Source organism: Spermophilus citellus (genome assembly GCF_964194105.1).
Source record: "Spermophilus citellus genome assembly, chromosome: 1".
NCBI classification, from domain to species: Eukaryota; Metazoa; Chordata; class Mammalia; order Rodentia; family Sciuridae; genus Spermophilus; species Spermophilus citellus.
The window spans coordinates 33,096,526-33,240,704 of record NC_138182.1 but is presented as its reverse complement, the minus strand read 5'-3'; the positions used below and the strand labels follow the sequence as shown (position 1 = coordinate 33,240,704).

General features: G+C 36.3%; 3 protein-coding genes across 18 annotated transcripts; 2 read left to right on the top strand and 1 right to left on the bottom strand.

Moving 5' to 3' along the window:
* The first annotated feature begins 37,414 nt into the window (after positions 1–37,414).
* On the top strand, positions 37,415–77,510 carry SUPT20H (SPT20 homolog, SAGA complex component). 10 transcript variants are annotated; one of them, XM_081310195.1, is made up of 26 exons: positions 37,415–37,549; positions 39,834–39,924; positions 42,749–42,781; positions 43,358–43,416; positions 44,154–44,220; positions 46,553–46,682; positions 47,560–47,663; positions 50,366–50,482; positions 50,601–50,654; positions 52,641–52,780; positions 54,847–55,003; positions 55,089–55,145; positions 56,923–56,994; positions 58,223–58,380; positions 59,364–59,390; positions 59,894–59,926; positions 61,327–61,444; positions 61,942–62,044; positions 62,330–62,488; positions 64,202–64,508; positions 64,991–65,145; positions 67,249–67,304; positions 69,652–69,780; positions 74,607–74,712; positions 76,376–76,479; positions 77,210–77,510. In XM_081310195.1, exons 2-26 carry the CDS (start codon positions 39,922–39,924, stop codon positions 77,345–77,347), a joined length of 2,586 nt encoding a protein of 861 aa, XP_081166321.1. In that variant the 5' UTR covers positions 37,415–37,549; positions 39,834–39,921; the 3' UTR covers positions 77,348–77,510. The 10 variants fall into 10 exon arrangements, with proteins under 10 accessions (XP_081166321.1, XP_081166327.1, XP_081166323.1 ...); XM_081310201.1 differs by having other exon boundaries at positions 42,746–42,781; positions 46,556–46,682; positions 64,439–64,508; XM_081310197.1 differs by having other exon boundaries at positions 42,746–42,781; positions 46,556–46,682; positions 69,694–69,780.
* Positions 77,511–77,602: 92 nt separating this feature from the next.
* EXOSC8 (exosome component 8) lies at positions 77,603–84,534 on the bottom strand. 2 transcript variants are annotated; one of them, XR_014024114.1, is made up of 12 exons: positions 84,378–84,534; positions 83,323–83,359; positions 83,089–83,152; positions 82,698–82,771; positions 81,600–81,645; positions 80,785–80,890; positions 80,654–80,699; positions 79,805–79,901; positions 78,937–79,057; positions 78,749–78,845; positions 78,163–78,269; positions 77,792–77,815 (listed from the first exon to the last, which is right to left on the bottom strand). XR_014024114.1 is itself a non-coding variant. In XM_081310336.1 (11 exons), exons 1-11 carry the CDS (start codon positions 84,392–84,394, stop codon positions 77,700–77,702), a joined length of 831 nt encoding a protein of 276 aa, XP_081166462.1. In that variant the 5' UTR covers positions 84,395–84,534; the 3' UTR covers positions 77,603–77,699. The 2 variants fall into 2 exon arrangements, 1 of the variants encoding a protein (XP_081166462.1); XM_081310336.1 differs by lacking the exon at positions 78,749–78,845 and having other exon boundaries at positions 77,603–77,815.
* ALG5 (ALG5 dolichyl-phosphate beta-glucosyltransferase) lies at positions 84,500–125,872 on the top strand. Of its 6 annotated transcripts, none has more exons than XM_081310288.1 (10): positions 84,500–84,637; positions 90,220–90,391; positions 90,714–90,760; positions 91,769–91,837; positions 96,410–96,502; positions 100,167–100,280; positions 113,846–113,905; positions 117,938–118,089; positions 122,782–122,867; positions 125,671–125,872. In XM_081310288.1, exons 2-10 carry the CDS (start codon positions 90,226–90,228, stop codon positions 125,784–125,786), a joined length of 903 nt encoding a protein of 300 aa, XP_081166414.1. In that variant the 5' UTR covers positions 84,500–84,637; positions 90,220–90,225; the 3' UTR covers positions 125,787–125,872. The 6 variants fall into 6 exon arrangements, with proteins under 6 accessions (XP_081166414.1, XP_081166413.1, XP_081166417.1 ...); XM_081310287.1 differs by lacking the exon at positions 84,500–84,637 and adding an exon at positions 84,644–84,781; XM_081310286.1 differs by lacking the exon at positions 84,500–84,637 and adding an exon at positions 85,842–86,078.
* The last annotated feature ends 18,307 nt before the right edge of the window (positions 125,873–144,179 follow it).

Genomic DNA, 144,179 nt, shown 5'->3' with positions numbered 1-144,179 from the left:
AACCCTGCCTCCCACAGCCTTCCTACCTCCACCTGACTCACCTTGACACTCCTCCAGCAGCTCCACTGGCTCCCTTGACACAGAAGGGATGCATTTTGTAACTGACTGCTAGAAGAATGTCCATAAGGAATGTCCAGAAGTCATAGTGCCTCCTTGGTGACACAGCAAATGTCACATATAGTTCATACTGTTTGATATCTGCAAGAATCATGGACAAGCTTGACTTTGCGCACATAGGGCCTAGAAGAGTTCTGTCCAAGTGTTGTTCCCAACTGGTGGTGGCCACTAGAGATCCTGGCAGTGCAGGTCCCACAAAGCCACAATAAGGACTGTGGAATTCACTACCTGGGAACACACCTCTATCTCATTCATGCTCAACAGGATGCCTCGGAACATTTGGAAGAACAAGTATCAAGGCACCTTGACACCCCAACTGCAGGTCTCTAGATATAGCTCTCAGTAAGGCGGGAGGACAGAGAACTGAAGTTACTAATCTTGATACTTTAAAGCCTAATATTCAATCAGAATTACAAATAATTAGCACATTAAGGTGTATATCAGTCATGATTTCTAGAGAAACAGAACCAGAGAGAGATTTATCTGCAGGATAGGCTGGCAAGCTGGAGACCCAAGGAACCCAGACAGTCTGCTGGCAGAACTTGTTCTTTCTCAGGGAAGATCAATTTTTGTTTTGTTCTGAAATTCTGTTGATTAGGTGAGACTCACCCATATAATGAAAGGTAATCCTTCTTAACAATTTAAATGTTATTATCATAAGAAAAAAAACTACACAGAAATGTCCAAGATAAAGTTTGACCAAATAGGTGAGCCATGTGGTACTCACAAGCTCACCTAAAAAATTAGTCATCAATATAGGAATATGTCAAATATTCCTTGTGTTGAAAGCCCAGACCCACTGTTATCTCCTGAAGGAGGAAAAGCCTTGAATTGGCCTACATTTTTTCCTAATGGTTTCTCTCCCATGCCTGAGTCTTAATATGTCATAAGAATATTTTTTTTCCCTCTGGGCTGGGATTGTAGCTCAGTGATAGAGCACTTGCCTCTTATGTGTGAGGCACGGGATTCAGTCGACCCTCAGCACCACATAAAATAAATAAATAAAAGAAAGACATTGTGCCCATCGACAATTTAAAATATTTTTTAAAAAAGAATATTTTTTCCTAGTCTTCCCCACTCCACACACTTTTAGGGTGATAGATTTATACAGATATTTAGTAGGAACACACCTGTCTGATTTATAAAGCTAGAATGAGAAGCAATCTTCAAAAACACTCTACTAAACTTGACATTGAAAAGTCCCAAATAGTGTTACTAATTTTGAAATGTCAATCAGAAAATAAGTTCCAAAATTTTTCCTCCTGCATTGGTAATTTAGTGAATGAATGTTGCCTTGTGACAGGAAAGGAAACCAGAAGGTACCTGGGGAAGATGTTGTAATAGCAGAGCTTATAATATCTTTTGTGTGGAACTTTTCCATTCTCTAGTCAGATTTGTGTCTGTCATTCCATTTATCTCCCAAGACTTAGTGTGAACCAATGTCTTAGCTTCCCTGAGGCAGTGGGTCTTAGTGTAATTTAGACTCTATGGGACATTTGTTAAAAATACAGATTCTCCACTGCAGTGTTCACCAAACTAATAAATGGACAAAGGAAATGTGATATATAAGCATCATGGAATACTCTTCAGACATTAAAAAAAGAATGAAATACTGTCATTTGTCTCTATGTGGAGGGATGTGGGGATCATAATGTTAAAGGAAATAAACCAGGCACAGAAAAACCAATACCACATGATCTCACTCATATGAGGAGTCTAAAAAAATCTGAGCCTGCATAAATAAAGAGTAAAATAGTGGTTACCAGGAATTGTGAGAGAATAGAAAAGATGGGGTGATAGAGAGAGATTAAGAAGTACAAAGATTGGTTAAGAAGTACAAAGGAGCTATGTGGGAGGAATAAGCTCTGGTGTGTTATTATACAGAAAGGTGGTTATAGTCAACAAAGTGTGTCGTATAAATCAAAGTATCTAGGAGGAAGGATTCTGAAAATTCTCATCACAAGGAAATGACAAATATTTGAGATAGATAACCTAATATATATGTATTGACCATTACACAGTGTACACAGGATCAATATAGCACTGTGCCCCATGAATGTGTGAAATTATTATCTGCCAATTAAAAATAATAATAATAATTAGACCTGGAGAGGCAGCTTAGCCTAGAGTACACACTTAGCATGAGCAAAGCTTTGGGTTCAATCTTAGCAAGGGGGGGGAGAAGGGGGGAGAGGGGAAGAGGAGGAGGAGGAGGAGGAGGAAAAACAAGGGAAAAAAGAAAGAAAATGAAAAAAATGCAAACTCCTCAGTCCTTCACCAGAAACTCTGACACAGGTGGGTCTGGAGAGGGCCTGGGAATCTGTTCAACTGTTGAGTTGAGAAACTCTGAAGCAGTAGGGAACCTATGGAAAGGTAGAAAGCAAATGGCCACTGCCTTAATGTTCAGATTCACCCATGATGGGTTCTGCTTTGTCTCATTTTGTTTGCAGTGCTGCGAATCAAACCCAGGGCCCAGTGCATGCGAGGGAAGTACGCTACCACTGAGCTACATCCCCAGCCTGACCCATGATGTTCTTAGGTCCATTTCACTCTCTCTGACTTCCCAAACTAAGGGTATCTGTGATTTGGCAACTCTTTTCCTCTCCTCCAGCATTAGTCTCTGCCAAAGTAACATGATCTTCTGCATCATATGGTTTATTCGAACCCTGTCCCATTCAACATAGACCTGCCCATAAGAAAAACCAAGTTCTACTCTAGATTAGCCAGATTCTTGTTTCTCAGAATTAGGCCCAAGTGTTTAGGCCACAGATCACAACTCTCAATAATTTCACAATCATTCTGAACTGTTAATCTACCCAAAGGTCCATAGGTGTGGTCTGGGGAAATTATCTAACTAGACTTGCTTTCCTTAAGCTTTGCCTCAGTCCTAAGCAAGTCTGAATCTTTTCCAAATCCCTTTGACTTGATGAGCATTAATTAGGTTCCTTTCTTTACCCATCCTCCAGTTACCAATGCTACTTTGTTATTTTAGTTTTTAGTGTTTCTCTACTACCAAAAACTTCAAGCCCTTTTGTGGTCAATTTTAGCCTTACATTCTTTCCTTTCAGAAGTCCTGTTTCCTCTATTCTATGTATTTTTTTGTAGAAATGTCATTCATCAGACCCCATCACTTTCACCCTGGGACAGACAGGAGACAGACCTGCCAGTCAGAGCACCCTAGCATTCTTCAGGTCTCAGTGGCAGGTACATTGGGCCACAGTGAGCACACATATCACAGGGAAGACTAATCAGAATTGTTTTTATTTTGTTTTTGTTTTCTGAGAGACTGATATGAATGTAGAAATTACAGAGTATGTTAGAGTTATTAGGACATTTTTGATCTTAACTTTTATACTTAAGACCATTTTTTCCTATCATTTTAAAAGAGAAACTGACAAAGAAATGTAGCCAATAAAAAGAGAGCCAAGAAATGGAAAAAGAGAAACAAATACCTGACAACATTATTCGAACACCTGGAGACAGCTAAAACTGAAGCAGTAAATCCTGGGCTTCTCATTTACATGAACCAATAAATTCTCTTTTGCCTAAACTGGTTCAAATTAGGTTCCTATCACTTTTAATGAAAATAGCCCTGACCAATTGATCTCCATTTCCACTTCACAGTCACTTTGGAAGAAAAGAAAATATTTCAATATTATATACTTTAGAGTAGCCCAGAAACTATGCATTTTTTTTTCTTTCTTTAACCTCAACTAGCTAAATAACTATGACAAAAATTCCCAACTTTGGGGGAATTTAATGGGTCTGTTCTATTACTTTAAACACTAAGTTGCCTCCAAGTAATTGATGAAGATGGACAGCCATGCAAGATGTGCAGTCACTGGCCTGGAACTGATACAGAGTTAAGGTCACCTTGTATCTGTCAGCATTACCCATCCTTTTCTTTCATGGTTAGCCATCACCTATGTACAAAACCAGTGCACTGCCAAGCATGGTGATGCACACCTGTAATCCCAGTGACTCAGAAGGCTGAGACAGGACATGGTGATGCACACCTGTAATCCTAGTGACTCAGGAGGCTGAGACAGGAAAATCGAAAGTTTGAAGCCAACCTCAGCAACTTGGAAAGAACTTGTCTCAAAACAAGTAAATAAAATGAATGTATACATAGCCTTAGGATATAGCTCAGTGGTAGAGTGTGCCCCTAGATTGAATCATCAGTACAAAAAAAAAATCATAAGATGAAAAATATCACCTATCTCAACCAATAATTGTTCCTTCCCAATTTTCCCACTTCCAGCAAAGTTTCTTTATTCTTTGCTAACCACTTTGTCAAGTATCATGATACTGGCCCTCTTGGATCTGATACAGTCTTTCTACTTTTGATGTCAGACCTTTTCCAGGGTCTGACAATATAAAATAATTCTCAGTTCATCGTGTGGTTCCTGATAATGTGTTTACAAATCCATTATCCTCTGCATTTAACCCAGGCTCCTCTACCTTCTCACGTCATGCTGGAGTCTGTTGGTGTCCGCCACCTAATACCCAATGTGATAGTATTAAGAGGTGGGCACCATTATGCAACTACAATACACCAATAAAAATGTGGAAAGAAAAAATAAAGTAAAATGGAAAAAAAAAAGAGATGAGGCTTTTAGGAGGTGATTAGTTATAAAGGATCTGCCTTCAGGAATGTGGCTGATACCATATAAAAGAATCTTGAGAGGACCTATTTTTCCCTTCCTACCTATGAGGAACCAGCCTTCACCAGAAACCAAATCTACTGGTACCCTGATCTTGGACTTTCTAGTTCCCAGAACTGTGAGCCATAAATTCTGTCATTCATATTTATCCAATTTAAAGTATTTTGTAACAGTACAAAGAAGAGATTAAGATGCCTCACCACTCAGTACTTTCTTCTCCTTCTCCTTCACACCTACCACATTCAAGCACTCTCCTCCATTCTCTCAGTTGATCTTATTTTTTAAAAGTATTTTTAGTTGTAGGTAGACACAATAACTTTATCTTATTTATTTATTTTTATGTGGTGTTAAGTATCAAACCCAGTGCCTCACACGTGCTAGGCAAGCGCTCTACCACTGATCTACAACCCCAGCCCATCAGTTGATCTTATTTTATTCTGTTTTTTAAAAAGTCGTTAACCTGAGTAGAGGTTTCCTCTGTCAATGTTTATTTTTTTATATTTTAAAAAATAAAATGTACTTGAAAAAAACATATTTTTACAGCACAATCCCTTCAAGCAATTTTTGATAAAAGCAAAAAGGAGGAAACTGTATGGTTTGATTTTTTTAACTTGATAAAAAAACGCTTTCTAGGTTTCACTGTTCCAATTTATTATGTAATACACTAAATGCTTCCATATGACAGTGACTTCATTTTTGTGAACAAATAAACTGACTGAAAGACATGCCAAGAGAGATTACTCAACTTAATCTGTGAATGTTGGATGAAAAATACAATTAAACTCTAGCCAAGAGGAGCAGAGGCTGGCTACAAGAGACACTATGTGATTCAGTCCAAATAGAATAGAGTTAATTCCTAAATCCTCTTTAAACACTTAAAACATAGAAAAGTATCCCACCAACTAGGGAGGCTGAGGCAGGAGGATAGCAGGTTCAAGGCCAGCCACATCAACTTAGGGAAACCCAGTCTCAAAATAATAAGAACTGGGGATGTAGCACAGTGGTAAAGTGCCCAAGGGTTCATCCCCGGTGGCAAAAAAAGAAAAAAGAAAAGAAAAGCAGTAATGTGTTAATGAGGGAGTCAATTAACTAGGTTCTTCATACATTCATAAGTTTATTATCTTCTAAGCGCTCTCTGAAGAGATAGTTTATAATAATTGAGCAAGGAGTCTTAAAAGCTCTTGCCAGACTTCTTACCAATTGATAGCCAAAATATATAAACTATGTAATATATTGGAGTCAGTCAAACTCTAAGAACTATGATTTTTAGCAGAATCCTGAGATCCTGATTTATTGTCTGTTTGTGACATTTATATTGACACAGAATCTCCCCATGGAAACTAACTGAAATACCAAGGTTAAATCTCAGGCCACAGTCAACTGGCAAGGTCAATAATATGACATGAAGCTCAATCATCTAAAAAACAATTTGACATCATATTCTATGCAGTCCAAATTATCAAGGTTCACTTTATTAATTAAAACCTGATCTGGGGCTGGAGTTGTGGCTCAGCGGTAGAGTGCTTGCCTAGCACTTGTGAGGCCCTGGATTCGATCCTCAGCACCATATAAAAATAAATAAATAAAGGTATTATATCCAACTACAACTAAAAAATAAATATTTTTTTAAAAGCCTGATCTGAACTGATATAACATTGATAGTCTGTATTGTCTTTATCTGGTTTAACAGGAAATGCTACCTTAAGTATTGTAGTGACTAGAAAAAATTCTGAATCCAAAGCAATCTGGCCCTAAGAATGGAGACCATGTCATTGTTTTATAATATTGAAAGTTTTGATCCTATTTCTCCATTGTATGTACATTTTGTAAACAAGACTTAGCATTAATGTCTTCAGCAGAAAATTCCATAAGTGGTCAATTAGCCATTTTCTCACCTCCTTCATCTCAGCTACTGATTATACCAACTACTCAAACAGAACTGTGTACTAGGCATCTGGCAATGAAGGACAAGACATGGTCCTTCTCTTTGAGATGCCCACCAAGTAGTTGGGGAGTCATGGAGTATGCATATTTTTAAAAATGTATCAACTCTTAAATAAATGCTTTAGGATTTCCAAGGAGAGTAATCACTCAAATATTCAACCTCCTGAAGGCTCCATAGAGGTAATGAAACTTTTACTGGACCTGGAAATATGCAGGACTTCCAGAGAAGAGGAAATTGGCTTCCAAAATGAGGGAGATACAGCAACACAAAAATGGGAATGTTCCTATTGAATTCCTAAAACAATGTGATGACCACTTTAGCTAGAACTGAAGAACCAGGGGATTTATTTAATACTATTTGTCTGCTTTTGGCCAGCACTGAACTGGAAAGTTGAAATGCAACTGATAAATAAATGAGAGTTCTTGCCCTTAGAAGCCTACAATCTAATAAAGAGAGACAGATGCAAAAACAGGATTGTCCTCAAATTTTAGTGGTGCTACGTTAGAATGACATCAAGGAAATAATGAGGACATAGAGGAAGAAATGGCCAAATCTGCATGAAAGGGTAAGAAAAGCCTTCTTAGAGAAAGTAATGGCTAAACTGGGCCATAGAAAGCAAATGAGGATAATCAGATGTGCAAACCTAGAGGTCATTTTAAAGGGATCTATGTTGTAAGTTTACAGATCTTGAAACAAGAAATTCTACAACCCTATCGGATAAGCCATTCCAGCATTCAGGGGCCTTTACTCCTACAAAGTTCCTTTTACTCACATGCTGACCCATCTCTTCTTACTCAACTCACCATGGAGGATTGTATATATTTGTGTTTGTTTCCCATGCTCACATTAACACTTTCCACGTGGAACAATTAAAGCAGAAAGGTAAGTTGTTGAAATCTCAACGCAGTTGTTTAATTCTGAGACTGATACCAAGGCACACCTGATTCGGCATTGGCAGCCTGTCTTTGTTTGGCTTCCTTGGGTTGCTAAGCTAATATGAGGAACATTATTGCTTTGGGAAACAGGATTAACTAAATTCCAAGTACTTAAAATATTCCCCAATCCAAAACAAACATGTCAGAGTGTTTATCCATCAATCACTCCAAATATTCCTGATGGGCCATTTTACCTCCGAAGTTGGTTTATTCCCTGTAATCCTTTCTTTTTAAAATACTCAAGAACTCAATTAAATGATAGCAAAGATTTTCTTTTCTGGTATATAAAATCTCTCTTTCCATTGGCCAAATACAAACATGCACAAATCCCTTTAAATTTTAAGGTGATCTTGATATCAAGAGGTCAGTCTCCCCCAACCTTCTTAATAGACTTATTGCCTTTTTGTTTTTTTAAATGCATGACTCCCAAATGACCCTTGAGTCCCCATCTGTTTAAGGGACTTCTTATTCCTGATTTTCATGCATTCAGAGAAACAACTTTCCCATACTTTCTAGGTCAAATGTCTTCTCCTTTGTTCACATTACCCTGAATACATAGACCCAGTCAATCAAATGTGAAATTATCTCACAGTTGATCCTTCAAGATAGAAGCCCATTTTTCATCCTTAGGTCTAAACTACAAGCTCTGGTTCATAGTAGTGATATCTAGGTAGTTATTTGTTGATTAAATTATAGAAAAATTAAGGTGCCTATCTCATGGTGTTTAAAATTATTTAAATGAATTATGCAAATATTAATTAAAATTAAAAACAAGATTTTGTAAATTTCATGTAGTCACAAAAACTCTCTCCAGAATTTTTGAGCATTTTGTGAAGTTCCTTGAAAGAGAAAACATGAATTGAATTTTACTTTTGGGGAACTAGGAACCCTGTAAAAGGAAGGGAAATGTTTTCAAATTTGTATACACTGAGGTATATAATATTTCAGGAGCTGTTTTTATTTTCCAATAAAATGATTTGTTCAATGAATTTTGAAATATTAGACCATTTATCTAATATTGTATGTCTAATCAAAGTATGTCAAGAAAGATATTTTTGAGCAGAGCTACTTTCTCAAGTTAAACAATTCTGCAACCTGTATTCCTCCAGTTCCATAGATCCTAATGTTTAAAACATCCCCAGGAAGGTTTCTGCCCTGTCTTTCCTATCGTTAGAAACCACCTCTAGGTATGTCATTTTCCCCTCCTCCCCCCAGTCTTTCCTAGGAGTTGGGAATACTGGTGGCTTTGGTTCTAGGCTTCTGTCTCCTGTGTTAGTTGTTATGCTTAGGATTAACTGTATGTGAACCTTCTCCGCAGTCTGAACTCTCTTAGACCTTGCCCTGGTTGAAACTCAACCATGGCAGTAGAGTGTGAATTTAGGTTAGATAAGAGAAGCTCTCAGAGCCAACAACCACCGACAACATATTTCCTGAGACCCTGACTATTTACAAAGAACTTTTCCCTTATAATCTTACTTTCTCCTTCTAATTACCCCGTGAGGAACTGAGGATGACGACAGTGATGACAGTTCTTTCTGTTTTACAAGCTACAAAAAGCAGACTTATAAGGATGAAGAGAAAGATCATATAGCTGGCAAGTATTAAAGATAAAGTTCAAATCCAGGTCTTCCAGGGAAGTTTTGTGTTTCTCCAAATCCCCCTGTTCAGAGTTATTAATATCTTCCATTGTGAGCATTTCCAGGGCATGATATTAAATAAAGTCAAATAAAATATATCAGTGACCTCAATCCCCAATACTAAAATAAAACAAGCTAAGGTAAAGAAAGGTTTTTAGATATTCATACTACTTTAAATACATTAACTTAGACTTGTAAATGTGAAGATAATGGCTTTTCTTTCCATTGGAAAAGTTCTTTTGGACTTTTATGTGCTTTTTTTCCCCAAAATCTTATGCAATTGCTTTGTCCACACCTAATGCAATACCTTTCAATTTAGAGATTTGCCTTTATAATGTCTTCAAAAGATCAACTTAGTTTTTTGTAAAAAGGAAGTTTTCCTACTCTCATTTCATTTATAACATGTAATTGAGTTATATATAAAGGTGGTAACAAATTCAAGGACAAACAAAATGCTTCACGGTAAGCACATCACTAACTGCATCAGAAGCTTACTGCAATGTACCCTACCAGTTGCAAGTGTGTGCTTAGTGCCCACAGGCAAAAGTCACTGTCTAATAGGGAGTTTTGGTCTTTTGCTTTGTCATTAATTAGGGGCAGTAATTTATCATAAGAGTTATATTACTGAGTTAAATTTGTCCTACCTCTGCAGAATGCAAACAATACTTATCTGTATACCACTACTAACGTCTCTACTCAAAATTTTAATTTTGGGGTTTTGTTTTGTTTTGTTTTAGGCATTCTGGGGACTGAAATCAGGCATATTGTACCACTGAGCTACATCCCCAACCCTTTTAATATGATTTTGAGACAGGGTCTCATTAAATTGCCCAGGATAACCTCAACTTGCAATCCTCCTGCCTCAGCCTCCTGAGTTGCTGGGATGACAGTTATGTACCACTTCACCAGCTTAATTTGGTTAAATGGAAAAACATCTTCAGACTCCCAGGCATATCCAGCCAAGAGCAAAAGAGCGATGCATATTGCACCACTGTGGAGATGGTGCCAGGAACTAGGTGGAGGACAGTGCTGGAGAGGAAGGACTGCATGGGCTCCTACTGTGGCCACAGGCAGGTAAATTTACCTGACTTTCTCCCCTCCTTTGCTGCTTAACCTTCTTCCATGATTCTTTAAAACAACTGGAATTTAAAACAACTTTAAAACAACTGGAATTTATATGTTTAAGAACCAAAAAAAATTTTACTCAGAAATTCCTAGTAATGACATTTCATTAATAAAGATTTTTCTACTTCTTCACAAGTCAAAAGTGAAGTCTATCATCTTCATGAAGGCCAGCATGGTATTTATTTGTAAGTGAAAGCCTGACCTCTAGTGGCTAAATAGCATTTAAATAATTGAATTTACTAACTCAATGTCACTAAAAGAGACATCATGATCTTTCTGATGTAAAGCAAAAGGAAAATACAATCACCTATGAATTATTTGTGCAAAAAAGATCAAACTGAAATAATATTCAACCTTCAGGTCTAATGTGCAGTTTAGGGGAAGTTAAAAAAGTAAATAAACACATTAAATAACACCAGTCTAAAATGTGGGCAATTCTACTGCACTAAGGGCCAATTTCATGTTTGTTGTGTTGTTTTTAAAAGAAGAACGTGCAGAAGCGATCAGAAAGAGAGTTATTATATATTTTAAATGTTATTGTTGTAGATTAAAATTGTCTTAAGATAGATTAAAAGGATTTTATTCAATAAATGCAATATGTGGACCTTGTTTGGATATTGAATTGAACAATATTATTTTAATTATGAAATCTGGAAAAATGTAAACTCTCACTAAGAATTGTATATCATAGAATTATAGTTCACTTTTAAAGTATGATGTTAAAATTAGTTTTAAGATTACTTCTTAGAGATATATAACAAACTGTTTTCAATGGGATTTTAAAAAAATTTTTAGTTATAGGTGGACACAATACCTTTATTTTATTTTATGTGGTGCTGAGAATCAAACTCAGTGTCTCATGCATGCTAGGCAAGCACTCTACCTCTGAGCCACACCCCCAGTCTCTTCAATTGGAATTTTTTAAATATTGGAGAAGATAATTGCAAGTAGATTTGATGCTTTCAGGGACAGGACAGGAGCCAGTGCGGAGTGAATGCAGGATAAAATAGAAATGAGTGAAAGGTAGTGGGGGGATTGAATAATTATGGGTTTTGTAAGATGGTCAATGAGATCAAAAGCCCTCAGAGTATGTAGAAAAGAGTGTTATAACTGTTGCAGATAGTAAAAAATAAAAATCATTCTGGCTCATAATAATAAGATTGACTGTTAAGAGACATTAGTGAACAGAGGGTACCCAGTTAAAATTGGCCCCAATAATCTAGGGCAGGGAAGATATCCATTGTGGTAGGAAGTGGTAAAATTCTGATTGTATTTCTTTTTTGAGTGGTGGAGTACTGGGGATTGAACTAAGGGGCACTCAACTACTGAGCTACATCCCCAGCCCTTTTATATATATATTTGAGACAGGGTCTGTCTAACTCCTTAGGATTTCTATAAGCTGCTGAGATTGACCTTGAACTTGAGATCCTCCTACTTCAGCCTTCTGAGCTGCTGAGATTACAGGCATGCACCACTGCAGCAAACAAGGCACTTTCTTTGAAGCTAGTGGAAACTCCATGACCAAACAGGTCCTCTGAGTACAAGATAAGGAGAGAAAAAGGCTGACTGGTAGTAAGGACACGTTGATAGAAATTTAAACAACCACAACTGAGAGGATAGTATATATACCCTAGCCAAAGTATTACAAAAGATTTCCTTGTAAACATATCAAGAAGCCCAAAGATAAGAGATCACTGAATAGTCTTTATTTTGATTTGCTGCTTCTATTTTATTCCTTAATTGCTTTTGTGATGTTATGTGGCATTACCCTTTTTATTTGAGACCATGGCTTCAGAGGTTTCAGTCTGGTAGCTTGGCCATACGCTTTGGACCTGTAGCAGCACAGTATATCATGCCAGGAATGGGTGGCAGAAGACAACAGCTTATATCATATGAGGTTAGGGAGCAAAGAGAGAGAAAGAAGAGAGGTCAGGGTCCCAATATCCCTTTCAAGGGTATGCCCCAATGGCCTGACTTCCTTCCTTCCATTAGACACCACCTCCTTCCTACATTTTCCACCACTTCCTATAGTGCCATGGGCTGGGGACAAATCCTTTAACATACAGTCTTTTGGTGTTTGTAGTACTCAATGTTCTCCAGAGGAACAGAATCATGTAGAATTACAAGAGGGGACCTGTTAGTTTGGCTTACACAATCAAAGCCTGGATAATTTCACAATGGCCATCTGCCATCTAGAAAGATGGAGAAATCAGTAGCTTCTCTGTCCCTAAAGCTGGAAGCCTCAGAATGAGAAGGAATATTGATGTGCCCCAGTCTGAAGCTGAGGCCTAGATGCTCCCTGGAGAGTCACTGGTATAAGCGTGAATTCAAAGGTTAAAGAACCTGGACTCTAATGTCTCCAGGTGACAACAACAACAACAAAACCACCTGCTCAAGAAGACTCAAGCTTTGCATGCATTCAGGAAAAAGCTTCTTCCCTTTTTCTGTTCTTGGTTTTGAAGTGGCAAACCCTTTCTCCACAGAAAAGCCCTCTTCACCATGGCTGATTTTGGGACTGTCAGCAAAAGAGTCTCTGCAAAAGAGTCCAATGTAGAAAACTTCCTATTTTTGTGTCGCCCTGTTTACTTGGCCACTGGCCAAGAAGATACCAGCACTCCAGGTTCGGGACACCCCCTTACTAGTTTTCATAAAACATATCCAGTATAGTACTTTGAAGAAATGTGCAAACAAGGCCTCTGGCCTTGAGCTGGGCTTCACAGAGATGTCTACATTTTTAAGATAAGTTACAAATGGGCTCCATGGTAACAGCTGGCAGGGGGAAAAGAAGCTCTCCCCTTCTCAGGTGTTGTCCTTGAAGAGTTAACTTGTCCAGAACAGTGAAAGAAAAAGCTGCTTTTATGTGAACTTCTGCAGACTGTGAACTTCTGAGCCCCTCCCCTTACACACTGAGTATAAAACTCTGAAACTCCCTGAACTCAGGGTTCAGGGGATTAATTGATTACAGCAAAAGCTGTGCCCTCTGAACCTGGCTGCAGCCAAATAAAACTGTTTCCTGCTATCTTCAGTGTCTTGCCTCGTCTGTCCCTACAACATTTTTGGTGACCCAGATGGGACAGAGGAGGTAAGGAAGGCTATTCTGCCTCTCTTGTCTCTGGGGACCAGCTTCCCTGGGGCGATGGGGGACAGTGGTTCCCTTGGCAAGCCCAGGCCACTCTTGGCCGGAAGGATGATCGACTCCCCCAGCGCCCTGGGGCTGCCACCTCGGAGCACAATGGAACCCACAGACAACAGGAACCAGAATTATGGTTTTGGAGCACCGCCCAGCTGAACAGGTTGGACCTGGTCCATTTGGTTTTTCAGCCTACCTGACTTCCCCTTCAAGACCTAAGCGGGTGGAAGAGAGGCTTGATCACCCTCTGTTGGGTCCCGAGTACCCTCCGGAGTGTTTGGAGCTGAAATGGACTCTGGGAGTCGCCCGAGTAGTCTCTGTTCGGGGTCAGCGAGCAGAGGCGAAACCGTGACTCCCTTTTCTGTTTGGTTTGGAATTGTTGGAATTTGGGCGGTATAGAAATTCTGTCCTGGCCATGTCTGTGGGAAAGTGTGTGAAAGTGTGTGAATGAAACGGACAAAGGGAAGGGTTCCGACCCAACCCGAGGGCCGAAGCGAGTGCAGAGTCCTGATCCACGGTCCCGTGGCACCTCATACAGTCTATGGCAGAATTTCACCAACCAACATCTCGGTGAAAGCTCCAGGTCGGGGGTTGATACCGACCCGCAAGGCTAAGAGGGCCCTAAGTCCCCGAGAGGGGAGCGGCCAGAGATGGACGAGGCGAGTCTTGTCCTGAGTGTGTTTTGTTCTAAGTGTGCGACACAGATGCAGGGTGGAACATGGAGGCACACTAAGGAAACTGAGCCTTCTGAAATGTGTGTTAGAAACCTTTAGGAAGGTTTTCTTGGTAACTGTGGGGTGAGACTCACTCCACAAAGGTTGCATACTCTGTGAATTAGAGTGGCTCACCCAAGATGTGGGCTGGCCACCAGAAGGATCTTTAGATGAGAGAGTCATTGCTGAGGTCCTTTTGTTGGAACCCCTAAACCGATTCACTTATATTGATGGCTGTCAAGAGATTCTACAGAAACAGCTCCCTTGGTTGAGAGCCTGGCTAGATGGACAGTCCAAGCTGATGTTACCCAGGAGCATAGTGGTCTCTAAGACCCAGTGGAAAGCAGCTAAACAGAAAACCGGACTAGGAAAGACAGGACAGAAAATAGTTTTCCCCGTGAGCCAGAAGAGGACCCAGGACCAACTTTGCCAAAACCACTGGGACAGCAGACTGTCTCCTCAGCCCCCTTGTCCTCAGAGGCAACAAATGAGGCCCCCAATACTGGCTATTCCTTCCTCTGTGATGTCCTCAGAGCCAAAGGCTTCCTAAGACCAAAGACTCTTTCACCTCCCAAGATGAAGGTGGGAGATTTGTCCCGAGACCAGAGCCACAACTCGGATGAGAACTCTCCAGATGCCCCTGCAAGGAAGGAACTAAAGGACCTGCCCACATTGACCAGAGGGAAACACCTGAGGGAGACAAGGCAGTTTTGTGTGCCAGCCTTTCTCCACCATTGAGCTCATAAGCTGGAAAAATCCTCCTCCCTCCTACACGGAGAAACCCTGGGCCATGACTGATCTGATGCAGCCCATTATCCTGACCTAGGATGGAGCTCCAACAAAGAAGAAGGTCTAAAGACAAAGAGATGTCAAGAAGCCCTCAGAGAAAGTCTTAAAAAAATAGAAAAAAGAGAACAAAACACACTGTCTGTGCCCAAAAGTTAGAAGGAATCGAAGCCAGCCCTGAGCCCTAGCCTAAGCCGAGCACATCTCCAACAAACAGAGCCAAGATAAGCCTCCTGCTGCTCCAGCATCTCCCTCTGGCACCCTCGATAGCCCTGAACATTTCTCTGGGTCCCACATCTGCCTAAGGTCCCTCTGCCCTATGAAACTGGCAGCAATGATCAAAAGAGATGTGCCCAACTGACTCAGAGCTAAATGTCCAGGCCACCACTGCTGCCGCCCCTCTCCCTGCCCAGAGGCCCCAGGGGGAGGAGGGGTACCATACAAACATTGCAGCCACAGTGCAAGTTTGTCAGTAAAGAAATGCACAGGCGCAAGCAACAGGTGATCAATGCAGCCTTTGTGGAACAGGTTCAGAGAGCCATTTGCCAAAATTTACAATCCCAGAGGGCTTTACTGAGAAGTGTGCCAGTGAGCTGATTAAGGTGGCCACCACAGTTTTCATCAATCGAGATCCAGAGACTCAAAGACAGGCAGACCAAAAAGATGAAGAGGAGGATGGATCTCCTTACAAACCCAGAGGTCACTCAAAGGGGAGTCTCACTAGAACTAAGCCAATGTTCCAAATGTTTATAAGGAAAAAAAGCGTTGCCAGACAAAAGGGGAAGCCTCCAGTGGCCCCGGCGGGCAAGCACCCACTGCCATGCTCAAAAGCTAAGCCTTGAACAGAGAGGAGTGAATGTTTTGGCCCCAGCCCCTCCTTTCAGTTTCTTCCCACTTGCTCAGAAGTCTATGATTGACGAATATGGCAGGGGTCCGATAGACACACAGGACTGCATCAGATGCACAGGACCTAGCACCTCAGGAGGGCTCAGCTGCTGCAAGCCTCCAAATGAACCAGGAATATGTTCATGTTAACAGCCAGTAGTGGGCCATAGGGTGCTCACTCCAAAAGGTCACGCTGTGAGCCACCAGCAGGAAGGGCCACAGAGCCCCATGCACCTAGGCATACTGAACAAAAATACAAGCAGGGCAGCTACTATATACAATTAGAGCAGGCTCCCACCTGACAAGAGGAGAAAAGCCACACAGACAAAGAGAAACACCTAGGTGGGCACAATGTGGCTGCCACACTAGGACCTGCACGGAACAGCACCGCTGCCCTCCAACCTTGGCAGATGGTCCACGGCAAGGTTGACGTAGGTTCCTTTTGTACAAATGATGTCCCAGGTCATCAGTCTCTGCTAAGATTTACATTAGATTAAAGAGTTGAAGAATACCAGCAGCCAAGATCCTGCACTGGGAGATAACAAAAAAATTCCTGCATCTTAAAGCGCCAGAGGCTCTATGTATGCCTCCCTTCCCTAAATGATGTTTCCTCCCAGCTTGAGTACACCATCCTTGCGAAAGCTTAAAAGTCCACATCTATCAACAAAAAGTCAAATACCTTGGTTACCATCTGACTCAGCAACAAAACAGAACAAACACTGAGCCTCAAAAGAAACAGGAGATCTGCTCAATTCCAGTCCCTTCAACCTGCCATCATAATAGAGAATTCTTGGGGGCTACTGGGTTCAGCCATATATGGATCCTCAACTTTCAGTTATGGCAAAACCCCTCTATGAAGCCACAAAGCGGGGAGAATGAGATCCTCTGATGTGGGGGCCAACTAAGCAAAAGGCCTTTGAGGACAGTAAACAAGCACTCACCAGTGCACCTGGATTAGGGCTCCCTGACCTCACAAAGCCTTTCTTTCTGTATGTCCATGATCTGTCTGGAGTGGCTGTAGGAGTTTTGGCTCAGATGCTGGGGACATGGCAACATCCAGTGGCCTATTTGTCCAAACAGCTGGACTCTGTAGCCCAGGGCTGGCCACCTTTTTTACAGGCCCTTGCAGCCACAGCTCTTCTGATGTTGGAAGCTGATAAACTGGCCATGAGACAAGAACTGGTTGTCAGAGTTCTTCATTCAATTTTGACATTGTTAAAATATAAAGGGCACTATTGGTTGACTAATGAAAAAATGGTCAAATATCAGGGCATGTTATGTGAAAACCCACTTATCCATGTTGAGGTCCTCAGAACTCCAAACCCAGCAACTTTGCTGCCCATTGGACCTGGAAAACCTGATCACAAATGTGTTGAGGTCATGGATGAAGTGTTCTCCAACAGATCAGACCTAATAGACCAGCCTCTCGAGGACCCTGATGCAGAGTACTTCACAGATGGAAGCAGTTTTATAAAAGATGGGGTATGTTTTGCTGGATATGCAGTGGTTACTCTGGACTCTACTGTTGAGGCAAAACTTCTGCCTCAGGGAACTTCAACACAAAAGGTAAAACTTACTGCTTTGATTCAAGCACCTCAGTTGACAGCAGGAGTCTGTGTGGATATTTACATAGACTCAAAATATGCGTTTACTACCCTTCATGTTCATAGGGCCTTGTGTAATTAAAAGGGGCTAATTAACTCAGGAGAAAAAAGGGGGGGCATAATGTATGGTCAAGAAATTCTTAAACTTTTGGATGCACTGTGGGCTCCCAGGAAGGTTGTGATTATATATTGCCAAGGTCATCGAAAAGGAAACACTGTGGTTTCTCAGGGCAACTGGAGAGCTGTCAGAAAGGCCAGGTTAGCTGTCTGCAAGAAATGGGAAGAAAATCCAGGCCCAGGTTTAAATGCTGCCCTTCTGCCTGGCCGACTAGCTAACAGAATGGGAGCCAACACACTCCCATCATGAAAGTAAGTGATGTAAGACTGAACAAGAAAATTTTCTCCCCGGTGGATGGTGGAGATTTTCTGATGGCTGGCATAGCCATCCCAGAGATTCTAGCCCCAGCCTTTATCAGACAGTTTCACAGGAAAACATGTTGGACATACAGCACTTGAGACACCTTTTGAAGACTTGGAAGTAAAGTTCACTGAACTACCATGCTCACGGGGCTATAAGTAACTTTTGGCTTTTGTATGTTCCCACTCTGACTGGGTAGAAGCCTTTCCCACCAGCAATGAAAAGGCTAGGGAGATACTAGGATGCTTCTCTGGGAAATTATTCCCAGATTTGGTGTCCCAGTAACTATTGGCTCAGATAATGGGCAAGCTTTTGGGCAGAGGTGATATGATTACTGACCAAGAGTGTAAATATCAGATGAAAGTTACATACTGCCTATAGGCTGCAGAGTTCTGGTAAAGTTAAAAGGATGAACAGGACTTTAAGGCTCAATTGGGTAAGCTGTGTCAGGAGACTCACTTACATTGTGATTAATTTCTCCCTATTACACTGTTTAGGATTAGATCCACTCCCACTAGGAGGAATGGATTCTTTTCTTTTGAGATAATTTATGGGATGTCCCCCCCCCTTATTAGGGGACTTCAGGGAGACTTAAGAGAGATAGGAAAATTAACCCTGAGACAACAGCTTCAGGTCTTAGGGAAAAATTTACAGGTTCTCAACCAATGGGTTAGAGAAAGATTGCCAGTAAGTTTGACCCAGGTGCACACTCCTTCAAGCCTGGAGATTGAGTCTGGGTCAAAGAATGAAATATTTAACCCCTAAACTTCTTTGGAAGGGCCCTTTCACTCTTATTTTATCCACCCCAACTGCAGTAAAGTTTGCAGAGATAGATCCCTGGATTCACTACCCCAGAATCAAGCCTGCAGCTGAGGACTGGGAGTGCTCTCCAGATGCTGCTATGCCTTTGAAACTGACCATCCTGAAGAAAAAGGAGCACCGAAGAAGCTTGAGGATCAGAAGGACAACAGCCCTGCTCCAGTCACTCCGGAAGCTGACTGGTCTACGCACTGCCGAAGCTTGAGGAGACTACAGCTCTGTTTCAGCCACACAGGAGGGACTGGCTGATCAATGCACAGTGAAAGATAAACTTCCCACCAGGACTAATGAACTCTTTCAACCTCTGAGATAGTTCTTATACTGTAATGCATTTCCACTCCTTGCTTCTAGACATATACATAATTCTCTGTTTGGTTTTTGGTACTGGTTTGATAACAGTAACTCCTACTCACTGGTCTCTGGGTACCAAAATTTCACTTACATTTTTTTAAATCTTGCTTATATAAGTTTTTTAGGATTTGTTTGGTGTTATTAGTTTGGCTTTGTTAATTTATGCTGTTTAACTTATGCTAACCAAAATGTTAGTCTATTATTTAGTTTGGTTTCCTTTGATAACCATAAGGGATTCTGGCCCTTCTCCTATTCCAACCATGGAGATCATGTGAACCATGTGTCAAGACAATCCACTATAACTAAGAGGTGGTAAAACATATATTTAGGACCTGTCCCACCAGAGGAATGCTATGGATGGATGACTGTTTGGAAAGGAAAAAGAGGTCCATCAGAAAGAAACTTGATTTAGGAAGTGACCAATTTGGGGGTGAAGGTAACTGGCCACCCCATAGGATTATTGCCACTTATGGTCCCACTACCTGGGCACAAAATGGCAGTTGGAGCTATAGAACTCCTATTTACATGTTAAACAGAATTATTCACTTACAAGCTGTACTAGAAATTATTATTAATCAGACTGTCACGGCCTTTGACCTCCTAGCCATACAAGAGACCAGATGCCAGTGGCTAACTATCAAAACCACTTGGCATTAGATTACCTACTGGCTGAGGAAAAAATATATGTGGAGAGTTCAACAGCTCAGATTGTTGCATCCAAATGGATGACAATAGACAAGCAGTTAAGAATACAGCCAACAACACAAGAGAACTAGCACAAGTGTTAGTTCATACCTCAAAGGGCATTAAAGTTTGGGTACCAAACATGCTTTTGGAAGACGGTTTTCAACTCTTGGTAGATTTTAAAGCTCAACTGGTGTAGTGGGTATTCTGCTGTTAACCTGTTCATTGCTCCCATGTTTGGCTCCACTGTGCATTAAAACTATTGGGTCCACTGTAGAAGCTGCTGTTGAAAAAATGACAACAACTAAGGTTTTAACTATGTATAAGGCTTTAAGCCAAGATAATGGTAATGATGCTCTTAAATTTAAAGGACTAAATTATGGGGAGCATCATTAAAGGGGGGAATTGAAGTGGGCACACCCTTTCTCCACAGAAAAGCCCTCTTCACCATGGCTGATTTTGGGACTGTCAGCAAAAGAGTCTCTGCAAAAGAGTCCAATGTAGATAAACTTCCTATTTTCATGTCACCCTGTTTACTTGGCCACTGGTCAAGAAGATACCAGCACTCCAGGTGCGGGATACCCCCTTACTAGTTTTCACAAACATATCAAGTATAGTACTTTGAAGAAATGTGCAAACAAGGCCTCTGGCCTTGAGCTGGGCTTCACAGAGATGTTTATATTTTTAAGATAAGTTACAATTGGGCTCCATGGTAACAGCTGGCAGTGGGAGAAGAAGCTTTCCCCTTCTCAGGTGTTGTCCTTGAAGAGTTAACTTGTCCAGAACAGTGAAAGAAAAAGCTGCTTTTATGTGAACTTCTGCAGACTGTGAACTTCTGAGCCCCTCCTCTTACACACTGGGTATAAAACTCTGAAACTCCCTGAACTCGGGGTTCAGGGGATTAATTGATTACAGCAAAAGCTGTACCCTCTGAACCTGGCTGCAGCCAAATAAAACTGTTTCCTGCTGTCTTCGGTGCCTTGCCTCGTTTGTCCCTACAACAGTTTCATCCAGGCCCCCAGCTTACTGGATGGTGCCATGCATATTGAGCTCAGGACATTTGGGTCACAAAAGTACTGGGAGATATTGAAGGAAAGAGACGTTAAATTACTTAAAATGGGAAATTCTACTTCTTCGGATAAGGAAATGTATCTAACTATTTTAGACAGTATAATTAATCAGAAAGGAAAACAGATAAAGAAAACTCAGTTATTACAATTCTTAAAGATTGTAGGTGAATATTGTCCTTGGTTTTGTGACCAAGAGTCTCCAAATTTACTTACTTGGGAGAAATTAGGAAGAAAGTTACAGAGAGTCTGTCTTTCTACTGAAATACCTGGAGGTATAGAGAATAAACAGAAAACTTGGACAGCCCTAGAAGTCTGTCTTTTTGAATACATGGGCCACAGTTCGTGGCCTCCTGAAGACCTTTTGAAAGGCATTCAAAGAGCTATTAAGTCTATTCAAATGGAAAATCAGCCTGAGGCTAAGTTAATTTCCTTTCCTTTGAGCCGTTTAAAAACTAAAGGCTAAAAGCCAAAACAAAGGTTAGAATTGTGCAGGCTAGCCTGCAGGCACATTGTACAGAAACATCCCTAACCTTAGAGGGCCCTCCGGAAGAAGTAAGCAATCTTCCTAGAGAAGAAAATACGGAAGAAACTCCTAAAGGGGCTCAGGTTTCTTCTCAACCACGTGAGTTAGAAACCCAAATTCCAAATGGCGATAGTACAGAGTCTGACTGCAGCTCACAATCTGAGGAAGAAGAATTAGACATGGAAACTCAGGACTTAGAGAGAAATTTTAATAGACTGCATTTAGCACCACCTGCCCAAGCTTTTCAAATTCGGCCGGTACCTACTAGAAGGACCAAATTTAACAGGTATGCTGAATTAAAGATGACTTTTCTTACCCCAGTTCAACAAGGTATTAGGAAGGCTAAAGAAATGGGAGAGGATACTACTGGTTTTCACCTCTTTCCAGTTTTTGAGCAAACTAATGAACAAGATCAGAGAGTTAAAATTCATGCTGTAATCCCTTTTAAAACTATCAAGGAATTGAAAAATGTATGTGAAACGTACGGCCCAAATTCGCCTTTTGTTCAGAGTCTGATAGAAAATATTTGCTCACAACCCCTTCCTCCTAGTGATTGGATTTTTTTAGCCAGATCTTGTCTGAGCGGGGGAGATTACTTGCTTTGGAAAACTTATTGGACTGATTTTTGTAATGAACAGGCAGAAAGAAACAGAAGACAAGGCATAGAAACGCCAGTAACGATGTTTTTAGGGACTAAAAATTTTGCTGATTTAGAAAGACAATTAAATTATGATTTTGTAGTGTACAATCAAATAACTGATTGTGCAAAACGTGCCTGGAGACAAATCGTCCCCAAGGACCAGTCCAATTTAGTTCTTATCAAAATCAGACAAGGTGCCAATGAGACTTATTCAGATTTCGTAGCCCGACTGTATCAGGCTGCGAACAGGTCCATCGGGGACCCAGGAGCTAGCGAACTTATCGTTAGGCAATTGGCTTTTGAGAACGCAAATAAAATCTGTCAGGATGTTCTCCGACCCCATCGTAAAAAAGGAACAATTTCTGAGTATATTCGCTTGTGTTCTGACTTAGATTCCACTCAGTTGCAAACGGTGGCCTTAGCAACAGCATAAAAGGAAACCTTGGGGCCGCAGAATTCAGTTCAGAAGTCCCACAGTAGGTGTTACGTTTGTGGAAAAACCAGTCATTTTGCCCGTGAGTGTCGCATGCGCAATTTTAGGTTTAGGGCTCCATCTACTGGCGATAATAGATATTGCAGGACTCAGCGCCACGTGGTTGATTCGGGTGGCACAGATGAGCCCGCCTTCTCGCCACAAGTATTTCCTCCTAGCGAGGGGACAAAAAACTTCCGTTCGGCCCCTCCCCGGGCCCAGAAACAATATGGGGAGAAGTCGCACAGTGTGACGTCACTGGCAGCGCCGACCAGGGCAGTCCGAGATTTTTACCGGGACAGGGACAGGGATCACAGACAGTTTCCTTAGGACCTTCAAAGACAATTGAATTAGATCCTGAAACGGAGCCAACACAAATCCCTACTGGGATTTTCGGGCCACTTGCTGAGAATACTATAGGTTTAATTTTGGGGCGTGTTAATTTGAAGGGAGCCATTGAAGTTATACCTGGTGTGATAGATTCAGAATTTAAAGGACAATTATATGTTACTGTAAGATCCAATTATGCCCTAAGACTCACCCCAAAAGATATTTTTGCTCAATTAATATTATTGCCTTGTGTCTCAGAAAGGCACCTGCTGGTAGATTCAGTTTCTAAACCGCCAGACAAAGTATATTGGTCCCAGTTAGTACGACAAGAACGCCCTTTATTAAAACTTAGAATTAATAATAAAAATTTCCTAGGCATTATTGACACAGGGGCTAATAGCTCAGTATTGTCCAGCCGGTTTTGGCCTAAGAACTGGCCCTTACATGTAGCACCAGCTAACCTAGAAGGAATAGGACAGGTTTCACAGCCTGCTCAAAGTGCCAACTATCTCCATTGGGAAGATTCTGATGGGAACAGTGGAATATTTAAACCTTATGTGTTAGAGTCTTTACCACCTAATCTATGGGGAAGAGATATATTAGCCAAAATGGGACTGTTATTAGTTACTCCAAATTCTATAAGATCAGTTGAGGAAGTTAATCAGAGGTATTTTCCTGGAGATGATAAGGAGACCTTTCAGGAAGAATATCTGTTTACAAGCCAGTCTCCACGACAAAGATTAGTAAATACTCCAAACCAAAATTTTTACTAGGGGCCCTGAGTACTTCCCCGATCCCTAAGACAGCTGAAAAAATCACGTGGCTCACAGAAGAGCCTATATGGATTTCTCAGTGGCCCATCTCAGGGGAAAAGCTTAAAATAATTCATAGATTAGTTGAGGAACAACTTCAGGCTGGTCATATTGAACCAACACTTAGCCCTTGGAATACACCTATTTTTGTTATTAAGAAAAAGTCAAGAAATTGGAGATTGCTACAGGATTTAAGGGCAATAAATCAGACAATTCAGCCTATGGGATCATTACAGCCAGGACTTCCCTCCCCCACAGCCATTCCTTTAGATTATAGCTTGATGGTAATAGATTTAAAAGACTGTTTTTTCTCTATAAGGTTACATCCTGAAGATTGTGAAAGATTTGCTTTCACTGTCCCAGCAATTAATTTTAAGGAACCTGTTAAAAGATACTGCTGGAGGGTGCTTCCCCAGGGAATGCATAATAGTCCTACACTGTGCCAAAAATATGTTGATCAAGCGATAGAACCCATAAGAAATAGCTTCTCTAATGCATATATTATTCATTTTATGGATGATATATTATTGGCTCATGCTAATCCAGAAGTACTTTCAGAAATTTTTACTCAGTTAGAGACTTCACTTACAGCAATGGGTTTATGTATAGCTCCTCAAAAAATTCAAAAGGTATCTCCTTTTCAATATCTAGGTCAGATAATTCAAGGGAGTACAATCCGTCCTCAAAATCTTCAGATAAGAGTTAAAGAGTTACATACCCTTAATGATTTTCAAAAACTATTAGGAGATATTAACTGGCTAAGACCATCTTTAAAATTAACTACTTCTGAGTTAAGTCCTTTATTTCAGATATTACAAGGAAATCCTTCTCCAACCTCTCCACGTCAACTAACTTTAGAAGCTAAGGCAGCCTTAAGGAAAGTGGAAATTGCAATTAAAAATGCACAGCTTACTAGAATAGATCCTAAAGAAATAATGTATTTATTAATATTTCCAACCGAGCATACCCCAACAGGAGCCATATGGCAAAGATTAGGAGTTATTGAATGGATTTATTTATCCCATTCCCCTCAAAAAACATTAATTCCTTTTCATGATTCTATAGCTCAATTAGTAATTAAAGGTAGAAATAGAATTTTACAATTAATTGGATCTGAGCCCAATATCATAATTATTCCATTTTCTGTTCAACAGACTAATTGGCTTTTTCAAACTTCTACCTCCTGGCAGATAGCTTTTGCAGATTTTCCTGGCCAGATAGATAGCCATTATCCTCGTGATAAGATTGTACAATTTGCATCATTAACATCACTTATTTTTCCAAAGATTGTACGTTCTCACCCAATAGAGGGAGCTTTATCGGTGTTCACGGATGGTTCCAACTCTGGTAAGGCAGGTTTCTTCAGCCGTGTTCACACAGAGGTAATACAAACTTCTTATACTTCTGCCCAAAGGGCAGAGCACCAAGCTCTGATTTGTGCCTTAGATTATTTTTCAAATGAGCCTATTAATATCTATTCTGACAGCTTATATGCAGTCGGAGTTACCAAAAATATTGAAACCTCAGTTATTGGGTTTACTTCATCACAGGAGTTATTTGAATTATTTCATAATTTACAAAAGACAGTGCTAATGCGAAAGTTCCCATGTTTCATTGGACACATCCGTGCCCATACTAACCTTCCCGGACCCCTAGTTGCAGGTAATAATAAAATTGATAAATTAGTAGCTTTTTGTCAACAGATGTCTTCATATGACTGTGCACTAGCTTCCCATTCCTTGCATCATCAAAATGCTTCTAGCTTACGTAAAAAATTTAGTATTACCAAAGAACAAGCTCGTCAGATTGTAAGCCAATGCCCTAAGTGTGTTATTCACACTCCATCTCTGCCATCAGGGGTAAATCCCTGTGGATTAAAACCAAATCAGATATGGCAAATGGATGTAACTCATATTCCTCAATTTGGTAAGCAATGTTATGTGCATGTCATAGTGGACACTTATTCTAGATTTATTTTTGCCACAGCACATACTAAGGAAAATACTCAGCATGTAATTTCTCATTGCTTAGCAGCTTTTTCCGTTTTAGGGTGCCCTATGCAGATTAAAACAGATAATGCTCCAGCTTATGTAAGCTCTTCTTTTCAACAATTTTGCCAAGAGTTTCAAATTAATCATAAAACAGGAATTCCTTATAACCCCCAAGGTCAAGCCATTGTAGAACGAGCTCATTTATCTATTAAGCTTCAATTACAAAAATTGAAAAGGGGGAATAAGATAGTGACTCCCCAAAATAGCCTTAATCATGCCTTGTTTGTTTTAAATTTTTTAAACTGTGACACAGAAGGTCACACTGCTGCTGAGAGGCAAATGTCTCCCTCAGTAACAGGCCCTTTAGGCAGAGTTCTGTGGAAAGATTTACAGACTGGTCAGTGGAAGGGGCCGGACCCGGTAATAACATGGGGCCGAGGGCATGCCTGTATTTTTCCAGAAGGTGCTTTCCGTCCTATTTGGGTGCCTGAACGTGCTATCAGACATGGAGGAGATAGAACCCAGACTCAAGCGACTGAGGATCAACCCGGAGGAGCCACTACCCAGAAGGAGGAGATATCGGAAAAAGATGAAGAAAGACCAGATTGAACCAGCCGAGAAGCTGATTTCATGGAAAGATGTGAAGAACCTAACAACCCAGGCTTCCCAAATACTTCGACGCCTAAAAAAGAACAGGACCCCAGTCTTGATGGTAACAACAGTAATTGCCCTACTGGGCTGTCAGGTAAAAGGGAATCAAGTAGACACTTATTGGACATATTTCCCAGATCCACCCCTGGTACACCCAGCTGTGTGGACTGGAGAATCTATTCCAGTATTTACTAATGACTCATTCATGATGGGAGGATTTACAGATACTCATATTACTCCCAATCATGTGACTAGATTTAATTATTCTGGCTACAGTGCCCAATTGCCTTTATGTTGGTCACATGATAAACATGCTGGCTATCTGAAAGTATCATTTGAAGAAAAGACAGCGATTGGTAAACCTAGACTGACAAATAATTCTATTTATGGGAACTTAAAACCTAATACTAGATCAATAATTAAGATGGGACTTTCCCAAAACAAGCCAGTCATTTCTGCAAAACCTCCACAGATACCCCACTGTCCAAATAGTTCTACAATTGAAATTGGCACCTTTCCTAAATGGATGGATTGTGTAAATACCTTTCCTGTACAACATAAGGTGTCTAAAGCTAGTGGGTATATTTTAGACTGGTCTCCAAAAATTGATAAGAGACAATTACGAAGAAATTCTGCTATGACACCTGCAGGATTTGTTAGTAATATTTTGACTTATAGTAAAGGAGGTATTCAAAAAGATATTTGGCGTTTAATTGCTGCCTCAGAGTATTTACATTTTACAGATAAACCTTTACCAAAATTTGTCGGCAAGAACTGTAAAGAGGGATCTTGCTATGGCTTAAGAGCCTGTGTCCAATCTCCTTATGTTTTAATTATTGGAAATGTAAAAGTTAAATGGATAGATGACAGATATATTGTTACTTGTAATAAGTGCAACCTAACCAATTGTATTTCTAGGTATAATGGAGGAAAAGCAGTGCTGATACTTCATCAGCCCTCTTTTGTTTTATTACCTGCTAATATTTCAGAGCCATGGTATGCTGATGCTGGTTTACAAGTCTTGCAGCAAATTCATGCCCAGCTAACAAGACCTAAACGTGCTGTTGGAGTCATAATTGTTGGAGTTTTAGCACTGGTCTCATTTATTGCCTCAACTGTCTCTGCATCTCTGACATTGTCTCAGAATATTCAGCATGCAAAATTTCTTAATAATTTAGCTCAAAATACTTCCAAGGCTCTGCGTAATCAAGTAAATATTGATGAAAGGATTGAGACTAAGTTAAACGCCTTAGAGGCGACTGTTATAAACATTGGTAATGAACTTTCAGCCTTAAAATTTAAGGAAAGGCTTAAATGCCATGCTAATTATAAGTATGTATGTGTTACAGCTGCCAAGTACAATGCTTCTCTCTGGGATTGGGAGAAAGTTAAAAACCATTTATTAGGTATTTGGCAAAATAGTAATAATAGCTTAGATATTCTAGAACTTCATCACCATATCCAAGACATTCAAAATAATAGAGCTGATTTTTCAGATCCTTCTTCTTTGGCTAACCAAATATTGAAGGAGTTAAATGGATTCAACCCTGGAAATATTCTTAAACACTCCGCTTGGTACATTATTGGATTATTCTCTTTGCTGTTAATTCTCTTTTGTATTGTAACTATAGGATGGCGAGTCTTCCAACCAAGAATCCAGGGACTCCAGAGAGTGAACCGCCGCCTCATTGTTAAGAAAAGAAAGGGGGAATATGTGGGGAGCCATTCTGATACGTGATTGGGTGACTCCCGTTAAGGGCCTGAGGCGCTCTGGCTGTGTCGGAGCTATCCCGACCCTTTCCTGATGAAAGAGCCCATCCGTGTGGGGGTGTGCGTGACCACTGACCCCGGAGACCCAATCACTGACCCTGACCTTGGAGTGCAGCCCCCCCTCAACCTTCATTGGATGGAATTCTCCCCTGAATCTCTTGTCCCCCAAATAAAAGGCTACTCCCCGGCGTGTTCGCTCTCTCTCTCTCCTGCTAGCCCAGAGTAATCCTCGCTGCCCTGCTGGGCGGCTGGAGGCGGGAACCAGGGAGGCGAGCCGTCTCGGACCTAGCAATGTAAAATAAGGTACTGGTTTGTGTGTTTTATTTTGATCTCTTCTAACTAACTTAATGCCTAGAACCTCATTAATGAAACCACTGCGCAGGCCGCGTGGTAGACTCACTGACCCACAAGCCATTTAAGTCTGGAAACACCCTCAGAAGTATGTCTTACCAATTTTCTGGGCATTTTCAATCCAGCTTAGTTGACAGATTAACATATCTCAGGGACATGTAAAATCCAAACTACAGCATACTGTCAAGGAGGTAAAACAGTATAGCAAGAATGCTTCTTTTTCCATTTTCACAAAAAGCAGAAATATGCATACATAAATATGCATACACACAAAGTCATATATGCATAGATAATCAGTGGAGCATAAAGTAAACATATCATTAACAGTGGTTGACCTTGGGAAAGAAAATAAGTTAATTGAAGTGGGACTCTAATAAATTTTATCACAAAAAATTTTCAAATGTATACAAAAGTTAAAAAAAAAAAAAGCCAGGTGCAGTGGTGCATGCCTGTAATCCCAGAGGCTAGGGAGGCTGAGACAGGAGGATAGTGAGTTTAAAGTCAGCCTCAGCAACGGCGAGGTACAAAATAGGGGCTGGGGATGTGACTCAGTGGTAGAGTGCCCCTGAGTTCATTCCCCAGTACCAAAAAAAAAAAAAAAAAAAATACAATGGCCTGCCATTTACTTATTTCAACAATTATAGCTCATGAATTAACTGAATGCCTGGAGACACAGCACAATTCAAAAATAGGATACATGCTTAATTCTATCACTTTAATATTTTGTTGAGTATCAATAAAAGGAGATCAGTATTCATATATACATATAGGTTAATATAATATTATGTATTAAGTAATATGTAATGAACCAAAAAAACTAAAATAAGAGTTTCTCTTGTGAGGGGAAGAACAGGTTGAGAGAAGTAAAACAGAAGCTAGATTTCTCTGGGTTGAACCTTGTTTTATAGATTTGAACTGCAATATGATTATTTTACATATTTTGAAAATAAATTATTTTTAAAAGAGTAATTACTGAAAGCAAAAGCAAAACAAATATATCTCTGGATCATGTTGTTGGCATGATGAATTGGAAAAAAATATTTTAAATGACTTAAGAAGCCTGTGACTTTTATATCCGTCTTTAGTGATATAGACATTAAAGACAAAAAAAAACTTCAACAACTTTCTAAATGTTTCAGTGATTACATTATTGGTGGTAAACTTGGTGTTATTGTAAGACAATTGCAAATATTACATATAATTAGGCAATGTATCATTATTTTGATACAATTTTAAATCAGTATTTTTTTTTCCTTTTTGGTACTGGGGAATTAACCCATCCGTGCTTTACAACTTAGCTAATCCCTGAGTTCTTTTTACTTTTTAAATTTTGAGTCAAGGTCTAAGTGGCTTAGGGTCTCACTAAGTTACTGAGGCTGGCTTCAAACTTGTGATCCTCCTGCCACATTCAGCCTTCTTAGTCGCTGGTGTTACAGGCAGGCACAACTGTATCCAGTTAGACCAGCATTTTTAATGTGGAAAAGGGTCATATAGAGCCGGGCACAGCGGTGCACGCCTGTAATCCCAGTTGCTAGGGAGGCTGAGACAGGAGGATCTTGAGTTCAAAGCCAGCCTCAGCAATGGCAAGGCGATTAGCAACTCAGTGAGACCCTGTCTCTAAATAAAATACAAAATAGAGCTGGGGATGTGGCTCAGTGGTTGAGTGCCCCTGAGTTCAATCCCCAGTAGAAAGAAAGAAAGAAAGAAAGAAAGAAAGAAAGAAAGAAAGAAAGAAAGAAAGAGGTCATATAGATGTAAGAAAGAAAGAAAGAAAGAAAGAAAGAAAGAAAGAAAGAAAGAAAGAAAGAAAGAAAGAAAGAAAGAAGGAAAGAAAGAGGTCATATAGATGTAAGACAGGAAGTTAACTAAAACCCTAAAATCTAAAGTTCTGAATTTGAATTGGAATATCCATATAAGTTAATGATCTATGTTCATGGCATATGTATTTTATTTTTATTCATATTTATATCTACACTTATTTCTTAGCTCTGTCCATTGAAATTCCTAGAAACAATGACTGATTCCAGAACCGTGAGCACTACTAGCACCCAGGTTGTGATTATTTCACTCTAAAATGATCAGGGCTCAGTACAGGTGTGAAGCTTTTTTGTTTTCTTTTTCAAAATAATATATGCTAGGCAAAGCATAGGCTAGAAAGAAACATTCCTTACTCCTTTTTATGGCCACTTATTACTCCATTTTGCAGCCTTTGCATGGCTTATTCATGTCATTTTTTGACAGAAATGTGGTACCTATTAGATTTGTGCTATTACAAATCATGCCCATAATGATGGAGTCCCTGCCTTCACATTGTTTGATATTTTTTATTATGTTCATGTATTATTTGTCCAACTTTTTAAAAAAATTACGAAGGGAAAAAAAAGACAACTTTACCAACAATTTGAGTGAGGCTGAGATGGGAGATAGTGGGTGAGCCGGAATAGAAAGAGCATGTTGCAAAAACCTCCAGTCATCCTGGTGCGAATACAGTAAACCAGAATGGTTTACATCCCCAGCCCTCTTTTGTATTTCATTTTGAGACAGGGTCTCACTGAGTTGCTTAGAGCCACACTAAGTTGCTGGGGCTGGCTTTGAACTAGTGATTCACCTGCCTCGGCCTCCAGAGCTGCTGGGATTACAGGCGTGTACCACCATGCCTGGCTGAATATTATTATTATAACCTAAAAAAGCTCTATTCTACCCAACTTTATGTTATTACTCTGTTTGGGCTGCCATAATAAAATGCTACAAGCTAATGGCATAAACAAAGAAAAATTAATTTTCTCACAGTTCAGGAAGTTGGATATGCAAGGTCAAATCACCTATAGGTTTGGTTTCTCTGGAGGCCTCTCTCCTTGTGTATCTCCTTACTTTTCTTTTATTTTTTTTTTTCCAGTACTGGGCACTTTACCACTGAGCTACATCCACAGCCCTTTATTTATTTGGAACTGGGGATTGAACTCAGTTTTGCTCAGACCACTGAGCAACATCCCCAGCTCTTTTTACTTTTCATTTTGAGACGAAACAGCATCTTGCTAAGCTGCTGAGGACCTCCCTAAATTGCTGAGACTTACCTCAAACTTGCCATCCTCCTGCCTTAGTAGCTTCAATTGCTGGGCTTACAGGTGTGCACCACCACACCCAGCTTTTGGTATATATCTTTGTGTCCTAGCCTCCTGTTCTTTTTTTGTAATTTTTCTTTATTTGTTTTATATATATATATATATATATATATATATATATATATATATATATATGATAGTAGAGTCTATTTTGATATATTATATATACATGGACCCATTCTAGTGGTTGTACATGATATGGAGTTACACTGGTCATGTATTTGTATACGAACCTAGGAAAGTCATGTCCAATTAGGTTACTGTCTTTCCTATTCCCATTCCCCCTTCCCTTCACTCCCCTTTGTCTAAACCAACAAACTTATATTCTTCCCTCCCCAATATTTTTGTGTGTTAGCATCCACATATCAGAGAGAACACTTGGCTTTTTTTTGTTTGTTTGTTTTTTGTTTTTTTTTTTTTTTGGTCTGGCTTATTTTACTTAGCATGATAGTCTCCAGTTCCATGCATTTACTGGCAAGTGCCATAATTTATTCTTCTTTATGGCTGAGTAATATTCCATTGTGTGTGTGTGTGTGTGTGTGTGTGTGTGTGTCTGTGTCATATTTTCTTTATCCATTCAACTGCTTAAGGGCATCTAGGTTGGTTCCATAGCTTAGCTGTTGTGAATTGATGTTATAAACATTGATGTTAGCCTCCTGTTCTTATAAGGGCACCAGTAGTAATCCTAGATGGCCTCACCAACCCTAATGGCCTCATTTTAAATTAACCATTTTTTTTAAAGAACAGATTCTGAGGTACTGGAGATAGGGGCTTCAACATATAAAATGGTAGGGAGATATACGAAGTCACTTAACATGTTACTCTATGCCTTTTCTTTTTTTATTTTTATTTTTATTTTTTTAGTACTGATGATTTAACCAGGGGGGCTTTAACAAGGAGCTAAGTCCCCAGCCTTTTTTTGAGACAGGATCTCACTAGGTTGCTGAGGCTGGCTTTGAACTTGTGATCCTCCTGCCTCAGCCTCCTGAGTTACTGGGGTTGCAATCTCTACCACAAACAGGTATTTTTTTTCATTTTTTGCAAAAATATTTTGTAAATAGTAATAATATGGAATATATAAATCAAGAAGCACATTATTTTTGGTGATTTCACTTCTACTATTATGAAGATTGAAAAGATGTTGCGGGGCTGGGGATGTGGCTCAAGCGGTAGCGCGCTCGCCTGGCATGCGTGCGGCCGGGGTTCGATCCTCAGCACCACATACAAAAACAAAAGATGTTATGTCCGCCGAGAAATGGAAAATAAATATTAAAAAATTCTCAAAAAAAAAAAGATGTTGCAAGCCTGATCCACTCTAAAGTAGATCAGTATAAAGTTCTCTTTCAACTTTTCACCTGAACAGTTATTAAGCAACAATAAGGATAATTTCTCAGAAGCATTATTTTCTCACAGGTTGTAAAATAGCAACATTCTACTATCCCTTCTTCATTTATTCACTCAAAATTTTCTAGGGAAAAAGAAATTTCCGACCAAGCACAGTGATGCACACCTGTAATTCCAGCAATTCAGGAGGCTGAGGCAGGAGAATCATAGGTTCAAGGCCAGTCTCAGCAACTTAGGGAGGCCCTCAGCAATTTAGCAAGAACTTGTCTCAAAAAAAGAAAGAAAGAAATTTAAAGGAACTGGGGATGTAGTTTGGTGGTAAAGTACCCCTGGGTTCAATCTCCAGTACCAAAAAAGGAAAAAAAAATCCCTTATTAACAATTTAACTACTTTTAATTTAAGCTTGTGTGGGAAAACAGGAAATTTTATTTTTGTTTCTTTTAAAAACTCTTATCAATTTTAGAATGATTAGTTGCTAACCTAGCAATCTTCAATGTGACCAGAGAGGTTTTTTCATAAAGAAAGCATTATTAAAAACTCATATATCTTGAATACATTTGATGTGTTTTAATCCTATTTAGTGAAAATAGTTTTGATCTCTAGATGTTCCAATTGTCCCTTCTTTTGCCAGCAGAGGCCTTTTCTAGTTGGACACTATACCATGGCCTATAGAAATACACATATAAATGTGACACATACACACAAAACCAGAGGATTAAGAACAAAAACTCATCTTCTCTGAAAGACCACACCTAGCTGGTGGATGTACTTTCATCCACTCACATTCTATTGACTAAAGCAAGTCACAGAGCCAGAGGCAAAGTTACTAGGGTGGGGAAGTATTCTCTGCCCACACAAAGCCATAGGAAGAGTGGAAACCACACTGGGTATGGTCATTTTGTATATTAATTGTGATAGGCTATTATACTCATTTAACAAATGATGTCATAAAGGTATTTTGTAGACATGTTAAGTTGACTAAGAAGATCACGCTCAATGATATAGATGGATCTCATTCCAACAGGTGAAATTCTTAATGGCAAAACCTGAGGTTTCTCCGAAAGTTCTGCCTCAAGCCTGTAGTGTTAACTCCGTCCTGAGTGTCCTGCTCCTTATGGATTTCAGACCTTCTAGCTTCCATATTATATAAGCTAAACCCTTAAGTCAAAGAATGGCTTTACTTATAGAAATTAAGCAAGAAAAAAAACCCAAACAAAACAAAAACAACAAGTATCCAAATGATAAGTAAGACATAAAACTATCCCAAGTCACAGATTCCACCACCCTATGTATACACCCTTGAAATGTTAACCTTCACACAAACACATTAGAGCTAACAAGTGAATTTAGCAGATTTCCAGATACAACAATAGCATTCAAAATTCATTTGTGTTTCTTTATACCAGCAATGAACAATGCAGAAAGGAAATTAAGTAATGATTCATTCATAATAACATTTGCAATGGACTAAATTGTATCTTGTCAAAAATTGTATGTTGAAGCCAAAACCACCAGTGTTACTGTGTTTAGAGATAGGGAAGGTCTATAAGGAGGCAGTCAAGGTTAAATGAGATCATAAGGATGGGTCTCTGACTCCTTGATAGTGTCTTTATAAGAAGATAAACCAGCCAAATGCTGTGATGCACAACTGTCTTCACAGCCACTCAGGAGGCTAAGGCAGGTGGATTGCAAGTTTGAGGCCAGCAGAGGCAACTTAGGGAGACCCATCTCAAACTAAAAAAATAACAAGGGCTGGAGCTGGAGCTCAGTAGTAGAGAGCCCTTGGATTTGGTCCTCAGTAAACTACCTAACTGAATAAATAAATAATTGTACAACAAATGACATTATCAAGAAAGTGTGGCACATGTCTATAATTCCAGTGGCTTGGAAGGCTGAGGCAAGAGGATCATAAATTTGAGATCAACCTTAGCAACTTAGCAAGGTTCTAAGCAACTTAGTAAGACCCTGTCTCAAAATAAAAAATAAAAAAGGTCTGGGTATTTGGCTCAGTGGTTATGTGCTCCTGGGTTCATTCCCTGGTAGCAAAAACAACAACAACAAAAAAGTGAGAATACAACCTACAGAATGAGAAAAAGTATCTGTAAACAATAAACCTGATGAGTATTAGTATCCAGAATCATAATTATTACCACAACCTAATAACAAAAAGATAATGTAAAAAAATTCAATGTAAAAAAATGGGCAAAGGATGTGAATAGAGTTCTCTAAAGAAGATATACAAATAACTAATAAAGACATGAAAAATGGTTTCTTTGACTTTAGGGAAAGCACATCAAACCCACAATGAAATACCACTTGATACCCATTGGGACTGCTATTGTTAAAATACTGGGAAATAATAATGGTTGGCGAGGATGTGGAGGAATTGGAAACCCCTTACAATGCTGTTGGTGTGTAAAATGGCTCATCTGCTGTAGAAAAGCTTATGGTCCTCCAATTATTTGAATATAGAATTAGTAAAACACCCAGAAATTCCACTGCTATGCATATGCTCAAAGGGACTGAAAACAGACTCCAACAAATACTGTTACACAAATGTTCAGAATGGCCCAAAGGTGAAAGCAACCAAAAATGTTCATCAAAAACTAGATGGATAAATATGGTTTCTATATACAGTTGGGGTTGGGTTCTGGGTCTCCTGAATTTGAAGAATAAAATACACCGACACAAAAGTGATAGCAAAGTTACACGATTCATTAAAAACAAAGCAGAACTCCCAAAGAGGAAGAGGTCCAAAGAGGGGGATACCAAAGAGTGGCTATCATCCAGGAGTTCACTTCAATCTATAGATTTAAAGAAGTCAGCCCCCCCACCCACCCACCACCACCTAATCCGGGGTATGGCAATCAGTGTTCATGAAGTATTCATGTAGCCTTTAGTCCAAACAAAATATCAATTGTAGTGGCACCCCCTTTCTCCACAAAAAAGTCTTAACTGGGCTTCTCCAGAAATCTTCACCATGGCTGATTTTAGGGCAGTCAGCAAAAGAGTCTCCACAAGAGTTTGCCTTAGACAAACTTCCTATTTTCGTGTTGCCCTGTCTTACTTGGCCACCAGCCAGGAAGAAATCAGCATTCCAGTGCTGGACACTCCCGTACTAGTTTTTCATAAACATGTATCCAGCATACTAGTTTGTAAAATATGTAAACAAGGCCTCTGGCCTTGAGCTGGGCTTCAAAGAGATGTCTACATTTCTAAGTTAAGGGAAGTTAACATTGTGAGTCCATGGTAACAGCTGGCAGGGGCAGGAGAGAAGGGGAGATGAAGCTCTCCCCTTCTCAGGTGTTGTCCTTGAAGGGTTAACCTGCCCAAAACAGTGAAAGAAAAAGCTGCTTTTATGTGAACTTCTACAGACAGTGAACTTCTGAGCCCCTTCCCTTACACGCTGGGTATAAATTCTAAAACTACCTGAACTCGAGGCCCAGGGGATTGATTGGTTACAGCAAAAGCTGTGCCCTTGGAACCTGGCTGCAGCCAAATAAAACTGTTTCCTGCTATCTTCTGTGCCTTCTGTCCCTACAACACAATCATGCATTTTTCCTTCTTGGGGAGGCATGGACCCCAGTCAGTATGTCCTGATTTTAAAATAGCCTTTTCATAAGTTTCTTAGCAAATATCTACAGGTGCTGTTTGTACTCTGGTGCCCAGGAAGTTACTCAGGAGCCCACTCCCTATCCTTCCTGTCTCCTCCTCCTGCCATCAATATTTGCCATAAAAAAGGAGTGAAGTACTGACATATGCTACAAGATGTACAAGGGAAACCCGGGAAAAAAAAAAAAACCCACTGTGGAAGGACACAGAAACAGAAAAAAAATTCATATATTCCATTTATATGCAATATCCATAATCTGAAAGCTGATTGGCATTTGCCAGACGCTGGGAGAGAAGAATCGGGAGCAACTGTTGGATGGGTTCACGATCTATTTTGGGTCAATGAAAATATTTTGGAACTAGTTAAGAGGTACTGGTAGCACAACACTGTGAATATATTAACTGCCACTTAACTGTACACGTTAAAATTGTTCATTTGTTGTTAATTACACAATTAAAAAAAGAGAAACATTTATTATTCAATGACCAAGTTACAATCAATTACAACACGCACTGACAATGCAGTTACTAAATTGTGCAATCCATCTCTGGAATGATTTTTCAAAAAAGGATTGAATTCATTGGTACTTAATATTCCTAGGAAGGTTGTACGGTTGTACAGAGTGTGCTAGCAAATGTGCATAAGGCTGCCAGGCGAAAGAGATAACTGGCTCTAGAAATTCAACAGGGTCTCTCTCCCGTCCCCCCAAACAACTGTGCTTGGCCGGCCCATTTTGTAGAAGCCGGAAACTGGGCCTGAAAGAATGCTCAAGGGCACTGGCCCCCGCGTGGCTCCGGAACCTGAAATTCCGCGGCCTGGTGGGAATCTGTACACTGCTGCACTTCTAGCCAGGCCTATGTCTTCCGGTCGCGGCCCCGCCTCCCAACCTCACCTCTTCCGCCGGCTCACCGCGCCAGTCGGAAGTGCGGCCTCCTGAACTGGCGGTTGGCTGGGTAGCGGCTGAGAGCCGCTGAAGCGGTGGGTGGGCGTTGGGGCCCAGTGTGGAGGCCCGGTGCAGCCGCGACCGGCGAAAGTGGGTGGCGGCAGGTAGGTGGGCGGGTCTGTGGTGGGCAGGTGGATAAGTTATTTTCGCGAGATCCCAGTTGGGCAGAGGTGAGGAAGCCGCTTAGTGGGCGGCTTTCCGGATCCCGCGGGAAGAAGGTACTGTCCTCAGTGACCTGGCAGTCCCGGCTGCGGGCCAACCTTTCCGGAGGACCCCATCCTTGTGTTTTGTGGTGCTGCTAAGCCGCGCTTTTGATTTTAGTTCGACTTTTGAGTTGCAGGTATTTTCTGAAAAACTCACAAGAATTTTGCATAGCTCTTGATCGGGAATGGGTTTCTTGGTGTCCATATTGAAAAAAAGCGTCGCGCCACCGTGGAATTGGCGTTTTGTGGGTAAAGCCTAAGTTGTTACGGAAGTTGAGTTGGGAGAGACCCAAGTCTATCAGAGAAATAGGTGGAATTGATAGCGATATTTTGAAGCAAATTAATGAATTATTGGACCTTGCCATGGTTACTAGGCGTTCAGAAATGAACTTGCACAATAGTTGCCTCTGAAAGCCATGTCCCTTAGCCACTGTTTAGTGGGGGTACATCAAAGTCTCTAGTGGGACTCGAAATATGCAGTGATTTGCAAAGATTTTCGGAATTATATTGAGTACAGTGTACTTTGGTTGGTAACCGTGATGTAAAGTTCGATCAAAATTAAAATTATATTAGTCTGAGTAAAATCAATTTTTTATTTTAAATGCTTTGCCTGGAAAAAAAAATCTAAAAAAATGAGAGTTGATTTGAACAGTGTGAAGGTTGTAATGTTAAAAGGTAAAATTAAAAATTGTGAAGGCTGAATTCCAGTCTAAGTCTGTGATCTTGAGAAAGTCAATAGTTCTGAGTGCCTTTTCTGTAAAATGGAGGTGTTGATAATGATTATAACAGTTTTCTCATCTATAGGCAGTTTGCTTTCTAAGAGATATACAGTTATTTGTTGGTTTCTGCAAATACTTAAAGTTACCCATCCCCCAATTTAGTAATAACAGATCTTACTATCACATTTTGTCTGTGAGTATAATGTATATTCATCTCTATTTAGTGACTGGGATTTTTTCACCTTAACCCAATTTCAGCTTAAACCTTCTATGAGCTATTTGAAAGTAGAACTAATGCCATTCTTATTTTTAAATGATTGTTCCTGGTACCTGCACAGTGCTTGTGATGTATTGTCAGCTAAGTTCCCATCCCCACCTCCTTTTTCTTGTTTTCTTTTTTTCAGGTTTTTCTTTAACCTGAATTTGCTAAAGCCTAAGCTTTGGGGTTTACCAAAAAAAAAAAAAAAAAAAAAAAAAGTTTCTAAAATTATTTACATGGGGAATCTTGTTTTCTGTTACCAGAAGTTGTCCTTTAGCTCAGCAACGTACATGCAGTAGTTACATGGATTAGATGAAGAATCAGACTAAGCTTTATTTATCATCACTCTGAGAGCAAACCTGAATCATCTCTGTGGTAGGCAGAGAAGTTACAGCAATGGGCTTCGACACTGGCATTCCCTTTCAATCACTTAGGGGAACTCAAAGGACTGACCCTTGGAGCCCACTCTAGAACAACTAATCACAATTGGGGAGATAGGGCATGGGCATCCTATTTAAAGCTCAACAGCTTACTCCGCTTTGCAATCTAGATGAGAACTCCTTATTAGAGGAAATAGGTTCTTTAGGAGTCTAAATAGGCCCAGAGGGATTGGAGCTCCATCTGAAAAATTTAGCCTGAAGTGTTTAAGGAATATCATTTTTTTTTTTTTTTATCAGCAGGCATAATGAAATCTGTGACTCATAAAGTGAACTGTAGACAGGCTATTAGAATAATCCACAGGAAAAGTAAGAGCACCAGAAGTAATTATGAGAAGAGATTAAAAAAAAAAAACACATTTTTCTTTCCAGAGGTTTTTTTTTTTTAATATGAGTAATTATTTTTTCAAAAAAAAATTTTTTAGTTGTTGATGGACCTTTATTTTATTTATATATTTATATGTGGTGCTGAGAATTGAACCTAGCTCCTCACCCATGCCAGGCAAGCACTCTACCACTGAGCCACAGTGCCAGCCCCATGAGTAATGATTTTAACTTGCAAACTGTGTTTGGCCTAACTAGCTAAAACTACTTTTCAGCAGTGAATAGATAGGTTGTGGTATATGAATGTTTGTTACAGATTATTTAAAAAATGTGTTGGAAATATATGTGCCTCAAGTTATCTTCCTTGTTAACTACTAAATAATCTTATTTATTTCTCTTTATAGCCTTAAGTTAACATGTGGGTTTCATTGTTTTTACTTTTACAGTGTATGACTGGTATTGAAGACATGGTTTTCACCTCACTGCATCAACGCACATAGGTTTTCTCTTTTTGGATCCCTATCTTATGCCACAATGGTAAGCTTTGGCTCAGTATGTTCAAGTTTGGATTTTAGAATATTATTTTTGTCTTTATAAATATAAATACCTGTATTATAGATCAAGAAATGCTTCTAAGCTGCTTTAGTTATCCTTATTGGTAAATTATTTAGCGGTCATGTATAAAATGTGTGCTCATTTCTCAATTTAGTGTTATTATGATGGTCACATCCAAGTCACATACATAATCTGTGTATTTAAAATTTTATTTCTAACTATTTTGCATTTATTCCAAGTCATTGGCAAGGAGGATGGCTATAAATACAAATAGTTTGGGGCCTTGTTGATTCCTCATTTTAAAGTTCTTACCACCCCCCACCTTCAGTACTAGGATTGAACCCTGGGCACTTTACCACTGAGTTCATCCCCAGTGCCACTTACCCTCCACCTTTTTTAAAATTTGAAATAGGGTCTTACTAAGTTGCTGAGGCTGGTTCCAACTTGTAATTCTGCCTCAGCTTTCCTAGTCACTAGGATTATAGGTATAAGTCATTGCACTCTGCTCATTTTTTTTTTAATTTAAAAATAAATGTAACCCTGTTAGTGCATCCAACATTTCAAGTGCATCCAACATTTCAAGTAGCACCAGTGCTAGCCTTCTAGTGTCATATTTCTACTCACTGATTTATAGTCACTAAGCATTCTTACCTGTAGACATTTAACTTTTGTCATTAAGATGTTAAAGACTTGGGGGGGGGGGTACTTTTTAATATTTGAAAAAAGGAGCATTTGAACTGGACACAGTGGCACGCACCTGTACTCCCAGTAATTCCAGAGGCTGAGGCAGGAGGATCTCCAGTTTAAAACCAACTTGGGCAAATTAGATTCTGTCTCGAGATAAAAAGGTGTGATTCCCTGACATACTAACTACACAGAAAAGACTAACTACCCAATAGCCGCTGCTAAAGACACGCCAGAAGAAAAAGGTTTTTAAAGAGAGGTAGTCAGCACTGGATAGCTGAGTTCAGGTTTCTGCTGCTCAGCTATGAGAATCTTTCTAACCAGGCACCTTAGTAAGTACTTAAGTCGCTTACGTATGCCAGACACAAAGCCAACAGAGAAGTCAAGTTGTGAAGCTGAGCGACGCTTTACCAAACAGCCTCAGGAACCCATTTGCCTAGCTTTTCTGGGACATTGAGTGTGTCACCACACCCACATGCATGGACAGTGCTCACAGTGCTGGATCAGACACTAGATGGGCTCCTGGTTCTGCCATAGTTACTCAAAACCCACTATTATATATAACTACAATGTACCTATAAAATTTTTCTTAGAAATTTAAAGGAAAAAAAAAAAGATGAAAAGGGGTTGGGAATATAACTCAGTGGTAGAGAGCCATAGCTTCAATCCTCACTACTACAAGCAAACGAAGAGTTTGACAGGAGAGTAAGTGAACACTGACCACCGTGTTGAATAATCTTTCCTAAAAACTCTGTCACACACACTTAAAAAAAAAAAAAAAAAAACACTTTCCTTTTCCTTTTGGGATCTTACCTATGTGCCCTTGCCCTGTTAGGGAAAAGTAGAACTGTCATACTGGGATTCTGACCTCATATTATATTTTGCATCTCTATTACTTAATGATATTCTCTCTTAAGTATTTGAAGGAGTAAGTGAATGAATGAAGCAAAGCATATCTCATTATATCTTCTGAAGTTTTAATTTCAGAAGATGAAATATTTACTTCAGACAACTGGTTATTTAAAATTATCCTAAGAGCTTATATTTGATTGTTTACTATAATTTTATATAAACTCACTTTAAAGTTTTGTGGCCAAAATTTAAAAGACCGTATAGTTGTCAAGAGTATGTATGTTGGGGCTGGAGTTGTGGCTCAGTGGTAGAGTGCTCACCTAGCATGCACAAGTCACTGGGTTCGATCCTCAGCACCACATAAATGTAAAAGATATTGTGTCCACCTGAAACTTAAAAATAAATATTTGAAAAAAAAAAAAAGAGTATGTATGTAGAGTACATTTTCTTGGGGAAAATGAGTTATGCTCAAGAGTCTTATTCTGAATCATGGGAACCAGTTTCTCTGGGAAACTGTTCTTTGATTTTTTTTGGTCCTGGAATTGAACCTAGGGGTGCTTAACAACTGAGCCACATCCCTAGCCTTTCTATTTTGAGGCAGAGTCTCCCTAAGTTGCTTAGGGTCTTGCTAAATTGCTAAAATTGGCTTTGAACTTGAACTTGCCATCCTTCTGCCTCAGTGCTGGGATATTTTGTCACATGCAAGTTGGTAGATTGAATTATTGGAATCTAAAACATACTGTAAATAAAAATAGAAAGTTCTGTATCTCTGAAGTTTTGAAAGGACTGTCATTGTGAATGAAAAATACTATGACTCTACATAGTACCTGAAGCAACCCTAGAAAAAGAAATCACTAATGGTATATTTATTTAACTTTGTTTGGAACGTAGTATTTTTTATGTGTCTTTAGAAAAGTTTCATAAATAAAGATATAGTTTAACTTTATATTTCTCCCTCTTACCTTAAAATGAGGGTCTATAAGAAGTAGATGAAAGATGCAGATCTGTTAATTTCAATTATTGTAGTTGTTATATCCAGCCATTTTATATATTAGCCTCACAAAAAAACACCCTGTCCAAGGGTGCTATATTTTCTCTTAGTTACATATCTTGATCATTCAGTAGATTGGAGGAGAAAAATAAAGAATACATTGGACTTATTTCAGAAAATGAAACATTTAAGCACTTAATTAGGAATGTCAAATCCTTATTAAATTATTATTAAATTTTTTTGTGAAAATAATACTGCCAAATATACTTTTTACAGCAGCAAGCCTTAGAACTAGCTTTGGATCGTGCAGAGGTAAGATACAACTAAATTACATATTAAACTAGTATTGTTTGTAATTGACAAAAAATTCAATTTTAAGAGATTTTTGTGTGTTATCTTCAAAGGAATATTTTAATTAATATAGGACAAGCATGTAGATAATCCGTAAGTGTAGAAAAATGTAAGGTAATGTTTGGATCATCTCTTAACTTGGAATCCTCATTTGTTTTTCTATTTTAACAAGTTTTCTAACAGCTAAAAAAAAATAGTGCTTGCAATTAGATATACACTTTTCTATACATTAAACATATTCTGAACATTTATAAAACATTGATAATGTTTCTGATCTGTGTAATTACAATTCTTAGAAATTAAATACTGTACTCAACATAAATTTATGTGCCGCATAAATTTCACTTGTTTAATATTATAAATTAAGCAGGTTTTTGTTTTGTTTTTTTGTTATTTTTGCTGTAAGATATAATTTAACATGAAAGACTTGTGACTAAATGGCCTGTTTAGTTCTGCATATGTTTTAGATATACATTACTTAATTTGTTCATACACAAAGCAAAAAGCAAACTGTTTTCATAAACTTTTCTTTTTTAGTATGTCATTGAAAGTGCACGACAAAGACCTCCTAAAAGGAAATATTTATCTAGTGGAAGGTATGAACATTTAATTGATAAAATCTTACATTCCTTGAAATATGATGTCACCATTTATTGCTCTTACCCGGATCCGGGCTAGAAATGTTATAGCTTCTTTGAAGATCCTTATCTGGAATTCTGATATACTGGAAAATCTGAAACCTTTTACCCTGACATGTGGTCACAAGTAAAAAATTTCATATCTAACCTCATGTGACAGGGCAGATTGTAGGCATACTAAAAATATGAAACTACCTTCACTTCATTTGTATTAGTGTATATGAAAGAAATGATTTTCATTTCTAAGCTAGGGTCTCAAGAAATCTATTAGATATATATCAAATATTCCAAATCCTGAAAAAATCCAAATATTTTGGTCCCAAGCCTTTTAGACAGGAATATTCAACCTGCACTAGTAATTTCTTTCTATTTTGGTGGTGGAAATTGTACTCGGGGGTCTTCTACCATTGAGATACATCCACAGCCCTTTTTTATTTTTTTATTTTGAGATAGAGTCTCATTGAATTGCAAGACTGGCCTTGAACTGGCAATCTTCCTGCTCAGCCTTCCTAGGTGGTTAGATTATAGGCATGTGCCAGGATGCCTGACTGTATTAGTAATATCTAAGTTTTTTTTAAATAACATATCCAACCCAGCTCTGCCCCCAACTTTGGGAATGTGGGGAGATCATTGAAACATTTATTTTATGATGATTAATGTTATTTTGTATGTTGTCTTTATTAATTTTTTTCTAGAAAATCTGTATTTCAAAAACTTTATGACTTATATATTGAAGAATGTGAAAAAGAACCTGAGGTTAAGGTAAGTGTGAATTTTTTTATGGTATTGTGGCTTTTGGAATGTGTAGTAGAACAGAGAAATCTGGAGGAATTAGGTTTGAAACAGTTAATGATTTATATTTTTGTGGGTAAACCAGCAGTTTTTTCCAACCATACTCTAGTGGATTCTCAACTTTTCCAGAATCCTGGCTAATCTGGCATCAGGCATAGGTCACCTGCTGAGGTAGGAATAGGAGACAGTGTTAACTGAAAGCAGAATATCTCACTGGCAAGTCATGAGCAAAGCCATAGTATGTATCTTTTGCTGTTTCTTTCCCTGAAGAGGTGATTTGTAAACTTAAGGTAGGAGAAAAGTAACCTATTTCCTCTTGGTGATTTGCACTAGAAAGTCAAAAACTATTACAGAACATATAGGAAATTCAGATGTTGTAATAAAAAGTGAATTTGGTCACAAAATATGCTTATGACCTGTTTAATTCATATTTATTTAACATAAAGGTGTCTGCTATAGGAACATGATAAAATTAACTTCTTGATACCTTTTGAACTCTCAAGTTAGAAGGACCTTAAAGGGTTCTATGAACTTCTGTTCTGTCTTTAATTCAAAAATGAATATTGCTGAGTGTGGTAGTGCATATCTGTAATCCCAATGACTCTGGAGCCTGAGGCAGGAGGATTGCAAGGTCAAAACTAGCTTCCACAACTTAGCAAGGCCCTGTCTCAAAATAAAAAATAAAAAGAGCTGAGATATGTCTCAGTGGTTAAGTGCTATGGGTTTAATCTTCAGTATCCCCCTCCTCCCAAAAAAGTTAGCATGTCTGACCTAAGTTTTAAACTCTTTACATTGATTAAATTTATAAATAAATCTTGTGGTATGTTTTTCATATGTTTTATTGAAGCACATGTGACATAGCAATGTATTATATATGTCTAAAGTCTACATTTTCATGTTTTTACATGCATAACTTATATATACTCCCATGAAACCATTGGCACAATCAGTACAAGTGCACATCTATCACCTCCAAGACAGAACTAAGATAGGGGAGATACGTATATATGTCAAAAGATTCTCTGACCCACTTCATCTTTTCATAAATGAATCTTTACCGGAACTCATCACACTCATTTGTTTACATTTGTCCATAACTGCGTTTGAAATACAAAGGCAGAATTGAATAATTGAGAACCCAGACAATATGGCTCACAAGCCTAAAATACTATGTGGCCTTTAAAGAAAGGAATTTTCAACTCGTAGTCTTAACTGGGAATCAACATATTTTTTTTAAGAAGTACACATGCTATCAGAATTTATTTTTGCCTTAACTCAAATTATGAAGGTTTTCTCTATCCTCAAAATACTAAAAATTTTTAGGGTTTTTTGTTTTTTGTATCAGGTGTTGAATCCAGGGGTGCTTAACCAATGATCACATCCCCAGCCCTTTTTTAAAAATTTTATTTTGAGACAGTTTCTTGCTAAGTTGCTAAGGCTGACCTTGAACTTGCCAACCTCTCACCTCAGCCTCCTGAGCTGCTGGGATTACAGGCGTGTTCCACTGCACCTGGCTTTAAATCAAAGTGGTTAAGAGTTGTCTGCCTTTTGTGTTTTCATTTTCGGATTGCATAGAGTTCTTATAATATGACGATAGGAATTTATAATTCTTTCAGTTTAATGTTAGTATATTGTTATGCAGTTAAATATAAGGTACTCAAAACTGTTTTTTTTTTTTATTCTACAAAAAACAAATATTCTGTTGGCTCAAGTATCTTTCCTAAATAAGATTTGATGAAAGAAATTATTCAACCTACAAGAATCTACGATTGGATAGCCCATTAAGTCCCAAGTTTTCAATTTTAATATTTCAACAAAATTATCCCAAATACTTTAAAATGGTTGGAAATCATCCATAACCCACTCAATTTAAGTATTTATAGCTGTTTGACATCTGGAACAATGGGACTTAACTAGGTTAATCATACATCTTTCTAAAATTGTTGATTTTGATGTATGTGCATTATATTTCCTAATGGATTTTTTAAAATAATTGAGGTTTTTAAGATTTTTACTTTCTATTTATATATTTGAAAGTACATATTTTATGTTTGTTTTTATTGTTTTCTAGGTTATACCAGTTTTCTTTTTGACATGAATTAATTTTCTAAAATACAGTAGTAGAAACAAGTCTACATTGCTTTCTATGAATAGTGGCCATAGCATATGATCTTCCCCATATATTCAGGATTATAATGTGGAAGAAGTGCCAAAAGATTATTCAGATAGGATTTTGTCAATTCATAACATTATTTTTCAAAGTTATAATGGATTATTGTCATCAGCTTTGCCTCTTTTAAAGCAGAAATTAAGAAGAAATGTGAACTTGTTAGAGAAGCTTGTTATGCAAGAGACTTTGTCGTGTTTAGTGGTCAATCTATATCCAGGAAATGAGGGATATTCTCTGATGCTCAGGGGAAAAAATGGATCAGGTAAGACACTACAAAGTATAAATGACACAAAATACCTCTGCCAGGCAGGATGTGCTGCTTTTTAAAATTAGTTTCTTAACCTGCTCAGTGGTTTGTCCTTTGAACCAATGATGACTTAGTGGTAAAAGCACATTTTTATCTTAAAATTTTCTTTATGACTTTTGGTAGAATGTAAGAAATTACTCTAATACTTATGATTATCCTTCCTGAACATGCATTTGAAAAGTATTCTAATTTGTCTTCGAGAAAGACATGATTTTTAAATAATATCAAAATTTCCTTTTGTTCAGTTGCTGAACAATATTTTAAGATAGTATAAGGTATCTTAAGGTATGTACATTTTTATATATTATTGAGTCTAAAACTTCAAAATTAATCAGACTCACTGCCTTTTGAGTTTTAAAATATACTCAGATTTAACTAAAGAGTCTCTTAAAATTCATATTGTATAATAACTTGAGTTTTATAAGGAAGTCACGCTAGTCAAGAATTTTTTCTTGTGTTGAAAATTAATTAAAATGTAATACCAAGAGAATTCTTTTCTTTGGTCAGATGAGGTACCAAATTGTCATTCTAATTTTCAGACATTAGTCTTCAGTGAACTTTCATTTTCTTTGATCTTGGAGTTTTATCATTTATGATTACTGCTGACTGTGATTTATTGTGATGTTATGCCAGATGTTTTTCCAAAATGTCAGGGTTTTGTCCTCCTCTTTTCTGAAGTGTTATATACAGTATAGTTAACAAGTTTTTTAGTAAATGTGGTTTATTTATAAGGTTTAAAGGTCATTAGGAGAGCCTTTGGCTTTACTTATTTATTGAGAAGCCTTTTGGTGAGTCTAATCATTTTTATATACTTTTATGTTTTAAAATTAAGATTCTGAAACCATTCGACTGCCTTATGAAGAAGGGGAATTACTTGAATACTTAGATGCAGAAGAATTACCTCCTATTTTGGTTGATCTTTTAGAAAAATCTCAGGTATAAATTTTTTTCTCTTTAAAATGTCCTGCTGGTACATGATTTATGCCTGTACTCCAGTTACTCAGAAGCCTGAGGCAGGAAGAACTCTTGAGCTGTGAGTTAGAGGCCAGCTTTGGCAACATAGCAGAACCCAGTCTCTAAAATAAGTTTTTAAAACTCTGTGGTTTTTTTTAGTATATACGTATGCAAATTTTATATGAATCTAAAGGACCATATGCTTATTTTGTGATAAATGATATTTAATCTTTACCACTGTTCCCAACAGTGTTTAGAACTCGAAATGAGACATTATACATCATTATTTAGAAATTGATTTACTATGGAATATTTAAAATTTTTGCTGTACCGAAATGTACAGATTTAGTCAGTTCTTTTAAAATTGGCTATAACATTTAGATTATTGATTGAAATCTCCCTATAGTTACAATCAAGAAAATATATAAGAAACTACTCTTGACTATTTGGGTGTGGAGGAGTGGTAACCAGGCATTGAACCCAGGGGTGCTTAACCATTGGGCCACATCCTCAGCCCTTTTGAGATAGTCTTGCTAAGTTGCTTAGGGCCTAAGTTGTTGATGCTGGCTTTGAACTTGTAGTCCTCCTGAGCCAACTGGGATTATGAGTGGGGGGTCACTGTGCCTGGCTTCTTTGGCTATTTATGAAAGTTTTTTAAATTGGGAACCAAAAACTGGTCTTTACATCTGTAGTTGGTTTTTCTCTCTTTTTTTATGGTATTAGGGATTGAATTCAGGGGTATTCTACCACTAAGTTACAGCCCCAGCCCTTCTTTATGTACTATTTTAATATAGGGTCTCTTTAATATATTGGATACTTCACTGAGAGGAAAGAAACAACTTCAAATGAGAATTCCCATTTTTCTCCTAAGACTAGTTGACCAAAATCACTTTATGTCTGTCTCTACACGTTTCCTTTGCCTTTCTATTAAAATAAACAAATGCTATTCCTAAGATGTTCCTTCATTTGTTTTCTAGGTCCTTCCTTTTTCTAGGACTTACAATTATAAACTCTCTTCTCTATGTTTTTTCTTCTCTGTTAGATTCAGAATGCAAATATTCTGTATTCTCAACTTTAAAAAATTCTATCTTGACCCCAATTCCTTCTCCTGCTATTGCTTTATAATTCTCCTTCTCCTGATAGCAAAACTAATCAGAGTTGTGTATAGTCATTGTCTCCTTTCTATCATATTCCACTCTTTTCTCTACTCACCTTTTTGGCATTTTAACATCTACATTCTATAGAACCTGTTTTGTCAAATCAACAGTGATCCCCATGGCAGGGAATCAATTGATCAGTCTTATGTTCTAAATTGATCTCTTAGCAAAGTTCAATGCAAATAACTATTTTCTTCTTGAAATGCCCTTCTTTGGGCTTCTGCGATATCATATTTCTGGTTTTTTTTCTTCTTTACCTATTCCTCCAATTCTCTTTGCATCATCTTTGTTCCACCTGTAAATATGTGTGTTTCATAGTTCTGTCCTAGGCCCTCTGTGCTTTAATTAACAGTCTCCCAAGGTAATCTCAGTTCCTTTTGTTTTTAAAATGTTACTTAATCCCATGCTTATATGTCTGTTATCATGATCATTCCACCAAGCTTTATACTTACATATTTACTTGGATATATAAGTTCCCCAAACTTAACCTGATGAACACAGAACTTTTTATTTTACTTCCCAATCTCATTTTATCACTAGTCTCTTTCATTCTAATGGATGACCTTACCCTCTCCTTCCATCTTCAGTCCATCAGCAAATATCATCTCTCTCTTTAAACTGGTCATGATATGCCATGGTTCCCTTCCTAAACTTCCTGCTTTCATTCTAAAATCACAGAGAGCCAGATAAGGTTTATAAAGCAAAAATGGAAAAGTAAAATCCTCCTCTCTATGCACTCTTAACTGCACAAAATCTCTGCTTTCCTGTTTGCCTTCATCTTCTGATTTTTACTCACTACACTCCAACCTGCCTTGTCTTCTTTCTGTACGAAATCAAACCAAGCTTATTCCTATTGGAAGGCATTTTCTCTGCTATTTCTCACTAGAGTGGTTTGCCCTGGATCATTCTTGTGATTCAGGTTTCAGCTGAAACTCACTCCTCTCAGAGAGGTTTTTATTTTATTTTCTTTAAAGCAGTTATCACTGTCTAAAATTATCTTGTTTACTACCTGTCTTTCTATGCTGAGAGTAAGAGTTGTCTTACCACTGTATCTGTGAAGCTTTTTGAATAATTCCTGTCAGAGTATACATTGTACTTGGTCAATAAATACTTGTTAAAAAGATTGAACACAGGTATGACTGACAGGTAACATGAAAGTCCCAGTCTAAAAGTTCTAAATGGATGAAAAACATGATGGTGTGAATGTGACCATGGAAGTCATCCTTAGGGGCTCTTGTATTTGGGTGTAGAAATAGGTGGTTTTTAATTTGAATTTATAGTTGGCTTTCCTCCTTTTATTAATAAGGACCAAATACAATCCAAGGATCTGTAACTCCACTAATGTGAAAATGTCAAAAGTTGATCTGTTGATATTGTAGATGCATCAGTCTATAACTAGAAACCAAGAATATAGGAGTGGCCAGAAATAATGTATAAAAATTGAAAGAATGTGAAACATTTAGTACAAAATACTTACATAGGTTGTTGAAAAAATGACATTTGCTTGAATATTTTTATTCTAAACAGGTTAATATTTTTCATTGTGGATGTGTCATAGCAGAAATTCGTGACTACAGGCAATTCAGTAATATGAAATCTCCTGGTTACCAAAGTAGGCACATTCTTTTACGTCCAACAATGCAGGTAAGTAATGTTTAATTAGAAAGTGGTTTTTAAAATTTTAGTTAGTCTTATTTATTAAGTATTTATATGTTTGTGTAAATATATGTTAATGGATTTTTTAAAATTTTATTTTTTCCAGACTTTAATCTGTGATGTCCATTCAATAACAAGTGATAACCATAAATGGACCCAGGTTTGTTGTTTTGGTTTTTGTTTATATATATATATATAATATAATATAATATATATTATATTATATATATAATATAATATATATATATATTATATATATATATATTTTTTAAGTTGTTGATAGACCTTATTTATTTATTTATATGTGGTGCTAAGAATTGAACCCAGTACCTCACGCATGCCAGGCAAGTGTGCTACTGTTGAGCCATAGCCCCAGCCCTGTTGCTTTGTTTTTTAATTCCAAATGAGCAAACTATAGGGTAAATATTAAGTAAAAGCTACTTTGTGCTCATATTTTTACTCATGTATTAAGTTCTTCCTGCAAAAAACTGGGCTTCTTTTATGAGTTTTAGAAGTTAAGGGTATCTTTGTATATGCAGTAAATCCCTCGAGGAACTTTAATGACTTGGTCCCAATTGCTTATGACTGAGATCCCAGTTAGGCTGACCTGATGTGTAATGTGAAACTTAGTTCTTTTATCTTTTTATTTAGTTTGTCTTTTCCCATTTTTACTGGTTGTTTTGGCACTAGGGGACCTCTCCTGCTCCTGAGGTTTGGCTCAGCAGTGTTTGTGAGATGTCTAGTTATAAGGGTATTTACTTATTTCTCTGCTAATTTAGAGAGGAATAATTAATAAAGAAAATTATTCTGTCTTTGAAATGTGATTATAAAATAAGAATTCATCTGTAACCGTTAAGTGTTGTGTTTTAATTTGATGTATTATTTTTTCATCTCTAAGGTTTTAAAAATATTCAAGCATAATCTTCATTGGTTAACATTTATGGATGTTCCTATTCTGAGAATTGAGAAAGTAGAGAGTATAATATTTATTCTATTATTTCTGTATAAACTATTTTAGGCAGCTAGATAGTATCTGAGGGAAGATTCTTTAGGGAAATTGCAACTAAATTAGTGTAAGAGAAATGGTAGACATTAAAAAAATAAAACTCCCATGTGAAATAATGCAACTTCCAAGATGTATTTTAAATTTTTCCAGCAAAACAAAAACAAAGTAAATTTCATTAAATGAAATTAAGTCATCACACTTTTCCTTTTGTGTGTAGAAGATTCCATAATAAAAAGTTGAGTGAAACAAAAAAATTTTTCAAAAGTTTTAGTTTTCAGCAATATTAATTTACTTACTTGACTTTAAAAGAATTATTATAGCAGGTCTGGGGTTAGCAGCAGAGTTCTTGTCTAATGTGTTTGAAGCCCTGTTTTCTCTGATCCCCAGTGGTGGAAAAAAAAAGTATTATAATTAATAAAAATTTAAATTGTTAAACAGAAGAATAGGATTCAGTAAAGTTATGTGATACTAGTAAAAAGCCTGGAGACTGAGACAGCATGATCGAGAGTTCAAAACCAGGCTCAGGAAAAAGGCGAGACTGCTAAGCAACTCAGTGAGACTCTGTTTCTAAATAAAACACAAAAAGGGCTGGTGATGTGGCTCAGTAGTTGAGTGCTCCTGAGTTCAATCCCTGGTACCACAAAAAAAAAAAAAAAAAGGCTGTATCTTCTTTGGATTTGGACATGGATATATAGAATTTGCCAGTGTTAATATAGTCATTTTTTTATTATTATTAAGTAGTCAAGCTGAGTTTAGAATGGGAGTGTTCCTTTTCAGTTACTGAAAGAACTGTAATCCATCATGACCTTGTAAGCTTCATAAGGGCAGAGGATTTCATCTATTTTGTTCATGGCTTTTATTCCCAAATCTTAGAACCTAACATGTTTTAGGTATTAAGTAAATAAATGTTGAATTGATGAATATTCATTTTTATAATTAACCATTTCATACAGTTATACAGATAATGAATTGCAGTAAGAGTTATTTTACATTGTCAAGTTCCAAAGTTTACACACTAATTTTGGAACTTGATTTACTGTGTTTTACTGTGATCTTTAATAGAGTTCCAGACAATATTTCTAGCTTAAATATGTATGATTATTTTAGTCCGATACTGACATATGCTTTTATACATTTCAGGAAGACAAACTTTTACTTGAAAGCCAACTGATTCTAGCTACAGCTGAACCACTGTGTCTTGATCCTTCGATTGCAGTAACTTGTACTGCAAACAGACTGCTCTATAATAGGCAAAAAATGAATACTCGCCCAATGAAACGGTAATTGCCTTTGGGGAAAAGAGTGAATCAATATCAAGCTATTTGATAAATAGCTCTAAATTTTGCTATTTATAGTGATTTTCTCTTCAAGGGAATAAGTGCTCTTGATTTTTTTTTTTAAATTGGAAAATAGGTATTTTCATATTGTTTTATGTGTTTTGAATTTGTAATATTTGCTCCTGTAATATATTTTCTAGTCTGTTAAAAGAACTTACTGTAAATTTGTAGTCTGTTTACCAAAAATGTAGAGAAGCTGAGAAGAGACCAAGTGTGAACAAAAGAATAATTTCTTAATTACTTTCTGATATTCAATAACCAGTTTAGTTTTTGTTAATTTTACTTTTGAGGAAACAGGGTTTTTTTTTTTTTAAGATTTGAGAAAATAGCAGCTTTAGAAATCTATTTCTCTTATAACATAGCAATTTGTCTTATGTTTTAGTTATTTCTTCTACTTAACAAAAGAATGCATATTTGGGCTAAGGGAATGGTTGGCCCATCATTAACTATTTTTTATGAAATTATTTGGATTATTCACTTTGAAACTTCAGATTCGAAAAGGTTCAAAAATATACCCATTTTCTAAGTTTCATAATTTACTACAAATAGTATATTAAGAGAAAAAGTTTACAGCATTGGAAATATTGGAGTAAATCCATATAGGATTTATTGGCAGTTCTGTAGCTTCTTTGTATCTCTGTCTATATCTCTCCAGGCCTGTTGCCCATACCTTATTTCAAACCACCATCATCTTCCCCCTCTAATAAATTTATAATTGATTTTTCTGTTTCAGCCTTTATTCCCTCCCAGTCTGTTTGCCATTCAAGTAAACTAGATCATACTTAAACTTAAGCCCCTTAATAAAACTTCCCCCAAAGCATTGCACTTCACATTAAATCTAAATACATTACTATTGGTCTGTAAGATTCTTGCCTTGATCTCTAATCTTACCTAACCTTTAGTGCTTTAGTTAAACCTAGTTTTCTGTTTCTGAAACAGATCAGAATTTTTCCCATTGTAGTACCTTTTAAAATTATTCTCTCTGCTTCAAATACTTTTTCTCCCATCTTTCAAAATGATTCCTTTTCTCTGGGCATGGTGGTGCATGCCTGTAATCCCAGCTATGAGGATCGAAAGTTCAAGGCTGGCTTTAATGAGTTAGCAAGACCCTATCTCAAAATACAAAAAAAAAAAAAAATTAAAAGAGCTGCATATGTGTAGCCCAGTGGTAAAGCACTCTTGGGTTTAATCTCTAGTACAAAAATTTTAAAAAAAATTTTTTTCTTTGCCCTTTCCTTGTGGGGAGAATGAGATTTTTCTCCATTATTTACTGTGAGACCTCTTTAACCTCTTAGAGATAAAACTCAAAAAAGTGTGTGGCCTCCCAGTGACTGGATCTCCCCATAGTTTTAATCTCATACTTGACCATGCTGAGCCTCCAGTAATTGATGAGTTAACTTTAGGTTACAGTGCCCCCAGCACTGGTTACCAAGGAAGTTTGTTCCTCAGCAAGCCAAGATGTTTCAATTGGCCTATTCTCCAAATTTGGGGACAGTGATTTGTCCTGTGACCTCACCTCTTTGATAGATCAAAGAATTGTTGGTTTTTGGGTTTATTAAGTCTTTTACTTGTTAGGATGCAGTGATGACTTCCAGCTTCTTACATGCGTGGATCTGAAATAATTCTCCCTATCCAGGTCTTTCTATGACTAGTTCCTTCATTTGTACTTAACTTATTTCATTTCTTCAGAGGGTTCTTCCCTTCCCTAGGTATTGCCCTCCTTGTAACTTATACACCACAGAATTCTAATTTTTCTCCTACTGCTTATCATTCCCTAAAATCTAAAATTATCTGTTTACTTGGGAATTGAACATCTCTCTCCCTCTCTAGACTATTAGCTAGCCTCACGATAATGGGAATTTTATCTGTCTTGCTCATTTTTATTTTACCAGTGCCAAGGACATTGCTTGGATATGATTTAATTACATAATCAGTGCTTGCTAGTTTAAACCCATATGTATATTGTGAGTTTATTACCTTTGTTTAGTTCAAATTTTTTAATATTGCAGGTGTTTCAAGAGATATTCCAGGTCCTCTCTGAATCGGCAGCAAGACCTGTCTCATTGTCCACCTCCTCCTCAGCTGAGGTTACTGGATTTTTTACAGAAACGAAAGGAAAGAAAAGCAGGTCAGCATTATGACCTCAAAATTTCTAAAGCAGGAAATGTAAGTATTTTAAATCAACATTACCATACCAGAAAACTTGCCTTTTTGAATTTTTGGTATATTTATACTGTTTTTCACTTTTTAGTGTGTAGATATGTGGAAAAGGAGTCCCTGTAATTTGGCCATTCCTTCTGAAGTGGATGTAAGTCAGTTCCATAATTGCTTTTTTTTTTTTTTTTTTTTTTTTTGTCTGCATAAGTTTCTAAATTTGATCCTTGATAGTTAGTACTGTCTATCTCAATAATTGATTTATTTAATAAATTGCTCATTTTTAAAAGGTGTATTTTCTTCACATTGTTATATCAGAACATAACCCTTTCTATGTTTGGAGCCACAATTACAAAAAAAATTCCAAAAAATGTGGAAAAATATGGTATAACATAATATACATGAAATGTCTCTGTTTTGTTGTTGTTGTTTTGTTTTTTTTTTTTTTTTTTTTTTGGTATTTCTTCATAATTTTCTAATGATGCTTTTTTTTTCTGAATCTGGTTGAGTTTATTAATTTTGGAGCAGTGGCCAAAATTAGGAACAATCTTAGGCAATATTCTTTACTGGTCCATAATGCACATCAACTATAAATGATTTAAGATATGAGAGGAATATTGTGAAAAGGGTCTATATTTTACTTTTCTGGTTTTTTTTGTGTGTGTTCTTTTTATTATTCACCCACTTCTTTACAATTGTATTCTTTTCATATATTTGCTATTCTCTCATATCTTCCTTGGTTAGTACATGCACTGTTCTTATTAAGATTTTGTAAAAAGTTGTCCAAAGCAAAAACACAATAGCATCTATAGAGTGTGTATACAACTCTGAGAATAGATCATTAGTGTAAGTTGTAAAAATGGTGAAATTTAACTTTGGAGGGAAGGGTAGGCGTCTAAAGCAGTATTTCTCAAGTTTTAATGTATATATTACCTGGAGAATTTATTGAATTGTTGATTCTCAAGATATATAGTTCAGTGGTAGAGCATTGTGCATGAGACTGTAGGTTCAATCCTCAGCATTACAGTTAAAAAACATCCACGTTCTGTTTCAGGTCTGGGCTGGAACTGAGATGCTGCCATTTTCACAAGCCTCTAGTTTATGTTGTAAGGCCTGTAGACCACAACTTTAAACAGCAGTGCCCTAATAACAAAGTTTCTCAGTCTGGCTCAGTCAACAGAATCATATAGGATATCAGACATACAGGTTTCAAACCCTACTTCAGACCTACTTAATTGAGATCTCTAAGAGAGGAACATAAAAATCTGTATTTTAAATAGGTACTCAGGTGAATCTAAATTACTTTTTCCTTTTTTGTTTTGAGGGTTTTTTTGGGTGGTCCTTGTGTATGCTGAGCACAAGCTCTACCATTCAGCTACACCTCAACCTCAAATTTTTCTTAAGATCATGGTTACCGAGATGGTGAGAATATTTAGTTCACAGTCTTATGAATGCAGAATATATTGCCCAATTATGACTAGAAAGTAGAAAAAAATTAAAACATCTTTTCAATTTTAATATTTTATCTTTCCTAATCTCCTTATAGTTTGTGTATTACCACGAATACATGATAACTCCTATTCATTTAAAACCCTGCCAAAAAAGACAAGATCCTGAATTTTAACTCTTGATATTCTAGTTTTCCTAAAGGAAAGTCTCTAAACAACAAATGTGATTCATCTTATGGAATAAAAAATAGAGGCAGAAACACAGCTGTGTTTATTAAATTTATATAATAGCTGAAGATATTCTAATTTGATTTGTATTAACCATGTTTTTATAAAATAACAGGAGAATTTTAAACTAGTAAACATAATTATTTGGTATATTATAATGATTCAAGAATTCTTATGTCGGTTATATTATTGAGTTACATTGTTCTATTCAGTCTGAAAACTGATCCCATTGTAACTGTTGTCTTGATTGTTTAGGTGGAGAAATATGCTAAAGTGGAAAAATCTATCAAATCAGATGACTCACAACCAACAATTTGGCCAGCCCATGTAAGTAGTCTTTGCTAGTCTGTCTTAATGATGTTGTTTGTAATCTGAGATCTGAATTTACTAAACATAAATTTATTAAACATTGCTTTTAACCTGGGACCTTAAAAAAAAAAAAGAAGAAGAAGAAAAAGAACTTTCTAGGGATTGAACTCAGAGGTGCTCATTCAGCCATATGTCCAGCCCTTTTTATTTTTAATTTTGAGACAGGGTCTCATTAAGTTACCGAGAGCCTTGCTAAATTGCTAAGACTGGCCTCCGAGATCCTCCTGCCTTAGCCTCCCAGATCTCTGGGATTATAGCCATGCACCACTTCTCCCAACAGGTTCAGTAAATTAGAGAATAACTGTTTTGTCTATATGGTTTCTGTTTTAAGAAAAATTTTAATGCAGAACTGCATTTTTACTTTTGGTTGCATGTTGTTAGTCCTTATTTGATTTCTTTTATGAATTAATACATTCATCTGAGGATGTTTTTTAATGGAAAAGTTTTAATATTTTCTAACTGCAATAACAGCTTTTTAAAGGGAAAAGTAGGCATAATGTATTAAATTAGATGAATCCTAGGAGTGAAATAATAAAAGAGATGTTTTGTACGTAGGAATATTTTATGTGTGACAGGATAGGCTATGACAAAAACAGATCTGTTTTCGAAATTTTATCCTCTATTTTTTCATCCAAGTTACATATAGACATATGTATCTCCAATATATGGAATTCGGCCATATTTTTCTCAGGCTTATTCCATTGGAACTCTCATTCCTAAAGTACCATATAAAAATCCCATACCTCCCTGTAGAACATAGAGTGGCAGGGCAGCACTAAGGTTTAAAATACAGGGTGGAGGATCTCTCCTCATTTCCTTCATCTTTAGCATGGAGGTAATAGTGGTGAAGATTACATGAAGCAGTACCTATACAGTGTTAAGAACAGTATTCAATGAATGTTTATTGTTAGCATTTTGATTATTTAGGATTTTGATTATGTATATTAATAAGTAATGTTATTGATCATTTATTAGTATCATTACATGTTCATACCTAACATATATGTTTATACTTTATCAGAAAAGAACCATTCTGAGCTTTATTAGGCAGACTTAAACATTTCTATAGTTTAAGTTCCATGTGTCTTTCTATTGCCAGACTTTAGAGTATCATTTATTTCCAACTTTTGCTAATTCTGATTGCTTGCTTGAGAAGGTTTTGTTTGGGATGCCCTATGTTTTTCAGGATGTAAAAGATGATTATGTATTTGAATGTGAAGCTGGTAATCAGTATCAGAAAACAAAGCTGACCATCTTGCAGTCACTTGGTGATCCACTTTACTATGGTAAAATACAGCCATGTAAAGCAGATGAAGAAAGTGACAGCCAGATGTCTCCATCCCAGTGAGTTCTGTTAAATATGTAATGGACAAAATCAGTCAACCAGAATTTATTTAGCAACTGCTGTTGAATTATTAATGAATACAAATTTGCCTTTGAGGATTCAGTTGTTAGTTAATTATATAACTCTTATATGTAGCACTGATGTGAGTAAGTTTATATTGTAGTTGCCATGTTGTCAGAGTTTTTTAAAATAATGATAGTTACTTTTTTTAAAACCCCCATGGTACAATTATTTTTATGTTAGCTCTAAAGGATCTTCCTGAGATATCCTTCTTGGTATATTTATGTTGGCAGTTTATATAGTTAATCTTCCAAAATATATGTGCTATGCATATTTAGCACAGAGTGTCAGTGTTTAGTTTTCTTTTTTTTATTTTATTGCTGATCTTATATACACATTATGGCTTTATTTCATACTTGGGATTAAACCCTAGGGCACTTTACAATTTAAATCATTTTGTTTTTTAGTATGTGTACTGCCAAAGCAAGCAGAGTCATTTTGTTTTTTAATTTTATTGATACTGCTTTGAAAAGAAGCAAAAACAGCATCTGAGCAAAAAAAGGCGGGGACCTGGTCTGTGGAGCAATGTCACCAATACCTAAAATAAAGTCAATAAGAATAGAAAGTAGTAGTCAGGGATTCCTCAGCTAAAAGAATACAAAGATTAGTTATTTTGATTACATGCTTTAAAAATCTTCCTATAAAGACTTACATTGCTTATTTAAAATTTGTAAGTTTTTCTGGAGTACAAAGGTATAATATATGTTTTCTTGTGAAAAATTCGTCCAAAATCCAACTAATACTTTGTTTGACAGGAAGACAATTTGAATCTTTGGCCATTACATAAGGGGGTTTCTGGGAAAATGCTGCATGATTATTATCTTCCAATTATTCTGTATTCATAAATAACCTTATTTAAAAACTATGAAATCACAGTTTCAGTTGCATTAATCAAGCTTTTTTTTTTCATTTTATATTTCAGCTCATCCACAGATGATCATTCAAATTGGTAATTTAAAAACCATTTTAATCTGTTAAGAGGTCATAATAAATGTCAAACTTTTAAAAAAAGATTTGGTAAAGATAATTATTTGAATTGGCAATAAACCATCTTCTTTGTCTGAAAAATATCCTAAGGTCCTACTGTAAAGATAATAAGAATGATTTCCAGAATTGAAGATTGAGCAAAGAACACCAAAGGCCTTTGCACAGTAGTTCAATGATTTTATTATGGCACGTCTAGTACTTAGTGATTTCTAGCCCAGATTATATTTCATAAATAATTCTTCTGACAAAAATACATTTCCTTAAGTTAAATCAGCCAAATTTATCACGTGACTATGTCATAATGCATGTAACAGTTTGCTTCATAACTTTAAATGTTTTCAGACATTTTAATGATTTAAAATCAGTTTATAATATTATCATGACTAAAATAAGAAAAGGCACAAAACTAATCTTGGGGCCTCTTAAGACATTTATTTAATCCTTTTTGTCTCTTTAACATTTTAGGTTCATTATTGGGTCAAAGACTGATGCTGAGAGGTAAAACAAAATGTATTTTTTCATCTTTTCATTTTGGGCAGGATAGATATGAAAAACTTTTTTACCTTTATAGGATAGATTATTTGATCTATATTATGAGTCATAAACTTTTATTTTAGTTATGCCTTTAATTGTTTGACTATAACATCATTTAATATTTGTGGGCCCCAGATGTAAAATTAGATTATTGAACAATGAAAAGTCTTAAGGTTTTTTTCTCACTTCAAAATCCTGTGATCCTAGGATCACTGATAAGATGTGGTATATTAGACTATTAAGAATTGTTATTTTTTTTTTGGAGCTGGGGTTATGGCTCAGTGGTAGAGCACTTGCCTGACATATGTGAGGCACTGGGTTTGATTATCAGCACTGCATATAAATAAATGAACAAAATAAAGGCCCATTTTAAAAAAAATGAATCTCTTTTTTAAAAAAAAAGAATTGTAATTTTTATGGGATGAGATTGCAAGACACAAGTGCTTTTTCCTGATACTTTAAGTATCTAGGGTGTTTTTCTCATAGAATTAAGAAAATAATTAAAAGAATTATGTTTAAAATATAGGGGCTTTTTGTTTTGTTTTGTTTTTGGTATTAAGGTTTGAACCCAGGGGCACTTTATCTCAGTCCTTTCTTATTTTTTTTTTTTTTTTTTTTTGAGACAGGATCTGGCTATGTTGCCGAAAATAGCCTTAATCTTGCCATCCTCCTCCCCTCAGCCTCATAAACAGTTGAGATTACAGGCATGTACCACCATGCTCAGCTAGTTTTATTTTAAATTAAAAGAAAAACATAGATAATCTGCTATAACTAAGGAAAATGGTTTCTTGATAATACTTTATTTAATCCAAATCTAACAGAAAGGCAAAATGAGTACTTTCTTTACTGCTTATTGGTTAAATTGTTCCTTATAATTTCTCTGTTGAAAATACAGCTTTAGACTATTAATTAGCAAAATATTTTACACATTAACTTTTCATTTAAAAGATTAGAAGAATGCACTTTTAACTCAAAGATAAATTGCCTAATTTTAATTTTTGTGTTCAGTTAGGTGGAATATTTTTTTTTCCAATAATAACATCACTCATTTATTACATAATAAATTTGTGTTAAAAACAGGGTTAACGGCCAGGTACAGTGGCACACATCTGTAATCCCAGCAGCTCAGGAGGCTGAGACAGGAGAATCATGAGTTTGAGGCTAGCCTCAACAATGGCAAGGCACTAAGCAATTCAGTGAGACCCTGTCTCTAAATAAAAAAAAAAAATTAGGGCTGGGGATGTGAGTCAGTGGCCAAGTGCTTCTGAATTCAATCGCTGGGAATCTCCACCCCACTCCCACCCACCCAAAAAAACAGGGTTAGCTAAATCCTTACCTATACCTATTTTCTCCTGATATTTCAGAGTTGTTAATCAATATCAGGAATTGATCCAGAATGAAGCTAAGTGTCCAGTCAAGATGTCGCACATCTCTAGTGGCTCAGCCAGTCTGAGTCAGCTTTCTCCAGGAAAAGAAACAGAAGTATGTTTGGTTATTGATACTTTTTATACCTAATTGATTATTAGATCTGAGAAATCTAAGGATCCTATTTTGAGGGTTTAGGGGGAGTTTTAGTTTTGAATTTACTTTTTTAAATTACTTGACTTTTTATGATCAAAGTATTTCAAAGTAGACATAGAGGAAAGTATAATGAACACCTTTGTGCTAATCATCTGGCCTCAACAGTTGTTATTTTCTTAGAAAAATAAAGAGGTTAGAAGTTTTGCCTTTATCTTTCTATTCTACTCTTTCTCAGACTTTTTCTCATTATTCTATTACTCTGAAGTCTTTACCTCATCCTATATGTGTGCTGTAAAATATTTCATGGATCACATGTAAAATTATATTCCTGTGTAAAAACCTGATGTTAAGTCTGTAACCAGTAAGATCACTTTGTAAAGTTGATAAATTCTTTTCATCTTGGAGTATGGTGATAGTAATTCTAATTTTAACAAGTATATTTGTTGTTGCTCTTGTAGCAGCCTGAGACCGGTTCAGTTCAGTCTTCAGTATTGGGGAAAGGAGTAAAACATCGACCTCCACCCATCAAACTTCCCTCAAGCTCAGGAAATAGTTCATCAGGTATTTAAATTCTTAGTTTCGTATAATGTAGAGTAGTGGGAAACATACAATTGTAACCTCTTTTGTAAAAAAAAAAAAAAAACTACTTCATACTTTGGTTTCTAAAATTTTGGGGGCTGGGGATGGGGCTCAGTGGTAGTGCACTTGTGTGGCATGTGTGAGACACTGGGTTCAATTCTCAGCACCATGTATAAATAAATAAAATAAAAATCTATCAACTAAAAAAGTAAAATTTATGGAATTTTGGATTATAATTGTAAGAAATAACTTTTATGTTCTTCTTAGGTAATTATTTTACACCACAGCAGGCCAGCAGCTTTCTTAAATCTCCAACTCCTCCTCCATCTTCTAAGCCACCAAGTCTTTCTCGGAAGTCATCCATGGATCTCAGTCAAGTTAGCATGCTTTCTCCAGCTGCCCTGTCACCTGCCAGCTCATCACAAAGTGAGTCATAAACTTAATTCTTCATTAAATTATTATAAGCTTTTGCATTAGTGTTTTAAGACAACTTTTTTCAACCTGTGAAAGTGAAATCTGCATGTACTGTGTATTCAAAATGTATAAGTTGCAAGAAGCATCAGGCAGAGCTCATGTTGATTGTATGTACTGTGTTTTATTGTAATTGTATTTGTTTTTCTGTATCTATGTATGCACTCTGAGTATACTTTCCTTTTAGACTTGCAACCTACACCTCTCCTTAAAAAAAATAATCTGGTAGTTACACGTGGGCAATAAGAAACCAAAATATTTTTTATTTCAGTGTACCCTAGGATCATTTTTACATTTTATGTATACTATGTGACTGATACGGAAAAAAAAAAATGTCATTAAGAGTTGTTGCTACAGGTCCTACCTTTGTATATGTAAGAAGCCAACTGGTTTCAAGGTGATGATATAATAAATTGAAAACCAATATTTCAAAAACACTTCTATAATCTTTTATAAATTGTTGTCAGTTACTAAAATGTGATTATCCTGAAGCATTATTCTATAGACATTAAAGTGTAATTTTTACTACTGGTTTCTTTTTTTTTTTTAACATGAAGAAGAGTTATACAAGAATGTAGGAATTAGTTTTGGAGAATCTCTTCAAATTAATAAATAAGAGTGTTTCATGTATCAATTTGGGAAAAAAGCATTCCAGTTTTTTAGATTTTTTAATAGATAATCACGTGCTGAAAGTTTTAGTACACTGCACAGTGATAGGATGGTCTTTGCATTAGATATAAACATCTTCATCTTGATAGCTCAAAAGGTGTCATTTTTCTGCCTTCTTGTTTTGCACAAAGAAAAATATATAAATTTTCTGAAAGTCTATTCACACTACTTATGTTGTGGGTATGGATTATGGTAATCTACTGCACACAGTTGTTACTTTAAGTAAGGGTGGAGTGACAGCTTCTGGACATTCACATTTCTTTCCTTTCTTTCTGCAGGACATGAAAGCTAAAAAAGAAAACACCTCAAGAGCTTTTGGTTTTACTTTTTGGTTTTTGTTTTTTGTTTTCATTTTTTTTTTAATTGATAAACTGTGCATACTTCATTCACAACAGATTTTCTAAACATTCTACATTTAAACAGAAGTACACAGTTACTGTTAAAGATGCAGTATTATCTATCAAATATTTGCTTTGCTACTGTTTTTTGTAAATTTGTTTGTCAGGATAAACTTGATGTGTTAGGACTTAAATACATATATTTAGGTGCCAAATAAGATTGTTAACCATATGTAATTTATTAAATGTTTATCTCAGACTGTTACACTAAATAAGCAGTATTTTTAAAAGAAGTCTTGAATTAGTGAGATCATGAATAACAAAAATTAATTTGAATTCCTTTTGAACTTTTTAGGCCAAAGGCAGCATGTGGGAAACTAACTTTTAAATGGGTATTGTGGTAGAATACAAATGTATATTTTTACTGTTACTCTATTAGCATCTTGGATGGGATTTTTAGGTGATATACTGCATCCTTAATTGTAATTGAGTGTAGCAACACTCATGTATCATGTGTAGAAATTAACACTTGCAGTTAACTGCTTAAAAAAAAAAAAACTGGAACAAATTGTCAGTGCTAAGTAAGATTCCATTAACCTTATTTTAAAAAGGACTGGCCATTTATAACAAACTAGCAATTTTTATTTTTCTCAATGAGCAGGATCTGGAACTCCTAAGCCATCTACTCCTACACCAACCCCTTCATCGACCCCACACCCTCCTGATGCTCAGAGTTCAACTCCTAGTACCCCTTCAGCCACCCCTACTCCCCAAGATTCAGGCTTCACCCCTCAGCCCACTTTGTTAACTCAGTTTGCTCAGCAGCAAAAGTCTCTGAGCCAGGCAATGCCTGTAACGACCATTCCTCTTTCCACCATGGTAACATCTATAACTACAGGAACCACGGCCACCCAGGTCATGGCAAACACTGCTGGACTTAACTTCATCAATGTAGTGGGCTCTGTTTGGTAAGTTTGCAGTGATGTCCTGATTTCTTTTTTTTCTTTTGTAGAGATAGTCTGACCAATTTAAATTCATATTTGTGAAATTAAGAATAGCGTATTACTCAAACTGAAAGAGAATAGCATAGGTATGGACAGAAGCTGCCTCACATGTATGTTTTCATTTTAGAAATTCCTGTTACCTACATTAAGATATTTCATATTGACAGCAGCCTGGACTTTCATTTTATCCTCTTAACATCTTTTAATCCCTTGCTTAGCACTTTACTTCTCTAAATTATATTTTAAAATCTTGATATATACTCAAAACTTAATTTAGCTGTCACTTTATGTCGTTAAGATGACACCAAACCTAGAAACTGAGGTAGAGAAATAACTAGTTGAGTTTGTTTTGTAGTTTGTTGTTTTTTAATCTGAGGAAATATGTGGCTGATTTTTGATTTCTTGTTTACAGTGCAAGTTTAATGCTTTGTCTTGTTCTCCTGCAGTGGGGCCCAGGCTTTGATGAGTGGTTCAAACCCCATGCTGGGCTGTAATACTGGTGCCATAACTCCTGCAGGAATAAACCTGAGTGGCCTTCTACCCTCAGGAGGTCTGCTACCAAATGCATTGCCCAGTGCAATGCAGGCAGCTTCTCAAGCAGGTCAGAATATTGGAATAATAACCTCTAAAAAAAAAAAAATTTAAGTACATGCTAAATTTAACAATGTTATTTTAAGGTTATTACTAAAGACATTTAATGTCATTATTTTGTGACATACCCCAGGTATTTCATTTCAAAAGCCTTTAAAATTAATAATAGCTGAATTGAAAACTACTTAACAATAAGCCTCTGTGGAGAAACTTGGTAAACCTGTAAGTCTTTGCACATTATATCTTTTGCTTCCTAAACATTATAATAAAATTAATTTTGCTAGCTTTATTGCTATCAATGTAGTCATATTCCAGGGAAAATAAATGTTTTTTAAAAATATATGTTGTTCAAGAGCGTCAACATAGTATGGTAGCTAACAGCCTGCATTCTGGAGCTGAATTGCCTCAGTTTGAAATCAAGTTGGGCAACTTACTGTTGAGTAATCTTGGGAAATTATCCTTGTGCCTCATTTTCCTTCTAAGTAAAATGGGGATAGCAATAATTATTTGCCTGGTGGTTATAAAGATTAAATGAGTTAAAAAAGATGAAGTGCTAAAGCTATGTCTGAGACATGCATTCAAAAATAGTCATCATTTATAGTAGTAGTAGTAGTAGTATTCATTGTGGTATTTTTATTGGAGTAGTTGAGGAAATTTAATAAGAAAACAGTGTAGAAAAATTTATCAAAACTTTTGAATTATGAAGAAAGAGAACTCCAAGAATATAGTTTAAACATGTTAACATGATTTCCTAATTCTAGCTTATATTCTTATTTCAAAAAGCACAAATGTGCTCTAGTAGCAAAAGCCCTGGAGTTAGAATCAAATCTTGAATTTAGAATATGTATATTGATATGTAATTCTATTAGATGTACTAATTATGAATGGCTCCAATGGCTAAATGTGGGACCTTCGAGAATTCATTTTATTTTTTATTCCTTAGCCTAAGTTTCATCTGCTTTAAAATGGGAGTAAAATTATTTTAACTTCAGTTGGTTTTATTAGAAATAAATGAATTGTGAAACTGTCTTTGGTAAGCTAGAAAGACCATACCAATGTCATCCACCTTTATGTACCGCATAGCACTGAGAAATTTAAATAGACGCCAGTACCTGAAATGTATTTGCACAACAGTGATAGTTTATTTAATCCATTTCTTTTCACAAGGATTTTTCCTGAAAAGGATAGCCAATTTTATCCTTTTATAATTTGATTATACTTTTTCAGTTACTTACACAATGCTTGATAGTATCATGAATTTCTTGGCTCTCATCTTTTTTTTAATAAAATTATCGGAGAATAGATACATTTTTTAATTAGCGTTCAGATTGATGTAGTAAATAAGGGAGAGTATTTTGTTTTTAGCATTGGGGATTGAACCAGGGGCACTTTACCACTATGCTACATCCCTGGGTTTTTAAATTTTTTTATTTTGAGACAGGGTCTCACTAAGTTGCTGAGAGTCTCAATAATATACTGAGTCTAGCCTAGAACTTATAATCCTCCTGCTTCCACCTGCTGAGTCTCTTAAGATTACGAATATGTACCACTGCACCCAGCTAAGATGTGCTCTATGTTTTGTCCCTGATTTTGAGGAATAAGTTCAGAATTAACAGAGCATTGTTTCCTGACAGTTAAGTTTTGATCCTTAACAAATAGTCAGCATTCTTTAGCATTCTGATTATTTGCTTTTGTACTTCAGTTTTCAGAGATAAGATTATTATAATATATACACATTACGTGGTACTGAGAAGTGTAAATAGATGCCAGTAACTGAAATATATTTGCACAACAGTGATAGTTTTGTATTGATGGTGTCCCCATAATTCAGGATTACTGTTGTTCAGCCATCAGTCAGAATAGTGAAAAATAAGTCTGTTTCTGAGATATAGAATATAATGTACATCCTATATTCCTTATCTTTGAATAAAATCTTAGTTTTGAAATTTTGAAGAAAATGTGCTTTTTTGATTTTAAGATATTTTTAGAAGTATGGAAAATAAGAGTATCATGGAGAAAGGATATTAAATATGTTTGTCTTTACTGATGTATAGATTATTTTCATAAGTAATAAAATTTTAATTCCATTATAACCATGAGTTTTATTTAACAGGTGTTCCATTTGGTTTAAACAATACTTCAAGTCTCAGGCCTTTAAATCTACTCCAGGTAAAACTGAAGCATCATTTTTGATTAAAGTTTATATACTTTTTTTTTTATATGATCTACCTATTAGCATTTGAAATTTTGAGGTCTCTTCAGAATCTTCTAAAGCTATGGCTATTGCTACCTTTCTGTAGTCAGGTGAATAAGGAGAAAGAATCAGCACTTTTTAGACCCCACTTCCTTTGACTCCAGCAGCCCTGCCTTATCTAGAACTATCTGTTTGAATGGAGAGAGTTTACATTTACCCAGGAATGCACTTATTTATGACAATGGTAGTAGATAACTTACTAATTTCTCAACAGATAATTTATGTATACATATATTATACCGTTTGCTTACAATAGTTTGTGCTTGAATGGAGATTTTAAAAATGGATATGTATTCTTTTCCCAAGGAAAGTATGATTTCTCAATGCAGTGGCAATTACCTTATTGGTCATTCTGTAAACAAACATTTGTTGTGTTGTAATATGTATCTAATGATGAAGCTTTGCCTTTCTTGTACATGTTGTTGTGTCAGCATACTCATAAAGAAAGGTAGAATATAAAGAGTTTAGTACACATTGTGGACTTGAAATATTCCAGGTCTTATGCTAGGTCTTTTAATTTAAAGGGGAGTCAGATATAAGCTAGTGGTGTGGAAAATGGATAAGATTATCTATGGAGACTTTAAAGGAAGACCTGAATATAAATATCTGATATATGAAGTGGCATAGCTGTGGATTATTGGGAAATAACAACCAACCTGGTATTTATGAATAACAAATTTGGAAATTTGTTTAGAAGTTAAAATGTAAAACTTAGTTCTTAAAAATTACGTAGTATCAATATTGGCAGTCTGTAATTGTAGAATAGTATACTTACAATATGGAGAAGACTACATATCATATTGGTTTATTTCTTGTGTGTGTGCATGGTGTGTGTGCATGTGTGTGTTGCTTCGGATTGAACCCATGGACCCATGGCCTTGCACAGCTAGTCAGGCACTCTACCAGTAAGCTACAGCTCCCACATTGGTTTATTCCTACACCATATTGCTTTTGAAATTCTCTTGGGGACTTTCTCCCATCTTTCTTTCTTTCTTTTTTTTTTTTTTTTTGGTACTGGGTATTGAACCCAAGGGCACTTAACCACTGAGCCACATCTCCAGCCCTTTTCTTTTTTAATTTTTATTTTGAGTCAGAGTCTTGCTAAATTGCTTTGGGCCTCAAGAATCCTGCCTATTCCTCCTGAGTCGCTGGGATTACAGGCATACCCGCTGCACCCAGCTACTTTTTTCCGCTTTTAAGAGGAGTGAGGAAATCCTTTATAACAAGAACAGAGCCACTTTATCAGGTCATATTTTTTCCTCCATTTACTGTTTACTAATTGGGAAAGGAACATTCAGCTATGCTGAATGCCTATGCTAAGTGTCATTTTACCTACCAGTGATCTGTGCTAGATGTAGGTTTTTTGACTAAAGGATTTTTCTTTTTTTATTTTGGTCCCAACTGTATAAACCTAAGTGTTCTGTAGCTAGAATTTCCTTTGAGTTTATTCTGAGGACCTCAAATGTTTATAGCTTAAACCCTTACACAGCATAAAATGGAAAAACTTTATTTCTGGTACACTTGGAAAGCATCGCTTTAATTTTTAATCTGGAGTTTTCTGAATGCTTCTTAATTTTTATTTAAATTAATTTAGGTTTGGAGTGTGAGAGCAAGTAATAGTCTCTATGCAAATTATGGACATCTAATACATTTTATTTTCAACTCCAGAAGTCCTCACTATGTTAAATTAAAATCCATGTATTTTTGTTTTTTTGGCAAAGCTAGAACAGATTTGGGTTGGGTTGTCAATATACATTTCTTATTCACAACTTTTTTCTAATGCATTTAATGCTTTTTGGTATTGATACGACTGAAGAGTTAAATTTAGCTAACTATTAGCTTGAAGCACAAAGATTTGTGTTTAGAAGTGTGAATGTAGGGGCTGGGGATGTGGCTCAAGCGGTAGCGCGCTCGCCTGACATGCATGCGGCCCGGGTTCTATCCTCAGCACCACATACAAACAAAGACGTTGTGTCCGGCGGTAACTAAAAAATTAAATATTAAAAAAAAAAAAAAGAAGAAGTGTGAATGTATTTGGGACCCCAAAGTAATAGCACTTAAAAATTACTTTTAAATAGACTTTTCTTATGAATAGTCAATTTGTTCTGTTTTTCTTTTTGTTCACTTCTGTTTCTTCAGTGCCTAGAAGAGTGCCTGACATAGTAAATGCTCCAAAATTATCTTTGAAATAAAGAAATACAAATATTTCACAGACAAACAATGTCAAACTGGCTAATAAATTCTTGTTTAAATTCTGAATAGCTTCCTGGTGGTTCACTCATTTTTAACACCCTGCAGCAGCAGCAGCAGCAACAACAACAGCTCTCACAGTTTGCACCACAACAACCTCAGCAGCCCACAACTTCTAGCCCTCAGCAGCCAGGAGAACAGGTATGGGTGTTTCAGCCTTCCCTATGTTTAATTTGTCAGTACTAGCTATCAGTCAGTTTGTGTGTACCTTTTTTTTTTTTTTTTTTCTTAGTGGTACTGAGGAAGAAACCCAGGGCCTTATGCATGCTAGGCAAGTGCTCTACCATGGAGCTATATCAGGGTGCATATTTCTGATAGAAAAGCTATGGTAAATAAAACATGTCTCTGTCTTACACAGGAATCAGGTTCAGAAAACGGATCACATAAAGCCATATACTGAATGGCAGAACGAGGTTTTTTGCCCCTGTACCCCATGTATTTTCTGCTCAGTCATTACCCTCTGTGGGATTTTGTTGCTGTTGGAATAGAGTTATTTCTATTGTCATGAAGTGTAGGGCAGTGTGAATACAGGCAGATACACATATTGAACACTGATAAATAGAAATTGATAGAACAGCGGTAATTAAAGTAGAGGAAGAAGTACATGTGTTTCTGAACCTTGGCTACACTTTGGAATCATCTGGGAAACTAAAGTACTGATTTCTTCCTGGTCTCACCTCCAGAGTTTCTGTTAGCTCACAAAAATGTTCATCAGTCCATTGGCACAAGTCTTCCTAAGTTATCTTGGTTGAATAAAGTTCATTCTCTAGTAGATTCCTCAGAAAAGACACATTTAAAACTATTTTTATTCTTTGTACATTAAGAATTCTGTAGCTGATAAAATCCTTAATTTGCTTTCTTTCATTTTGTTTATTTTTAACCGATAAAATACACATAACATAAAAATTTGCTGTTTTAACCATTTTTAAGTGGCAGTATAGTAGCATTGTGGATTTAACATTGTTGTGCAGTAGATTTGTAGAATTTTTTCTTGTAGCAAAACTGAAACTATATATCCAATAAATAACTACTCCCTGTTTTCTCCTCCTCTTAACCTCTGGCAACTACTGTTCTACTTTTTTCAGTGAATTTAACTACTATAGTTACTGCATATATGTGAAATCATAACATGTCTTTAAAGATATCATTCTTTAGGATATGTACCCAGAAGTTGTCTTGCTGGATCTAATTGGTCATTTTGTTTTTACTTTTTTGAGAAGCACCATATTGTTTTTCCATAGTAGCTGCACCATTTTACAGTTTTACTTACAGTGTATAGGGTTGCATTTTGTTCAAATCCTCACTGGTACTTATATTTTCTAATGTTTTGTTTTGCTTATTTATAGTACTGGAGATCAGACCCAGGACCTTGAGCACGTTAAGTGTGCATTAAGCTACACTCCTGCCCCCCCCCTCGTTTTTTTGTTTGTTTGTTTTGTTTTGTTTTGTTTTTGCTGTTTTTAATAGCAGCCATCCTCATAAGTGGCAAGTGGTAATCTTATTGGTCTTCATTTGTATTTCCTTAGTGATTAATGATGTGGTGATCATTTTTATATGTTCTTTGGGGAAATGTCTATTCAGGTCCTTTTGCAATTTTTTAAATTAGGTTATTGGGGTTTTATTGTTGTTCTTAAGTTGTAGAAGTTCAGTATACATTCTTTATATACACATATCAGATAATATAACTTTCAAATATTTTTTGTATTTTTCTCATCTCCTCAAAGTTAACATATTTCATTTGTGGGTTGCTTTTTCAGTCCTCTAATTATATCCTTTGCACACAAGTTTTTTGATGTGGGTCATTTTATTTATTTTTACTTTCTTTGCCTGTGTTTTAGAGTCTTGTTGAAGAAATCATAATCATTTCCAAATCCATTGTCATGATGCTTTTCCCCTGTTTTTCACTAAGACCTCTGTATAGTTGTAGGTCTCTTAAAAATTGTTGAGAGTGCGTACCATTGACTTGCTTTTGTATATATTGGAAGTCTGATGTCAGCCTAATTATCTTGCTTTTGTAAGTGTATCTAACTGTTCATGTTAGCTAGAGGCCCCAAAAGGTTTGTCTGTTTTTTCCTTCAAGGTCAAATATTTTCATTATGATATGTGTCAGAATGAGTCTTCTAGGTCTTTCCTGTAGAGCCTATTGTGTAGGTTCAGGTTTTCTTTATTTCCTGAACATTTTATTGGATCATAGATTTCTGATTTCTTATAATGGAATCTTATATTATTGGCTTTAGGTTCCATTCTTTCCTAAAATAAAAATTTAATTTTATGTATTTACTTTTCAGTAATTCCTAAGCTGCTTTCTATAATTTTTGATACATTATGGCTTCATCGTCATTGCCTAGAAGGATCTGTCATTATATATTCCTCCTAAATGAGCTTTAAAGATATCTTTGATTTCTAAATGTGTGTGAATTTTCTAGATTATTTTTCTGTAACTGATTTCTAGTTTAAATCCACTACCATCTAAAAACATCTTTTAAGTTTGTTGAGGTTTGTTATATGATCCAGAATACAGCCTGTCTTGATTAACATTCCACATATAGTTGAAAAAAATTTGTGTCACATATTAGTGATGTTCTTTATTAGAGCATTTGGTGATAGTGTTCTGGTCCTGTATCCTTACTGATTTTTTTTCCTATGTATTCTATGAATCACTGAAAGAAGTCTTCAACCCAAACAATGGAAATTTCTCTTTCTCCTTTTGGCTCTTCTATCAGCTTTTGCAGAAAGTTGTGTTTTTTTTAAAGCTGTTTTGTTAGGTGTGTATACATTTAGGACTGTTATGTACGTGATGTATCTATCAGTTAATAAATGGCCTCTTTTAACTCTGGACTTATTAATATTTTTTGCTTTCTCTTGAGATTATGATAGTATATTAAGTAAGTCTTTTTCTTTTAATTCTTTCCCAAGTGTTTTTATTTGTATTTTTGTTTGTTATTCAGTGTGTTTAGTCATTATTGTGCCTTTTTTTTTTTTTTTTTTTGTATTTCCATTTGGTATTTTATAATGCTCTTTAGTTTTGTGGGCTGTTTTTAGTGGGAGATTTGTCCCAGCTATAGTTCTTTCATTTTTGGTTTTTCTTTTGTTTTATAATAGTTCTATTCTGAAATTGATGTAGTTTGCATTTTATATTTTTCATTTCCTAAATTGGATTCCAAGTTCAGGAGTGTCTTCTTAACATCAGTTCCATGCTTGTCTCTGTAATTTCTTTATCTAACAAAAACCACTCAAGTAATTTTTGAAATGTCTGGCTTTTATTTTAAACTAAAATGTTATTTCACACACTTATTTGGGGTGGTAGCAAAGGTTGTACTTTGCAGAGTGAGTTTTTAACTTAATCACATCCAAGTTAATTTCTTTATATAATGTCCTATGGGTGTCGTGATTGAGAACTCTTAAATTTAGTGATGTGTCTCTTAAGATTTTCTCCTGCTTTCTTCTAACAATTTTGCAGTTTTCTATTTTAAATCTGTGACCTGTTTCTTAGTTAATTTTTATGTAAGGTCTGTGACAGGTCTAGGAATTTTGGCTGTGAATATTCAGTTGCACTGTTATCATTTGTTGAAAAGCTATCCTTCCTCAGTTGAATTACTTTTGCACCTTTGTTATTTGACTGTGAATCAGTTCCTGGATTTTTCGTTCTGTTCCATTGATCTGTGGTCTACCCCTCAGCCAAAATCTGTCTTGATCTCTGTGCACTCTGTCATAAGTCTTAAATCAGGCAGAGTGGTTCCTCCCACTTTATTCGTTTTTATAAAATTGTTGCTAATCTAGGTTCTTTATTTTTCCGTACAGATTCTAGAATCAACTTGCCTATATTTACAAAAACCTTTTTGGGGTCTTTAAAGGAATTGAGTAATTTAAAAAAAAAATAATTAATTTTTAGCTGGACACAATACCTTTATTTTTATGTGGTGCTGAGGATCAAACCCGGGGCTTTGCACATGCTAGACGAGCGCTCTACCACTGAGCCACAACCCCAGCCCCAGGAATTGAGTAATTTTTGAAGGAATTGATAAACTATCAATCTCTTTCAGGAAGAATTGCCTTTTTTGTTTTGCAAGTCTTACAATCAATGAACACAGACACACTATGTAGGACAAAATCAACATTTGAAGTTTTTAATGTATATATTTTGTATATATTTCATTAGATATACATTTATATGTAAGTTTTTTTATTCTCTTTTTTTGTGATTGTAAATTGTGCTATTATTTTCAGTTTCCATGTTTACTACTAGTATGCAGTATTGATTTTTTTTTATATTGACCTGTATTTTGCATTCTTACTTAAACTTAATAGCTTTTTGCATTTTCCTTGGTATATCCTACATAAATGTTCATACCATTTGCATATAGGGACTTTTTTTTTTTTCCATTACGTTCTGTATGCCTTTTATTTCCTTTCTGCTAGCTAAGAAGTTTTGGTATTAGGTTGCAAGGGGTATTTTAAGCTTTAACCAATTGCTTTAGTGAAGCTTTGTAAAAGTCTTACGGCAACAGTGAGACCCTGTCTTCTTTTTAAAAATCTTAATTATTAAAATGGCATCAAACAATTAGCATTGATTCAGTTTTGAAAAAGTTTCATTTCCTCTCTTTCAAATCTTGCTAATTCTGTTTACTTTGTATGGATGTGTAGTACTGGGGATTGAATTCAGGGGTACTACTCTACCACTGAGCCAAATTCCAGTCCTTTTTTATTTGGAGACTAGGTCTCACTAAGTTGCCAAGTTACCTGGACTAGTTTTGCATTTCTGATCCTCTTGCCTCAGCCTCCCAAGAATTGGGATTACCAGTGTCTGCTACCATGCCCAACCTAATTCTATATACTCTTAGTCTTTCTAATGTTATTTTTTAAAATAGAATTAATCTATTTTTTTCTCATACAGGAAAGAAACTAATTTCTTTTCATCAGCTCAATATTGTTTTTCCTTTGTATAAGTCATTATTTTTTAAATTCAGGGCTCTGAACAAGGTTCAACTAGTCAAGAACAGGCCTTATCTGCTCAGCAAGCTGCTGTTATTAACCTTACTGGAGTAGGAAGTTTTATGCAGTCACAGGCAGCTGGTAGGTATCTTTACATGCTGAATTTACTAAAAGTATCTAATCTATTAGAGATCTCACCACTTAAAATTATTTTCTTTTCCTTCCTTGCAAGGTATGATTAGAAAAAGTAAAGCTATATTTAATTTGTGAACTATTAAACAAATTAACTGGTGGCTGGCTGAAGTTTGGGGTTTTTTTTATTTTTTTTATTTGTGTGTGTGTGTTTGTGTTAATTCAGTACTTAAAAGAGCTGTGACTCACATGTAGTTAGAGCAGTTGTGTTTTCCTTATGTTAGTTTGTTGACAAAATTTTATCATGTATCCAAATCACGTTTTCAGTGTTTCCAAGCAATTAATTCTAACTCTTGATATTTTGGACTACTTTCTCCTAGAATGCATAGTCTTTTGTCTCATTCTGATAGTTTGTGATTGCATGACTTAAATCTTAACCATAGCATAACTTCTGTAAGCCACTTTTATCATTTGTTTAAAAAAAATAATAAAAGAATTAAACTGAGAGACTACTCAGTGCTTCCAGCAATAAATAGTAAAATGAAAATAATGAATATTGTCTTAACAATTGACAATAATTCTAATTTCACATTATTTAAAACACTAAGTCATGTGCATAAGAAAACTCTGATAAAGTTTGAAAATTTAATGAATATGTTGTCAATATTTTCTCACCTGTGGGCTTACTATAATGTCTGTAGATTTTTATACAGCACTCTCCCCGGCCTTTATTATTTTGGTAATACTGGGAATTGGACCCAGTAGCACACCACCTCTGAACTATAACCCTACCTAGTCGTTTTTATTTTTTTGAGACAGGGTCTCACAAAATTGTCCAGGCTGACAAATGAAAATCCTTGTGCCTCAGCTTTCCGAGTTGCTGGAATTACTGGCCTGCACCACCATGCCTGACTATAACTCCCAGTTTCTGAATTTCAAAGTCCTTTAGGATGGAATAATCAAGGTCTTTGTTTTGAAGATAATTAATTCATACATAAAGTTTCCAAGTGGAAGTTTATAATTTTATATCTTTACCACACAAAGTTATAAATTTTCTAAAATAGCTGTAATTTAGTAGAAATAAGTCATGTGAAAAATCATAAAGTGTTTCCAACTCCAGACTTGGCAATAATTACTTTGAGTTAAACTATGTAGGCCTTCCTTAAATCTTCTCATCTGTACAGAGAAGTGTTGAACTGATTACTGTGGTCCCAGTCAAATATAGTTTTTAGCCATCATTAAGCAAAAAGTCTCACATTCATTACATCCTTTATTTAAAGCATTTGTCTACCAGCTGTATCCTTAGTTTGGATTTCTTTCATCTCCTTTTTCCTATTTCATTGAGTATATTTTAAAAATACTCTATTTTATATGGTACAAAATACTTCTATAAAATAGCACCAGTATCAAATTACATTGAGATGCAAGAGAGTGGGTAACGTGCTTTGGCACACATATACTCCCTTACCTTTCTTTGTCCAGAAAGTTCTATAATTGGTGATATCCTCAACTAACAGGAGACTAAATTTATTCTGAAATGTCTGTGATTTGATACTTAAGATTAATCATACTGCTAACTTTTCTATTATTTCATTTCCTGTGTTGTCCTTTTCTAACTCTGGTAGCCTTCAAACTTTTTGACTGGCCTGCTTTCCCCTTCTCCTCTCTGTAGTGTTGTCTCAGCTTGGCTCTGCCGAGAACAGACCTGAGCAAAGCCTTCCTCAGCAGAGATTCCAGCTCTCCTCTGCCTTTCAACAGCAGCAGCAACAGATACAAGTAATCCAGCAACTTCACTCTGATACATTTTTTGATACTCAGATCCAAAAGTACCTCAAAATATCTTGCTTTAATTTCACTGTCTCATAAGACTGTAATTGGTAAATAATTTAGTAAACTTTTATTGAAAGTCTTAACATTTTAGCCAGTCAACTTGGAGCACTGGATGTATTTTTGTACATTTAAGCCATACTCTTTTCCTAATTTAAAATTTTATTGACATGCTGGTGGCACCTTACCATATATTTTTTTCGTTTGTAGTATATTTTGAAATAGTTTTAAGTGCCAATTGTTAACTTTCTGATATTGTACTGCAGAAAAGTGTTCCTATTAGTCAATGTCATACCTGTTTATTTAGAAAAATGTTATTAATTTAGGAAGGAAAATCAGCATATTAGAGTTGACAATCTTCATATTCAGGGTGGTCTCATATTGCTATAAACTATCATTATAAAACAAAATGGTAATTGAAGTTGCTGAGTTACTGCATTATAGACTGGCAGGGCAAAGTAATCCTTAAGTTTGCCAAGAGTTATTTTTAAAGCCCTCAGCAGGCTTCTGTGCCACTGGTGCTGTCTGACTGTGCATTGTCTCAATGTGTTATAGTCCCTTTTTGTTATCTTGGTGCTTTCTCCCTTTCAGTTGTGTTGTTTTCATCACTCTCAGAAAAAGCACCTTTCCATACCTGTCTGCTTTAACATAACTTGATTTTTTTTCTTTCCTTTTGCAGCAGTTGCGATTCTTGCAGCATCAAATGGCTATGGCAGCAGCAGCAGCACAAACAGCTCAGCTACATCGTCATCGGCATACAGGCAGCCAGTCAAAAAATAAAATGAAGAGAAGCACACCAACCACTCCAAAATTATGAGTTATTTTTTCATTTTTAAAAACACAACAGCATTGAATCAAAATAATTGTTTCTACTTCATTTTTTAAAATGTGTCAGTATTTTACATTGTTAGATGTACAAACTTTATACAGAAGCACAACCCTATGATTTTTAAATAAAAATGGGGAAATGGCTTAAGGAACCAGGGTTGGTTTGCCTAAGTCATTGCTTTTTAAAAATGGTTTCACTGTACATAATATATATGGAAGTGGCCTAAGAAATACTAGAAACATCTTTCAGAAGAATGTAGTTTGATATTTATTTAGTATAAAAAGTTTGTGCACAGTGTAACAATATAGTTTTTACAAATCTGTTCGGAATATGTGACTTTTTATTTGGGTTTCATACTATTAATTACTTCATCCATGAGTTTTTTTACTTCTTTGTGTCTTGTAACTGCACGGCTCATACAGTCCTGAAGTTTAGCTCCAGTGAGTCCACTGCCACCTGAAAAATTATTGTGCCAACAATTATAATTACTCAGTTATTTTTATAAAACATGAAGTTCATAGCAAATTATAAAAGTAATAGGATAATGTTAATTATGGTCTCAAGACGTGCAAGTTATGTTTTAATGTGACCTCCAAGAGATTCTGATCTACAACATAAGTTGTAAGAAATGTAAGAACTGCCACATACAATACATAAGTGTAAGGAACTTGAAGTAGCAAAGAAACTAGTAACCTTACTTTAGGTAAATAATAAAATATCCCTCATTCCACTTCGCCCACCTTAATAAAGTTTACTGAGCTTCCATTTACATATGTTTAGGACTTGAAGGGATAGGAACATGCCTGGTTTATGAAGACAACAGAGTCTGCCTTCCTCATCCATTACTATTGTTAAGGTTCCTGTTGCCAGATGTTCCTCTTCTCCAGTAGGGTCAACTATCAGCAAAGTGCTATTTTAAAAAGAAGGGGGAAAAAAAAGTGGGTTATCCCATAACAAATTTTAGTACTTTATTTCTTTAAGTTGAACCCATGGCAATATACCACTAAGCTAAATCCCTAGTTCTTTTTGTTTTTAGACAGGGTCTCACTATGTCACTGAACCAGGCCTCAAAAACTTGCAGTCCACTTGGCCTCAGCATCCTGAATCACTGGGGTTACAGGCATGTACCAACCCAGCCAACTGTTTCTTTAAAAGAACATTAAACATACTATTTGCCTTTTTAGCTCAGGTATAAAAAGAGCTAGAATAGAACTGGTAAAAAAACAAAAAATTAAGTAGTAACTTAAAATCTAATACTTGAAAAAAATTCCTAGCTGTTCAGTTTTTTAATGTATTCAAATCCTTGGCAAATACTAAAGACATCATAGAAAATAACAAGCCATTTCCTTAACACTGAATATAGAAAAATTTTAAAATACATTAACTTACTCGCCAGGCACAGTGGCACATGTCTGTAATCCCAGCAACTCAGTCTGAGGCAGGAAGATTGCAAGTTCCAAGCCAGCCTGAGCAACTTAGCAACATCCTGTCTCAAATAAAAAGTAAAAAAGGCTAGGGGTGTAGCTCAGTGGTAAAGCTCCCCTTGTTTAATCCCTGATACCAAAATAATAACTTACTCATCAAACACAGCAAAGGTAGTTGCCACAGGGTGAGTTCTAATATTCAAATAACTTTTCTTCTTTAAATTAACTTCTGCTAAAGCAGTTTCTTCATTTATAGTAACTTCAGGCAACTGTACTAAAGAAAAGAGAAACTTGTCAAGTCAGTCTGTACTTTTGAGTTAATTTTTTCTATTTAATTTGACCAGAACATTAATAATCTTATTAGTGGAGATGAATATTGTTCAAAAACATCTGATGTTCCCGCCTAGCTCTTGTTAATTAAAAAAAAAAAAAAAATTAAGAATTGTCTAGTCACTTTCTACATGCTAGATACTATTTTAAGAATTTTCTCTGTATTCATTTAATTAACATTTCATAAAAAGTATTATCTCCCTTTTAATAAACATGCAGAAGCTTCAGCTCAGAGTGGTAAAGCCAGAACTCAAATTTAAGTCCTATACTAAATTTGCTATATTGTAATATTACTATATTATCTTCTTCCTCTAATTATCTGTTATCAATTCAGTAATGCAATGATAGGGGATATGCCTAGATATTGAAATCCTGACGATTCACTACCTAGATTCCTTACTAAGAAACTTTACAGTTAAAGGTTATATTTATGGCCTCAGAGTAAAAAAAAAAAAAAAAAAAAACAACAACAGAATCCATCATATCCCTTCTGACAAAGAACTTAAAAAATACTTGTTGACCTAAACTGTGGTTACAACTATCATTCCCTCAATTTTCATTAATTTTAGAACACACGAATAACTAAACATCAGAAATCTTTGAAAGTTTATTGAGCATATATAAAACGTTTTCACAAAATAGAATTTTGACCCCATTAATAGAAATACTAATTTTTATTATGGTTGCTTACCATTTTTTAAAGCTGCTAATAAAGCAAATGTGCAGGCATCCAAAATGTTTCCATCATAGTCAAGGCAAATGAGATCACAGTATAGAACCCAAGCAAGCTAAAAATGGTTTGCACAAAAAAGAAATCTTACTGTGGACAGAAAACAGTATTTGATTGGATTTAAAAATCACAGAACCCTTTGTTAAATAAACAAGATAAACTTCAAGGCTCAAACACTTAAAAGTTTGACCTTTATAAAGAGGAAACAAAAAGAAAATGAAAAATTGTTTGATTATCAACCTGATAAGTGACAAACATCTCCATTCCCCTCAAAGGAGATATAGATGAAGAAATCTCCATTCTTATTGCTAGGTTAACAGATGAGGGAAGTACTTTAGAAAGCCCTATCTGAAACTCAAAAATGTACTTTCCCACAGATATTTCAATATAGGAAATGTTTAGGTTTTAAAATGTTAACTGTATGTAATCCAAGAGGAAAGTCTCTCTAGGTCCTCCTCAGCCTAGTTTTAAGTGTTCAGACTTTTGGTATCCACCATGTACATTCACCTTTAAACACATTAGCACAATCAAAAATTAATCAGTTAAAAAAAATAAAAGATGACTACATTTTTCTTCAAAAATTAAGGGAAGGAAATGAGCTTTAAAGAGCTGACAGGCAATCAAACTTGTTTTTTTATGAATAACAATTTATTTTGATAATTACAGAAGAAGTCTGATTTTAAATGAATTCCATCTAGAATTTAAAAGGCCTACATAGGCTATCAGGATTTCTTCTAATTGCCCTGTTTGCTGTATCCCCACAAACCCTTCTGAATTAATATAAGTTCATTGCTTCTCTATACATCTTACCTTTCCTGAAGAAATGCACAAGTCCTCTTTCTGAATTATCTGTGAACTTGATTTAATAACAAATAGCACAGTAAATGAAAGGTCAAAAACGTTGAAAATGAATGACAGTAAAATTTTATCAATAGTCTTACTTTTCAATGACATCTGCAATGAACTGGCTAGCTACTTGGGCCTCTTCTCCAGGAGGTCCAGACCGAAATCTCGATGAACACAGGGGTGGTAGATCCACATTAGGAACTGTTTAAAGAAACACTCTGCAGCTATGAATTAAACTTCATCTTCTGGTTTACTAAAGCATCAAAGGTATCAATCCATAGCAAAGGCAACTGTGGCCATGAATAGACTATCCAAGGGGAAAACATTGTAACATTATAATTACCTTCTTTTTGGTCTTTGTAAGACTCTCAGGGTTAAAAAGAAATTGTTTCCCTGATGTTTTTTCCAGCTTTTTAAAAATTTTTAAACATCTATGTTAGGATACAATCATCCTAATAAATCCTTCACCAAAATTTTCCTGGTTTATTTCAAAATAAACTGTTTACACCCAACTTTTTTCTTTTGTTATGCTGGGGATCGAATCCAATGCCTTGCTCATGTTTGGCAAGCACTTTTTTTTCCCCCCAATGTTGGCTCCTACCATAAAGAACAGATCATCCAAGACAACAACAAAAACAAGTATTAGGGAAAACAAATTTTGTAATGACAGCCCTCTGACTAAAAAAATTCCGTTTCCTTTGTTGATGACACAACAAATAACCAAGTTTGACAAAAAGTTAAATTTCAAAGCTGACTTTGACACAGAAAACTTTTTGAGAATATGCTTTACTCCTTGTATTTCTGAATGTTAGGAATTGCTGTCTAAAGCAACTACTAGGACTTATCAAGAATTGTTAGTATCAAATGTGTTAAACTATTTATATTAAAATTATAAAATCACTGAACTTACCAACATATCCTTTATCAGGGGCATCTGTTGGTGGTGCTGCAAATTCCTATACAAGCAAATAAATGTTTTCTATTGAAAGAAGTAACTAAAAAATTGTGAAGACAGTTTACTATACAGTTATGAAAAGCTCTACTAAAAACAAGCTCAGCTAATTGCCAGATCATAAGCATCTACTATGTCTGAGGAATTGTGTCAGAGGGTCTAAGAATGTTAGCACCAAACCTTACAATCCCTCTGTGAGGTAAAAAGGAATAAAGTACAGAATATTACTCATTCAGTAGGCAAGAATCTAAATTATTCCTCAGACGGATACTAACAGCCAGATTTAGGCACCACTAGCATACAGGTCAAGAACCAAAGCTCTTAAATCACTAACCCAGTTTGAATGTCAGACCACACTTACTGAGGGATTTAATAGTGCCTACTTTTAGGGTTGTTCATGATGATCAAATAAAATAAGGCCATTAAATCCCTAGCATAAAACCTGGTAAGAAATAAAAGCTCAAATCTTGAAAATTTCACCCCAACTTTACCAAAGAAGAAAATCAGGTTAAGTAACAGGTTGTAATAAGTTAAAAAGCAAAGACTTTAGAATCGGATTTACACCTCAAGTTCTATTTATGAGCCTTGTGTGTCTGGACAAGTTCCTGAACCACATGTTAAAATAGGAAATGGAAACTAGATAATTCTGTACCCAACCTAATAAGGTACCTGAAACCTCAGGTACTCAGTTAATTCCCTCAAACTTTTCTTTTGAACAATCTCAAGTGTCTGCACATTTACAAACATTATTACTGGCTAAGAAGGCATCACCCTATTAGTTTCTCAAATGATACAACCAAATTCTTTAAAAACTTAGTTGTGATGAGGATTATGTTTTACTGTGGCCATTTTTCAAATATTCATGAATCATAAGCTATTAAGCTTGGGTCATATTATCTAAAACACATGGTTTTGTAAAAGCTCCTAGGATACTTAATACAAAAAAATTAACAGATGACTGTAATCAACAGCAGAATTACAAATGTATAATACTATCTAATAATTATATGAAGCTGATTTAGTATGTCAAATGTCAACAAGACATATTAAACCTACCGCTTTAACTCCACAAACTACTGTAGTGTTCCCCAGCTTCACTAAAGCAGAACCATCTGCTGTACTAATTGAACCTGAAAACATAAGTACAGTATTTAAGCAAAATGAAATGTCCTTAAAGGGAAAACAACTGTAGCATTATCTATACAATAAACTGTGTTTCTAATACATGACTATTTTGCAACATATTTCAGTTACCTAATGTTTTAAGATTTCCCTGTCCTTCAATTTATGTTAGTAATTTTTATTCAGTCACAGGGCTATTGTACAGATAGAAATCTCTTTACAGAATATCCTCAAATCCCATATACATGGTACAATCTAACTTGGAAAAAAAAAAAAAAAAGAACTTGGGAATGCCATACAAGCTGAAATAAAAATAGACCCTCACCTATGTTGACAGTTGTGGTTCTGAATTCACCAAGTTCTCTTCCATCAGGACGACAGTTTTCTTTCTAAACGTTTTTTTTCAGGAAAATAGATGTGTATTTTACATATAACAAGAGAACCATATTAGACCTCATTAATTCAAATTAATTAAATGAATCTGTCTTTAAAAGAAGCATAATATTGTTATCAAACACTTTACCAAAAGGAATAACATGTGCATCACCACTTTACTCACCAAAAATCTCCTGTAATACTCCATAGGTTCCACAGTTCTGAAATGTGTTACAAATATACTATTGTAAGTTAATGACACCTTACATAAATCCAAAATCTAGCAGATTTTAAGTGATGTGCAGCACAACACCACAATCTGTAACTTTTTTTTCACGAATTCTGATGATTGTTAACACCTATAAGTAATTACTGAAAGTAGATACCCTTGCAGTAGCAATCACATTCCACTATTGTCCTTAACTCTCAATCATAGGATTGCAATCCAAAACCCTTTGAGACATCTTTAAAAGGTCGTTAAAATAATCATGTCATTCTTGCTCTGAAGGGGGGGATTCTTAACCTAGTGATCATGAGAAAGGATCTTTACATTTACTACAACTGAAATTTAGCATATTATTCCACTATAGCTACAAAGTAATAAACCTTGAATAGCAGTACCTGCAACTTCAATATCTACCGAGATCATAAATGTTTTCGTTTTTGTACTTGTGGGAGATATGTTCACGGTTACTTTGAAATTGCCAACACTACACTCGCCATTACATTTTTTTTTTTTTTTTTTTTTGTTCAAGGTTTATAACCCGAGTACAAAAATAACTATTTCAGCATCACTTGTTCCAAATAAGATTTGGAATCTTTATTTCGCTCATTTAAAAACTTTTGACAGTCCACAGGCTTCACCAGAGTGGCACCAAGAGTGAAATCTTCCGAAGGAGGCACAATTCTTTTAGAAATAATTTACGGGAAGTGGGAAGCCGGGCGGCACGAGGCTTAAAGGGTTACAGCCGCACCTCCCTGGACTGTGCGCTCACGAAGCACCAGGTTCCTAGCGCGCGATGGGGACCGGGCTCTACAGAAACCCTCTACTCCGTCCCGCGTGGGGGGAGAAGCGCCTCTCCTGGCACCCGACTACCGCCGGGTCCCCCTCCCGTCGCCTAGGAAAGGAGCGAGACCCTGACGGAGTCGGCCTCCAGGACAGAGCACCGAACTAAGGGTTAAGGGAAGCCGCCATCCGCCTGGAAGCACCGCTAGGGCCCGCCGGCCGCCAACACTCACTTGAACCCGGCCGCCATCTTCCCGCTCGCGCGCCTACGCCTGCGCGGACCTCCCGCTCGCGCCAGCTCCGCGGTCGCACTTTCTCGACGCGAGCTCCCTGGCACTCCCGCGGCGGGAGACTCGGAAGACTGGACTGGGCGAAGCTGGTCCTGGTGGCGCTCCGCACCGCCCGACCCTAGCGAGAGCCTTTCTAGGTTTTCTTGCCTGTGGCGTATTTTTAGCGAATCTGCTATTAGACTAGTGTCCCTCTTTAGAAAAAGGTTTGTAGTTCAGAATAAAGCCAACAATTTAAAAGAAAACCGAGTTTATAGCAAAGAAGTCTGTTGATACGAAACATCATTCCAAAGTTTCTACGTCCTTTTCCCGCCGGTCTTAGGCTGGGCCCTGGGATGGCCTCTCCCCAGGTATCCGGCTCTCCGCTCCAGCACCTGAGAAATGTGAACTTTTCACATTCTCAGCGGTTGACTGCCGTGACAAGGCTTTCAGCTCCTTCCTAGGCAGGATTACTAGGAAAAATACTGGACACCTGGCCAGATGGGAATGCCTTATGTGTAAGGAAAGAAACGAGTGAGGAAATAAAGAGGAGAGACAGCTCAACAGTGACACCGGTTTATTCGGGACAAACCAGCGAAGGGGCCCAGCGGAGACTGAGACTTGTCTTCCACTTACAGCCTGGAGTAGATACAGGGGCATGAGGGAGTGGGGGGAGTTTTGCGGTTAGGGGATTGTCAATGAAAGGTTCTTTGGGTTGTCCCCTCTATTCTTTGAGGTGGTCACTATTCCATGTCCATCCAGGTGTTTTCAGTATTTCAGTCCCAGGCAACAATTTCCTTTATTTGTATGATGATGAAGTTTTATTGGGGGTTTCTTTGCATGATGATGTATTGTCTGGGGTTTAAAATCAGGCTGAGTCAGAGTGACTGTGAGGTGGCTCTTGTGCTAAGATGGAGGATATATTTCAAAATGGTGTTTACTGTATCTAGTTCTACCTTACATTATGAACAGTATTTTTTTTTAGTATGAATATACCCGCAAATAGTGCATGTTATTAGTTGCTATCAGTGCTGGGAATGGGGGAGCAGGGAAAGTTTGAGTGGTGGTGAATGCACAGCATTGTGAATATAATTAATGCTACTGTATTATACATTTAAAATGGTGAGTACTCAAATTTGTACTATAGAGCAAAGTATATGCACGTACTAATGAGTCTTAATGAATCCTACTATTATGTGTAATCACAGTGCACTGCACCAATAAAAGTTGTGAAAATTAATGTAACAAACCAAAATATTTAAATATGTGAGCTGTATAATATATGAAATATATCTCACTTAGGATGTTTTAAAAAATTAGTTGTATTGTTGTTTATCTGAAACGCAAATTAAGTAGGCTTTTTGCATTTTACTTGCTAATCTGGAAAGCGAGCTAGCTGCTTGTTCTTCGCTTGACCGCGCGGGGACGCTGTGAACAGCTCTGGCTCCGGGGTCGCGGCTGAGATTGGCCGCGCGGGGGCGCTGTGGGCGGCGGGCGCCCGGCCGGCGCGTCTTCCTCGGAGGCGGAAGGCGGAACTCCTGGAGCGCTTCCGCGTGTGTGTAGGTGCTGGATAGGGCGGGAGGTGGCGGCTCGGCATGGAGAATGGCTCCGCTCCTGCTGCAGCTGGCGGTGCTCTGCGTGGCACTGGCGGCCGCAGCCCTCATACTGGTGAGCACCGGGTTGGGGACCGGCGCGACCTGAACTCACGCCCTCCCAGAGGCTGCGGCTCCCAGGCGTCTCCTACTCAGCGCTGCGGGTTCCTGGACGTGTCCCTTTTCACCCTGCTTTCCCCCCAATTCCTCCAGGGCTCCTCTCCAGGATTTTCACCCCACCCTTCTTTTTAATACTTTTTATTTATCTTTACTTACTTAAGACTCTATTTATTTGGAATTATATTTGCCTGTGTGCCCGGAGCCTCGGGACGTGCCCACTCAGCCCGGTCAGCCTAGACAGCTGCCTTGGCCCTCGCCCACCCGGCCTGTCAGCTCAGACCTCTCCAAGGCCTTTCCCCCAGCCTGCAGTCTCTGCAGTTCGGCCCCACCTGGGGAGGTCTTGAACCCCCAGAAGGGTGCCATATGTTAAGGATTGGAATGATTCGATGGATCAAGAAGAACCTCTGGGAAGGCAGAGTGAGCAAGAGAAACAGGCCTTGTCTTCTCCTCTTCTGGCTATGGGTCCTTAGGTCCCAGAATTAGACACTTCAGATTTGCTGCCTCTGTAAACAGCAGAACAATAGAATTCAAACCAAGATTTCCTCTGCCATTAATCTGGAAGTATAAAAACATTGTAAACACTTGCTGATCTATAGAGAACAGAATACTTGCCAAGTGAACTCTCTTCCACATAATTTGGAATGAGCCTTCATCTAGTTAGTAAATGGAGAGTATTTCAGCATCCTTGGCATTCAGATCAGCTGCCTAGACAGCACTGCCAGGAAGGCCACTTTGCCATCTTCCCCAGAGGGTTGTAACCGGCCTCAGCCTCCTGCGTTGCCAGGATTACAGATGTGTATCATACATGGCTATTCTTTTGTATTGTTGATGACTGCCATTCTAACTGGAGTGAGATAAAATCTCAATGTAGTTTTGATTTGCATTTCCCTAATTACTAAAGATGTTTAACTTTTTATATATTTGTTGGCCATTTGTATTTCTCCTTTTTTAATTTTTTTTTAGTTATTGATGAACCTTTATTTTTTATTTATATATAGTGCTGAGATTCAAACCCAGTGCCTCACAAATTCTAGGCAAGCACTCTGCCACTGAGCCACAACCCCAGCTCTGTGTTTCTTCTTTTGAGAGATGTCTGTTTAGTTCATTTACCCATTTATTAATTGGGTTTTTGTTTTATTGGTGCTAGGTTATTTTAGTTCTTCATATATTCTGGATATTAAATCTGTGTTGGAAGAGTAGCCAGCAAAGTTTTTCTCCTAGTCTATAGGTTCTTTCTTCACACTCTTGTTTCCTTTCTGTGCAGAAGCTTTTTAATTTGATATTATCCCAGTTTACCTCCTTTCTTAATTATTTTAAACAAGCCCAGGATAAGAGCCTTCTTTTTATTTTTTGTTACTGGGGATTGAACCCAAGGGTGCTTTACCACCAAGGAACATTCTAAGTATTTTTTATTTAGAGACAGGGACTTTCTCAGTTGCTGAGGGTCTCACTAAGTTACCGAGACTGTCCTCAAGTTTGCAATCCTCCTGCTTTAACCTCCCAAATTGCTGGGATTATAGACATGTGCCTTCCACTATGCCCAGCTAGGAGCCTCCTTTAAAAAAAAAAAAAAAAAGTTATTGCAATTAGGTGATCACCAATTTTTTTTAACAATTATTTCATTATTTCAAATACCCTATTAATTCAAATGCCCTCTGTTGTCCCATATATGCTTCATTATAAATGTCTCAGTTCTGGTCGATATTCAACAGGGGCCATACATAGCACTTGACTGATGTTGCAAGGCTTTTTATTTACTAACAGTTTCTACTCCTTTTAAAAATTTTTCTTACTTTTATTGCTTTTTCTGTAGAACTTTTCACAGTATGGATTTCACTGATTGTATCCTCTTGGTGCCTTTTAATATCTTCCTGTGGCTACCGAATTTCCTGTGAACTGTTAGTTGGAATCTAGAGAACTGATCAAATGCATGTTAGAGTTTTTCAACAAAGAAAAGTGTGTGAGTGATGCTTACTACTTCCCCTGTTTCAGAGGCATATGATAGTTAGTTGTCTCTGGTGTTTCTAAAAAAAAAATGGTCAGTGGGTTCAGGTGTTGCTAGTTAAGCCCTCCAGTTATGAAATTTGTCATCAGTCTAATAATGGATTTAGTGGTCATTTGTGATCATTATCTAAATGCTTTATTTCACTGTGAGTTGCAAAGTAGAATACTCTAATTGTATCATTCTTTATTGATTACCTAGAATTTTATAATGAAAAGAATCTCATCTTCAGCTAGTTTTCCTGAAATAATTTTTATATATAAAAGATAAAGTTTTAAAAATTATGAGATGGTTTCCTGGCATCTTAAAGGTGACCATTTTTTATTTTTAGTTTTATTAGGGTTCATGATTTTTAAAACTTATCATGTGTTTTAATCTATTGTAATTATTATCCTTTTTTTTAAATATTATTTATTTATTTATTTATTTTAGTTCTCGGCGGACACAACATCTTTGTTGATATGTGGTGCTGAGGATCGAACCCGGGCCGCACGCATGCCAGGCGAGCTCGCTACCGCTTGAGCCACATCCCCAGCCCCTATTATCCTTTTTGATACTGAAATCCTCCCCTGACAGGCCAGTGGGAGGCCCTTCAAGTTGACTGACTCCTCTGTCCTTTTGGCAAAGTCCTTATAATTATTGATAGTCTTTGATTTTTGGCATGATGTGTTATTCTACAGTTGTACATTTCCTGTCCCAGATCTGAATCAACTGTTCTTTTTAGGAGCACTAGTTACTTTTAGTGAGAAAGTAAATTTAGAAATTGCAATCATGGCATTAGGGTACAAAGCAGGAACATTGTTTAAAAATATTTTTTAGTGATAGACACAGTACCATTTATTTATGTATTTATTTTAAAATATTTTATTAATTGTTGATGAATTTTAAAATTTTATTTATTTATTGGTATGTAGTTCTGAGAATCAAACCCAGTGCCTCACACATGCTAGGCAAGCTCTCTACCACTGAGCCATGATCCTAGCCCCCAAAGCAGGAACTCTTAACCATTAGTTTGGCAACTGTGCCTTTTCTTATTCTAATCAGAAGTATATTCAGTTTCAGTATGTACCTACTTCTGTGTCATAAGTGATCATCAAAGTGCAAATGAGTAGAATTCCAAAAATGTATAGATCAGTTGTTTTGAAAGCAGAAAATACACCAGTAGAAGCAATGTTATAAAAGTGGTTTATTTCCAAAGCTTGCTTCCTTTCTGGGCATGGTGGCCTACGCCTGGAATCCCAGCACTACCCTCAGCAATTCAGCAAGACTTTGTCTCAAATAATAAAAAGAGCTGGGGATGTGACTTGGTGGTTCAATCCCTAGTACAAAAAAAAAAAGAGAGAGAGAAAGAACCAAAACTAGCTCCAAAGTGCATGTGACTGAGAGTCTACAAATTTTATGCTTTACTCCAGAAAATGCTGTATTCTGAATTCAAATTTGGGATGAATATCAAAATACATTTTAAGCATTACTGGTCCCAACTGAGGGGGGATAGGGCATCTTCCCTTCTTGTTCTGGGTCTGTTTGGTCTTGGCTAGGAGGTCTGCCTTCATCTCACACATTCTGACTGCAATATGAACTTGTCCTCTGTTATGTATAGGCTCTGAATAGGGATGTCAGCTAGTATATGTACACACATGCATGTGCACTGAGGATTAGTTTTTAAGGCATCTACGAGTGCACTGAACTTCTTGTAGTGACTATTCCCTATCCGATCTGGTATGATAGAGGCCTACGAAATGAAAAGTGGGAAAAATAAAAACCTCCATGGGCTAGGGTGCAAAAGCACATGGGAGGCACCAGGTTTGATCCTCAGCACCACATAAAGACAAATAAATGAAAATAAATTTTTTTAAAAAACCTCTGAAAGCATTTGTGCCTTAGCATTGGAAAAAAGGAAAATCTTCAACTCGTAAGTAAAGGATTAATTAGGGTACTGCCATCTTATTACGGAATTACCTCCAGACCATTGTTAATGAACCAAATACAATGAATATTCCACCAAAATAAAAAACTCATGTAAATTATATATTCTATGGCAAATGCATATAAAAAATCAGCATCACATAATTTTTTAAAACATGTCTACTTTTAGATTTCCATGGTTGCATTTATAACTGCCACAAATGTGCCACTACTTCATCAACATGAAGAAGAGAAATTCTTCCTAAATGCCAAAGGTCAGAAGGAAACTTTGCCCAGTATATGGGACTCACCTACCAAACAACTTTCTGTTGTTGTGCCTTCCTACAATGAAGAAAAACGGTGTAAGCTTCATTTAACTTTTTTGGTAAGGGGAATTTGGGGGGGAAAGGAAATTTTTGAAGTGTTTTGAGTTTGCTATGTTTGCAGACATGGGCTGTGGTGAGTGCATTTTTGGTAACTATAGTTCAGAAGAAGGAAACGGCACCATGAGGTAGTGGAACTGAAGTGTTCTAGGAAGGTAGTAAGATGAAGACAGATATTACAGATGAGAATGACTCTGGAGGGACTGTGAAAGGAGTTATCAAATAAATTGGGACTTGTTCCATACATAAATGTAGTATGCTGGGGCTTGGTAACTAATTTTCAATTTTTTTTTCCTTTAAGTGCCTGTGATGATGGATGAAGCCCTGGGCTACCTAGAGAAGAGACAGGTATCTTACTTTCTTTTTCAGTTTGATGTTTCCAGTTAAAACCAGACCAAGCTAGATGCACCATGGGAGACAGTACTGGCCACATTGATCCCTGAACCACCTTCTGGCTCCCTCTGCTAGCCATCAGCAGTACATAGGAGGCCACCTCCATAGGCCAGCCAGGAGGTGACCCAGGACAAATCAGAAAGCTGAAATTTCTCTTTGTGTATCCTCCTATCCACTTTTTATCCTCCTGGTGATGTATCTAAAGTTAAGTGACAGTGCACATCTGCACATTTTGTATGACAGAACAATGCAGTTTTTACTTCCGTAACTTTTTAAAAAAGAGGTATGTTTTTAAAAGACTTCTTTTAGATTGAAATTCTTTTGTCTCTTTATTATTCTCTAAAGCTCCCCTCTCAGATATTTTCACCTTTTTTCTTCATGAAGATAAGAAAGTAACACATACCCTTTGTTTATAGCATTGTCTTTAGAATCCTTGGAAAGGCTAAGAATTAAGTGAGCTTTATAACTTGGTTTTTTGTTTGTTTTGTTTTTTATTGTTTTTTGGGGTTTTAGAAAATTCTTCATTTTGATTTACTTTGCTTTGGGAGTTTTTTGTGTAAAAGGAAGAAAGCAGACTTGTTAAAAGAAAGGGAACTATTACCTACTTAAAAATTAAATTTAGAGAAAAAAGAAAGCAGAGTGAGCCCTTAGTATGTGTGAAGTATCTACCTCTTCTATTACATATGATCTTTATGTCAGCCATGTGAATTAGAAAATGGGCCAAAAAGTTAAGGTGCCCATGGTTATAAGACTAAGGAGTGGTCCAACCGTTGGAATATGCTCTCTCCAACTTCAGTCTTCCTGGGTTTTTTCCCCATACACTTGTAGCCTCTCTCCAGTGGGCCTTAGCACCAAAAGTACCTGGCTTCTATCTGTACATATTAACACTAAAACAGTTGTTTCTTAGTTATAGTTTTATTAAAATTCTTGACTATTGTGCCAGTTTATTTTTTCTTCTTGCAGAAACAAGATCCTTCATTCACTTATGAGGTGATAGTAGTTGATGATGGCAGTAAAGACCAGACTTCAAAGGTAAATACATGTGCTCTTAAACTTGCCAGTAGGTAGAAAATCTGGGTTAATTTAGTACATATGAAATCTTTCTTTAGTTAAAGCTGTGCCTAATACTGTCTGATATTATAGCGTGGGAAGTAGGAAAAAAAAAAACAGATTTTATTTTATTTATTTATTTATTTATTGGTACTGGGGATTGAACTCAGGGGCTCTCAACCACTGAGCCACATCCTCATCCCTATTTTGTATTTTTGAGACAGGGTCTCACTGAGTTGTTTACCGCCTTGCTTTTGCTGAGGCTGCTTTGAACTCATGATCCTCCTGCCTCAACCTCCCCAGCCACTGGGAATATAGGCGTGTACCACTGTGCCTGGCTCAGATTTTATTTATGGAAAATACGCTTATTGTTCCACTGTTTCACGTGGTTAGGGAGGCTTTGAAGATCACCAGATAGGGAGGGAATATACCCAACCACAGTTCACTGTGGCCTCTTTGCCCACCAATTTGTACTTCCTTTTTTCCCTAAGTGTAATTTCTTTGTATTCCACCCTGACTTACAGATTTCTAAAGCTGTCATTACAAATAGGAACCTCTCCTCATATCTGCCACTGGGTTCAAGTATGCCCTTTGGCAGGCTCCATCATGATTTATCTCTGGGAGGTCTTACCTCTGGGAGATTTCCCTCTCATGTCTATAATCCTAGGACACTTATACCAGAGTTCATGAGCCAGAACTTGGAGAAAGGGCTACTGACTTACTTAGAAGCTTGGGAAGTACTTGGCAAAGATTTAGATCAGTTAGGATTCATTCCCTAGGGCCGCACACATTGTCACTGTGCAAGATTGTGGCCATGTCTGCAAGGAAAAAGGGAACATGCATTGTTAGGTGGGCAACTAAGTAATGGTAACTGTCATGGTGCTCCAGTAAGAGTACATATAAGGGTCCATGGCCACATTTGTTCGTTGAGAATATGCTCTCTCAGGCACTACAAATACAGCTGGCCCTTCATATCTGTGGGTTCCATGCCTGCAGATTCAACCAACCATTAATTTGAAAATACTTTTTAAAACTTGCATCAGGGGCTAGGGATGTGGCTCAGTTGTAGAGTGCTTTCTTAGTATGCTTAGGGCTCTGGGTTCAATCCCACCACACACACACACACACACACACACACACACACACACAAAATGCACCTATACTGAATATGTGTAGAGTTTCTTTCCTTGTGATTATTCCCCCCAAAATATAGTATAACAACTATTTTGCATAGTGTTTGCTTTGTATTTAGTACTATAAGTTGATTTAAAGTGTACAGGAAGATATGTGTAGGTTTTGTTCAAACAGTATGCCATATTATATATGGGATTTGAGCATCCTTGGATTTCAGTATCCTGGGAGGTCCTGAACAAATCCCTGTGGAAAATGAGGAATAAATGTATTAATCTTTGCCTTTAAGTAAGTCACTGCTGTGGAAGAAGACCTATTATGTGATAAGTAACAGTTGAATGGGAAAATACTTTTGGAGCAAAAGCAACTACAAAATTAGTGTTAAGATTATACTCTTGGGGAGGCTGGGACTATGGCTCAGTGGTAGCGCGCTTGCCTAGCATGTGTGAGGCATTGGGTTTGATTCTCAGCACCATGCATAATTAAAATAAATGTCCATCAACAACTAAAACATTTTTAAAATTTTTTTTTAAAAAATAAAAAAAAAAAAGATTATACTTCTTGGGGCTGGGGTTGTGGCTCAGTGGTAGAGCACTCGCCTAGCATGCACAAGGCACTGAGTTCGAGCCTCAGCACCACATAAATGTAAAATAAAGATATTGTGTCTACCTAAAACTTAAGAGTAAATAAATAAATAAAGATTATACTTCTTTTTTGGCTGGCTCACACCTATAATCCCAGCAACTCAGGAGGCTGAGGCAGAAGGATCACGAGTTCAAAGCCATCCTTAGCATTAACGAGATACTTAGCAACTCAGCAAGACCCTGTCTCTAAATAAAATATTTAAAAAGTCTGGGGCTGAGGCTCAGGGGTTAAGCACCCCTGGGTTCAATCCCTTGTACCAAAAAGGAAAAAAAAAAATGATTATACTTTTTTTTTCCTGGAAAAATTGAGGACGAGCATGGAAGCCAAGAAAAAGAACTGGTATTTGAGCTAAATCTAATCTGGCCTGACAGGTTGACATGAAGGAAAGCATGTTCTAGGGAAAGGTTTAAATATGTTCTGGAGACCTCAAAGCTGCTGATACACAAAGTGCTAATGCAGCAACATGGAGAGCTGAGGCTAAAAAGTTATGTGAGGCCCACATTGCAGAGGGTTTCATATGCCATGATTAGGAACTCCTTTTAAAAAGTAGGTCATCATGGAGACTTTTTGAACAGGGCTTCTAAGAACTGATTTATTTTCATATTAGAAAGGGGAGTGAATTAGGGAGGCAAGAGACATGGAGACTTCAAGGGATAGGATACTATGGAGTCAAGAGGCATTTTTTATTCTATTCTATTTTTATACTATTTTATTCTATTCTCAGTACTAGGAATTGAACCCAGGGGCACTCTACCACTCAACTACATCCCCAGTCCTTTTTATTTTATTTTGAGATAGAATCTTGCTAAATTGCTCAGGCTGACCTCAAACTTATGATCCTTCTGCCTAAACCTTTAGAGTAGTTGGGATTATAGGTGTCATCACCACACCTGGCTCAAGAGGCATTTTAGAATCAAATTGTAATAGATGATAGAATTGGAAAATGAGTCTCAGGTTTTTAACTTGAGCTAAATGATGATGCCATTTGCTTTATGAGAAATTTAGAATGAGCAAAAGTAGGAGCAGATGATTGAAATTCTGGAATTTTTGTATCTAATATACATCTAGGTGACAAAGGGAAGAAGTCTGGACTATAAACATGTGAGATCTTAAACATAATATAAGCAGTAATTAAACCCATGTTAAGTAATTAAACCCATTGTGCTTATTTGTTGAGAAGTGACCGAAGACTGCACATAAGCTATGCAGTTGTACAATGTAGGGTACTTAGGGGATTTTCAGCATTAAAGAAGCAAGCCACAGAAAAGAAGTTTGTGATGAAAACTGAAAAGTTACAGTTAGGGGAGAAGTGAAAATGCCAGATGAGAATAGCTTCTTAGCTGTCTACAAAAAAATGATTGTCAAAAGGAAAGGGGTCAGGGCGCCTTCAGTGGGACAACATTGGTAGAACGGGGATGTGGGGAAGCAAAGGGCATGAGCTATGCTATAACAGATGAAGAAATGCAGGTAGCAAATGTAGATTACTGTTTGACTTTTTTTGGCAGGGGTAGAGGGTTGGTGCTAATTAAACCAAGGACAAGCTAGGCAGGCACTCTACATGTGCTACATCCCCAGCCCATAACTTTGATTATAAATCAGAGTAATGGTAATTGCTTAAGTGAATAGTGAAATTTTAACAGTTAAAAAAAAATTTAGGATGCTGGAGGCTTAAGCAAGCTTGTGCAGGAGTCAGTGGAAAAGAAGAAATGAAAGATTTCAAAGAAAAGGACAAGTTATAGTGTCCTTTTCTTTCTTTTTTTTTTTTAAAGAGAGAGTGAGAGAGGAGAGAGAGAGAGAGAATTTTTAATATTTATTTTTTAGTTCTCGGCAGACACAACATCTTAGTTTGTATGTGGTGCTGAGGATCGAAACCGGGCCACACGCATGCTAGGCGAGCGCACTACCGCTTGAGCCACATCCCCAGCCCGTATAGTGTCCTTTTCTACTGAGAGGAATTTGAATGAAAATTGGGAGAGGGGCTGGGGTTGTGGCTCAGTGGTAGAGTGCTTGCCTAGTATGTGTGAGGCACTGGGTTCAATTCTCAGCACCACATAAAAATAAAATAAAGGTTCATCAACAACTAAAAAAAAAGTATATATATATATATATATATATATATATATATATATTTTTTTTTTTTTAGAAAAAGAATTGGGGAAAATAGTCCAGGGTACAGAAAACTTCTCTGGTAAATAAGATAAATTACTGACTAAAATAAGTAAACAAGTCATGGAACAGCATCAAGGGCCCTGTCACAAGTTTGAGTTTTTTTGGCAAGGGTAGGGTGTTGCAGTTAACACATGGCTTTCCTTTTTTGACAGCTCAGCTTAGGTCAAGGAGTCAGGAAGAGACAGTAGCTATCTATTCTGCTGGGTCTTTGTAAGGAATTATATTGTGATTTCAGTGACTAATAAGTGGTTCATTGTTGTATCTTGGCTCCAGGAGCTCTACACTCTGGACTGCCAATGTGTACAGTGGGTAGAATCTAGTCACAAGAAAGGGTAAAACAGAGTTACAGTGTTTGAGTCCAAATGAAAAACCCAGTTTATATAATTTTTGGAATCCAAATTGATTTTCAAACTTATTTCTTTATTTTTTTATTAATATATATATTTTAAATTGACACATAGTAATTATACATGTATGTGGAATACAATGTGGCATTTCATTAACATATATAATGTGTAATAATCAGATCAGGATAACTGGCATATATATCACCCCAGACATTTATCATTTTCCAGTTAATTTTATTCTGACTTTTATATAATTTGACAGGTAGCTTTCAAATATTGTCAGAAATATGGAAGTGACAAAGTACGAGTGATAACACTGGTGAAGAATCGTGGAAAAGGCGGAGCTATTAGGATGGTAATATATACTTCAAATTTTTATCTAAAATGGAAAGGTATTTTGAACAACTTCTTTTGCAGATTGTAATATTGGCTGCATGAATACCAATATTTTGAGTTAGCTACATTATGTTTTTAATAATAACTTTATATATCTTAATCAAATCTGAACTTCATGTCATATCTGTAACATACTGCCTGATTCACAAAAATATCTTTGTTTGTCTTAAAGTTTAAAATGTTATACCTCTGTGTGTGTTTGACATATTTACCAAATAATAAGATTATATGATTTTTTTTGCATTTTACACAATGTTTTTGTGTATTAAGTTTTACCTGTATGAAGGTAGTATATTGAGATTGGTAGCATGAACCAAGGTAAATCCTACATGGGTCTCTCCTAATGGAATCTACAATCTATTAGGAAAGATAAGCATTTTGATAAGTGAAAAAGACTTAGAAATGAAGTACAGATGAAGTGCTAAGAAGGTCCCCGTCAAAAGAGTCTACTTTCATCTGAGGCATTTCAGGTAGAGATTAAGTCACAATGAAAGTAAAATAAAAAATCTAGAGAACTGAAAGAAAATTTGGATAACATAGTGGCTTAAATGACTTTGAGGTTTATTTTTTCCCCTTGAAAAGAAGGCTTGTTTGTTCAGTAGCTCTATGGTGTCATCAGGAAACTGGGCTCCTCCCTTTTAGCCATTGCATCCACATTCCAAATTGGAAGGGGGAAAGATGTATGCCAGCAAGTTTGCCCCCTTTTGAAGAGCTTTCCCAGAAGCTCCACTCAATAACTTTTATTTACATCTCATGAGCCAGAACAATATCATGGGCAACCCTGATTTCCAAGGAATACTGAGAATTTTTTTCTAATATTTTCATTCCCAACCAAATTAGAATTACATTCAAAAGCAAAAAGGAAAGAGTGATTCTTGGGTAGGTAACTAACAGTCTCAGCCACTTGAGGAAAATAGCCAATATCACAAAAGAGGTGTCACTGAGGCTAGGTCTCTGGTGATGGTGAAACTAGGTTCCATTTACTTACTGATTGCTTATTTTGAACTGGAGAGTAAATTAACCACCTCAACATAATTATCTTTTTTTTTTTTTTTTTTTTTTGGATATCAGGGATTGAACTCACATGCACTAAACCACTGAGCCACATTCCCAGCCCTATTTTGTATTTTATTTAGAGACAGGGTCTCACTGAGTTGCTTAGCGCCTTGCCATTGCTGAGGCTGGCTTTGAACTCACGATCCTCCTGCCTCAACCTCCCAAGCCACTGGAATTACAGGCATGTGCCACCATGCCCAGCTCAACATAATTATCACTTGTGATCCTCCTCAGAATTTCTCATAAATTAGGTCCCATCATTTAGATTATATAGATGAGGAAAGTGAGGCATAGATTGGTAATTCAAGGTCACATAGATATTAGAATCAATATTTGGAGTAGGTTAGTTAACTGTGAAATTCTTGCTTTTTACCCTCTGTGTTTGAGAAGGGAAGGCCAGTCAACAAAGCCAGAAAAGACCGAAGCAGGAACTCTTAGAATATGTACTAGAATCAGCAAGTTCACTCTAAGTCACAGGTTAGGCCAAAGAGAGAAAAAGGAAATAGGATTGGGATTGGGGGTGTTGCTCAATGGTGGAGTACTTTCCTAGCATAGGTAGGCCCTAGGTTCAATTCCCAGCACTACGAAAAAAAAAAGAGAGAGAAAAAGAAATAATATAGAATTGATGCAGTTATCATGATGGGTTTTAAATCTGTCCATTTGTTTAGCCAACATTGTACCTCATTAGAGATACTAAGATGCAAGATGCCCATTCTGTCCATAAGGATATCATAATTTTGCAGGGAAACAGTTTTCAGATAGTGTTATAAATGCTTTGATAGAAGTATATACTCAGTGCTGATACCACCCTCTAGTAGGGAACAGAAGAGACTTCCCATAGAAGGTAATTCTGAATGGAGTCTTCAAGGAAGGTTAGGAATTATCTTTATGGAAGTAGGGAAGAGGGATCTTTGCAGAGGAGGAACATGATCAAAAACACAGCAATGTCGACAGATCGCAACAAGGGACCTACTAGTTGTACATGAGGCTTGACTATGGAGATAAGGCCTGAGAGTGGATGGGTTCAGGTCATTAACTTTAGGCGGGAGCCTAAAGTCCAGGTATAATGAATATTTATTTAGGTTATGATAGTGACACAACAGAAGAGGAGGAAGCATAAGTGGGAGATGTTAGAAATGAGACAGAATTGGGTCTGATAATCAGGGAAAATAGAACCTTTTCTAGGAGTTTGGAAATGACACACAGGCCATGTATATCTATATGTAGAATGGGATAATAGCAGGCTCTAAAGAAACCTTACGAAAAAACAAAAGATGAAGCTTCCACAAGTTTGAGTGCAATTCTCCATTAATGCTAAATAATAACCTCCAGTTCACCATTATAATGTGTTATTTAAATGATTAGTCCTTTATTGTTGTTGTTTTTCTCATTTCAAACTAAGTTCCAGATTTTGTACCTTATAATGCTTTTTCTTTTCTGTAACATCATACATGTTTAGAAGCTAAATTTGATAACTTCTTATTTTCTGTTTTTTTACACATAACCTTAATGGGTTTGATAAAGGGCCATCACCGATAATAATCACTGGGTTTATTCTGTCATAGAATAAATGATTAAATTTCTGTCTATATTTAGATGTGTCTTATCTACAGTCACACTATATTATCAAAGCTGCATTTCACTGTACAAACCATGAATAAAGCAGGCTTGATTGCCTATGTCTGTAAGTTATCGGTACTCAAGAGGTTGAGGTGGGATAATCACTTGAGCCCTGAGTTCAAGTCCAGCCTGAGCATCATAGTGAGACCCACCCTTCTAAAAAACACAAACACAAATATATTTACATTTGAGAAGCAATGAACTCACTAGGATACACCATTGAAATTAAGTCAATGTACAGTTTATTTCTGTGTGAAATGTACAAAATTGTATATCCATAATTTATGCAAAAGATTTATTCAAAAATTCAAAATTGATTAGCATAATTTTGCTAAATGTCACACTCTTCAAATAATAAAATAGTATTTGGATATGATCCAAATATATAGTATTTGCACACTTTCTAAATTTTAGTGACATTCTATGTCTTTATTTAGTGATTAATTTAAAAGCTTTACATTTAATAAAGAATATTAAAGATCTATAACCTTATGATTTACTTCATAGCAAATCTGCAAATGTTATTTTTGTTCAATCTTTCCATTAACATGATCTTTATATGCCGATTTAAGTTGTCCTTGATTCTTTTTAAGCACCATAACACACATATAATAATACATTTGATAAATGTATGTGTGTGTGTATATATATGATAGATATTTTATTATTATTAGTGATGCAGAATACTTTTTATTTATCCAAATGTATTTTACTAACTTGATATTTTCCAGTGTGTTAGTAGAATGACCAAACAAGTTTTTAAAAATGAAATAGGCAATAAATACCTTAAGGAACATGTTAGCAAGAATAACAGTGAACTTTGACCTACTGCCATTTTACACCTAGTATTTCAATCTTAGGTATTTCAGTAAAGCAAATAAATTGAAATATCATTGAATTTAATCATTTTTAAGTAACTTTATTTTACTTGGAATTTTTAAATATAGGGTGTATTCAGTTCTCGAGGAAAAAAGATCCTAATGGCAGATGCTGATGGAGCCACAAAGTTTCCAGATGTTGAGAAATTAGAAAAGGGACTAAATGATCTACAGCCTTGGCCTGTGAGTATAAAAATATAGTGTTAATGATATTCAATCAAGAATGTAAGGTCTAACTAGGCATGGTGTTATACACCGGCAATCCCATTGGCTTGGAAGGTTGAGGCAAGAGAAAGTTCAAAGCCAGCCTCACCAACTTAGTGAGACCCTGTCTCAAAATAAAAAGGCTGGGGATGTGGCTGAGTGGTTAATCGCCATTGGGTTCAGTCCCTGGTACCAAAAAAAAAAAAAGAATATAGGGTCTAAAAATTTTAAAGGAATTTTCTTATAAGTTGAAAAATCAGAGTTGGTTGTTTACTTTTTTGTTGTTTGGTGAAAAATTGCTCTATGAGTGTTATAGTCCCATAGCGGAGCTAAGTGTTTTGTTATAAACATTCACTGATATTCTGGACACTTTTTAAATATTCTGACCATATCTATCGCTTGATTTCTAATTGCTTCTGCCAGAGTGTTCTTGGGTTCTTTTTGTTTTGTTTTGTTTTGAGTACCAGGGATTGAACTCAGGGGTACTCAACCACTGAGCCACATCCCAGCCCTTTTATATTTTATTTAAACATAGGGTCTCATTGAATTGCTTAAGCCTTACTTTTTGCTGAAGCTGGCTTTGAATTCACATCCCTCCTGCCTCAGCTTCCCAAGCTGCTGAGATTATAGGCATGTGCCACTATGTCCAGCTAGAGTTTTAATATTATGCATATTTAGTGAGGTCTTATTTAAAAGCATAGCCTGAGACTTCTAGATGAAAATGTGAAATGAACCTGAATCAGAATCTTGTATTTGATGAAGCAAGCAAAAATAAATTCACAAAGGTTAAATATAACTTCAAGGCATAGATTTAAAAAATGGAGGTTGAGGAAAGAAAATCCTGGTGCCGTTCCCACCATTCAAAAGCCTTTTCGAGAAAGAACGTAAACTTATCAAATCCTGAACTTTTACAAAACACTTCTCAGTCTACAATGAACCTAACTGAGAGAATGAAGGAGGACCCTTAGACAACATCATGCAGTACACTTATTTTCTGCCATACAGTATGCCAGGATCTCAGCAGAAGCAAGAGAATTTGCTAGGGCTTGCCAATGTCAGGGTTTCAAGCTAAGTTGTGAGCACAGATCCAAGAGATTAGATCCTTTCCTCAGTGGAGTGTACCCCTGTTCAGGACACCTGACAAAAGTTATAGCAAGGAGCCTGAGTAAGCCAACAATGCCACACAAGCCTCCTCCCTCTTCACTTCCCCTCCATGTATCACTCAGGTCTTGAAACACTAATTCAAAGGGAAGAACAAGTGTCACAAAAGTAGAAGCATATCAAGGAGAATTCATATGTATGGTAGGAGAGCTGCCCATGTTAATCTACGCAAATGAAAATAAATAAATGGCAGTTACATCAACACTTTACTACCAAAAAAAAAAAAAAAAAAAAAACTAAAGATAGTTTAATACAAAAGAAGATAACCGGCCTGGGGTTGTGGCTTAGCAGTAGAGCACTTGCCTAACATGTGTGAGGCCCTCAGTTCAATCCTCAGCACCACATAAAAATAAATAAGTAAAATAAAGGTATTGTGTCCAACTACAATAAAAAATATTAAAAATAAAAAACACAAAAACGACTCAGTAGTAGAATACTCATCTAGCACGTGCAAGGCTCTGGGTTTGCTCCTCAGCACCACATAAAAATAAAATAAAGGTATTGTGTCCAACTACAACTAAAAAATATTTTTTTTTTTTTAAAAATAAGATAACTGATAACTATCTGAAAGGCAGTGTCATTCAAGGAAAAGGATAAAATTACATGTGATTATTTTGGCTGAAGACAAAATTCTTAATGAAAATTAGAATTCAGCATCACAGAGATTAGAGAGAATTTACAAAGTAAGATTGAAGGCCAAAAGAAGACGAATAGATAGGACTGTCCCTAATGAGATAGACCTAGTTTTAGAAGCAAATATTTTTGTTATATACTAAAATAATTCCTATTAATTATAGTAAAAACCAAACAGTGGAAAAAAGTGAACATACAAAACCAAAAACGGAAAATTTAATAATAATTTTTAGAAATGCAAATCTGCCTAGAAATGTTTGTTTAATATTAGTTTGTGGGGCCGGGGTTGTGGCTCAGCAGTAGAGTACTCCCCTAGCACGTGCAAGGCCCTGGGTTCGATTCTCAGCACTACATAAAAATAAATAAGTATTTAAAAAGTTAATTTCAGTTTGTGAAGGATTTTTCTCCTCATACCATCATCCATACCCATTGCCTTTTTTCCTAGCAGGTATCATTTATTTTTATAAATACTAAGTCATTTAACTAATATAATTCTTAAAAGGATATACTGTGAAAATATCCCTCTACCTATCCTGTTGAAAACACTAGCCACTAGCTATAGGTGGCTATTTAAATTTAAAAAAACATAGTTCCTCTGTCTCATTGACCACATTTCAAATATTGTGGCTAGCAGCTACCTTATTAGATAGCTTTTCCATCACCACAGAGTTCTCTTGCACAGTGTTGCCATGTACTGTGTGATATGAAATCACTCTTAAATGTTATAGTTCACACTTACTGAAAAGGTTTTCTTCCACCCTATGGCAAATCATGATAGGAAACAGAAAAATGTAATTGGAAAAGTTATTGGGTTTGATTTCATGGTTTTCTTTAGAGGCTCTGCAGAGACTTGGTAACTGCTTCTGCGTTCCTTTGAGGGTGGCAGTTGGGGAAGATGACATGGACTTTGACACACGAACTTCTCACCTCCTGGTGACTGGGAAGTATGAGTAGTCTTTTGAGTTTCTGCTTTATATAGCTCTAATGATGTTCAAGCAGCCCATTCTGTCTCCACTCAGTTATAAAATTCCTCTTAACATTACGTGCAGTCTATTTCCTTTTAACCACCCCTTCTAGTTGCTGCTTTTATTGCTGCACAAAACAGCCAACTTTGTGGTGTGACAGCCCTTCAGAGAGTCAAAACTATTTTCCATTTGTCTTCTCTGTTTGGGGCTATCATCAGTTCTTCAAGTTTTTAAATATAGTATATTTCTCTTTCTTATCATTCTGGTAATTTTCCAATGCCATGGCTTCAGTTTGTGTGAATTTTCTTACTACATTACATTGCCATTGAACTCTGTCTCCTCATTGTTCTGTGATACAGCTGGTGTTTCTTTTGCTTTTTAATCCAGAGTGGAAATATGACTCTTTATCCCCATTATATATCAGCTTGTTAAATTTCAGTCTCTAGCGCAATTGCTATTTCCTTCTTAATTCACTTAAGCCACAAATGTGATAAGCATTCCTTACATGGATTCCCCTAATTCCTAAAAAAGGAGTAACTGGAATAAAACTGGAAGTAATGAACAAGAACATGGAGCCAAGCATGGTGGCGCATGCCTATAATCTCAGCAGTTTGGGAGGCTGAGGCAGGAGGATTGAAAATTCAAAGCCAACCTCAGCAACTCATTGAGACCCTAAGCAACTCAACAAGAGTCTGTCTCTAAATAAAATATTAAAAAAGGACTGGGGATGAGAGTGGTTAAGAGCCTCTGAGTTCAATTCTTACTACCTCCCATTCCCTCCCCCCAAAAAAATGGGTTTCATGGTCCTGTCTTAAAGTTACATAAGTGATTTACTAGATGGCAGTAGTTAACTTTAATGCCTTTTGACAATATTTTAAGTGCTTAAGTATTTTTTTTCCAGTAACATTTTCAATAGCTTCTATGCCAAACTTATTTTTTTTTTAATTTGCTCCCGTTTCATACTTATATTTCCTTTTAGATTAACTGAGTTACATGTCTGGTCTCACTTTTCTTACAAGGTCAGTTTATAAAAGTTACCTCTGAAGATAATTGTTCTTTTAAGGTTTTAAAAATAAATGTAATTTAAGTAGAGCTCATTATTTCACACAAAAGTAAAATAGAATATTTTCATGTTAGTTCCATATATTTTATTTGTGTTCTCTTTTCATATCGTTTTTTTCCATTTTTTATTGGTGCCTTGTAATTATGTATATTGGTGGGATTAATTGTCCCAGTATCTCCCCTACATCAGTTTTTTAATGTGCAAAGCTTTCCTCCTATCTTTTAAATTTCCTAATCAGTGGTTATTCTGCCTTGTTTAATGAAAATATGTTTGGTTTTGTAATGATTTTTTAAGCAAAATCTGTGATGACTACTTATTTCATGGATTAAGTATTCAAAATAAAATCCCAAATCCCTGAACAGGCAAAAATAGATGACAAAAAGTCTGTATTTCATAATTGGAGTAATTCCTCAGGCCATGATTTATACCTTAAATTCTCATTGAGGCATAGATAAACAAGTTTTGTTTTTAACCCTACAAATGTCTAGTGATAAAAACATGAGAGACATATCAAAGTAAAATTGTATTAGGAAACACTATAGGAAGCAGATACTAACCACACACACACATACCCAGCTCAGTCTAGAGTGATTACTTACTAATGACCATGATGTCACTTTGCCTTCAAATGGTTTAGCCAGTTGTAGTTTGGGTGCACCAATATTTTATATGTATATGCTTCATTTAGTTGTTCCTTAAAAGAACAAGACAGTTACTGCTTTCCTTTTTTTTTTTTTTTTTTTTTAAATGGACCATGTGGACAAGTTAGAGGCTAGTCTATTTGTTTTATCTTTGGAATTTGTGGGTAAAGACCAGACAGTTACACAAACATATTACTGAGATTTTTGTGAAAATTAAATGAGGAAGAATGCAAAAATAAAAGGGCAATTTAAAAAATAATTTTTATTATATACCCAGATTATATAATTATATATAAAAATTACATGTATAGTATATATAATAACAACATGTATACTCTGTATATAACAGAAGTTTCAGGAGTCTTTCTCAGTATATCAGTGTGTTTCCTGAATTGTTAAAGAAGGTGACTCAGGACTAGAGCTGGCTCTGAGAGCTATGTTCTAATGCCAACAAATCTAATTCAAAAGCAGATAAGGAACAGCAAAATTCTCTGTTAGGGTGATAATCAATATTTTAGACTTTGTGAGTCACTTATGTTTTGTTTCTTCCTCTTCCTCCTTCCCACCTCCTCCCTTTAAAAAGGTAAAAAAACAGTTAGCAAGTTGGCTTTAACTCACTGGCCACCTCCATTCTAGAAGATTTAAATGTTGATCTTAATAAATGTGATTTTTGTGCTAATCACAGAAATTTTCAGAATCTTAATAACCCAATGATTATCAAGAGATAAAAGGCAGGAAGGGATATAGGAGGGATATAGGATATAGGAGTTGGAGAGATATAGGAGTTAGAGAATGACTTTTATCTGAAAAGATTAAATTTGCAGTTCTTAAAGATATATAGTCTGTTACATTGGAAATTGGCTCGAGTGGAATTTAGGTACATAATATTTAAATTAGTCACTGCCTTCTGCCCCAGTGGAAGATAAGTTTCACTAGAAAAGGAACCTTATCACTAAAGTAGTACAAATATTAGGTGCTCAATATATACTTGTGGAACAATTGAATACTACCATATATCAATTCCAAGGAGAAAGTCATGTTTTACATTTAAAAATGTAGTCATGAATGGTACCCAAAAGCCAAATTCTCTTACAGGAATATATGAATAAAATACCAAATTTGTATAACAACTCATCTGGAATTTAGGAAAACATTATGAAGAGGTAGATGCAGAACTGATTGTAGTTCTGCAATGCTGCCAATGTGGCAAATGTTAAGAAGAAACTAGATGTAACATCCAGATGAATAATAGGGTTCTTGGGTTTTTTTGGGGGGTGGGGGTGTACCAGGGATTGAACTCAGGGGCACTTGGCCACTGAGCCACATTCCTAGCCCTGTTTTGTATTTTCTTTAGAGACAGGGTCTTGCTGAGTTGCTTAGTGACTTGCTTTTGCTGAGACTGGCTTTGAACTCAAGATCTTCCTGCCTCAACCTCCAGAGCCATTGGGATTATAGGCATGTGCCACTGTACTGGTTTCTTGTTTGGTTTTATTGTTTATATAAAGAAAGATTAGAAACAGCCTCAAGAGGAAAATAACTAGCCACATTCCATCACCCAGAAATAACTAGTGTTAATAAACTTTTTTAATGGACCAGTTTTTTTCTGAATATTTATATTTTAGCAACATAGTAGAGTTTTAAATATACTAATATGAAAGCATAAAGATTCACCATGGAATCGTTGGTAGTAAGGAAGTGAAAACCTTAAGTTATTTAGAGTATGTCTTATCTCTAAAAATCATGTATCGCCCTCCTGCATAGATACACATTGGCATGCTTTTATTTTATTTTATTTTGACATTTTACTCTGAATTTTGAACATACCAAAAGTAGAGTGAATAATAGAATGGTTCCTCTCTGCATCCATCAGCCAGTTATAACAGTTACCAACATTCTGACATAATTCTTCTTCATCCTTTTTTTTTTTTTTTTTTAAGAAAAATTCTATTGTTTTAACACAACCTCAAGATTTTATTGTCTGCCGGGTTTCTGTTCTCGAGACTAAAAGGCTCAGGGGTCACTCTAGTTAAACTGGGCTAACTGGGCTGCACGAAATAACCACACAAGAGACACAAATACCTTTTTTGGGGGGGTTGTTGTGACGGCTCCTCTGACCTTGAGGGTCTGCAGAAAGAGAGAGAGCGAGAGCACGTGTTGACCCCTTTTATTGAGGAGAAGCTATTCAAATGAGGCAAGGGGTCAGGTTTCAGGGGGCTGAGTCTATCTTCATGATGTCCACTGTCAGCAGGTTGACTACCACCTGGGTAGGCCACACCCAAGGGCACAGTAAGAGGAGGGGACACACACAAGGCACTTCCATGGAAGATTCTATCCTAAACAGGGCAAGGGGTTATATTACAAAGGAACAGGTGAACATAGCTTCACCCATGGGGCTGTAGGAAGACACACCCATTTCTGTGACTGAGGGCCTCAGCACCCAGCTGGGGAGTGTAACTCAGTCACCCGTAAGGTTGGCCTCCCACAATTGTCTTCACAATAAAAGATGAAACTCTGAAGTGAATCACTTGATCCTTTCTTTTCTTCTCTCTTCATAGTTCAAGATGCTTGCATCTCTTGGTAGCCATCAGTCTCTTAGATGTGCAGTTGGTCTTGACACACTCAAGCCTCAGCACACTCTTTGTACTTCTAGCCTTCTTCCAGAAAACTCAGCTTAGTCTCTCCACCATAACCACTACTTCCAGTGATAACACCACTTTCCCTGGGCATACAGAGAGACTCCTTGCCCTTTTTCTACTGGGTCACTTTGTGGGGTTAGTGCTTGCCACACTTCTTACAGAAAGTACAGCAGGTTTTAGGAACATCACCACATTTGTTGGAGTGCTATTGGCATGGAAAGGGCATAGCTATATATATATTTTTTTTTTTTGGTTGTAAATACAATTTGAAAAGCTGTTTTTGCCAAATGAAATTTTTAAAACTAATTTCAACCATAGTATCTTATATAAATGAATGCATGTTATACTAGAGCCTTTTTTAAAAAAAATATTTTTTAGTTGTAACTGGACACAATATCTTTATTTTATTTATTTTTTAATATGGTACTGAGGATCCAACCCAGGGCCTTGCTCGTGCTAGGCAAGTGCTCTACTACTGAGCCACAACCCCAGCCCCACTAGAGCCTTTTAATACTCACTTTTTATCAAATAAGAGAAAGAAAAGAGTAAATATCAAAATTATATGTTGAGTCTGTGTAAATTTATGTTTCTAGAACATGTTGGAAACATGAATCAGCAGTTTTAAATAATTCATATCCATCAATCCAGGAATACATACCCAGTGACCCATTTTTGAGAAATTTATTGTAAGGAAATAATTTAAAATGTGTATAAAAGTAAATTTTTGCTTATTTTTTTAAATATAGTAGTAAATCTTAATAAGAGTGAAAATTTAAAAATAAAATATCTATTAATTTACACGGGCTAGATTTACTGTTATAGGATACCTGTACATTATATATAATTAAGTAAAAATGCAAATTTTAAATACCTGGAGATACATAGAAAGACATGTAATAATCTTAACTGGCTATTCAGAGATAATCAATGTTAACATATTGCAGTATTTATAATATATGTAATGTATATAAACTGATATATGTATATGCTGTATAATATTTATATGAAATCATGTTAATATATTTATGTATTATATAATACTTATATGCATAATAATCTACTAGCATTAGTTATCTGAATGGTGGAATTACAGATATCTAATTATTTTTCTTTAGATTAATTTATTATTTGTTTTTAACAATGAACTTATATTGCTTTTGAGAAAAATGCTCAGGGGACAGAGCTTTTGTAATCAAACCTTTACTCTTTAACTCAGTACTTCACTTTCAATACTAGCTTTTCTGTTTCTGCCCATATTGGATAAGAATGATTAATTTTAATACCTGATTTTCCTGTTATTAATTCCTAAAATTGATTCAGCTTTGTTTCAATATCTCTACCTCATTTGCAGCCGCTTTATCTTTTGGAATGCCTATGCCAGTTTCTGTTTCCATTTCAGTGTGTTTCTTTACTTTGGATGTGGAATTCAAAACAGACCTATGTTCAAATTTGATGTGATCTTGAACGAGTTAATCTATGTACCTCACCTACCTGTTTTATGATGTATGAATAATGAGCCCAACTTCCTAATCCTGAGGTCATGATTGAAGCAAAATGTTTAGTTTGTGTTCAGCACTTTATAATAGTGCCTCTCTTTTAAAAATTTTTTGATACTGCAGATTAAACCCAGGAGCACTTTACCACTGAGCTATATCCACAGCCCTTTTTTATTTTAAGAAAGGTCTCACAGAGTTGCTGAGGCCAGCTTCAAACTTGTGATCCTCCTGCCTCAGCCTTCTGAATGGCTAGGATTACAGGCATGTGCCACTGTGCCTGACTACTAGTACCTCTGATGATTAATATTAGTCTTTGTGCTTGATTTTTTTCCATCAGAGCTAATTCTAGTGTTACTGTTTATGATTGTTAACACAAATTGAATTTATCTATTTCTAGTCTATTCCTTCTCTGTAGTGACTTATAAAAATATATTTAATGGCAAAAGTGCTAGAAAAGAGTTTGTTATTGTTGTTGTTTTGTTTTGTTTTTGGTACCAAGAATTGAACCAGAAGTATGCTTAACCATTAAGCCACATCCCCAGCACTTTTTATTTTTTATTTTGAGACAGGTTGCTTAGGGCCTCTACTGAGGCTGGCTTTGAACTTACAATTCTCCTGCCTTAGAGATTCTGATTAAATCTTTTCCTTCTAGAATATAATAGTACTACTTTTTATCACTTTTAAAAGCTGACTTTCATAGTAGTATAAATGTTTATTTTGAAAAATCATAAGAAATTCAGGTATGTTCTAAATGAAGCTTAAAAGAAAGAGACTTGATGCTGTATACATTTTCTAATGTGGGAAATTTTTAAAATACAAATATCTTTCATTCCTGAAAAATAGCCAACTTTTTGAAAAGCCATTTAGATTAATTCCAATGATAGTGAGATCCGTCTCAGGGATTCAGTACTTGCTTCAGAATTCTTCATATATACAAAATTCTCTTAAAAGCTTTTAGGGAATTATGCTGGAAGAATAAATGAGATTTTAAATGAAAGGTTTTGCTTTGAAACTGTTTTTAGTGTGATTTACATTTTAAGTCAAAATTCATTTTTATCTCTTGTAAAAAATGTTACTGTTCTTTTTGGGTTCAAAATTAAAGCTTATTTTCCATATTCTGTTTGAACTATTTTAACATGGTTTTTCTTTAAGAAAACTATTCTCTCCTTTTCTGTACAAAGTACCTTAGCCAGATGTTTTAGTCAGCTTTGTCACTGCTGTGACTAAAAGACCCAACCAGTACAATGTAGAGGAGGAAAGTTTATTTGGGGGATCCTGGTTTCAGGGGTCTTAGTTCAAAGGCAGCTGGCTCCATTCCTCCCAGCTCCAGGTGAGGCAGAAGATCATCACAGAAGAGTATGGTGGAGGGAAGTGGCTCACATGATGATCAGAAAGCAGAAACTCCACTTGCCAGATACTAAATATATAGCCCAAAGCCACATACCCGCCATGACTTACATCCTCCAGCCACACCCTACCTGCTTTCAGTTACAATATAAGTTACCCTACTAGAGATTAATTTACTGATTAGATTAAGGTTTAGATAACCCATTCATTTCTCCTCTTGCATTGTCTCACACATGAGCTTTTGTGGACACTTACATCCAAACTATAATACCAAAGAAAGAAGGGGATAAATTATCATTACTACTAAAAATAATAGGCAAAGAATATAACTTATAATTCTCAAGAGAAATTGTAAGACTTTCCAAAAGTTTTGTTGTTTTTTGGGGACAGAAGGGAGTTGAACCCAGGGGCACCTAATTCCTGTGCCATATCCCCAGCTTTTTTTTTTTTTTTTTTTTTTGTTGAGGGTTGGGTCCCAGGGATTGAATTCAAGGGCACTCGACCACTGAGCCACATCCCCAGCCCTATTTTGTATTTTCTTTAGAGATAGGGTCTCACTGAGTTGCTAAGTTGCTGAGGCTGGTTTTCAACTCTCGATCCTCCTGCCTCGAGTCTTCTGGAGCCACTGGGATAACAGGGGGGATTACTATGTCCGGCAAGGATGTGATGAAATAGTCAATATCATGTCCAATTAGTGGGAATGCAAAGACTCTTTTAAAGAAAAATTTGACCCATGTGCATTAAAAAAAAAAAATCATTTAACTTTTAACTTAGTACTTAGATTTGAACTTAAGAATTTGAACTTCGTATTCTATTTCTGTTTATTTTTTTCCCCCAAAATTCAGAAATCCAAAATACAGGTAGTTTTATATTGGAAAATGTTCTTTCAGTTACCTTTATAATTAGAAATTAGAAATGTCCAATGAATAGGCAGAGAATGAAATTATGATAAATCTGTCCAATGAAATAATATCTTGACCTTTCAATTGGCATAAAAAGTAAAGACTACTATGCATCGATATTATGACAAGTTTGGGGGGTTTTGTTTGTTTTTTGTTGTTTGATACTGAGGATTGAACCCAGCAGTGCTTTACCCTGCTAAGCCACATCCCCAGCCCTTTTTATTTTTGAGACAGGGTTTCACTATGTTGTTTATGGCTTTGCTAAATTGCTGAGGCTGGTCTTGAACATGAAATCCTTCTGCTTCAGCCTCTAGAATTGCTGGGATTACAGGTGTGCACCAACATGCCTAGTTTTAGCAAATTCCTAAAAATAATTAAACCTGAATCTTATCAAGCCTCTACATTTAACTGTGCATTTAAACTGCTGTGTTAAATTTCACCATATGGAAGTAACAAACTCCAAAACCTAGGAAAGGACAAATTATTGATTCCTTCAACAAATGGTTAGAAAAACAATTTTAAAGAGATAGGGAAGTTCATTGATAGAAGATGTATTAACCAATTTGCATAGCTTTTCTTTTGCTCTTGAGTCAAAGAAACTGAAAATAATTGTGTGATCATTGGGCAAACTTGAAAACTATGTATCTGATGGTATTATGGTTTGGATATGAGATGTCCCCCTAAAGTTCATGTGTGAGACAATGCAAGAATGTTCTGAGGTGAATTGATGAAATGATTGGACATGAGAGATGTAACCTAATCAGCCCATCCTAATTTGGGACTGACTGGATATAACTATAGGTAGGTGGGGTGTGACTTAGAGAAGATGGGTCACAGGGAGCATGTCTTAGAAGAATGCATCTGCCTTTCAACTTCTTCCCTCCTGCCTGACCCCTCATGAACTGAGTGACTTTCCTCCCATTGGCCCTTCCACCATGATTGCTGCCTCCCCTTGGTCCCAGAGCAGTAGAATTGCCCACCTTTGAACTTGCAATCCTCCTGCCTCTAAAACTGTGAACCCAAATCAACTTCCCCTCTAGGTGGTTCTTGTCCACATCCATGGTAGGGCTGATGCAGAATTCTAAATCAGAATTTCTGAGGTTTAACTATGATCAGGCCTTTGGACCTTATTGGGTGATGTCTACTCTAAAAAGATTAGACCAGTACACCCCCTAGGGCCAGGCAGATGCCAATCTCTGCTGAGTATCTTTAACTCATGGACCTCCTGAGAACTCCACTGGTAGGGTGGGGTAACCAACTCTTGATAGGTCTCACACATTCCACCACCCATAAATATGACCTTTCCCTCAAAAAAATTCTCAGCCCCCTGTGTCTGGACCCTCTTTAGCTGGTCATATAAGCCACCAGATTCAAAGGAAAAGCCAGCTACATTAATGTGAATCCCCCTGGGAATAATCTTCTCTGTGTCTGTTTCAATCCCACTCTCTAGGTACACCCTAGGCCACATGTAGGCACTAACTGGAGAGTATGCAGTTTTACTATGATCTCCCAGGATCCTGCAGCAGCAAGCTACAAAAGGGGCTCTTTAAGATGGCCATGTGCCTCAGCTCTCCACTTGCCTTTTGAGAAACATGGAGCACTTTTCGAATACGAGATAGCTATTCAGCTTCTGGCTTAGCTAAGTTCAGACTGCTCTTCTGTTCTACAGGTTTTCCCATGCCAAATTTGTCTCCTACATTTCTCTCTCTGTGTTACCCCTCCCATCTGTGGTGACTTGGCACTGCTGCCATCTCTGGCTTGGTTCTGTTGTGCTTTTGTCCTCTGTTCAAAGCACCCGAATTTCTGAATCTCTATAATTCTCTTACCAGTATTGAATTTCAGTGAATTCACTGTCACCTACCTCACAAAGAAGCAGTACTTCTGCTGCTTGAATCCTGAGGATAAAACAACTAGAAAGTACACTACCATTCCTCTAATCCAACATCTTTATCTCTCCTTGGTTCTTTATTTTTCAATAGTAACCCTAAAATCTGTTTTTCTAGTTCAATGAAATTTATTTTAGTATATTTATTGGCATAGCCTTAAGTTCACAGATTAACAAGCAGTAACTTTTTATTGCTGTCATATCTTCTTATCCAGGATCCTAGTATTTCTTGAATTTTGGTTTCTTTTGTTTCCTATGGTATTATTTATATATTTATTTGTTGCCACATTTCTTATAAAGTTTATTTCTGAATTTTCTCTTTTGTTGATGGTATACTTCCACTCTATCTTCCGAGTATTATTTGTACAAATGAAGGCTAAAGTACTATACATATATTCATTTTATGCCCACTCATTCTTTAATTATGTTCGTAGTAGTTTTTAAATTATTAATCTTGGATTTGCAGTGTATATAACATTTGTAGGTGATTCTTTTCTTTCTAATACCATTCATTTTTTTCTCTCCAATGATATTGATATTTTTATTCAGGAAAAAATATCATTTAAAGATACACATTTTAAACTAGTGCTTTCTCCTTTATTTAGCCCTATTCAAATTAAATTCAGTGTCCTCTTACCAAGTATTATTAGACTATTCAAAGCTATGCATATTTTGACCTCCTCAGTAAACTTTTAAAAATGTTTAAGGTTATTTTTTTTTTTAATGTTGCTAAAAATAAGATATTACATTGAAGATTTAGATTTAGAAATAATACTTAAAATGTGAAAAACTATTTCATTGCTTTTTTCCCTTAGGATCAAATGGCTATTGCATGTGGATCTCGAGCTCATTTGGAAAAAGAATCAATTGCACAGGTGAGAGTTTGCAGTAACTGGCATGGAATAGCAGATCCCCCAACTCCTTTTAACATGTAAATTTAACAAGAAATAGGCTCATATATTTAATCTCTTAAAAATGAGGTTCCCTTCAACCTCATTTAAATTTTCATTAGCACATTTCTGAGTTGATTTTTTTTTAAGTATATAGGAAGGATATAGATTTCATTTTGACTTAGGAGATAAACAATTCTTTTGATTTTCTTTTTTTAAGACAAAGTATCCTCATTCAGTCATAAGTGTTTTTGGACCAGTCAACTTGCCTTTAGTTTTCCTATATCAGCATATTTGATACTTAAGTGAAATACAAGTAGAGCATCCTTAACCTGAAAACCCAAAATCTAAAACCTTGAACACTAGCATGGTACCATAGATGGAAAATTTCACAGATAAAACTTTGTTTCATATACAAAATTATTAAAAATTATACGTAAAATTTGCCTTTAGACTATTATATAATGTATGTATGAAACATAAATTAATTTCATGTTGGGGCTCAAGCCCATCCCCGAAAATATCTCACAATATAAGTGCAAATATTCTAAAATCTGGAAAAAAACATGAAACAACTGGTCCTAAACTTTTTGAATAAGGGATACTCAAACTATTTTGAGATTCTTTGAAAGTTTAAATATTTTCTTATTTTAACTTGGTTTCTGTTAGAAAAGCACTTTGCCTTAAAATTTATCAAATTCCTGACTCTCCTTTTTAAAAAGATTTATCATTGAAGATGTTAAATTCTTTATTTTATAGATTATGCTAGAAAAGATAGAGCAACTTGAAGAGGGAAATATCTTATTAAGGAATTAATCTATGCAAAATTTTTGTTTGTTTTTTAGAGTTGATTTTTGTTGTTGGTGTGGAGTAGGGTGGGGGGGTGGTGCTAGGGATTGAACCCAGGGCCTTGCACGTTACCACTGAGCTATATTCCAGACCAGAATTATTCTATAAAAATTTTTAATTCTTAATCATTTTTTTCATGTTTGTAGGTTTCATGTTTCAAACCCAATGATTGTTCATTATATTTTCAGTGGTTAATCTAGTATAATGGTCTGGTAGATTCGATAATAAAGCTGTATTAATCAATGCATGACAAAAATTATCTGGAGAAAATTTTCTTAATGCATATAGGCCAGGACAGTCACACTGAATCAGATTATTGGGTTGGGACTAGGTGTCTGCATTTTTAACAGTTTTACAGATCACCTTTATGCACCTCGGACTTGGAGAACCATTGGTATTAAAAGTTGACTCTTTTCAATGATATTCAAATAAGATATGAAGGAATTTTAATATTTTTTAAAATCTTAATCAAACATCTTAAGGATTATGCATAAGTATAGAAACCTAGACTCTGCTTTTTTGGAAATAAATATTTTAACACCCTCAGCATCTACTCTAGTATTCTGTATACCTTATAAATTCTCACTGGTGTTTGAAAAAGTTTAATCATTTAAACTTAGAGAATATAACACTCCTAGAAATTTAAAACTAAAAGAGGATTTATAGCTAAACTTTGTTTACTGATGCACAGAGGATAGAGAAAGGAGAAAGTTTTCCAAGATGTTCAACACATTATTTGTAGCCACAAAATACAGAAACTATAAAGCATTAAGTTCCCACAATAGAAAGCACAGTTGTATCTCTTACATGAAATATATAGGCAATAAATGCTGATGATAATGGAAATGATAACATGGCATGTTACTAAAGTATTAGTTTGTATGAAAAAAAGAATATAAATACAGTATAATTATAAAAATAAAAATTTGTTTTTTCAAACAATTAATGAAAATAGACTTAATTTAATGGTTTTGTGATAATTTTTTTTTCTTTTTTAAAAAATTATATTAATGGGAGGGGAAAAGGGATACCTTGCTTAGTGAAGGAAAACATGCTGGAGACATAGGAAGCAAGAGACAAATTATTGTTGGTGGAAGTAGAAAGGAATTGTTATTTTGGTACTGTTTTTAATTATGTAAATTCTTTTTACTTAAAACTTCCAGTAGTTGAAAACAGTTTGAATTTTTCCAAGAAATAGTATTTAGATGAGACTGTGCTGTGGTATAAATCTTCTTGAATCTGTCCCAGGATCTAGGTATTCATAATTTATCTTCCCTCCATCCATTCATTTCTCCATCTTTAAAGCATAATGATCAATTTAGTGGTTTTGGTCCCAAAAAAATTGGTTACTGCTCTATAGAAAGAAAGGATAACCTGGCCCATTCACTAGAGAGCAGCAGTTGTCCACTGAAGGTGCTATTTATAACTGCTGCCCAGTAGGCTTCTGTCCAAGTCCAGATTATTCTCATAGAATTATTTATCCTTGATCAGAGAAGGTCGTCCACCTCCGAGAAACAAGATGTGCATCACAATATGTCTGCTTTTAAATAAACAAAACAAAAAGTTATTAACATCCAAACAAAGGCAGATATAAGGATTTTTATTTGTTAATGAATAAATTTACCCAAATCACATTTAAAATGATTTGGGAAGAAGAGTTTGTAGCTATTATTTTTCTACCTTTAATTTTTATTTTTATTTTGATTTCTATTTGTTCCTTTCCTAAGCATAAATGCTCTTTTGGAGGTTTAATCAGTCAACCAGTGTTTATTGGAAGTATTTTATATGGAATGCACTGAGCAAGCTGTTGTGAGGTTCCCAAAACATTTTAAGATGAGGTTTCTGCCCTATCTACTTAGAGAGGTAAGACATATTTACATCGAAACATAATGATTCTAGGTGATAAAAAGTGCTAGATAATTTTCTTAAGTTTGCTTTACATACCTTATAGATAAGTATTTTATTCTCCCTTCCTTTCCTGAAGGTAATTGTAGTCAGGAGAGTAAGGTAAGCCCTCAAGCTTTCTTCCTCTATAAAACCATTATTGACTTTGTGTGCCAAACACTTGGCTGACAGCTTTAACATAATCTTAATAATAACTTTGTGAGGTATACATCATCAGCCCATTTTAGGAAACTGAGAGTTGAAATAACTGCTCAAGGTCACCCTGCTAATCAGTAGTAGAGCCAGAATTCAAACAGGTATGCCCAGTGTGTTACCTTTTCTACTATGTCATATTACTACTCTTTTTGATGATAATAGAAAAAGCCATGAGAATGAAGAGTAATACCGAAGATTATAATTATGAAAAGCAAAAAAGAGAAAGCAACTCGATTTTATAAGATAGTGTTTCCCATAGACCCTTAATAATTTGTTTATGCACATAGTAATATATCACTCCTTAGGTCCATTACCTTAACTATAGAACACTTTAAGAAATTGTCTTTTTTTTTATCTAAATGAGTCTTAAATACAGTTATAATTCATAATCTTAATTTTTAAGATTTTCAGTGTTGAATGAGTAAAGGAATATTATTTCCTGTTACTACCAATAGTAATCCCTGATAACAATAATGAATCCTTAGATGGATTAAAAACTACTTAAGGTTATATCCAGAGTATTAAAGAATTCAGACTGCATTAAAGAATACAGTCTGATTAGGCATCTGGCATACCTAATTAGAGAGACAGGATTTTTGTTTCAAACTCCTTTGTAGTTTGTAACCTCTGTGATAACTCTGCTGTACTACTTCTGTCAGTATTCTCATTTGCTAGGTATCAAACCAAAGGTTCAAATCTTAGTGTTTTGTTTTTCCATTACATTCTAGGGCCTGCTTTGAAACCAAAATGTGTATGGGACAAAGAGGCATAAAATATGTAGGTAGATGAGATGTTCTCCTTACTTGTAACAGCTCCAAACCTGTTTCTCCTGGTAGGTAGAAACACTGGCCTCCCACAGGTTCTGTGATTTATCTCATCTGACTCTGTCTCCAGGGAATCTGTGACTGTTCCTTTAATATACTTTGTTGGTGAAGCTGATGGAACAATGATGTCCATATGTAAGACCTGCCCCGTCAATGAAATATTAAAATGCAGTTGTGTGCAGCCAGATGTTTGCTACTTTATAGATGAATGGAAAAGTCATTTCTATTTTGTCTTTGTTTTCAGCGTTCTTACTTCCGCACTCTTCTCATGTATGGGTTCCACTTTCTGGTATGGTTCCTTTGTGTCAAAGGAATCAGGGACACACAGTGTGGGTTCAAATTACTAACTCGGGAAGCGGCTTCACGGACGTTCTCATCTCTACACATTGAACGATGGTAGGTTTTTAACTAGAATGTATCTGGTAGATCTTATTACCCAACAATTATTCCAGATAAGAAAAGCAAGTCCTGTATTTTCATAATGAACATCCAGATTTAAACAAAATGTGCGTTTACATTTATAAACTTAATCTGTGCCTTTATACCTTTACTCAAACCCAACATATGCTTTAGTTATATGTTCACCTTAATTTTATACAGTATCAACTGAGAAGCCTAAAAACATCTTGTTTTTTAAGCTTTCTTTTCTTTATTCCTTTGAATTAAACACACACACACACACACACACACACACAGAAATACGGAGCAAAATAAAGTCTCCATTTCCACTTCTTCCCCTCCTTTTACAGGAGCTAATGTCTTTCTCCTAGGCCAGTCCTTCACCTTCTGCATCCTTTTCCACCTTCTCCAAAACCTAATCCTGTTCATTTCCTTTTCTCTTTTGTGTATTCAGCCTTTTCCTCTCAATCACATCTTTCCCAAAGCCCCTTACTCATGCCCTTCTAGCTCCGTACCACTACCACCCTACTCTTCTTCCATAGCCAGCTTTTTCTTGAAAAACTGGTCTGTAGTTCACTGTCTCTATTTTCTCATTTCCTTCTCACTCTAATAATAACACACTTTAATATGGATTTTTTTCTTATCCCTCTTACCTCAGTGACATTAAATCCAGTGTTCATGTTAAATGTTTTCGTACCTAACCCATTAATGGCATTTGATACTTCTGCTCCCTCTTTTGAAGTACACTATTCCCTCCAGATAGATCTACCCCAGACCTCGCTCAGCTCTCAACCCATATTCAGTAAGTGGCACTATTATACAGAAGCTAGAAACCTTAGTGTCAGTCCTGACTTTCCCCCAGCCCCTGCATATATCCCACCAACATGACCAAAGCATGTTGGTTTTACCTTTTGGGTTTTACCTTTTATGTCCCTCTCTTTCTCTCCATCTTCACCACCACCATCCAGGACACCATCGTTTCCCAGACGACTAGGTCGCAGCCAAACGGGCCTTTTCAGAACTTAAAAGGTGATCATGCATCTCTTTTGTTTAAAATCTTCCAATGGCTTCCCATGGCTGTGGAGGTGCTGCAGTCTGACCCCACCTGTGTCTCCATGCACACATGCCTTCTTTCTCAACTTGTCCTCCACATCCTCCGCAGGCAGCCTGCCCTCACTCTCCACACTAGCTCAGATTTCCCAATAATATATTATTGCTACACCATGAACTCTGTTCCTGTCACCCATTACATCTATAGTTCTTTCTTAATGCTTCTTTTTCTCTGTTAAAGCATGAGCTCCACAACACCAAAAATCCCATTTTATCTTGCTTACTAGTTTATTCCACCATTGAAAGAGTGTCTAGTACATAATAGGTGCCCAGTAAATATTGTTTGAAAAATTAGTGATTTTGTCATGAGTTCTGGTGGGTATCTTTATAATTATTCCAGTATATGTCCATTTTTATAGTCTCTACCCGTTTTCTATGTTTCCAAAGACATATGTCATATAATCCCCCCAAAAGTATTTTTATTTATTTATTTATTTGTTTGTTTATTTTTGTACTGGGGATCAAACTTGGGAGCACTTTACCACTGAGTTACATCCCCAGTCCTTTTTTTAATTTTTGAGATAGTATTTCACTGAGTTGCCTAGGATCTCACTAAGTTCCTGAGGCAGACCTTAAACTTGCAATCCTACTGCCAGTCTTGTAATCCCCAAATAATTATTTTAAAGAAATTAGTTTTAGAATTAAAATTATTTAGACATGTTTTAAAATCTTTTTCCTAGATTAAAAAATTTTAAGTAATATAAATTTGATCTTCAAATTCAATGTTTTTTATTATATTGAAAGTATAAATTAAACTGATAGTTGATGGGACTCCATAATCTGAAAGTCTAACTTAAGAAGCAATTCTGGAGTAATGTCCTCCATCTGCACTAGACAGCTGCCAAGTGCAGAATTAGGGTCAAAGAACTTGGTTCCTTGTAGTTGAAAGAAAGGATTTAGAAATGAAGGACCCTGTTTTTCACTGTTGAGGGTCTTTTAGTTTTCTTGAAATATAAAAGATTAGAGTTGATTACCTAAAAATCATGAAGTTTCCTGTCAGGATTATTCTAGGCGGCATTATCTAATAGAAATACATGAGATACAGATGCAAGCAATATATTAAAATATATTAAAAGTATAGTCCTGTAGCCACATTAAAAGTAAAAAGAAACATATGAAGTAAGTTTTAATAATATATTTTAACATGATATATCCAAAATATTGTCATTTCAGCATGCAATCATTGTGAAAAAAAAATGTTGAGGTATCTTTTATTCCCTTATGTACTGTATCTTCAAACTTATAGCAATCTCAGATCAGACCAGCCACATTTCAGGTACTCTGTAGTTTCGTATAACTACTGGACACTCTACTGGACAGCAAGTTTCTGGGGTTTTGTTTTTGTTTTTTGTAAGTTGAAAAACCAGTATTGGATTTTTTTCCTTTTGAAAGTTATGTTTATGTGCATGCCTTCTTAATTATTTGTTTTGGATTTCATTAACATTGTATTGACCCCACTGAAAATTTTAGACTCACATTTTTCTTTATGGTCTAGCTATGTTTATTTTGCATCTGTAAAGGAGAACCACCAAAATATTTTATCAACTTACTTAGCAGCATACTCTTCCCCAAAGTTAGTAGTTTGTCAGTGCTTGTTATTTAAACACCTCTACATTTAAACGTTCTGCATATGGATATCCAGTTTTCCCAGCACTGCTTATGGAAAGAGGCATGTTCATGAACATGAAAAAAACATTCTTCATCAATCATTGCTTTGACAGTCTCTTCTCTTTGTTTTCTCTATCATCTCTTATAGTAGAACATCTTTGCTGATCCTGTAATTTCATCTTTTCCCTTTTATATTTTAGTTCTTTTGAGGAGATTCTAACAATTTTATTATCCAGCTCTCCTTTTGAATAACTGTTTCTGCTTTAATTTTTTTTTTACAGTACTAGGGATTGAACCCAGAGTCTTGTGTTGCATCCCCAGCCCTAAAACATCTATTCTTGTTTTATGACTACAGTATCTTCTCTAGCTTACTGAATGTCTTATTTAAAACTTCAATGTTTTGTTTGCTGCATTGTTCTCTTGCCTTCACTTTTTTTTTCATTTCCTCATTTATCATTAAAATCTTTCCTCTAATGCCTTTATTATGATAGTAAAACTTTCATAGGTATCTGTGCACATATGCAGAGCCCCTAATTCACTGATAGATTTCACTACAAGTTAAACTAGTAGAGCCACATGAAAGTCCCACCTGTTACTATCCTTTGGACTGGGCCCTTTTCCCTAAAGTGGGATCCTTCAGTCTCCTGCCTAGGAGCCATGAATCAGGCTGTCAGTATTCATAGAACCAAGTAGGGGAAAGAATGAATGGGGAGAGAGAGAGTCCTGTTGCAACTGTGCCTATATCCCCTCCCCCAGACATATTTAAGGCCTCTGATCCCTGAGCCTAGGGAGAGGGAGGGTTCTGGTACGCATTAGCCTGCTTCTAGACGTCTCCACTGCTATTATCCATTTCCCTAGTTACCACATAACCTGTCCAGCTGTTTTACAACTTCCAAACTTTTTTACTATCATGTGTGTTTCTTCCATTCTTCTTGCTTTAACTTAGTGACATTTCAGGATCTGCAGTGTTTAACAGGGTCTCAGTATACTCTTACTTCTTTAAGATGTATCTGTTAGTGAGGTAACAGGTATACCAGAAGCCAAGTAACAAAAAGAAACATGGTAGTTCTGCCAAATCCACATTTGCAAAAACAAATTAAGATGTCTTTGATGGAGAATAATCTTACATTGCTTCTGGTAGTACAAGGCTCTGTCCAGAAGTGCATGGTATTTTAGTTAAAATTTGGGTCACATGTAACATAGTAATGTGAACTGTAATTTTTGGTTTTGTTTTTTGTCATGAATATATTCACTTTATTCACATTCTAAATTGTTTAAAGAGGGAAAAGATAGGTTTTAAAAAACATTTCAGTCTAGGATTTTGTTTTTTTTTTTTTTTTTTAAATACAACATGATTTCAACTCATCAATGCTTATTTCCCCATCTACTTTTCATTCTTCATTTTTTGTGTTGTTTTGTATCTTTAATATACTACCATTAGAAAAATATTTAATAATGTTATTCAGATTATTGAATATCATTAGAACTGAGTCCACTAGCTTTAGAAAGTTAAGGTTTAAGCACCAGACTTAATATTGAAACTATTTCCTTCTTTCATAAGTACCATAATTTTGGTAACAGGTTAACAAAAGTTTTACATAGTCCTTTTAAAGACACAATCCACTTTTTATCATCTTAATTAAATATTTTATTTGTATAAGAAAAACTCTTTTAAAAGGTAGTTTTCATATTGAGTTAGCCACACACTTGGAGCCCACATGGCCATTTTCACTTCTGATTGTTTCTGAGTTGTGATAGAGGTACAGCATTTTTTTATTTCACTGTTAAGTAATGACATTAAATCTCTTGTTTGCTTTGAAGCTTCTGAAACACTCAGTGTTCAATTTTTGACCTTCTGTGAATCTGATCTGTTTTACAATGTAAGCTTTATATCTGCCTTGTAAGCTTCTTCAGAACCTGCCAAGGTAGAGATTAAATTACTCATCTTTGTCGATATATTTTCTATTTCAGGGCATTTGATGTAGAACTTCTCTACATAGCACAGTTCTTTAAAATTCCAATAGCAGAAATTGCTGTCAACTGGACTGAAATTGAAGGTGAGTTTATTGTTTATTTGCAGCTGCTGAGCTTTGTCAGATGAAAGGAGACATCAAATAGTACAACTGACCAGCTGTACAAGTTCAGCTGGTTTTAAGGTTCTCCCCTCTTCTCAAATCAGGGACTTCTCAGCTGTCAGAGAGGCAGTTCCATGAGAGTGTTGCTCGCTCATCCCCTCCTTCAGGCTTGTTCCTTCTGTATGTTTTCAGTATCTTCTTGTGGTCTTCAGCAAGGTTCTTACCCTGGTGAAGAAAGTTTAATAAAACCTCCAGTAGGGCTGGGATTGTGGCTCAGAGGGAGAGTACTAACTTCGCATGCATGAGGCACTGGGTTCCATCCTCAGCACCACATAAAAATAAAATAAAGATATTGTGTCCACCTATAACTAAAAATATTTAAAAACAAACAAACAAAAAAAAAAACCCTCCAGTAGACAAGGTCATAGTAATGTGACATTAGAAGTAAGGCTGAGGGTTGGGATTGTGGCTCAGCGGTAGAGCGCTCGCCTAGCACAGGGGGGGACCCGAGTTCTATTCTCAGCACCACATAAAAATAAAGGCATTGTGTTGTGTCCATCTACAAAAAAGATTCATATGCATTCATTCATTCATTCATTCTCTCTCTCTCTCTCTCTCTTTCTCTCCTTAAAAAAAAAAAAAGCTAATAGTCTATATATATATATATATATATATATATATATATATTCTTTTGAAATAAACTTTTATCATAAGCATCACCATTTTTTAGTTTTACATTATTTTCTCACTCCATGGATATAGAATACCTACAAACCAAATAAGAAATAATAATAATAAGTGTTTTACTCCAAGCGTCCACAGTCCATCAGAGCCATTTTTAACTATTTGCTATTCCTGTACATATTCCAAAAATGTAAAGAGCTATAAAATCTATAATAATTTGAAATTTATCATAAATTTAACAATTACTATTTTAAAAACCTTGATTTGGTATATAGAATTTAAAATATATTCTAGTTTTCTACCTTGCTTGCCTTAGAATGAACATAAATTATTTCATGGTAGGGGAACAATTACTATTACCAGCTGAAGTCTTTTTTTTTCATATATTTTATTGATGTATTATAAATATATATAATAGTGGCATTCGTTGTTACATATTTATACATGCATACACATAGCAATATAATTTGGTCAGGATCATTCGTTAATAACTCCCTTTTTCCTCCTCATCTCCCTCCTCCTGGTCCCTTTTCTCTACTGGTCTTCCTTCTGTTTTTATGAGCTCCCTACACATTATTTTTTCCCTGACTTCCACATATGAGAGAAAACATAATCCTTGACTTTCTGCATTTGACTTATTTCATTTAACATTATACTCTCCAGTTCAATCCATTTTCCTGAAAATTACATAATTTCATTCTTTTTTATGGCTGAGTGAAACTTTGTATTTTATATATAAATATAAAATGTACCTACTAAAATGTGGTGTAAATGTATACCATGTTTTCTTTGTCCATTCATCTGCTGATGGACACCTAGGCTGGTTCCATAGTTTGTCTATTGGGATTTGTGCTGCTATAAACATGGGTATGCAAATATCATTAAAGTATGATTTAATTCTGTAGGCTAAATACTGATGAGTTACAGTACAGCTGGGCCATATGGTGGTTCCATGCCTAATCTTGAGGAGCCTGTGTACTAATTTTCATAGTAGTTGCACTAATTTATAACCTCACTAACAATGTAAAGTGTTCCGTTTTTCCCACATCCTGTCCATCAGCTGGAGACTTTTTTTTAAAAAAGTCCACCTTTTTCCTGAGCACACATGGTCTTCTCTTTGAGAGTCATTGTTATAGTAAGCCATTATTTTATTGCCATTATTGCTCTGTAACCTCAGTTTAGAACAACAACAACAAAAAAGGTTAAGGACCAGTCATGAGATTATACAAATCATGTAGTTTAGAAGGATTCAAACCTCTTGGTGTCTTGCTGAGTCAAACAAAGTTTACAGAAATTTTACCATCTCCACCATTATTAGCCTAGACTCAGAAGACTGGGAAGCAGGTCAACTCTGCTAACTTCTCTGTGCTGGTCTAGGCTTAATAATAAAGTATAACACCAATATCTACAAAGTCCTTTGGTTAGTGTTTTCTGAAGAAAGCTGTTATATAAATTCAGAGTAGTGAAAAGATTTTCTTGAGGTGTTGCAATAAAAGGTAATTAACAGTAATGAAATCTTAAACCTTCCTCTCAATAGATACTCATTTACCTGAAGGTATAATACAAGTAAGGCTTGTAAGAATCCACTGTGGAAAATGGATCAGACCCGGAATTAGGCTGGTATTCCTGAGTAGCCTGAGACCACGAAGTCTGGACTAAATTATTTGAATCCAGTCACAGGCTGTTATTTTTCACCATTTAGACTGGATGATAGGACTGAGGATGTAGCTCAGTGATAGAGCACTTGCCAAGCAGGTACAAAACCCTGTTTTCAATCCCTAGTTCCAAAAGAAGAAAAAGTTGGGTCATGTATAGAGATAATTATATTCATCCATTATGCTTTATATTCTGTTGTTCTGTATAGAATTATTGTTTTTCATTAACGAGCTTTCAGTGATCAGTTTTTATACTAGGTGTTGCCGGAACCCTTTTCAGACACAGTCCCTCCTTTCCTATTGAAGTTCAAAAAATTTTGGGTCATGATTTAAATAAAGTATTAAAAGCTCACAACAATCATGTAGACTGACTTCTAGGATGCGGTTTTAAACTGACATTATCCCCTAAGTTTAAGCTTATTTATTTTAATTTGTTTAAATTGCAGGTTCTAAATTAGTTCCATTTTGGAGCTGGCTGCAAATGGGCAAGGACCTACTTTTTATACGACTTCGATATTTGACTGGTGCCTGGAGGCTTGAGCAAACTAGGAAAGTGAATTAGATTGTTTGAGATCTTTGATTCTTATGTATCAGTGTCACATTATTTCAATTGAAATTAAATTTTAAATAAAGCTGGGATAGACCTGTTGTAATTGTATGGCTTTGGGTAATTTTAAAGAACTATCATACATTAAAAAAAATTTTATACTTTGGGACAGAAATTTAAAAAAAAAAAAGGTTTGAATCAAAAGTCAGATTTTCTTTTCCTCTAGCATTTTTTTAAATGTAGGCTACTAGTCATTATAATTTTGAGAAATGTAATTTTAAGAAGACAGAAGCAATGATTCTTACTCTGATGTGCCTACATAATTCTCATGAACTTAAATATAAATCACATTCATGTAACAGTTTTCGGTCATTTAAACATGAAGTTAGTATATGAGTCTAAATTTACACAAACTTAAGCATATCAGAGAAGCCCATATTTCAGCCCGTGAAAACTCTAGAGAATTAATTATGTTAAAGGTAAGAAAATAGACTCAATTACCACTTGGGAAAGTAGCCACATCCTAAGACAGTCTTAGTTCTCTTCCTCCCAATTTTATTTACATGTATTGTACTCACTGTCTCACCTTCTACACTCTTCCCTCTCGATTTCATGTGATGTAGAAATTCTGATTGAAAAGATAAAGATTTTAAAATATTAATAAATATATTTACTTAATGCCAGAAGCCTGTGTCATTGAGATATTATAAGGCCTAGTAGCAATTATAAAATAATGAACCTCACAAAAATCAGAATTAGATTATTTCTGACATCCTAGAGAAATAAGATGATAATAGTAATAATAATAATTACTACTATATGCCATAGTTTGGATTCGGAATGTACCCCAAGACCCAAGTATTGAGGGATTGGTCCCCAGCTCTCAGTGCTACTTCGAGGTTGTGGAGCCTTTAGGAGATAGGGCTTAGTGGAAGGCTGATAAGTACCTTGGAAGTTAAGTCATGGCCTTGAAGGGGATATTGTAACCTTGGCCCCTTTTCTCTCTGTTTCTCCCCTTCCCAGTTGCCATGAGGTGAACAATTTGCTCTACCATGCACTCCTGCCATAATGTGCTGTCCTGCCACAGGCCCCAAAGCAACAGGGCAAACTAACCATGGACTGAAACAGCCAAAATGAACCTTTTTTTTCCTTTTAAGTGATTTATTGCGTGCATCTGTTATAGCAGCAGAAAGCTGATTAACATAATACCTAACATTTAAGGAGTGCTGACTGTATGCCAGCCACTGTTCTAAACACTTGGTATATAATGACTCATCTTAACAGAAGAAAAAGGCATAAGCAAGTATTTGCCCAAGGTCATAGTGGAGTCATAGTTCTAACACAAATAGTCTGGATCCAGAACCTACATTTGTTAATGATTATGTTATAACTTCAGTTTCAGAGGATATGAAAATCAGGGATTATATATGTATGAAGTTGCAGAATTGCATTAAACATTTTAATGGTAATTTATAAGTGGGAGAATGACCCCAGTACTTTGAACACCCAATGATAATATCACAGCTACAGTAAACAATAAACTGAAAATAAAAGCCATTTCTCACATAAATTAATATCCCCAGCACAGTGCTTAGCATATATAAACAATAATGGGTAATAAAAAAACAATAATGGGTAAATGAATAAACAAATTTTATTTACTACCAGATTTTGAGAACATTTAGTCACTTAAATGAACAAAATCAAGCTTATGCAAGTAGAAATAATAGAAAGCTAATATATGAAAGGCCATGAGCATTTATATGAATTTAAAGTATAAACCTTGAGCCCAAAATAACATATTCCAATGAACTGTAAGGTAATGAAATGATTAGTTATTGCTCTTTGTAAGCTAGTGATAACAATGCATATTTTGCAGCTTAATAAAGGGATATTGTAACCTTGGCCCCTTTTCTCTCTCTCTTTCTCCCCTTCCCAGTTGTCATGAGTTGAACAATTTGCTCTACCATGCACTCCTGCCATAATGTTTTTGGGAGGAAAATGTCAATACTTTTTATGTAGTTCATCTGTGAGCACTATTAAAGGTTTCTGATACCTTTGATACCAACTTTTCTAAGCACGGATATGCTAACAGCATAGTACAGAACCTGACAGGAAAAAAAAATAGATTCATTTAATTTACAGAGCCTGCTAACAAAGATAATAAGCAGCAGTAGCAAAAGTGAAAATATCAGCTCCTGTCCTTTAATATGTGTTTATCTGACTTGATATCACATCTCCATGTAGTTTTGTACTTCTACCATTTATAGTTGATTCTCCAGTCCTATTTTCCATTTTCTTTATTGAGTTGTAATTTCCTTAGGAGCAGAAACTTTGCTATTTATTTTATTTGTGTGTCTCCTTAGCATCCTAAATTGTGATTGCTCAATAAAGGTTTCCCAAATGGCTAAGTAATGCTAGCATTTCAATTCACTTGTCAAAAAATAATTATATGAATGAGGTTATTCATTTTATTGACAGCTAAATCTCCTGAAGGAATAGTCTAGTGGATAGCTTTGTTTTTATACGAATCTCAAAAGCAAAAAATCTACAATTAATAAATGTATTTTGTTAATCCAATAAGAGCAATTTGTAATTTACTGGTTTTGAAGTAAAATTCCAGTTAGTATTTTAAGGGTAATAAAGTCCAATACTTTCCTAGATTTGAGCCTATCTGGGTTCTGATAGGATTGAGGACAGAAAAAAGGACAAAAAAGAACAGCCATGGTCCTTACCTGAGTGCTATCACAACATACCTCAGAAATCCTCCTGAACGAATAGTTTTCTGTGTCCCTGACTCAAATTTCTACAGTAACAAGATGTATGTACATGGAGGACGGGTGAATGTCATTGCTGATAATTCTACAATCATCGCAGGAACAGTCAAATCAGGTCCCCAGAGTCTACAAAACATGTTGACTGCAAAACGTGTCCTCCTGTCTAGAGGTACGAGTTTATTCAAGTCCTCCAAAATAAAACTAGGCAAAGTGAAAGTCCTTGATGTAGCAATACAATAGCCCCCACTTATCTCCAAAAAATACGGGCCAGGACTCTACAAGGATACCTGAAACTTGATAGTAGTTACAAATGCTATGTTTTTTCCTGTACAAACATACCAATAGTAAAGTTTAATGTATAAATTGGGCACATAAAAGGTGAGAAATAATAAAATAGATCAATTATGACAATGGACTAATAAAATTTATATAAATATGCATTTTCTCAAAATAACTTCTTGTGATGTTGTGACCCATGGTTCATATTAACTGATTGATGGCAGAATGTGAAACTGTGAGGTTGGGGGACTACTATATACACTGTCAAGTATGAATCATCCATTCTTTTTTTGTCTTAAAGAGAGAATTTTTTAATATTTATTTCTTAGTTTTCAGTGGACACAACATCTTTATTTTTATGTGGTGCTGAGGATAGAACCCAGTGCTCCGCACATGCCAGGTGAGCGCACTACCGTTTGAGCCACATCCCCAGCCCAAATCATCCATTCTTTTACATACCTAGTGAATACATACTGAGTGCCCAATAGCACTACATTTAAAAAGGTGTCTACCTTTACATAGTCTTAGAAAGAAAAGAAAATGTTAAGCATTTAAATAGCAATGCAAGTTCCTGTATATCAGCAACAAAACTTCTGAAATGGAAATAAGGAAAACCACTCCATTCACAATATCCTCAAAGAAAATAAGATACTTGGGAATCAACCTAACAAAAGAGGTGAAAGATTTATACAATGAAAACTACAGAACCCTAAAGAGAGAGAGAGAAGAAGATCTTAGAAGATGGAAAAATGTACCCTGTTCATGGATAGGCAGAACTAACATCATCAAAATGGCGATATTACCCAAAGTTCTCTACAGGTTTAATGCGATGCCAATCAAAATCCCAATGGCATTTCTTGTAGAAATAGATAAAGCAATCATGAAATTCATATGGAAAAACAAAAGACCCAGAATAGCAAAAGCAATTCTAAACAGGAAGTGTGAATCTGGAGGTATAGCGATACCAGAGTTCAAACTATACTACAAAGCAATAGTAACAAAAACAGCGTGGTACTGGTAACAAAACAGGCAGGTGGACCAATGGTACAGAGTAGAGGACACAGAGACCAATCCACAAAATTACAACTTTCTTATATTTGATAAAGGGGCTAAAAGCATGCAATGGAGGAAGGATAGCATCTTCAACAAATGGTGCTGGGAAAATTGGAAATCCATATGCAACAAAATGAAACTGAATCCCTTTCTCTCGCCATGCACAAAAGTTAACTCAAAATGGATCAAGGACCTAGATATCAAATCAGAGACACTGCTTCTGATAGAAGGAAAAGTTGGCTCCAATCTACATACTGTGGGGTCGGGCTCCAAATTCCTTAATAGGACACCCATAGCCCAAGAGTTAATAACAAGAATAAACAAATGGGACTTACTTAAACTAAAAAGTTTTTTCTCAGCAAGAGAAACAATAAGAGAGGTAAATAGAGAGCCTACATCCTGGGAACAAATTTTTACCCCTCACACTTCAGATAGAGCCCTAATATCCAGAATATACAAAGAACTCAAAAAAATTAAACAATAAGATAACAAATAACCCAATCAACAAATGGGCCAAGGACCTGAACAGACACTTCACAGAGGAGGACATACAGTCAATCAACAAGTACATGAAAAAATGCTCACCATCTCTAGCAGTCAGAGAAATGCAAATCAAAACCACCCTAAGATACCATCTCACTCCAGTAAGATTGGCAGCCATTATGAAGTCAAACAACAATAAGTGTTGGCGAGGATGTGGGGAAAAGGGTACACTTGTACACTGCTGGTGGGACTGCAAATTGGTGAGGCCAATTTGGAAAGCAGTATGGAGATTCCTGGAAAAGCTGGGAATGGATCCACCATTTGACCCAGCTATCGCCCTTCTCAGACTATTCCCTGAGGATCTTAAAAGAGCGTACTATAGGGATACCGCCACATCAATGATCATAGCGGCACAATTCACAATAGCTAGACTGTGGAACCAACCTAGATGCCCTTCAATAGATGAATGGATAAAAAAAATGTGGCAGCTATACACAATGGAGTATTACGCAGCACTAAAAAATGACAAAATCATAGAATTTGCAGTGAAATGGATGGCATTAGAACAGATTATGCTAAGCGAAGCTAGCCAATCCTTAAAAAACAAATGCCAAATGTCTTCTTTGATATAAAGAGAGCAACTAAGAACAGAACAGGGAGGAAGAGCATGAGGAAAAGATTAACATTAAACAGAGACGAGTGGGGGGAGAGAAAGGGAGAGAGAAGGGAAAGCATATGGAAATGGTAGGAGACCCTCAATGTTACACAAAATTACATATAAGAGGTTGTGAGGGGAAAGGGGGGGACAAGGGAGAGAATTGAACAACAGCAATGAGGTAGAGAGGGAAGATGGGAGGGGAGGGGAGGGGGGATAGTAGGGGATAGGAAAGGCAGCAGAACACAACAGTCACTAATATGGCATTATGTAAAAATTGTGAATGTGTAACTGATGTGATTCTGCAACTTGTATTTAGGGTAAAAATGGGAGTTCATAACCCACTTGAATCAAATGTATGAAAGATAATATGTCATGAGCTTTGTAATGTTTTGAACAACCAATAAAAAAATAAATAAGTAAATAGCAATGCAAGTAATGTAAGTTCAAGGAACCAGACACATTCTGAAAAGGGATGAATTTTTGTAGTTCAAAATGAGGAAAATTTTCTGTATCTCTATGGGACTCTCCAAGCATAATGCACAACTTCAGTGAAAACAGACTCACCTCCATCTAGGAAGACAGTTTATATCCTCTCAGTTCCATTTGGTCTTTGTCATTCTTCTGAAATAAAACAGCAATCCTACTTGTTTATATTTTGCATTGCATTTCTTAAGATCTGTAGAAATATTTTCCCAAGAATTTTAGTAAAAGGGCCAACTGAATCTGAATAATGAAACAATGACCAAAAAAAGTAAAGTAAGCACTTCCACTTCTGGGAAGATGGAGTAGATATTTCTTCTGCTAAATACAGCTGAAAATAATGGACATTATATCTAAGACAAACATAGTTATACTCTGAAATACAAAGAAGAGGGCAGACTACTGACCGAGGATCTTGAGACTCAAGGAACAACATGGAGTTGAACTCCTTGGATTTTATTTTCATCGTAAATGCTCCAGACTTGGAACTCAAGCTGGAAACTTAGAAAGCCAATGAACACTGACTGGAAAAATCCTCCCAAAATGACTCTCTTGCCAAAGAGTCAAGAAAGGGACAGACTAGGAGGGCAGAAAACTTGCTTGTTGTTTGTTTGTTGCAGTACTGGGGATTGAATCCAGGGTCACTTACCACTGAGCCCTTTTTATTTTGAGACAGGATCTAACTAAGTTGTCTAGGCTGTCCTCAAACTTGTGATCCTCCTGCCTTAGCCTCCCAAGTAGCTGAGGTTATAGGCATGCGCCACCACAACTGTCTTGACAAAACTTTGGGCAATAATTGCTCCGTTCTAGCTAAACACTACAGGAAAATGGTGGCCCCCAACTTTACTGACACCAGCAAACCCTGAGTGGGAGACTAGACTCAAATCTCCATCAGGCTGTAACCAGGCACCCAAATAATCCTTCCAGGATGATGTCAGAGAAGACCAAGTAGAGAGTAGGACTTTCATCCCCACCTAGTAATGGGTTCTGTACCAGCATGGTAACAGAGAAGTCTCAGCTTCTATGCCCACCCTGCAGGAAAAGGAGCTCCATCCCTACCCCACTGAAGTGGTGTCAGAGGAAGCCTAGTAGAGTCAGTCATGTGTCAGAGAGGTCTTGTTACCTCTGTAACGAGATCATCCCCACCACGGTAGCAAAGGCTGCATAGTAAGCCAGACTTCCCACTCCTGCCCAACAGCAATAAGCACACCCCTGCTCTTGGTTGTTAGCCGAGGCTGAGTCGGGGAGCTTTGTACTCACGCCCCCACTCAGCAACAACAGGGTGGTGCTCCACTTCCCCTGCTGGAGTGGGGTCAGAAAATGCCAGCTAAAACAGAAGGTTTAAGATCTCAGACCATTGTAACATTGTCCAGATTTCAAAAGAAAATCATGAGATCAAACTAAGAATCAGAAAAATCTCAATTTGAATGAAGGGTGTGGGAAACAATAAATAGACACTAATGCTGATATAACTGAGATGTTAGAAATATCCAACAAAAATTTTAAAGTAACCCTCTTAAACTTTTATTTATTTATTTATTTATTTATTTATTTTTTTTTTTTTTTTTGTGGTGCCAGGGATTAAACCCATGGACTCATGCAAGCCAGGCAAGTGCTCTACCACTAAGCTACACCCACATCCCCTTTTAAATGTTTTACAACAAAGAAAGCAGCAAAGAGAAAGTTTCAGCAAAATAACAGAAGATATACAGAAAAAACAAATTAAAATTTTAGAATTGAAAACTGAAAAAATTCTTTGGACTGTGAAGGGAGAAAGGAAAGAAGCAGGAAGTTGGGTGGCAGAAAAATCTGACCAACAAAGAGAAAAAATAATGGTTTTTTTTTTTTTTTTTTTTTTTTTTTTGTATCAGGCATTAATCCCAGAGACACTTAACCACTTAGCCGCATGCCCAGACCTTTTTCTAATGTTTTAATTGAGACAGGTTCTTGCTAAGGTGCTTAAAGACTCACTTAGTTGCTGAGGCTGGCCTCAAACTTGCAATCCTCCTACCACTGCCTTCTGAGTTGCTGGGATAACAGGCATGCACCCCTGTGCCCAGCAACAAAGGGAAAATTTAATGGAAAAAAATAAAACAGAATATCAGAAACCTGTCAGATTGTAAAAATATCTAACATTTATGTAACTGGAATTCCTGGAAGGGTCAAAAACAATATTGAAGCAATAACTTCTGACACTTGACAAGAGACGTAAACCTATAGATTCACATCTTTACAGGATCAACTCAGAGATAGCCATGCCAAGATACATCATACTTAAATTTCTGAAAACCTTAAAAAGTCTTGAAAGTACTCAAAAAAATACATCTTATCTATAGAGGAAAAATGATTTAAACAGCAATGAATTTATCATCATAAATCATGTAGGTCAAAAACACACATTTTTCAAATGAAGTAGAAGGGAAATAGTATATATGCATAAAATCTATAAAAACCATCACACTTAATCATCAAAAAACACTTTCCTCCAAGATCATGAATAAGATGAGGATGTCAACTCTTCCCTCTCCTATTCAATATAGTGCTGAGAGTTCTAGTCAATGTAAGAAGTCAAGAAAAGGAAATGCACACAGATTAGAAAGAAAAACTGAAACTCCTATTTGTAGAAAAGATTACTTTTTACATGGAAAAGTCTAGTCTGTTTAAAATAAAACAAATTCTCCTAGAACTAATAAGTGAGAAGGACAAAGTTAAAGATAGGCATACAAAAATTTATTATATTTCTAGATACTAGCAATGAACACATGGTCACTGAAATTAAAAATGCAATATCACAATAAAAATGAGTTATTGAGGGCTGGGGTTGAGGCTCAGTGGTAGAGTGTTCACCTAGCATGCATGAGGCACTGGGTTCAATCCTCAGCACCACATAAAAATAAAAACAAAAATAAATAAAGCTATTGTGTCCATCTAAAACTAAAAAATAAATATTTATTAAATGACTTATTTAGATGTGAATCTAACAAAGCATATACAGGATACATACACAGAAAACTATACAATGCTGATGATAAATCAAAGAAGATTCAAATAAATAGAGACTAGCATAAGTCATGTTCATGGATTGCAAGATTCAACATAGTAAAGATGTAAATGCTCGGCAAATTGATTACCATCAAAATCCCAGCAAGATGTTTAGATGTTGACAGTATTATTCTAAAATCTATAGGGAAAAGTGAAGTCAAAGTAAAGGAACTAGGATAGCTAAAATGATTTTTAAAAATAAGAACCCAGTAGAAGGAACCAATCTATTTGACTTCAGAACTTATTACATAGCTATAGCAATCAAGACTATAGTCAGACATAGGTCAATGGAAAGAACAGAGGATCTAGAAATAGGCCCATAAAAATATGCCCACCTGATTTTTGAGGAAAGTACAATAGCAATTTGGCAAGGAAACAGTCTTTTCCAGCAATTAGTACTGAAGCCGTTGGACACTCTTAGCAAAAAAAAAAAAAAAAAAAAAATCAACCTAAGTCTCATACCTTACACAAAAACTTAAAGTGCATCAGGCTTACTTGCATACGGTCATACTTGTAGAAAGAAAAGCAAGAGAAAATCTTTGGATCTATAGCTAACACCTTAGGTGTTAGAATTTCAGCATAGTTTTGTTTTGGTGGCACTGGTTATGAGCCCAGAGGCATCCTACCACTGAGCTTTATCCCAGTCCTTTTTTAAATTTTTTTTTATTTTGAGACAGGGTCTTGCTAAATTGCCCTAGCTATCCTTAAACTTGCCATTCTCCTGCCTCATTCACCGGAATAGTTGGGGTTATAGTTATGCACCATCATGCCCAACTAACATAAATATTTTAAGAAGGCACATACATTTAGTTAATAGCACATGTGAATATACATAAATTTAAAAAATAATTTTAAAAAAGGCAGGTGCTTTGGCACACACCTGGAATCCCAGCTACTCAAGAGGCTGAGGCAGGACTATCACAAGTTTGAGGCTAGTTTGCAGCTTAGTGGTAGAGCACTTTGCCTATCATGTGTGAGGTCTGGGCTTCAATTCCTGGTACCACCACAAAAAAGGAAGGCAAAAGCTTAAAACTGCAATAACTGCTAGTTTGATTTCAACTATTTCAATTTAATGTGCATCGATTTTTTAAAAAAATATTATTTAAAATGTGGAAGTCCTGGTCTTCTTATGATGTAAGTGAGTTTGAACATTGGAAGAGGTCTGGTGATCCTATGCCCCTATGGGCAGTCTCCTGCATCACAGCGGGGAGCTGTGACCCCATTGTTGGAGAATCAGTATGTTAAATGAGTTATTTAGGGCTGGGGTTGAGGCTCAGTGGTACCCGATTTGTCTTTTTTAAAAAATAAAAGAAGTATTAGAAAAATCATTCAAGCTAGTCAGAACGCATCAAAATCTTCATACATACTACTCTAGAAGTAGGAGAGGAAAATTGGGGCTCATTACCTCTTTTAGTGTTTTAATATCTCTTTAATTTCTCCTAAATTCTATAAATTAAAGATAAATTAATGATCAGTGGGTGGACCAAAGAGTATAAAGATGGTAATTCTATAGAGAATGGCAAAAAAGCATTCACTAATCAATTACTGCAGAGAAATTAGAACTTCTCAGCTATGACTAATTTTTTTCTTCCCATAGACCAATTATGTAAAGAGAAAAACAAACTGAAATTTTGAATTTGAAAACTTCCATTTCATCAACTCTAAGAAATCTTTTTACTCTAATACCTACCTATTCATCTTTCTGATTGTTAGTAAGTACATGATAGTTGAGTTTTAGCTGCACCCACATCATTCACTATTTTTATGTAAATTTTATAAAAGATGCTTCCAAAAGAAATAGAATCTTATTTATATTTCTTATAGGAAAAACAGGTTAGAAAATTTAATTTCAATGTTGAGGTAAGTTCCTGTTATCCCTAGTTTTTCTAATGTTTTGAACATAAAGGGATGCTGCACTTTGTCGAATGCTTTTTCTGCGTCTATCGAGATGATCATATGGTTCTTATCTTTGAGTCTATTGATGTGGTGAATAACATTTATTGATTTCCGTATATTGAACCATCCTTGCATCCCAGGGATGAATCCCACTTGATCATGGTGCACAATTTTTTTGATGTGCCTTTGTATCTGATTCGCCAGAATTTTATTGAGGATTTTTGCATCTATGCTAAGCCTCAGGCTAGCATCATTCTGAATGGAGAAAAATTGAAGGCATTCCCTCTAAAATCTGGAACAAGACAGGGATGCCCTCTATCACCACTTCTATTCAATATAGTTCTCGAAACACTGGCCAGAGCAATTAGACAGACGAAAGAAATTAAAGGCATAAAAATAGGAAAAGAAGAACTTAAATTATCACTATTTTGGATGACATGATTCTATACCTAGAAGACCTGAAAGAGTCTACAAAAAAAACTACTAGAACTAATAAATGAATTCAGCAAAATGGCAGGATATAAAATCAACACGCATAAATCAAAGGCATTTCTGTATATCAGCGACAAATCTTCTGAAACAGAAATGAGGAAAAACACTCCATTCACAATATCCTCAAAAAAAATAAAATACTTGGGAATCAACCTAACAAAAGACGTGAAAGATTTATACAATGAAAACTACAGAACCCTAAAGAGAGAAGTAGAAGAAGATCCTAGAAGATGGAAAAATATACCCTGTTCATGGATAGGCAGAACTAACATCATCAAAATGGCGATATTACCAAAAGTTCTCTATAGGTTTAATGCAATGCCAATCAAAATCCCAATGGCATTTCTTGTAGAAATAGATAAAGCAATCATGAAATTCATATGGAAAAACAAAAGACCCAGAATAGCAAAAGCAATTCTAAACAGGAAGTGTGAATCAGGCGGTATAGCGATACCAGATTTCAAACTATATTACAGAGCAATAGTAACAAAAACAGCATGGTACTGGTACCAAAACAGGCGGGTGGACCAATGGTACAGAATAGAGGACACAGAGACTAATCCACAAAGTTACAACTATCTTATATTTGATAAAGGGGCTAAAAGCATGCAATGGAGGAAGGATAGCATCTTCAACAAATGGTGTTGGGAAAACTGGAAATCCATATGCAACAAAATGAAACTGAATCCCCTCCTCTCTCCATGCACAAAAGTTAACTCAAAATGGATCAAGGAGCTTGATATCAAATCAGAGACTCTGAGTCTGATAGAAGAAAAAGTTGGCTCCAATCTACATATTGTGGGGTCGGGCTCCAAATTCCTTAATAGGACACCCATAGCTCAAGAGTTAATAACAAGAATCAACAAATGGGACCTACTTAAACTAAAAAGTTTTTTCTCAGCAAGAGAAACAATAAGAGAGGTAAATAGGGAGCCTACATCCTGGGAACAAATTTTTACTCCTCACACTTCAGATAGAGCCCTAATATCCAGAGTATACAAAGAACTCAAAAATTAGACAATAAGATAACAAATAACCCAATAAACAAATGGGCCAAGGACCTGAACAGACACTTCACAGAGGAGGACATACAATCAATCAACAAGTACATGAAAAAATGCTCACCATCTCTAGCAGTCAGAGAAATGCAAATCAAAACCACCCTAAGATACCATCTCACTCCAGTAAGATTGGCAGCCATTATGAAGTCAAACAACAACAAGTGCTGGCGAGGATGTGGGGAAAAGGGTACTCTTGTATATTGCTGGTGGGACTGCAAATTGGTGCGGCCAATTTGGAAAGCACTATGGAGATTCCTGGGAAAGCTGGGAATGGAACCACCATTTGACCCAGCTATTGCCCTTCTCGGACTATTCCCTGAAGACCTTAAAAGAGCATACTACAGGGATACTGCCACATGGATGTTCATAGCAGCACAATTCACAATAGCTAGACTGTGGAACCAACCCAGATGCCCTTCAATAGATGAATGGATAAAAAAAATGTGGCATTTATACACCATGGATTATTACGCAGCACTAAAAAATGACAAAATCATGGAATTTGCAGGGAAATGGATGGCACTAGAGCAGATTATGCTTAGTGAAGCTAGCCAATCCCTAAAAAACAAATACCAAATGTCTTCTTTGATATAATGAGAGCAACTAAGAACAGAGCAGGGAGGAAGAGCAGGAAGAAAAGATTAACATTAAACAGAGACATGAGATGGGAGGGAAAGGGAGAGAAAAGGGAAATTGCATGGAAATGGAGGGAGACCCTCATTGCTATACAAAATTACATATAAGAGTTTGTGAGGGGAATGGGAAAATAAACAATGAGAGTAATAAATCACAGTAGATGGGGTAGAGAGAGAAGATGGGAGGGGAGGGGAGGGGGGATAGTAGAGGATAGGAAAGGTAGCAGAATACAACAGTTATTTATAGGGCATCATGTAAAATTGTGGATGTGTAACCAACTTGATTCTGCAATCTGCATTTGGGGTAAAAATTTGGAGTTCATAACCCTCTTGAATCTAATGTATGAAATATGATATGTCAAGAGCTGTGTAATGTTGTGAACAACCAATAAAAAAAGAAAAAAGAAAATTTAATTTCATTAAAAAAATATCAGATTTCTTAGGAGTCATTTTCCTAAGAAAAACTGATATTGTTGACAGATACTGTTTTGGTGAGTCATGTGAGTTTTTTTCAGTGATAAAGGCTGTGTACATCCCAGTGTTCTTCTCCATGAAGTAGTTAGATGAAAATATTACATCACTTCCTTCTAACAAGGTAACCATGAGTATCAAACGAAGTAATATAATCTTCAGCTTCAAAAACTAAAGTTTTATGAAAATATAAGATAATACACATCCACATATCAGAATGTTGTGGTATTTGCTAAATACAGAATGTTCTATTTATTGTATTTATTTGCTTGTGACCTACCTTATTCTAAAGGTAATTTTAAAAGATTATTTCTCTACCCAAATTTTTCTTTAAGGAAGAAATTAGGGGACTGGGGTAGAGTACTCACCTAGCACGTGTGAGGCACCGGGTTCGATTCTAATCACCACATACACCTACAACTAAAAATAAAATATTAAAAAAGAAAAAAGAAATGAGGGCTGGGGTTGAGACTCAGCGGTGGAGCACTAGCCTAGCATGTGTGAGGCACTGAGTTCGATCCTCAGCATTGCATAAAAATAAAATAAAATAAAGGTATTGTGTCCATCTACAACTAAAAAAATTTTTTTAAAAAAGAAGTAGAAATGAAAAACTAAGGGTAAAGTAAGTGTCTGGATCTGTTTTCTTCTTTGTTAAACTAATTTCTTTACTTTTTTTACTTATTATTTTTGTTTTGCAGTTCTGCAAATGAACCCAGAGCTTCTTACATGCTAGGCAAGCACTGGGCTGCTGAGCTATACCCCCAGCCTTCTATTACTTGTTTTCTATGGTGTTAGAGGTCAAAACTGGGCCTTGTACATGCTAGATAAGCAGTCTCCTACTGAGTAAACTCCCCAATCCCTCTTTATTTATTTTTAAATTGACTACTCAATAAAAATTGTATATATATATGGTGTACAACATGATGCTTTTATTTAGGTACGTTGTAGAGTGGCCAAATGAAGCTACTAACAGGTTCATTACCTCATTTTTTTTTTTTTTGTGGTAAGAACACTTAAGATTGACTCTTAGCGATTTTCAAAAGAATAACATATTGTTATTAATTATAATTACCATATCATAGGACAGAGGGCTTGATATTATTCCTCCTAACTAAAATTGTCTATCCCTATTTTCAATAGAGGCCTAAAAGCAAATCTGAGTCATTAAATGGGGCTAAAGGTGGAGGTCAGTGATAGGCTGCTTGCCTAGCATGTGCAGTGACCAGGGTTCTATCTCCAATACTGCACCAAAACAAGTTTTTAATGTATTCGTTGAAGGATATGAGAACATAGAAACACATCATCAAGAGGAAACAAAATGAGATGGTTTATTAGTTAAATGCTTAAAATTCTGTATGAACATGAAACATTTTATTTATTTATTTTTATTTTTTTAATTGTATGTGGACACAATATAACCAACTATAATTCTATAATTCTTTATTTTTATTTGTTTATTTTTATGGTGCTGAGGATAAAACCCAGGGCCTCACACATGCAAGGCAAGCACTCCACCACTGAGCCACAACCCCTGCCCTGAACATGAAACATTTTATCATATAGAAATTGCTTTTAGAGATTCTTTTATTAGTATTTTTATACCTCTTTTAGTATTTTAATATCTCTTTAATTTCTCCTAAATTCTATAAATTAAAGATAAATCAATGATCAGTGGGTGGACCAAAGTCTATAAAGATGGTAATTCTACAGAGAATGGCAAAAAGGCATTCACTAATCAATTACTGCAGAGAAATTAGAACTTCTAAGTGAGGCAGCACATAGGCAGGGGCCTTGCTGGTCTAAGGGACTCAGTTGGTCCTTCAAAGGAAAAGGAGAGACTTTTCCTAACCAATTTGAATCAAGAGCAAAATATTGATTTTAAACTAATGGCTTGGATTTCCAATTAATAGAGTACTAAACCAACTATAATTCTATGATACTGTAGGATCTTGCTCTTTATTTCAGAAAGTATTGCACAGGTCCCATTAAAATTAAATTTATCTTTAATTTAAAACAAAGTTTTACTATTCATTAAAAACAGAAAAAAGGCCAGGCGCAGTAGCACATGCCTATAATCCCAGTGGCTGGGGAGGCTGAAGCAGGAAGATCATGAGTTCAAAGCCAGTCTAGCAATGGCGAGGAGCTTAGCAACTCAGTGAGACCTTGTCTCTAAATAAAAATACAAAATAGGGTTGGAGATGTGGCTCAGTGATCGAATGCCCCTGAGTTCAATCCCTGATAACAAAACAAGAAAAAAAGAAAGAAAAATGGAGCTTGTTTAGTTATATGGAGATCAGATATCACAAAATCAAATATCCCCCTCATAACCCATACAAAATATATCTAAATGAACAGAATTTAAACTCTAAAAAGCCCTTTACAACTGGACTTGAGTTTGTGCCACATATACCATAGAATAATTAGATCCCACATAAAAATACGAATAAACCTTGGTTTGGGGGCCTTTTTATAGAAATAAGTTTTGTGAGTCATGCTTCTTTCTTCCCCCTTAACATGCCTGCCATTTCTGTTTGTGACCACAAACCACCTCCAAGTTATCCCCCACCCCACTCCACCCCTCCCCACCCCACCCCACACATAGTTGTCAGTTTTCTAAGACCAGAGGTAAGCATTGCCTTGCACTGCTAGGCACTGGATACCAAATGTGACTGTGACTCTAAGCTCAGGACCACTCTCTCCTTTCATTCCTAGAAAACTTTCATATATTTAACAAGTAGTCAATCAATATTTACTGTATGCTACAGAGTACTATAGCTGTCATTGGAAATAAGAACAAAACTAGACACACTTCCCATTCTTTTCAATATTATAGTTCATTCAAGTGAGACAGACATTACTCAAAAAATTAAATATGGTATTGATTATGAATAGAGACACAATAACCTATGACATTATGAAGCGGGATCCAACTGTGTCAGAAAGGATCAAGAAAGCCTCTCTAGGATGTGACACTTGAGCTGAGATGCAGAGGAAGAATAGGTGTTAATGAGTCAAGGAGGGGAAGGAAGAGCACTCCCTGATAGAGCCAAGTGAAATTTCAATTGGGAGTTAACCAAGGTTGAATAGTTCTTGCCATTTAATTAAGTAGAATGTTTTCTGTTCTTTTTGATCCACGTCGCATCCATTTACTTATTGACTTAATTTATTCAGCAACTTCATGGCAGCGGAGGTAACAAGAGTGAGGATCAATTATAACATCAAACCCACAAGCATGGCTGGGTATGGTGGGGCACTCCTGCAGTCCCTGCTAGTTGTGATGCTGGCTTAATCAGGATTTTTGCGGTTGGGACTAAAGGAACCGGCCAGAATGACTATAGAGTTTCTGAGGTCTCAGTCCAAGGACAGCAGGTTCCATTCCTCAGGGATCAAAGGGAGGCTGAACATCATGGTGGAATATGTGGCAGAGGGGAAGCAGCTGACTTGATGAACAGAAAGCGAGAGACTCCACACTCCAGATACAAAACATTTACCCGATAGCCACAGCCCAAATTAACTACTTCCTCCAGCCACACCCCTACCTGCCTCCAGTTACCACCCAGTGAATCCCATCAGAGATTAATTCACTGATTAGGTTAAGGCTTTAGCCCAATCATTTCTCCTCCAAACCTTCTTTCATTGTCTCATACATGAGTTTTGGGGGGACACCACATCTAGACCATAATAGATGCCAATGCAGAAGGACTCCTGAGCCCTGGAGTTGCAGGTCAACTGGGGCAACACAGTAAGATCTGGTCTCTAAATAGACAAATAAATAACCAAATAAAAATAAATAGAGGGCTGGGGTTGTGGCTCAGAGAAAGAGCACTCACCTAGCATGTGTGAGGCACTGGGTTTGATCCTCAGTACCACATTAAAAAAATAAATAAATAAAGGTATTGTGTTCACCTACAACTAAAAAACAAATATTTTAAAAAGTAGAAAGATACAGCATATTTTCCAAGCAACGATTTGAATGAATGAATTTGGTTAATTCTAATAATAAGCAGAATTTAATAAATAATAAAGATGGTTCAAAATAAAAAAGGAGGAATAAGGATCAAGAAAACTCACTGAATTGATGATTACTGGTGACCTCTAAGAACAGTGGGAACTCACTGAAATTAAGGCATGGAAGGCAGAAATAATGGATAGGCTAGGTAGGGCCTGGGGATGTAGCTCAGGGGGAGAACACTTGGAGGGAAGGATACAAGTTTAGAGAGAGTCTTTGTCCCCAACTCCAAGGTCAGAAAACTTGATGTAGATGTGGGAGACCATCACATCATGTGACCAGCAGTTTTCCTCTCCTGATAGTTCGAGGCACTGTTGGCCATCCCCCCAATGATCTGGCTACTCTTCAGTTGCTGAAGGTCTTGAGGGTAGAAATAATGCAACCAAATGTGTCTTCATGTGTAGGTGTGCCTTCCTGCAGTCCCATGGGTTGAGCTACGCTCACCTGTTCCTTTGTGATATTACCCCTTGCCCTGTTTGGGATAGAATGTCCCATGGAAACACCCTTTGTGTGTCCCCTTCTCTTACTCTGCCCTTGGGTGTGGCCTTCCTAGATGTCAGTCACCTGCTGACAGCAGGTATCTTGAAGCTAGACTCAGCTCCTTGAAACCTGACTCCTTGCTTCATTTGAACGGCTTCTCCTCAATAAAAGGGGTCAGCACTTGCTCTCTCTCTCTCTTTCTCTCTCTCTCTGCGGACCCTTATGGGCAGAGGAGCCATCACAGCACCCCCAAAGAAAAAGGTATTTCTGTCTCTTATGTGGTTATTTTGTGAAGCCCAGTTCCCCTGGAGTGACCCCTGAGTGTTTAAGTCACGAGCAACGCAGCATGTAGAGATCTTAGGTCTTGTTTCTCTCATGTTAAAAAAAAAAAGAAAAAAGAAAAAAGAAATGGAGAGATGATGAAGGAACTAGAGAGAGGGTAAACCTCAGAGGGTGTACACTGCTAGTCAAATTTGGCTCACAAATGTTTTCTTTGGCCTGTATCTTAAAAGAGAATTTGGGTTAGCTGGCAACATTTAGTAAATTGTAAGATTTTCCATAAAACTCTGGATGTCTGTTATCTCTAGAAACT

Coding starts and splice junctions, on each gene's coding strand:
- EXOSC8 (XM_081310336.1), bottom strand. Junction 78,270..78,936: donor ACCTTTGCTGTGTTTGATGA/GTAAGTTATTAT, acceptor TTTTTAAAATAG/CACTTTGCTGATAGTTGACC. Junction 77,816..78,162: donor CTGTTGTCTTCATAAACCAG/GCATGTTCCTAT, acceptor ATAATTTTTCAG/GTGGCAGTGGACTCACTGGA.
- ALG5 (XM_081310286.1), top strand. CDS start 86,013: ATGGCTCCGCTCCTGCTGCAGCTGGCGGTGCTCTGCGTGGCACTGGCG. Junction 86,079..90,219: donor CGGCCGCAGCCCTCATACTG/GTGAGCACCGGG, acceptor GTCTACTTTTAG/ATTTCCATGGTTGCATTTAT. Junction 90,392..90,713: donor CTACAATGAAGAAAAACGGT/GTAAGCTTCATT, acceptor TTTTCCTTTAAG/TGCCTGTGATGATGGATGAA.
- SUPT20H (XM_081310192.1), top strand. Junction 42,782..43,357: donor TAGCTTTGGATCGTGCAGAG/GTAAGATACAAC, acceptor TTTCTTTTTTAG/TATGTCATTGAAAGTGCACG. Junction 55,004..55,088: donor AAATTTCTAAAGCAGGAAAT/GTAAGTATTTTA, acceptor TTCACTTTTTAG/TGTGTAGATATGTGGAAAAG.